At 43.2% G+C, this 132,287-nt stretch overlaps 1 protein-coding gene and 1 long non-coding RNA gene across 5 annotated transcripts; one reads left to right on the plus strand and one right to left on the minus strand.

Annotated features, from left to right (window-relative positions):
- Window positions 1–10,346: 10,346 nt before the first annotated feature.
- On the plus strand, window positions 10,347–116,603 carry SAMD7 (sterile alpha motif domain containing 7). Of its 4 annotated transcripts, XM_073626168.1 has the most exons (11): window positions 10,359–10,427; window positions 10,551–10,576; window positions 56,226–56,312; window positions 60,115–60,217; window positions 69,875–70,001; window positions 71,375–71,505; window positions 71,654–71,735; window positions 73,795–74,459; window positions 77,846–77,967; window positions 93,538–93,648; window positions 116,049–116,603. In XM_073626168.1, the coding sequence occupies exons 3-11, from the start codon at window positions 56,286–56,288 to the stop codon at window positions 116,316–116,318; spliced, it is 1,638 nt and encodes a 545-aa protein (XP_073482269.1). In that variant the 5' UTR covers window positions 10,359–10,427; window positions 10,551–10,576; window positions 56,226–56,285; the 3' UTR covers window positions 116,319–116,603. The 4 variants fall into 4 exon arrangements, with proteins under 4 accessions (XP_073482271.1, XP_073482269.1, XP_073482272.1 ...); XM_073626171.1 differs by lacking the exon at window positions 56,226–56,312 and having other exon boundaries at window positions 10,366–10,427; XM_073626169.1 differs by lacking the exon at window positions 10,551–10,576 and having other exon boundaries at window positions 10,368–10,427.
- LOC141139752 (uncharacterized) lies at window positions 12,860–74,266 on the minus strand. Its single transcript, XR_012243800.1, has 4 exons — window positions 73,878–74,266; window positions 70,490–70,647; window positions 60,190–60,276; window positions 12,860–13,491 (listed from the first exon to the last, which is right to left on the minus strand). It is a non-coding gene; the product is annotated as an uncharacterized lncRNA (long non-coding RNA).
- Window positions 116,604–132,287: the final 15,684 nt, after the last annotated feature.

A 132,287-nucleotide genomic window follows, 5' to 3' on the forward strand; every position in this document is an offset into this window, starting at 1 on the left:
GGAGGGTCAGAATGATTAAACAGACCATCAAAGTGCCACAAAAACTAAATTAAAGTGCCAAAAAAAAATTAATCCCAGAAAAATGAAGATTTGAAGTAAAACAAGACACTGCTTGTTACTTTACAAGACACTGCTTGTTACTTTACAAGACACTGCTTGTTTTACATGATCTCACAAAGGATAAACATGCAAGCAGAAAGATAGCATCAATAATGCATGCTTCAATAACGCTTGAAAAACGCTGTTAAAACACCTGCAGCGTTGCGTTAATTTGAATTTTCGCCCCTAAAACGCTGTAAAATCGCGGTAATAACACTAAGGCGTTTTAGGGCGTTTTTGAAGCGCCTTCGTGTGAAAGGGGTCTAAGGGAAAAATTCAGGCCTTTTTTTGAGGAATCTACTGAGCTGGACAGAACCAGCTCTTGGGGGAGTCTGTTCCACATTTTCACAGCTCTTACTGCGAAGAAGCCTTTTCGTATTTGGAGAATGAATTTCCAGACGTAAAGAGTGCCCCCTTGTCCTCTGTGATGACCTTAATGTGAATAACTCAACACCAAGTTCACTATATGGACTACTTATGTATTTATACATGTTGATCATATACCCCCCTTAATCTTCTTTCACAAGAGTGAATAAATTCAGTTCTTCTAATCTTTCCTCATAGCTGAGCTCCTCCATGCCTCTTATCAGTTTGGTTGCCCTTCTCTGCACTTTCTCCAGTTCTCCGATATATACTTTTTGAGAACTGGTGCCCAAAACTGAACTGCATATTCCAGATCAGATGAGGTCTTGCTAATGGTTTGTACAGGGGCAAAATGATATCGCTCTCTCTGGAGTCCATACCTCTCTTAATACAAGAAATGACTTTGCTCGCTTTGGAAACCGCAGCTTGGCATTGCCTGCTATTCTTAAGCTTATTATCTACCAGAACACCCAGATCCTTCTCCACCATTGATTCCAACAGTTGTACTCCCCCTAGTATGTATAATGCATGCATATTCTTAGCTCCCAAGTGCATAATTTTACATTTATCAGCATTAAACCTCATCTGCCACATAGTTGCCCAATTAGACAGTGCATTGAGGTCGGCTTGTAAATTGGAGACATCCTGTAAGGACGTTATTCCTCTGCATAGTTTGGTGTCACGTGACCGCCTGAAGAGATCTGAAAAATAAGGTGTTTACATGCTTAGTTTTCAGCAAACGCAGCACATCGCACTGTTGTACAGCAACATAAATGAAGTGTAATTTGTACACTCCAAATTTTAAAAAAGGGAGCTGTGTGTGATGTGCTAAATCACGCATCACGCTGCCCCCTCCTGCAATTGAGAACAGACAGCTGCCCGAGGGGTAAAGCGCTGCAGCAACTGTCCATTCTAGTGTGAATTTGGCCTAAAGGTCATCTAGCAGGAACCACGATAAAATACCACAATCCAAATGGGAATGTGGAATTCTTATGTAGTGGACTTGTCCAAAGGGCCATTTCAATCTGCATTTACACAGGGTATGTAGAAAGAATGCAAATCGAAATAAACCCCGGTACACAGTGTGGTGTATTTTTTTTATTAAATACTGCTTGCAGCATTATGAGTGAAAATATAAAATTTTTTGATCTGTAGAAATTAATCATATTACATAAAATATCAAGTATCATTAATTTTGTATATTTTTAAAGTATTTATATCTGGGAAACCTTTGTTCAAAGGGTACTCCATGAAATCGAAAAACCCATTCACATATGTGCATTGGGGCAACGTGCATTAACACACCACTACTTAAGCAGACCTTCAGTCATTTTTTTCAACTTTCCATCTATTAAACCTTCTGCCCTTGTTGTTTTTACTTTGGAGAGTAAAACATTTTTTTTTTCAGTAAATACCTTATACAGCCCACTTCCTGTTTCTTGTCTGGTAAAAAGCCTGGGCTTATGACATCATGTACAGCTCTCTCTCTCCCATTCTTTGTGAGAGTTTGCCAGGAAAGAGAGGGGGATGAGTCATAAGAGGGCCAACGAGAGCTGCAGAGCTGGAGGTGTGCCTCCTGTGTGTCTGTAAATCCAGGAAGTGAACAGGCAGCAGCTTCAGCTGCCCACAGTTAAAATGGCTGCAGTCAGACTTAGTGGAGGGAGATTTCTGCAGCATATTTGGCAGGTACAGAATCACAGGATATATAAAATAATATGCAAAGTGGTTGGAGGGAAGCTTCAGAATGGCAAAGATGGTTTCAATACCAATTTGGTGAGCAGACTGCAGTTCATCTTTAACCACTTCAGCCCTGGAAGGATTTGCCCCCTTCATGACCAGAGCACTATTTGCGATTCGGCACTGTGTCGCTTTAACTGACAATTGCGCAGTCGTGCGACGTGGCTCATAAACAAAATTGACGTCCTTTTTTTCCCCACAAATAGAGTTTTCTTTTGGTGGTATTTGATTACCTCTGCAGTTTTTATTTTTTGCGCTATAAACAAAAAAAGAGCGACAGTTTTGAAAAAAAGGCAATATTTTTTACTTTTTGCTATAATAAATATCCCCAAAAATATATAAAAAACATTTTTTTTCCTCAGTTTAGGCCGATATGTATTCTTCTACATATTTTTTGTAAAAAAAAATTGCAATAAGCGTTTATTGATTGGTTTGCATAGGGCATAGTTTTATGGCATTTTTAATAATAATTTTTTTTTTTTACTAGTAATGTCGGCGATCAGTGATTTTTATCGTGACTGCAACATTATGGCGGACAGATTGGACACTTTTGGCGCTATTTTGGGACCAGTCACATTTATACAGTGATCAGTGCGATTAAAAATGCACTGATTACTGTGTAAATGTGACTGGCAGTGAAGGGGCTAACCAGGAGGGGGCGCTGCAGGGGTTAAGTGTGTCCTAGGGAGTGATTCTAACTGTGTAACTGTGCGAGGGAGGGGCTATGTGTGACGTGACACTGATCACCGCTCCTGATTACAGAGATCTGTGATTAGTGACAGCGTCACTAGGCAGAACGGGGAAATGCTTGTTTACATCAGCATTTCCCCGTTATTCCTCTTCGTGACACAATCGCGGGTATCGCCACGGACATCGAATCTGTGGGACCCGCAGTCGGACTCATGGAGCTTGCGGCGGGCACGCGCGTGCGCTAACCGGACCTTTCGAGATCAGGTACAGCTATGTGATTTCACGCAGCGGAGCCAACCTGCCACAGTATAACTGCGGCGGTTGGTCTGCAAGCGGTTAAAGTATAAGTGAACCATTACCTTGTAAAACAACCCAGTTTAAATGGAAATACAAGTCAAAACATTTGTGTATAAATCAACAAAAAATGATAAATCTTTTTTTTTCTTTCTTTATAAGTGATTACATGACCTCTGTTCTCAGCTGTATAAGGGGCTCAGAGAGGTGGGGGTGAAGTGGCCACACTGGGATGGATGTGCTCTCATGGCTGGTATGGTTAGTTTGAAATAGGAAGGCAAGGGGGCTGGCAGTATCATCAGGTATTTCCCAAAAAGGAAACAATGCAAATAGAACAGGATACTTTTTAACACAAGTACATGGTGCAACAGACACATATTGGGAATATGAAATTTTGGGGTAATAAACACTTTAAATCTCAGGGATTACTTGCTTTTCAATATTATATGAGCAATATGAAATGTTGGGGTAACGTATTTTTGAATGGGTCCTGAATGTTTTAGGAGCAAAATAGGTTTGTTGATGTATACCAATGTACTCTGTATTCAGAGCCAAATTAGACCTTGGGGGCCCGAGGCATTTCAGGTTCCCCCCTATACACAGCGTTAGTTTACACTCTCAATGACAGTCACGCGTTTTTAGAATGCAAACATCATTCTGAGATTACACATGCCCACACACACACACATAGTCATAGTGCTGTATGGTTCGCTTGAGCCGCCAAAATGCATTTTTGACAAATGATACAATATGCCAGTTCAGAGTTTTACATATGATGCCCGGTAAAATATTACTTACCAAGATACATTTTAAGTTTTTTTTTTATTATTATACATTGTATATTATTTTATTATTGTTTTTTTTTATTATTTTATATATAATTTTTTATATTGTTTTATATAATTTTTTTGTATATTAATATTATACAGGATTTATATTGCACCAACAGTTTACGCAGCACTTTACATGTAGAGGGGAACAGTACAAATATACAATACAGTTAAATACAGAAGGAAAAAGAGGGCCCTGCTCATGGAGCTTACAATCTAAAGGGAGGTGGAGGTGGTACAAAAGGCAATAGCTGCAGGGGTGATCTGATGGAGGTGACTCGGGTACAGGTCTTAGGTAGAGGTGGGATAGGCTTCCCTGAATAAGTTATTTTTCAGGGAACGCCTAAAGGAGGACAGGGTAGGGGCTAACTTGACATACTGGGGCAGGGAGTTCCAGAGGATGGTAGAGGTTCTGGAGAAGTCCTGGAGGCGAGCAAGGAAGGAGGTAACAAGGGGGCTAGAGAACAGGAGGTCTTCGGCGGAGCGAGAGGACGATTTGGGCGATATCTGAAGATGAGGTTGGTTATGTGTGGGGGCGATGTTGTGGATGACCTTGTATGTTGTAGTTAGTATTTTGAATTATATACGGTGGAGTAGAGGAAGCCAGTGAAGGGATTGGTAGAGAGGAGCAGCAGTCACGGATCAGTTAATATGATATATTAGTCTAGCAACAGCATTCATAAAAGACTGAAGGGGGAAAAGTCTGTGTAAGGGTAGGCCAGTGAGGAGGGAGTTGCAGTAGTCAAGGCAGGAAATAACCAAGAAGTGAATAAGTTGTTTTGCGGTGTCATTAGTCAGGAAGGGGCAAATTCTGGAAATGTGGAGTTCCACCCACTTTTACAACTCTTCAGCATCCCTCACTAAACTGTGCACTGTAAATGAATTGGATATTTTTAAAAAAAAATTCTCAGCACCTACTGTATATCTGCGGTATTCATTTTTCACTTTCTCCTCTCTGGCAGTGGCCCATCGCATCATTTCCTGTTTGCAATGCCTTTTGGGAAGGGGCGGCAACTTCCTCTGACACTGCCGTTGCTATGGAAACCTGACCTGAAACCTATTACACTGCTTGTGCTGCACTGAGCATGTGCGAGATTTGCAAGGATGAGATCCAGGAAGAAATACAGTCTGGCTTCAGATGCCCACACTTAAGATGGCCAGGGCCTGCTGTAAGTTTATAAAATAACAAACTACTGCTATAAACTAACAAAACAGACCTTAGTTTACAGACTAACTTTACTAGAATACATTAAGCTTGTGTATTATAGGGGTATTTTTATTTAAAAAGTATAATTTCGGCCGGAACACCACTTTAAGGTGGCAAGATGTAGCCAGTGATTGGATGTCAGGGCTGCAGAAGAGAGTTATAGAGGGGGGCCCCTTCTTTTAGGGGGGCTCTGGGAAAATGCCCCTTTTGCCCCCTTATAAATCCAACTCTGTGTGTATGTAAGCATGTTAATAATGCACGTGAGTATTAATACACATTTACTGCATCTGTTCAGGTGTAGTTTGTTGTTTTGGGTTGTTATTTTCCATTTCATCCAATCTACCTGTACAATATAAATGTACCTGCTCAGCATATGTCCATAGACCTTAAACACAGCTACACAGCTCCAAGTTGGTAAAACAATCCTATTAAAAGCAAAGTTAAATAATTAGCTTGTCTTGTATTTACTGTTCAAAGATTAACTTGGATTTTGGTACTTTGCCTCACTGTGACTCTTTAATATGACATGCTTTGTGAGGTATTAAAACCATTAGAACGATTAGTTCAGCAAAATGGTTTAACGGGAAGGAATTGGCAGGAGAATCCTAAATACCAACCAAAATCTGCTATGCAGACAGAGATGCACCGGATCAAATCTCAGTAACACCTTATTCAAAATGTATACACCAGTAACAAAATATTGTGATATAATAATTTACTGTAATCCCTCACTTTTTATACAATGTAGAAGTTTTCATCAACATCAAGCTACGGATGCACATGGGATTTTTGTTTAATCAACTAAAAAAAAAAAATACACAATAGAAGTACTAAAAAAATATACATAATTGTGAGCCATTATGCACAATTTCTGATACTGTTGTCTATGTGACCAATTGCAGTTATGTGTAACAAAAATCACTACTACCTGGAGCATAGTGCTACTGATTAATTGTGTAATCACACACTCAAAAATTTCCTTTTACCACATTAAAAGTAATGTGTTCCAAAGCGTGTCATTGATCTCAAGTGATTTTAGTTACAGGCTGATGCAATATTTTTTTAACAACTGTTACTGGAACATGCGTCCCAGTTGGATTTTCCCATAACTTCAATCCCAGAGGCAATGTTCCCCAGAACAAATAGAAACAAATAAAGTGAATCTCCCTGTTACACAGACAAAAACTAACAGAGATCCTAACAGTAGAATAAAAAAAGGTTTTGACTTTAGATACATTTTGATCAATATTGACAACCAAAAATTTTTTTGTCTAATCATAGCAACAGCAACTGTGATTGCCATAAGCAATAACAGCATTGCTGCAGACGCATGTACCATGCTAGACCTCTGGTCTGTCACTGTCATTTAAAAGATGCTACACCAACCAGATAATGTGTGTATATATATATATATATATATATATATATATATATATATATATATATATATATACACACATACACAGTATCTCACAAAAGTGAGTACACCCCTCACATTTTTGAAACTATTTTATTATATCTTTCATGTGACAACACTAAAGAAATTAAACGTTGCTACAATGTAAAGTAGTGAGTGTACAGCTTGTATAACAGTATAAATTTCCTGTCCTCTCAAAATAACTCAACGCACAGCCATTAATGTCTAAACTGTTGGCAACAAAAGTGAGTACACCCCTAAGTGAAAATGTCCAAATTGGGCCCAAAGTGTCAATATTTTGTGTGACCACTATTATTTTCCAGCACTGCCTTAACCCTCTTGGGCATGGAGTTCGCCAGAGCTTCACAGGTTGCCACTGGAGTCCTCTTCCAAGCCTCCATGACGACATCACGGAGCTGGTGGATGTTAGAGACCTTGCGCTCCTCCACCTTCCGTTTGAGGATGCCCCACAGATGCTCAATAGGGTTTAGGTCTGGAGACATGCTTGGCCAGTCCATCACCTTTACCCTCAGCTTCTTTAACAAGGCGGTGGTCGTCTTGGAGGTGTGTTGGGGGTCGTTATCATGTTGGAATACTGCCTTCTGCGGCCCAGACTCCGAAGGGAGGGGATGTTCAGTATGTCACAGTATATGTTGGCATTCATGGTTCAGTATGTCACAGTACATGTTGGCATTCATGGTTCCCTTAACTAGTGGCCACCTGCCCACCGTCAAATGATGGTGGGGCGGTGCGGCTCTCATTCTGGTACACCGTCATATGACAGCGTCCCAGAATGGGCGCTGTTGTGGGCCCACGGGGGCATGCAACGTGGCGGTCGCGGCCATGCCGTGTTGCTAGGACATGGCGCGACACCAATCTCTGTAAAGAGCCACGTCCGCAGCTCTTTAACCATGTGATTGGCTATGTCCAATCACAGCCGGTCACATGTAAACATGGAGATGCCTGTAATAGGCCCTCCTCGCCTCACACTGACAGTGTGTGACGAGGAGAGCCAATCAGTGGCATCTCCTCACAGGAGTCATCTACACATGTAATCAGGGCACTTATCATCAGTGCCCTGATTACAATAGCAACACCAGTATCACAAATCAGTGCCAGTGATGAGTGCCCAGCAGCACAAGCAATCAGTGCCTACCACTGCCAGCAATCAGTGCCCACCACTGCCCACAAGTGCCACCAATCAGTGCCCATTAGTTATGCCAGTCCGTGCTGGCTATCAGTCCCACCTATCAGTGCTGCCAATCAATGCCCATCACTGCTGTCCATTAATGCCCATCAGTGTCGCCCATCAGTGGCACCCATCAATGCCCATCAGTACCGCCTACCTGTGTCACCTATCAGTGCCCACCAGTTCCGCCTATCAGTGCCCACCAGTGCCTCCTATCAGTGCCAATCAGTGCCTCATATTAATGGCCCTCAGTGCCACATATCAGTGCCCATAAGTGCGGCATATTAGTGCCTCCTCATCAGTGCCCCTAAGTGCCGCCTCAACAGTGCCCATAAGTGCCATCTCATCAATGCCCACCAGTTCAGCCTATCAGTGCCAATCAGTGCCGCCTCATCAGCGCACATCAGTGACGGAGAAAAATTACTTAATTACAAAATTTACTGACAGAAACTAAGTTAAAAAAAACATTTTTTCAAATTTTTTTTTTTTTTTTGTAAAAAATAAAAAACCCAGCAGTGATTAAATACCACCAAAAGAAAGCTCTATGTGTGTGAAGAAAATGCTAAAAATTTAATCTAGGTACAGTGTAACATGACTGCGCAATTGTCATTCAAAGTGTGACAGCGCTGAAAGCTGAAAAATGGCGGTGTAAGTGCCCTGTAGGCAAGTGTTTAATGAACTGCAGCTCCCCAGTGCCAGCAGCACTCATGCAGCCCCAGACCATGACACTCCCACCACCATGCTTGACTGTAGGCAAGACACACTTGTCTTTGTACTCCTCACCTGGTTGCCGCCACACACACTTGACACCATCTGAACCAAATAAGTTTATCGCGGTCTCATCAGACCACAGGACATGGTTCCAGTAATCCATGTCCTTAGTCTGCTTGTCTTCAAACTGTTTGCAGGCTTTTTTGTGCATCATCTTTAGAAAATGCTTCCTTCTGGGATGACAGTCATGCAGACCAATTTGATGCAGTGTGTTGCGTATTGTCTGAGCACTGACAGGCTGACCCCCCCACCCCTTTAACGTCTGCAGCAATGCTGGCAGCACTCATATGTCTATTTCCCAAAGACAACCTCTGGATATGATGCTGAGCACGTGCACTCAACTTCTTTGGTCGACCACGGCGAGGCCTGTTCTGAGTGCAACCTGTCCTGTTAAACAGCTGTATGGTCTTGGCCACCATGCTGCAGCTCAGTTTTAGGGTCTTGGCAATCTTATTATAGCCTAAGCCATCTTTATGTAGAGCAACAATTCTTTCTTTTTAGATCCTCTGAGAGTTCTTTGCCATGAGGTGCAATGTTGAACTTCCAGTGATCAGTATGAGAGAGTGAGAATGATAACACCAAATTTAACACACCTGCTCCCCATTCACACCTGAGACTTTGTAACACTAACGAGTCACATGACACCAGGGAGGGAAAATGGCTAATTGGGCCCAATTTGGACATTTTAACTTAGGGGTGTACTCATTTTTGTTGCCAGCGGTTTAGACATTAATGGCTGTTTGTTGAGTTATTTTGAGGGGACAGCAAATTTACTGTTAGAGCCGGTTCACACTGAGGCAGCACTTGCAGCACGACTGCCTCAGGTGACCTGCACACGACAGCAGCGGCGACTTGCAAAACGACTTCTATATAGAAGTCAATGCAAGTCGCCCCAAGTCGCCTCCAAAGTAGTACAGGAACCTTTTTCTAAGTCGGAGCGACTTGAGTCGCTCCTATTAGAACGGTTCCATTGTACAGAACGGAACGCAACTTGTCAGGCAGCTAAGTCGCCTGACAAGTCGTCCCAGTGTGAACCGGCTCTTATACAAGCTGTACACTCACTACTTTACATTGTAGCAAAGTGTCATTTCTTCAGTGTTGTCACATGAAAAGATATAATAAAATATTTACAAAAATGTGCGGTGTGTACTTAATTTTGTATATATATATATATATATATATATATATATATATATATATATATATACACACACACACACACACACACACACACACACACACACACAAGACATTTATATACATTTGCATTTTATATATATTTTCTCACTGGTTAATGTGGATGTAAGCAATCTTTTACTGGGCCACCTGGAACTGAGCAATATGATTTTCACCTGGCTACAATGGTTAATGGCTGCTCATTTTGCACAACATACTGACTTCCATTTACATTTATAAACATTATGATATTTGTTAATAATCTGCTGACATCAGTTGTCCTTGCATATTGGTAGAGAACCTCTGCCAAGCCAACTCTCTAAATTTACAGGAGTAAAATGACCATAGCTATAATCTAATGGGGGGTGTTTTAGGGAATGCAGCTTTATCAGCATCTAATTCATAATAGATCATATCATAGGTTCTCCTAAGAATAAAACAACAGCTATGTGCGTATAGTGGTACTCCAATATGTTACTCCAGTACCCTAACTTGGAATCTGGTTTCTGACTGTTAATCCCAATATGACAAACGTTTTAATCTGCTCATGTACATGTGATCCAAAGAGAGGACTCAACAGTCTCATGAAAGAGCAACCACAGAGGAGCAGCTATAACCTGTGTCTCACTCTCATTGAAGGAGTCCCATGATAATGTAAGTAATAAAAAATGCCTTTATTCATCATCACAGTCTATCAAGGAAAAATGTCAAAACATTTGCCTTCATGTAGAATTATTCTGACGTATTGGTATTATTTGCTTTTTTTTTGCTTGTCAGTGGAAATTAAGTATCCAGAACTACAGGTTAGCCATACTTTTTATTTAGTTTATTGAATTACTAATTATATTGTGTATGGGTTCACTGTATATCACTTCTAAAATTCAGGTGATTCCTAGAAACAAGTGTTGATAATAACATAATTGTTTTTTTTGTTGGGAAAACTATAGACTAATAAATAATTCCAATTTTCTGTAAATACAAATATTTGGCTTACTTTGTTTGCAGATAATTTGCTAAAAAGTTAATACATACTGTATTTAAAGTGTTATATCATATATTACTGCATATTATAATATATACTGTACATATTTCAATATGTTTTTCTATGTTGGTAATATATGTTTTTGCTACTTTGCTCTTCTGTTGGAGATCTTATTGTCACAGCAGCTCTCTCTGACACACTCTGCTTAAAGGATTTCTAAACCTAACCTTTTACTGTAGATGTAGTGGCTGCGTCCATTTTCTTTTTTTGTTAACCACTTAAGGACCAGCCTCGTTTTGGATTTTAGGTGTTTACATGTTTAAAACAGATTTTTCTGCTAGAAAATTACTTAGAACCCCCAAACATTATATATGGTTTTTCTTCTAACACCCTAGAGAATACAATGGCGGTCATTGCAATACTTTTTTTTGCACCGTATTTGCGCAGCGGTCTTATAAGCGCACTGTTTTTGGAAAAAATTCACTTTTTTGAATAAAAAAATAAAACAACAGTAAAGTTATCCCAATTTTTTTTTATATTGTGAAATATAATGTTACGCCAAGTAAATTGATACCCAACATGTCATGCTTGAAAACTGCGCCCGCTCGTGGAATGGCGTCAAACTTTTACCCTCAAAAATCTCCATAGGCGACATTTAAAAAATTCTACAGGTTGCATATTTTGTGCTACAGAGGAAGTCTAGGGCTAGAATTATTGCTCTCGCTCTACCGGTCGCGGCGATACCTCACATGTGTGGTTTGACCACCGTTTTCATATGCGGGCACTACTCGCGTATGCGTTCGCTTCTGCGCGCGAGCTCATCGGGACAGGGGGGTTTTAAAAATTTTTTTTTTTATTTTTATTATTTATTTTACAATATTTTATTTATTTTTACACTGTTTAAAAAAAAAAAATTGTGTCACTTTTATTCCTATTACAAGGAATGTAAACATCCCTTGTAATAGAAAAAAGCATGGCAGGACCTCTTAAATATGAGATCTGGGGTCAAAAAGACCTCAGATCTCATATTTACACTAAAATGCAATAAAAAAAAAAAGTCATTTAGAAAAATGACATTTGAAAAAATATGCCTTTAAGAGGCGTGGACGGAAGTGACGTTTTGACGACGCTTCCGCCCAGCAGTGTCATGGAAACGAGTGAGCGTCATCTTGGCCTCACTCGTCTCCAGACAAACCACTGAGCAGGACGCGATCGCCTCCGCCGCTACCGACGGCTCCGGTAAGCGGCGGAGGGCACCGGATCGCGGCGGGAGGGGGGGGGCCCCTCTCCCGCCACCGATAAAAGTGATCTCGCGGTGAATCCGCCGCAGGGACCACTTTTATCTGAAAGCCGGCCGCCGCACGAAAACGGGGATACCGGGGTTATGGCAGCTAACTGCTGCCATAACAACGATATCCCCGTTCAAAATTAGGACGTACATCGTCGTGCGGCGGTCGGGAAGTGGTTAAGCTAAACTACATTTTCTGCAAGTACAAAAAATACCTGTTGATTTGAATTTCAGTGACCCCACCTCCTGTGTAATTGAGGCTCTATTCACACCTGGACATTCTGTATCGCAGGGGGAAACGCAGCGATTTTGCCTGCAATTCCAGAATCGCAGCAAACCGCATTTGCAAAGCCATTTTTTGTTAACAGCACCCCAAACGCGGTGTGATTTTGCTGTGATTGTCATGCAACAAATTGTGGTACAATTGCAGCAAAAATTGCGCCGGCTAACGCTGCTGGCTCTGTGCCAAGATTTGGTACATGAGCTTCTTTTTGAGCGTTTTTGGAGCAGAGGGAGGCCCATTCAAATGAATGGTGCCCCTCCAAAAACGTAAAAAAGTAAAAAAACAAAAAAAAAAAAGCTTAAAAAAAAACAAGCAGCTGTAGCTCTCGCTTCAGATCGCTCAGTTGTGATTGGAGCCTAATGCTCTGTACACACGGTCGGACATTGATCGGACATTCTGACAACAAAATCCATGGATTTTTTCTGACGGATGTTGGCTCAAACTTGTCTTGCATACACACGGTCACACAAAGTTTTCGGAAAATTTGATCGTTCTGAACGTGGTGACGTAAAACACGTACGTCGGGACTATAAACGGGGCAGTAGCCAATAGCTTTCATCTCTTAATTTATTCTGAGCATGCGTGGCACTTTGTGCGTCGGATTTGTGTACACACGATCGGAATTTCCGACAACGGATTTTGTTGTCGAAAAATTTTATAGCAAGCTCTCAAACTTTGTGTGTCGGAAATTCCTATGGAAAATGTGTGATGGAGCCTACACACGGTCGGAATTTCCGACAACAAGGTCCTATCACACATTTTCCATCAGAAAATCCTATCGTGTGTACAGGGCATAAGAGTTAGGCTTAAAAGAAGCATTTGTAGTCAAATTTAAAAGAGAAACCTAGGGTGACAATACAGTCTAGGACAGGAAGTGTGTTACTGGCAGGATCATCAGGTAAATAAAAAGGTAGAAAACCCCCCCAAAAAAAGATAAAATGATCCTGCCATCGCATTTAAAGTGTTATTAAACTGTACATTTTTCATAACAATTATAGCAGCTTACCTAGGTACTTAGCTCGTCTGCTGCTTTTTTTTTTTTCTTTAAAAGATTCTCTTTTTCTCTTCATTGAGCTGGTCATAAGTTTGCTGCAGCACGTTTCCTCTTCTTGTGTGGCTTCTTTCCTTTACATGGTCCTCTGCAGCCACCCTTATGGGTGTGCTCCTGGGAAAGAGAGACAAGCTGTCCTTGGGTACTCAAATAAAATAGCATAGTGCAGCGCTAATGCAATGAAAAAACAGTGAAGATATCCCAATGAGAAATTGGGGTATATATAAGTGCAAATACAATAATATTATTAAACCACAATATTGTTGAAGTGTAGATCAACAGTGATAGTGTATATAAAGTGCATATAGTCCATATATGACATCAAAATGGTGACTATAAATGAATGTGAACTGGTTATCTGTAGATAATCCACCACCGTAAGGAAAGAGGCTTACCAGACAGGTTGAACCCAACAAGGCGTATGCCTGATGAGTCAACCAAGCTTTTGGTGTAACACACCCAAGGAAGTACAGCAACCACGACTTCCAATCTAGACTGAATCGGATGTGAATCCGTGATGATTGTGACATCAGTGAGTATCTACCATATGAATAGCAACCGGAATTCGTGAGCAGTTCCTCTCAGTGTAACATAATGCAAAAGGAGAAAAAATTGGGCCACATAGTGTGATTCTGTTTAGATGTAAAACATTTATTGAAAATGCTAAAATGGTCACTCACCTTTGAGAAGACATTAAAAGCGTTTGGATAAAATCAAAGCAACGCAGTGACATCAGCAGAGCCTGTCCCGACGTTTCGTCCTAATAAGGCATCCTCTGAGTGTCCTTGGGTACTGCCTGTGCATGTTGGTGGAGTGAGGAGTAACACAGGGTATAAATGGGCAGTAGTGCTTGGTGCTTCAAATCATGCAACATGAAGTTGCAAGGGAAGGGTCAGAGAATGAGCTGTTCTTATACCATGGTGCGCTCCTTGACCAGAAGTTCAGGGAAGCAACGCCAAACAAGCCAGAAGGTATGCTAGTAAATTCAGCTGATTGTTAGTCACTCTGCACTTTTTTAAGTTAACATGCATTTTGCTTTAGTATTACTTCAAAGACTTATAAGCTGCAATATATAACATCTTTTATTTGGGGTTTTAGATATGCTTTCATTTTATATTATAATAATGGGCAGTAGAGTACAATCTGCAATTGCTCAATTCCCTGCTCCTATGGCCCTATTTAAAGCTAGTATATACACATGAGCACACATACAGACTTCTGAAACAAAAGCACAGAGGTGAAAACATGATGCTTTGGGGCTGTTTCTCTGTTAAAGGTACAGACCGACTTTGCCGTATTGAGGGGCCAATGGATGGGGCCATATATTGTAAAATCTTGGATGAGAACCTTCTTCCCTCAGCCAGAACACTGAAGATGGGTCATGAATGGGTCTTTCAGTATGACAATGACCCAAAAGATGCCACCAAGGCAACAAAGGAGTGGCTCAAGAAGAAGCACATTAAGGTCATGGAGTGGCCTAGCCAGTCTCCAGACCTAATACTATAGAAAATGTATGGAGGGAGCTAAAAACTTTGAGTTGCCAAGCGACAGCCAAGAAACCTTAAGGATTTAGGGAAGATCTGTAAAAAGGAGTGGACCAAAATCCCTCCTGAGATGTGTGCAAACCTGGTCCCTAACTACAAGAAATGTCTTATCTCTGTGTTTGCCAACAAGGGTTTCTCCACCAAGTACTAAGTCATGTTTTGCTTGGGGATCCAATACTATTTTACTCACTGAACTGCAAGTTAATTTATAACATATGTATCATGTGTTTTTTTTCTGGATTTTTAGTTGATATTCTGTATCTATCAATTAAAATACACCTATGATAAAAAAAATATAGAACCTTCATTTCTTTGTAAGTAGGGAAACTTACAAAATCTGCAGGGGAGCAAATAATTATTTTCCCCACTATAGTACCACAAATATGCATTTTTGCAAGAATGTATAGACTTTTGTGTTAATATTTTAATTTCTTCACATTGCGTTAATAATAATAATATACAGGATTTATATAGTACCAACAGTTTGCACAGCGCTTTGCATTGAGTTGTTTGTTTATGAGATTTTTTAGGGTATTAGCATATTATATGGTTAACATATTATAAATTTTATATATTTGTGGGAACACAATCGGTGTGGACGGTAGTACTGACACTAGTCCATTATTTAGGAATATTTGAATTCAGTGTTTTCTGACACATTGATTCCAAGCGTATTTTATTTCCATTGATTATCATTTTTTTTATTATATTATAGCGCCACTGAAGTTTACGTGGTTTTGCCTTGTGTATATTTGGTGGTAGGTGTTTTGGTGGCTCTTGTCCTTAGTGACTGCACTGAAGATTTCTCCTGTTTCATTTAAAATGTACTCCCAAATGTATTAACTTTTATATATTTTTTCGTATCATTGCTACATAAACAGCAGAAACATAAATAGCTTGAAAAAAAACCCTGCTGCTCTGTATATCTCCCCTACTTAGTTTTAGCATTCTTAACAATGTTTCATGTATTGCTTACTGCTGTAACAAATCTAAATTCACACAGGAGTGACAGGTGATGTAAGAAGACATGTTGGCTGTGTTTGCTGCCTGTCACTTTCTGTTAAGGAATAATAACAGATTTTAGCTGTGAGTGAGATCTTTGGCTTCTGGCAACAAAGGTTTGCTGAGGCTAAGTCTGTGAAAGAAGAGATTAATGTTCTCATCCCTGCCAAATACTAAACAACACAGGGTTTACAAACCGGGATCTGAAAAGACTCAGGTGTTCCCAAACTAATGCTGAACAGATGGTCTGACATATCATAGAATGCACCGATCAACCAATATATCAGAGCAGGGAATGTATAACACTGTATTCATTTGTCTCAGCATAATAGTGAAACAACATAAAGCATAGAAACATAGCTAGAGTCATTTTAGCCTAAGCACCTTAAATCACACCTAAGGTAGGCCAAATGAGTTGTAGATATGACTATGGAGCTCTGGTTCAGACTCCTCCTCTGCCCCACCCCTCTCAGTGCAATGCACCCACCTTACTGACCCATGCAGGACCATGCATATTACACTGAGGAGACAAAGTAAGGGGTATGGCAGGCCTCCATCTTGGAGCAGAAGGTTCTTTTTGCCTACCACGCACACCTCTATTCAGGGGCTCTTAAAGTGTAAGTAACTATAAAGAAAATTGTAGTGCCCTCCAAGAGAGAAAAAACACAGAGGACTTTATAGGCAACTATAATGAAAAATATAGAAATATGTAGAAAAATACAAGATTTGTTTATTAAAGAAATCTTAAAAATATAGGTGCATACATCACCATATATAGTATAGATAAAAACAAAAGTACAGTTGATACAATTAGAGTTATCTCCTGTAATATTGCCTGATGCGTTTCAGGATTTCAATGTTAATCCCTTCATTGGGGGCCTTTGTTTAAGAAGATACCAAGACAAATAACAATCTATAATAAAACATAGCAAAGAGTTGAGCACATGAACATCAGAGGACAAAAAATGAGCATGGAGGGAGACAGAACGGGATTCACTCACCAATCAACTGGATACTGTATTACGAGACTGCCAGTACTGATTAATTACTGAAGTACTGAAGATTAATTAGTACACTCTCATAAAATAAAGATATAAAAAATAAGAAAACTGTGGCTAAACCAGAACTGCTACCAATAGCAAGCAATCATAGCCCCTGCTTTATGTTGTAATGGGCAACTGGATAAATACATCATGTCAAGCTATATACACCTAGTATAGTGTTTCTTTTTGATTGTGCATACATAGAATGGAAGTCAGTTAGGAACGGGCATATGTAAGCTGCACTCCAGTCTGGTTATAACATCACTCCTTATTTACTTTAATTCTATAACCATGGAGGCAGATATGCTGGATCAATATTTAACCACTTGACCTCCAGAAGATTTACCCCCCTTCATGACCAGGCCATTGTTTGCGATACAGCACTGCGTTACTTTAACTGACAATTGAGTGGTCATGCAATGCTGTACCGAAATAAAATTGATGTCATTTTTTCCCCACAAATAGAGCTTTCGTTTGGTGGTATTTAATCACCATCACATTTTTTTTTTTTGCGCTATAAAAAAAAAAGACTGACATTTTTGAAAAAAAAACAAAAACAATTTTTACTTTTTGTTATAAAGCATATCCAATAAAAAAAAACTGTAAAAGATCAAATTTCTTCCTACACTTAGGCCAATATGTATTCTGCTACATATTTTTGGAAATCCCAATTTCCATATACCGTATATTGATTGGTTTGTGCAAAAGTTATAGCATCTACAAACTATGAGATATATACTGCTTTGCAGGGAAAGAAAATGTATCACATCCCAGCTGTCAGAACGGAGCTCTGCCTTGTTTACATAGGCAGAGCTCCATCCAGCCTTTCTTACTGACGATCGGTGGATGCCAGCGGACATCCATTGGACGGCACCCGCTGATCGGCTTCTGCTGTGACTAATCACAGCAAAAGCGGCATGCGCGATCCCTAGACAGAGGTGCATATAAGTATCAGGGGCGGATCCAGAGTCTAGTCTCGGGAGGGGCACTGCCAGAAAATATATTTTTTGGGGTACATCTATCGGGGAAATGGCTGGTGTTGGCGCTTCAATCATCACGGCACCATGGTTGTTATGGTGTCAGGATGATTGAAGCGCGTTATTACTATAATTACATTGTTATAAAAAATTAAATAGTTTAACTTACCATAATGCAGACTCAGTGGGAGCCCCGAGTGTGTCACTTGTCACGTCACCTGTCACCAGATGCAGATTGTCACTTGCCACGTCGCCTGCCACATGTTGCGGATTGTCACTTGCCACGTCGCCTGTCACCAGATGCAGATTGTCACTTGCCACGTTGCCTGCCACGTTGCGGATTGTCACTTGCCATGTCACTTGCCACGTCGCCTGCCACGTTGCGGATTGTCACTTGCCATGTCACTTGCCACGTCGCCTGCCACGTTGCGGATTGTCACTTGCCATGTCACTTGCCACGTCGCCTGCCACATGTTGCGGATTGTCACTTGCCACGTCGCCTGTCACCAGATGCAGATTGTCACTTGCCACGTCGCCTGCCACGTTGCGTATTGTCACTTGCCATGTCACTTGCCACGTCGCCTGCCACATGTTGCGGATTGTCACTTGCCACGTCACCTGTCACCAGATGCAGATTGTCACTTGCCACGTCGCCTGTCACCAGATGAAGATTGTCACTTGCCACGTCGCCTGCCACATGTTGCGGATTGTCACTTGCCACGTCGCCTGTCACTTGCCACCTGCTAAGGTGGTCTCTTGTGTCCCAGAGACAGGCAGCAGAGAGATGATGTAATCTCTCTGCTGCCGCAGCTGCCTGCATGGAGGAGGGGAAGTTGAACTGCAGGGATGCAGGGTGAGAGATGATGTCATCTCTCTGCTCCCCCGCCCGCCGGCTCCCTGATTGGCCAGCAAGCAGCAGCCCGCCCACAAACACATTGAGCGGCACATGTCAGTCAGCGGCGGCTCTCTCTCATCTATGGAGCCGCCCAGCGGCTCCCTCACTCACGGAGCCGCCCAGCGGCTCTCTCAGTCACGGAGCCGCCCGGCTCCTCCTTCACTCACGGAGCCGCTCAGCGGCTCTCTCAGTCACGGAGCCGCCCGGCTCCTCCTTCACTCACGGAGCCGCTCAGCGGCTCTCTCAGTCACGGAGCCGCCCGCCGGCGGGCTCTCTCTCACACCCTGCTCTCACAGTCACCCGCATTTCTTGGAGGGGGCAATTGCCCCGTTGCCCCCCCCCTGGATCCGCCCCTGATAAGTACATGATTCTGCACAGAACGGCCACCCTGTAGCAGTAAATCTTCTATAGAGCGGTCGTTAAGTGGTTAATATTTCCTTCTTCACCTTTGGGCTAAAAACTGACACCTTTTACTGACTGATAATACAGGGTAAATGAGACATCTAACAAAGCCTTTCGTTTTCCTGCATATGATCCTGGCTGCACATTTGAATGTCTTTGTCTATGTGACTTATAAGCTGACACTGCTGATCTTAAAGCGGCGCCTCTCTTCTCTTTTATACTTAGTTGTCACATGACTCTACTTGTATACCAAGACAGCGCTTGTATATCATGTCAAAATGTATTTAAAATGTTGCTTGTCTTGCAAAACACTCTCAAACAAAGTTACTCTCAAACCAAGGTTTTGCTGTATCCTGTTCTTTTTGCATTTCTTCCTTTGTGTGAAAGACTTGGTGACCCAGCCAGCTTTCCTATTTCAAACTGACCATACTATGCATAGAAACTAGGGATGCACCGATACTTTTTTTTTTTTTCAATGAGTACGAGTACCGATACTTTTTTTTAGTACTCACCGATATCAATTACCAATACCTACTGCAACTGTTTTGTTCACACTTCAGCTGTCAGCAATGGTACAAAGCATTGAAAAGTTATTTACAAATGAAATAATTTTTTTTTACATTTTTCACTTTTTTCAATGTGAAACGTCTAAATATATATTAAAAGTGTAAATATATCAACGAACAAAGCAAGTAAAAAAAAGTTTTAAATATTAGTAGTTTATTGGTGCATTTGCATGAGTACCGATACTCGTGCAAATGTTTAGTATTGGTGCAACCCTAATAGAAACACATCCTTCCCAGCATTGTCAGTTCTCTAGTTTTCTGGCAGTGATGGGAGCATAAACTGCCTGTTCTCCAATGGTCAAGATTTGTGCTGACCCACCCGTACAGCTCTTCACTGGGAACATCCGTGCATTGCAAAATTTCTCTGCCTCCTGCTGACATATCCCCCTGCAGCGTCCAGCCCCACCTCCTATGCAGCTGAGAACAGAGGTCATGTGATCACTTATAAAAAAAATAAAAAATAGTATTTATAATGTTTTTATTTATACAGTGTATACACAAATGTTTTGTCTTGCATTTCTATTTTAAACTGAATGGGTTGTTTTAAAAGGTGAGGGTTCACATATACTTTTAGGCTGGGTTCACACTGGTGCAATGTTAGACATCACATGCAATGTCTGTGGGTGCGAACTTTGCCATTCAGATAGTATTGCTAAATTTGCACCGCATTCACACCAAAATGGTGCGGGACCCTTTTTTTGGTCCGCTCTGGAATGGGTTTTCACACTTATGCGATCCAATTCCGGCACCGTTTGGCAGTTCGCACTGTGACCTGCAAACTGATCTGGGGTGTCATTACCTTTACATTGACACCCGCAGCGGTTCGCAGATGTCAGTGTGAACCGCCGGCAGGTGACATGCGATGCAAGAAAACGCACTGGAATTGCGCTGGTTCCGGCATCGCATATATTTATGAACTGGGACTAAGGCTGAACTGTTACTGCATTTTAAGAGTGGAGGTGTAGATTATTATAATTAGATGTAGATTAGATGTAGATTATTATAATGGTCATTTGTGGCTAGCTCCTATTAAGGTAACTAATCAGATTGCTATAAGTTGGTGCAATAACCCAGTTAAAGAGGAACTGCAGTCTGCTCACATAATTTGTAATAAAAACATCTTTGCCATTCTGAAGCTTCCCTCCAACCACTTTGCATATCATTTTATATATACTGTTATTCCGTACCAAATATGCTGCAGAAATCTCCCTCCACTGAGTCTGGCTGAGTCTGGCTGCATCCATTTTAACTGTGGGCAGCTGAAGCTGCTGCCTGTTCACTTCCTGGATTTACACAGACACACAGAGGCACATCTCCAGCTCTGCAGCTCTGATTGGCCCTCTTATGACCCCCCCCTCCCTTCCTAGCAAACTTTCATGATAGTAAGAGAGAGAGCTGTGCATGATGTCATAAGCCTAGGCTTTTTTTTACCAGCCAAGAAACAGGAAGTGGACTGTGTAAGGTATTTGCTGGCAGAAAAAAAAATGTTTTACTATCCAAAGTTAAACCAACAAAGGCAGAAGATTTAATAAATAGAAAGATGAAAAAATGACTGAAGGTCTGTTTTAAGCCTGGTTTCACACATGTGCGGTGCGAACTGAAGCTCAGGTTTCACTGAGAAGATAAAAATCTGTTGTTCAAAGGCTTCTCTGCGTTCTAGCTGCGTATCAGTGAGCAGGGAGAGGGGGAGGGATGGGGGGGAGAGGGGGAGGTGTAGTGAGGAGAAGGAGAAAATCCTTGTTCAGAACGCAATGTATCTGCGAATCAGATGCATTCCCATAGGAGGTAATGGGCTTGTAATTCGCACCGCAATGCCCAAAAAACGCACACGTTTTTTGTGCAATGCGCAGTGCGAATGCAACGCACATATGTGAAGCAGATACATCCAAATGAATGTATTTTAAAAAGGGCCATCAATGAGTACCTGTGCGACTATGGCACCAGGACAGGGTCAGGGGAGCTTGTTTTTTTTCCCCCACGCCAGTGGGCCATGATCAAGGATGCATGCACTGTCCTGTCACCATTTGAGGAGGCCATGAGGATGGTGAGCAGTGACAGTGCATGCATCAGTGACACTGTCCCCCTTGTCCACCTGTTGGAGCACACGCTGCGTGGAATAATGGACAGGGCACTTGAAACAGAACAGAGGAAGAGGAAGGACTTCCTTAGCTCTCAAGGTCCCCTTTATCCAGACAGTGTTCCTGCGTGCCCACCGATCACACAGGAAGAGGAGTAGGAGGAGGAGGATTGTGTCAGTATGGAGGTGGAGCCTGGCACTCAGCATCAGCAGCAGTCTTTAAAGGATCAGTCCCAAGAAACACATGGACTTGTACGTGGCTGGGAGGAGGTGGCTGCGGACCATGTCGTCCTTAGTGACCCAGAGGACTACGGACAGAATGCCTCAGCAAACCTACGCTGCATGGCCTCCCTGATCCTGCAAAGCCTGCGTAAGGATCCTCGTATTCATGGTATCAAGGAGAAGGACCAATACTGGCTGGCAACTCTCCTTGATCCACGTTACAAGGGTAAGGTTACGGACCTTATCTTGCCATCGCAGAGGGAGCAGAGGAGGATGAAACATCTTCGGGAGGCCTTGCAGAAAGGTCTGTCAAACTCCTGTTTCTGGACAATGTGTTGCTGAGGCTTCGGTCAGTCAAAGAAGGAGCAGTGGAGATGGTGGCCGTCTGACCGATGCGTTCAGACAATTTTTTAGTCCGCAGCCCCAAGGTATGATCGGTTTCAGCAACCATCGTCTGTTTTACATGGTGCAGGAATACCTAGGGGCTAGATCTGACTTGGACACCTTTCCCACCGAAAATCCTCTGGGTTACTGGGTCTTGAGGATGGATCACTGGCCAGAGCTTGCACAGTATGCAGTTGAGCTACTGGCCTGTCCTGCGTCCAGCGTTCTTTCGGAACGCACATTCAGTGCTGCTGGAGGCTTTGTAACCGATCACAGGATGCGTCTGTCCACCGACTCGGTCGATCGACTGACCTTCATAAAAATGAATCAGTCTTGGATCACCACCAGCTACCAAGCACCTGATGCTGATGTAACTGAATCTTTTTTTTGAAATCTCAGATCCCTTCAAAGACTGCCTATGCTGATGCTGAGTGACTGTCCTGAGTAATTATCCTCTACCTCCTCAATGATCACGCTGATAGCTTGTAAGAACATTTTTGGTTCTGGGCGCCGCCACCAGTGCCTAAGGCCCAATTTTTCAGCCCCTGTTTAACAGGGGTGTTTAATTACAATTTTTGATGCAATACTTTGCAGCAGGGCTTGTTCCTGCGTTCCAACTAGAGTATCTGTGAGGGGTTGCAGTGTTGTGGCACCAGCACCAGTGCCTAAGGCCCAATTTTTCAGCCCCTGTTCAACAGGGGCATGTAATTACAATTCTTGATCTAATATTTCACAGCAGGGCCCGTTTCTGCGCCCACCAAGAGCGAGTGAGGACTTACAGTGTTGTGGCACCAGCACCACCACCAAAGGCCCAATTTCTCTGCCCCTGTTGGGCATGTAATTACAATTCTTGATCTAATATTTCACAGCAGGGCCCTGTGAGGGCTTACAGTGTTGTGACCACAACAACACCTAAGGCCCAAATTTCTGCTGAGTATATAGGGCAGGCCCCTACTTTCAAACATCCAACTTACAAACGACTCCTACTTACAAACAGAAGGAGACAACAGGAAGTGAGATGAAATCTACTCTAGGAAGGGAAATTCTCTCCTGTAAGAGTTAATATGGGAAAAACATTTCTCCTTTCCACTGACGCTTTATCACCAATCCTTGTTTCACAAAAAAACCCAAATTTTCAAAAAACATTTGTAATTGGGACAAAAAGTGAGGTGAAATCTTCTGAAGAGGAGCACAGGCAGCAAAACAAATGTCACAGGGGTGATAACCCTTCCCTATGTTTTCCAAAAAGCTTAAAATAGATTATTTGGCTGGAGCTAAACACGTTAAAAATGTACCCGTTCAAAATTACAAACAGATTCTATTTAACAACAAACCTGTCTTGTTTGCACCGCCTGTATACTGCTGTTCAGAGTACAGAGCCTGTATACTGCTGTTTCCTTTTTTAATTTGGGTGCGGGGCTCCCCTTAATATCCATACAAGACCCAAAGGGCCTAGTAATGGACTGGGGGGTACCCATGCCGTTTGTCTCACTGATTTTCATCCATATTGCCAGGACCCAACATTACATTAAAGCCGCAAGCAGTTTTAAATGACTTTTTTTCCTTTAAAAATGACATTTTGTGCAGGGACTGTTCTAAGCACGGGAAACACGTGCCACTTTACAGGCATACTATAGACACCCCCCAGGTATGATATTTAAAGGAATATTTCACTTTTTTTTTTTTTTTTACTTTAAGCATCATTAAAATCACTGCTCCCGAAAAACGGCCGTTTTTAAAAGTTTTTTTTGCATTGATACATGTCCCCTGGGGCAGGACCCGGGTCCCCAAACCCTTTTTAGGACAATACCATGCAAATTGGCCTTTAAAATGAGCACTTTTGATTTTGAACGTTCGAGTCCCATAGGCGTCAATGGGGTTCTAAAGTTCGTGCAAATTTTTGGTCCGTTCGCAGATTCTGGTGCGAACCGAACCGGGGGGGTGTTCGGCTCATCCCTATCAAGAACTGGAATCAGAAAATGCCCTCTTCTATCACATGTTTTTCATACAGTTAAGCCCTGTACACACTGGCCAATATTGGCCAATATCTGCTGGTTCAACAGAAACCGGCCGACATTAGGAACCCTGTGTACGGCGGCCTGTCTGGCTTCTGTCGAAGGGGCATGACTGAAAAACAATTGCAGAACGGCATCAGATCAGCGCTCTAAGCCAATGGCTGTGAGCGCTGGCCAGTGTGAACAGACAAAACAAAGCACCTGTGTAAAAAAACTGCCAATGTCTGATTCCTGGATTATATACTAGAGCAGAGGTAGTGATCATAATTATTGGAATTAAATATCTTTTACTGTACTGTCCTGGAAGGAACATGCTGCCTGGGAAATGGAAATGTCATGCAGATCCTTATTCCACCAGAAATCCAGCAGATGGCAGTATATCTCCATGTCTGAAGTTGATTTTTTAGGCCTACGTGAATAAAAAGTAGATAGTGTGTCGTCTTCGGGTCCCATTTATTTATATACAGACGTGTTAATGGAAATGAAACAAAACTTTGCTAATCCAACTAGTCATGCAGTGAAAGCCTTCATTCTATACCAAACAATGTTAAAAAAAACCCTCCTGTGCAACCAAACACCTAACCACTAGGGTTGCCACCTTTTCTTCAAGCCAAACCTGAACACTTGCCATGCCATGCGGCGCACGGCGTGGCACCCCAACCTAGGTGTGATTTTGCCGCAATTGTCACCCAACAAATCGTGGCAAAATCACGTAAACATAATTGTGGGATGCCTGTCACCCAAAAGAAGTTTTGCTTTGCGATTGGGGTGCCATTATCCCCATTCCCTCCTATTACAAATCTTCTTCTCCTACCAGCACAAATCCTCCTCCCTCCAATACCCCCATGGCAGCCAACAGGGTGTATAATGGGGCCCCAGCACACAGGGGGGCCCGGACAGCAGGGGGTTCGGAGCGGCAGGCGTGGGGGGCAATTACAGAGGAGGGGGGACAATTACAGAGATTGGGGGGCAATTAGAGGAGGGGGCGATTACAGAGGAGGGGGGGATGCAAATACAGAGGAGGGGGTGCAAATACAGAGAAGGGGAGAAAAAATACACAGGAGGGGGGACAATTACAGAGGAGGGGGGGACAATTACAGAGGAGGGGGGTGCAAATACAGAGGAGGGGGGTGCAAATACAGAGGAGGGGGTGCAAATACAGAGGAGGGGGGAAAAATTCAGAGGAGGGGGCAATTAGAGGAGGGGGCAAATACACAGAAGAGGGGGGCAATTACAGAGAGGGGGTAATTACAGAAGAGGGGGGCAAATACAGAGGAGGGGGTGCAAATACAGAGGAGGGGGGACAATTACAGAGGAGGGGGGTGCAAATACAGAGAAGGGGGCACCATTACAGAGGAGGGGGGTGCAAATACAGTGGAGGGGGGTGCAAATACAGAGCAGGGGGGCAAATACAGAGGAGGGGGCAAATACAGAGGAGGGGGGGCAAATACAGAGGAGTCAAAACATAAGGGAGAGATAGGCAATAGGCAGCTGCTGGTGCGGAAGTTTTTAATGAAATAAATGCTTAAAAACAATCCACTCACTCTTCATGTCAGAGCTGTATAAGTCAGTGTCCCATTCTCCCCTCCGATCCACGCTGCTGTTCACTGAATCGCTGGAGGAAACAGAGAGCCACGGGAAACTCATATGAACTGTCAGCCTCTAATGATGGAGGCATGGTTAACGCTCTAATTGGTCACAGCATCCCAGGCTGATAGCTCACTGCAGTTTCCGCGCAGCTCTGTATTATTGGCTTCCTCCAGCGATTCAGTGATAACAGCAGCGTGGACCAGAGGGGAGAATGGGACAGCTGACTTCACAGACTGACATATACAGCTCTGACATGGAGAGTGAGTGGATTGTTTTTAAGCATTTATTTTATTAAAAACTTCCACACCAGAAGCTGCCTGTCGCCTCTCTCTCCCTTATGTTTTGATTGCTCTGTAATTGCTCCCCCCGCCCGCAGCTCCGGTCCCCCTGCTGTTCGGGTCTCCCTGTGTGCTGGGGCTTGTAAAAGGAGGCCCCATGGTACCCCCTGTCAGCTGGAAATGGTGTCCGGGTGTGAGGCAGAGGGAAACCCGGACACAGCCTCCTAAACCCGTATTGTCCGGGTTAAAACTAGACAGGTGGCAACCCTACTAACCACCCTTTTATATATTACACTACTGCTGCTTACACCCTTACAGTATGTCCTCCCACATGTACATAAAATAAAATTGGATATATATCAGTGCCATGCAGTATCTATCCAAACAAAATGTGCAATATGTACTCCTGAGACATACGATGAAAAAACTTCAATTTTAAAAAAATTCTTCCATATAGATCATAACAATGTCAATTTGCCATAAAACGAAACCCTTTTTAACTCGTGTGTCAGTGTTCATAAATCACATGTGCTATTAATCCACTCAGGCCTGGTTCACATCTATGCAATTTTTAGTGCATTTTAAGTTTTGCAGAAACACATTACAGTCCATTTAACATGGTCTCCTATGGATGCAGTTCACATCTGTGCATTTTATGGAAAGGGCCAGGGACATTTCTTCTGGTTTTTAGTTCCATAGACTTCAATGGTTTAAAGATGTATATTGAAAAACGCAAAATGCACCTGCAATATGCAAACTGCAACCTGCACAAGTGTGAATCAGGCCTCAGTGTCTGACACTGACTGACAATATCATTGTCAGTTCTCCATGTTCTCCGTCAGTTCTTAGTGTCCCCTCCACCACTCCAATGCGCTCATCTATCTTTTAGACCTACAGGATATTAGGTCAAATGCACCTTTCCTTTAAGGGGTCTATAGCCACATGACTGGACTTTAAGGGGTCTATAGCCACATGACTGGACTCTTTTCGCAGAATATTCCTGCTGAATTCTCCATCCACATCCATCCAGGTACATCCCGCAGGTAAGTATACAGTATAAAGATCTATTCACACTCCACAAAAGCATATTTGTCTTTCAGGCCAACAGTACATCAGAAGACAAAAAGTTACATCTTACAAGTTAAATATTACCGCTGTTGGATCTCTGAATAGGGTTTTGTCCAATGCACTTTACACAGACTGGAAAAGATTCATTTTCTGTGTTGTACCATTTTCGCTGGGCTGGCAATTCCAAAGGAAGGTGAAGTGTGCTGCCGATCTTGTGTAACGTTGTACATTAGTACAAGCCCAGCTGAGCACACAGCCAGTCAGCCAGCTCCCAAAAGAGGCCCTACAGAATGAAATGGTGGATGTTGCAGGTTTTTATGTCACGCAGTATGTGCTCAGAGGCTTTTAAAACACAATTTTTCTTGGTAAACATACACTTTTATGAATTTTAAAGAACACAATCAATTACCCAATTCTCTCTCTCATGCGTTCTGCCCCGACCAGCGTGTCTTTCTGTCTATTGCAGTCCCAGCCGCTCACACTCCCGCTCTAGGAGGTCCAGAGGCCCTCTGGATCGTCAGGATTTTTCCAGGGCAGAAAGTGACTCATCTAGTCCTGGCAGTACAAAGGGCGCAAATGTACGCTTAAGAGAACGCACACAGCTTCTCCTCAAATGTTGGTCATGTGGAGATGACCCTATGCCTGGAAAGCTAGTCCCCCAACTCCCTGGCAGAATTTTCTGGTCGTCTCGGGCAACCAGGGACAGAAGCGGACGAACAGTGTGGGCCCTGCACCAGGTCTTACCCAAGCCATTCAACCCTCTAACTAAAGGGGTACCAGGCACTTCAGTGGTTACTCCAGCCCAGCAGATTAGGCAGGTTGATTCCCCAGACCCAGTATTACAGCCAACCTTCCAGGCAGAGGGAGAAGATATCGCCTCCTCCTCGGCAGAGGATCCTGAAGGTTCAGGCTTTGATTTTGCGCTAATACCACCATTCATTAAGGCAGTAAAAGCTGCACTGGAATGGGAGGCTCCGGAACCTCCTCCAAAGGAGAAAACCTATTATAACACACCATACAATCTGATTTTAAATTGTGTGGCAATCGCTGCACCTCACACATTAGGTGCCTTTATCCTTTCAGGGCACTCCAAATACGATGCGATTCAGCTGTGATTGTCACGTGGGAGAACGCACCTTTAAAAACATTGTGTGAAGGTGGTCACCCCTAAATGGGAGCAGGGGCTTCTTTTTGTATACTTAGGGCAGCCAAGTGAATGGGCCACCCCCATGCTAGTTGTAACATTGCGTACAAATCGCTCTTTGAAAATCGCATAGCAGGAACATTTGTCCCCTCTACGTGATAATATCAAATGCCTCTGAAAAGTGACCCAAGCACAGATTGCTTTTCTGTGCAATAGCAGATCCTGCTGCAAGTGTGAACAAGCCTTTAGGTTCCATAGGAGGAACCTAAAGAAACAGGTAGCTACCTTTCCTCTAATGACAGAAATAAGAGGCCTATTTCAGGAGGAATGGGAAAAGGGGGAGAGAAAATCCTCCTCAACCAATAGGTTGCAGAAGTTGTATCCACTAACGGAGGAAGATGCGACTCCTTTATCTAACCCACCAACAGTGGATGCGGCAGTCACCAGACTGGCCAAGAATGTGACACTTCCGATGAAAGACTCTTACTCCTTTCACGATATCCTTGATTGACGCATCGACATGGACTTAAGAAAGTTTTACCTCACGGCAGGTGCTTCTAAACCGCCGTTGCTTTAACATCCATAGCAAGTGCTATGCGAGTGTGGGCACAGAACATGGATTATGTGATCAAAAACCAGCTGCCAAAAGAAAAAAAATGATCAAGGCTCTTGATGAGATAAAACTCCTGGCGGACTTCACAGGTGAGGCAGCTATAGACATCATTTGATGGTCCTCCAGAGCCATGCTCAGCTCAGTCACAGCCAAAAGAGTTCTGTGGCTAAAACCCTGGGCGGCTGACCCATTCTCAAAGCAGAATTGCTGTAAACTGCCTTTTGATGGGAAGGCGCTGTTTGGCCAAAAAACTGGAGACTGCCATCTTCAGGGTTACAGGAGGAAAATCAGGTCTTCTGCCCCAAGATCGAAGGTCCAGACGCCTGAAGGGGCAACCACCCAGAGGAGCATCAAACAGGTACTGGGATTTCGGAGGCTTTTGCTCATCCAAGGACTTCAGAAGGCGTTGGAGGGGTACACAGTCAATCTTCGTAAGATCGCAGAGAGCTAAGACCCCTGCGGCTCCCCAAGATACCCAGAAGCCCTTTTAACGCCAGGCCCGCCCAGGAGGCAGTTGGAGCCAGGTGGCTCAAAGTCATCCTGTTCCGACAAGACCACTGCCAAAAAATGGCGGATTAAGTCCACAGTGGCGCAAGGCCATTATTGGCTGTTCAAACAGCAGCCTCCAGAACTACCTCAAGAGGCTGAATCAATGTATCCGGATAGACTCAAGATGGAGTCTCTCCATACCATAATCCGGGTTATTCAACCAGGAGACTGGAGGATTTCAGTGGACTTGCAATATGCTTATCGGGATGTCCCGGTCCTTCAGTCATACCAGCAGTTCCTCAGATTTGCGTTGAGGGACGGGCATTACCAGAGCCAGCTGGAGCCTACACAGAATATGGTCTACCTAGGGGCCCAATTCAATACTCAGGCGGCCACAGTTTCTTTGCCACCTCAGAAACTCCCCAAAATCAGGGAGAAATTCCAACAGCCATTGGCTGCATCAGTGATGTCAGCATCTCAGTGCATGAGTCCTCTCGGGACAATGGCTTCATGTATTCCGATGATCCCTTGGGCTCACTGGAAACTCAGAGTTTTCCAACAAGGCTTCCTGATGCAGTGGAAGACTTCGTCTAGCCCAGCCAATCAGGACCACCAGCCAGAGGTGCCAGAGTCTCTGGTATTAGACGAAACAAGCGCTAAACGGCATAGTCCATTAGGACAGCAGCCATAGATCATTGTTACCACAGATGCCAGCGCAGCAGGGTGGGGCGCCACCTGCAAAAAAACTCAAGGTCCAGGGCAGAGGGGAATTTCCCACTCAGGGCCTAGTTTCCAATATTCTGGAACTTCAAGCAGCATTCATGGTGTTGGCCACCTTGCTGCCTCACATACAGGGTCGCCTATTGAGGGCCATATATCTTCCAGGCTGTCAGAACTTGGAAGCAGATCGCCTATCCAGACAATTCATGGACCCAAACGAATGGTCCCTTCACCCCGAAGTGTTCAAACAGATCATCCACGAGTGGGGGTGTCCGCAAGATGGATATTTTTGCCTCATCAACCATCTGCAAGGTGAGCCAGTTCCTCTCACGCTACCCTCATCCATTAGTGAAGGGGACGGATGCCTTTACCCATCCTTGGGTTGGGCAACTGGCCTATGCCTTCCCTCCAATTTCTTTAATCCTGAAATTCCTGAGGAGATTGACAGAATTTGACAGTCATCACAGTACTTCCTTACTGGCCTCACAGACCATGGGTTTCTCTGGCAATGGATCTCAGCATGAGCACACCGATCACTCTGACGGTAATTACTCATCTCCTGTCTGAAGGAGATACCCTACATCCGCAACCATTACGGCTGGCCTTAGCGGCCTGGAGATTGTAAGGCAGAACTTTACAGAGTTCCAGAAAGCGGTCAGCCAATGCCATCTACTCCAGATTATGGACTAGGTTCACAAGCTTTGCAGCTGGACATCAGTTTGACCCTAGTGACCCAAATGTATCTCAAATCATGTCTTTCCTGCAATCCGGATTGGATTTGGGGCTCAGTTCGCTTAAGGTGCAAATTTCAACCATCTTGGCTTTCACCCAAAAGAAATGGGCAGCAAACCAGCTGGTGGAGCACTTCATGAGAGCGGTACTTAGACTAAGCCCTCCCAAGAGAAATAGGTTCCCTCAATGGGACCTGGCAGTAGTCTTCAATCCTCTAGCAAACCCTTCTCGTACTCTGACAGAAGACTGTTCATAATGGGATATCACTTTAAAAACAGCTTTCCTATTAGTCATAACTTCAGGGGGAAGGGTGTCGGAAACGCCAAGAATTGGGGGTAGCAGAACCTTATTCCATGTTCTTCCCAGACAGGGTTGTGCTGAGACCATTGGATCATTTTGTCCCAAAAGTGGCATTGATGTTTCATCTCTCCAGTGAATGGGTGCTTCCAGCCTTCCCAGCGGAATCAGATGCTGATCTGCACGAGTTGGACATTCCAAAAGTCCTCAAAGCCTATCTCCAGGCTACTTCTACATTCAGACGTTCTGACAGACTTTTTCATCATCAAGAAAGTTTAAAGGAAAGAGGCCTCGGCCAGAACCATCTTGGCCTGGATAGTAAAAAATATTCACCGGCATATAGAGTCGGGAAGGATCCTCCAGAGGTGGTTAGAGCTCACTCAACCAGGGCAATATCGTCTTCTTGGGCGGCACGGGCAGGATTGTCTCTGGAGACAGTCTTCAAAGAGGCTAGCTGGTCATCACATCATACGTTCTTAAAAACACTACAGAGTGGATCCAGCAGCTCTTACTACAGTAGAGTTTGGGAGGAAAACCATCCAAGCTTTTATGTCTATTGTCAAATAAAGACTAAGTTTGTAGCATTAAACCCTCCCTCTCAAAAGCTCATTATGTATCATATGTATGTTGCCATGTTTGGCGTCATGAAAATTGTATCAAATACTTAACGTCATTTTCCTTTCCTGACGCCAGTACATGGCAGCATACGAACCCTCCCTCTGATCTTTGTGTTTTATACAGAGAATGGGGGAGGTAGCTCTCAGTCAGACTTTTATAGAGCTAAACAGGTCCTGTGGGTGGATATAGGGGCGGAGCTATATAATATGTATGGTGCCATGTATTATATTAGTGAAGAAAAAAATTGCGCTACCAATGTGTATAAGCTGCCGACATCAGCAATAAGACTAATTGCATAAAAATATAAAACAACGGAGATTCAACGCTTAGAAATAAGTGTACCCTAGATTATGCATCAAAGGAGTAAAATATAAAATATAAAGTGCAGTGATTCAAATAAATACGTATATACTCAATGAGTAACCTTAGGAATGTTGCAAATAATAATAAAAAAAACATGAAGAGTTCATAGTGATAAAACAACATGAAAAAGGTATATAAACCAACAACAGGTAAAAGGTTTAACATATATTAAAAAATGGAAAACCTCATAAAAGCAAAGAAAGTAGGTACCGACATTCAAACAAGAGAGTTAGTATAGTGACATAGAGTTCATCATAATAGATATATCACGTTCAATTTCTTTGACATGTAGTTGAATGGCTGGACCATACAGAGTGGCATTATCACACGACACCCAGGATTGTGTTGCCAACACCAGGGAGAAAGGATGGGTACTCTTACCCTAAACTGTGGACACACACGCCAGCAGCGGTGGGTCAAACAAGCATGGACGACAGTCAGGAACCAAATCACGAACACAAACTCCTGTGGCTAGAACTGGTGTATGCATACACCTGGCTCAATCAGGCAACGGATGGTCCAAGAAACCGAACTTTCACCACGACACTCCTGATATATGTAGTACTCCTCTCATCAGGAAAAGATGTGGATCATATGAAGAAAAAAGAAGGTCTCCACATAGTGCAGATGAATCCAAAGTATAAAATTTAATACTATAAAAAAAGTACAGACATCACTCAAGATGCGTACAGTGGTGATCACAAAAAAGAATAAAAACAAGCGTGCTATGTAGAGCTAAGCAGACTATGTACCCGACATGTTTCGTACAAAGGTACTTCAACTGGGGCATAAGCCTGCTAACATATACCACGTTATATATATATATATATATACTTATTCCCTAGATTAGAAATAACATCACGTCTAATTATAACATAAACTGAAACAGCTGCTCGCTGTAACTCCTTCCAGTCAGGCTAACCAATCATGGGAGTCCAGCATCGTGCTTTCGCCGTGCAGCGTGATCACGCACGCCGCATGTCGCATCATCACGGCACGCAGCTTGCATTCCAAGCCCCATAAGCATCAGCCCACTGGCGTGCACACGTCCGGTCTAAGCAGTCACAATGGACCAGCTTGCGCTCCTCGACTTGCTTACACTCACCAATCAAGGGAGTTCGGCGACATCACGTGACCGGAATATGCTGTGTGTGTATGTGTCAAGCCTCAATTTAACTAGGCTAACACAGCTAGTACTGAGTCCAGCCTCACATGACAAGCGTCATTACTCATCAGAGCCTTCATATTATGATGACAACTGGAAATAAAGAAATATATAGAGTGACATGGAGGGGGCATAAAGTGCAATTAGCCACTGCTGTGCCCCTTAGCATAAATCAGCCAACACGATCAGATTGCATGGCATACAAAATTACCATAATCTCTAAAATAATGTTGACACAATCATTTATGCCAGTGATGGTGAACCTTGGAACCCCAGATGTTTTGGAACTACATTTCCCATAATACTCATCTACACTGCAGAGTGCATGAGCATCATGGGAAATGTAGTTCCAAAACATCTGGGGTGCCAAGGTTCGCCATGACTGATTTATGGTATACAACTGTTATGTCATGCTGAAATACCAATAAAAGATAAACAAACGTAAAAGTATAACAATATATAGCATATTGTCAGGGCTGGCACAGCCCTTCCTTCTCTGAGCTGGCCGCTCAGCTGTCGGCTAATTGCCAGCTCTCATCTCTCTCCACAGTTAACCAGCCGTTGTAGATCTGCTCGTCAGTCTCGCCTACTTAAAGATCTCCAGCTTTTTATTCCTGCCTTCGCCTTGGTCACATCACAAGAAACCATCTCCTGCGTTCCTGTTTAAAGACTGGCTTTGCTGACATCCCTTCTGGCTCCTAATCCTGCTTGCTGTTCCTCTACTTGGATCCCTGACTTCTGGCCTGGCTGATTACCCGTTCTGGTTACTGAACTCTGGCTTGCCTGACTACCCGATCCGGTTACTAGACTCTGGCTATGCTTTGACTACGCTTACTCTATTTACCTATTTACTCTATTTAAGTGTGATTTTACTGTACTTCTGTCTCGGTCTAGTTCATGGTTTCTGACAGTAGGTGAAGGCCATGAATTCAGAAGATACAGTCAATCCACTTTTTGGTAATATTTTTTCCAGATTGGATGAGAAAGATCACCGCATGGATCAGTTTGCCATGGCGTTACAAACGCTCCTGAGTCTCACGGCCCACCTGGAATCCCCCACTGTGGCTGCTCCGGTACAACCTGAGTTACAAGCCGTCCCTGCTGCTGCGCCAGTCTCTGTGCAGGCACCTACCTTGAGTATTACCTCTATAAGAGGTATGTCTGGTTCTGCCCCACTTCCCCTGCGATTTGGGGGCAATCCAGTTCAATGCTGAGGGTTTCTCAACCAAGTTGAGATATACTTTGAGATGCTGCCCCAGGCGTTTCCCACAGACAGAAGCAAAGTAGGGTTTGTGATATCTTTGCTTTCTGAGAGAGCCTTGGCCTGGGTTAACCCTCTATAGGAGACGCAAAAACCTGTTGTCTTGAGTTACACAGAGTTTGTGGCCTCCTTTAAAAGGGTATTTGACGTTCCCGCAGGCTCCACTTCTGCTGCCAAGTGCCTCATGTCCATCAAACAGAGTACGAGAACTGTTGCCGACTAATCCATTGAGTTCCGTACTCTGGCAGCAGAGGTTGCTTGGAACAATGAGGCTCTCCTGGCTGCTTTTTCTCATGGTCTCTCGGATTCCATCAAGGATGATATAGCAGCCCAAGATATACCCACTGAGCTGGAGAGCTTGATCTTGTTTGCCATCCTCATTGACTCCAGACTCAGAGAAAGACTTTCTTTTAAGGAGCGCTTGCAGAAGCCTCCTGTACGTTTGCCTCCGAGCTTTGCAGTCCCTCCTGTGCCTCCCTCACCTCTCATGCCTCCTGGTACCGAGTCGGCCAGTTAAGATGAACCCATGCACTGTGGCTTCATGCGTCTCTCTGTGGATGAGAGAGCCTTTAGGAGGAGGGAGAGAGTGTGCCTTTATTGTGGCCAGGCAGGTCACTTTTTGAAGTCTTGTCCTACCCGTTCTGGGAACACCCAAACCTTGAGGTCCTGTCATGGACAGACCTTAGGTGGTGTTGTGTCGTCCTCAGTTATCCAGAAGGATAAGCCCCTGGTTTAGGTCACCCTTTCTTGGGCTAAGTTGTCTATCGAGATACAGGCTCTAATCGACTCTGGGGCTGAAGGCCTGTTCATTGATGTTGCCTTTGTATCAAAGCACTCGATTCCACTGCAGCTGCGTGACACTCCACTTGCCATTGAGGCTCTTGACGGGAGACCTCTACAGCCTGCCCATGTGACTCATGAGACGGTTCCGTTGTCCATGGCCATAGGGGCTCTTCACCATGAGATAATCCAATTTGAAGTGATTTCCTCTCCTAAGTTTCCACTGGTTATTGGTTATCCTTGGTTACAGAGGCACAATCCCTCTTTTGATTGGCTCCGTGCTGAGGTTCTCTCCTGGTCACCACAATGCAGTGAAACATGCTTCCGGAAGGTAGCCAAGGTCCTGTGTACCTCTTCACTCTCCTCACTGCCAGAGGAGTACCGTGATTTTAGCGATGTCTTTGACAAAGGTCAAGCCGATAGTTTGCCTCCACACCGGCCGTATGATTGCGCAATTGACCTTCAACCTGGTGCCACTCCCCCTCGTGGCCGGGTTTACCCTTTGTCGGTCTTGGAGGATAAAGCCATGGAGGAGTATGTTGCAGACGCACTTTCTCTGGGTTTCACCCGCAAATCCTCGTCTCCTGCTGGTGCTGGTTTCTTCTTTGTGAAGAAGAGGAGCGGTGAACTGAGACCTTGTATTGATTATAGGGGTCTCAATCGATTCACAATTAAGAATGCCTACCCGATCCCGTTGATTACAGAGTTATTTGACCGCCTCAAGAGAGCAACAGTTTTCACTAAGCTTGATCTGAGAGGGGCTTACAATCTCGTGAGGATCAAGGAAGGCGACGAGTAGAAAACTGTGTTTAATACCAGAACAGGCCATTATGAGTATCTTGTAATGCCTTTTGGTCTTTGTAACGCCCCGGCAGTTTTCCAGGAATTTATTAACGATGTCCTCGATGATATCCTCATATTTTCCAAGTCCCTGGAGAGCCACCACACAGATGTCTGTTGTGTGCTTCAGAAATTAAGAGAGAACAATCTCTATTGTAAACTGAAGAAGTGTGAGTTCCATCGGGAACAGGTTAAATTCCTGGGCTGTCATTTCCACTGCTAGTTTTTCGATGGACCCAGAGAAACTTTCGGCGGTCCTACAGTGGCCTCGACCCGTGGGGTTACGTCCTCTGCAGCGTTTTCTGGGTTTTGACAACTATTATCGGACGTTTATTCGTAACTTCTCGTCTCTGGTCAAGCCCCTGACCTATATGACCAGAAAGAACGGTAACCCACAGAGTTGGTCTCCGGAGTCCATTAAGGCCTTTGAAAGTCTCAAGGCTGCCTTTGTTTCTGCTCCTGTGTTGGCACATCCTGATCCTACGTTACCTTTTATACTTGAGGTTGATGCTTCTCAGACTGGTGTTGGCGCCCTTCTGTCTCAACGTCCTACCTCTGCGAGTGCTATGCATCCTTGTGGCTACTTTTCCAAGAAATTGTCACCTGCCGAGTGCAATTACGAGATTCGTGACAGAGAGCTGTTGGCAATCATTTTAGCCCTGAAAGAAAGGGGACATCTCCTTGAAGGTACCACTGTGCCGGTTCTCATTCTTACTGACCATAAGAATCTCACATTCTTGTCTGAGGCTAAACGCCTCTCTCCCAGAAGGGCACTATGAGCTCTTTTCTTGCCAAGTTTCAATTACATTGTCTTATTCTTACCCGGTACCAAGAATGTAAGGGCTGATGCTTTGTTGCGACAATTTTCCTCCACTACCAAGTTGGAGTCGGTTCCCGTTCCTATGATTCCTCCTGATCGTATTCTTGCTACGGTTCGCACCAATCTTACTTCTCCTTTGGGTGACAAAATTCTTGCTGCTCAGGTCGATGCTCCTCCTGAGAAACCTTGTGACCGCTGCTTTGTCCCAGAGTGTCTCCGTACTGCTGTGCTCCATATTTACCATTCTCCCAAGGCAGCTGGCCACCCTGGTAAGAATCAAATTGTGTGGGCCATTTCCCAACAATTGGTGGCCTAGTCTATGTGCTGATGTAACTGCCTTTGTAGCTGCCTGTTCCGTGTGTGCTCAGAGTAAGACTCCACGACGCCTTCCAGTGGGCTTCCTACAACCCATACCTAATGGAGAGAGACCCTGGACCCACCCGTCTATGGATTTCATTGTGGAGTTACCAAACTCCCAGGGCAATACAGTTATCCTTATGGTGATTGACCGGTTCTCAAAGATGTGTCATTGTATTCCACTTAAGAAGTTGCCCACTTCTAAGGAACTGGCTTCCATTTTTGCTCAGGAGATCTTTCGCTTACATGGGTTACCCAAGGTGATTGTTTCAGACAGGGGTAGTCAGTTTGTGTCCCAGTTCTGGCAAGCCTTTTGTGCACAGCTGGGAATTCAGCTTGCTTTCTCCTCTGCGTATCAGTCTAATGGGGCCGCAGAACGAGCCAATCAGTCCTTGGAGCAATTCCTACGTTGCTATATTTCTGACCAACACAACTGGTCAGACCTATTACCATAGACAGAGTTTGCTCACAACAGTGCCTTGAATCCTGCTTCCCGATTGTCTCCGTTTATGGTGAATTATGGTTTCCAACCTTCCATGTTGCCTGACTCGTTTGTTCCGCATAGTATTCCTGCGTTAGAGGAGCATCTCAGTGGTCTTCGTTCCATTTGGGCACAGGAGTCCAGGAGGCTTTGCGTCATGCTGATAGGTACAGACTCCATGCTGACCGTAGACGCCTGCCTGCACCTTCCTACCAGGTTGGGGACAGGGTCTGGTTGTCATCTCGCAACCTCCGACTTCAAGTTCCCTCACTGAAGTTCGCACCTCGGTTTATTGGGCCTTTCCGTATCCTTTGCAGGATCAACCCAGTGGCTTACACGTTGGACCTTTCTCCTAATATGCGCATCTCAAATGTGTTTCATGTCTCCTTATTGAAACCGTTGGTCTGCAACCGCTTTACCACCTCGGTGCCACGTCCTCACCCTATACAGGTTGAGAACCATGAGGAGTATGAGGTACAATCCATTGTTCACTCCCGTAGGTTCTGTGGGCGCATACAGTACCTGGTGCATTAGAAGGGGTACGGTCTGGAGGAACGCTCCTGGGTCTCATCCTCAGACGTACATGCTCCTGCCCTCCTCCGTAATTTCCATAGATGTTTTCCCCTCAACCCCAGTGGTCCTCCGAGGAGGAGGGGTCAGTGAGGAGGGGGGTACTGTCAGGGCTGGCACAGCCCTTCCTTCTCTGAGCTGGCCGCTCAGCTGTAGGCTAATTGCCAGCTCTCATCTCTCTCCACAGTTAACCAGCTGTTGTGGATCTGCTCGTCAGTCCCGCCTACTTAAAGATCTCCAGCTTACTTCATTCCTGCCTTCGCCTTGGTCACATCACAAGAAACCATCTCCTGCGTTCCTGATTTAAAGACTGGCTTTGCTGACATTCCTTCTGGCTCCTTATCCTGCTTGCTGTTCCTCTACTTGGATCCCTGACTTCTGGCCTGGCTGATTACCCGATCTGGTTACTGAACTCTGGCTTGGCTGACTACCCGATCTGGTTACTGGACTCTGGCTATGCTTTGACTACGCTTACTCTATTTACTTTTTTATTTTTATTAATAAACAAGTGTAATTTTACTGTACTTCTGTCTCGGTCTGGTTCATGGTTTCTGACACATATATAACATGAACCAGGAAAAGGAAATGGCAAAAAGAAAAATAAAGACACGCACTATGCTTTATTAATAAAGGCATTAATATCCCAGTCAATATTCTTCCCTTGGAGAGAATAAGATCTGAGCTGGTGTGTCCAGAAGGTCTCTAATTGTGAAACACCTCTCAGACAAGATTCTCCTCTCCAATGAGGGACGAATTTATCAATGATCTGGAATTTAGTGCCTAGTAAATTTTTATTATGATGGTGAAAATGTCTGGATACGCTGTGTTTAATACAAACTTTTTTAATACTGGCAATGTGCTCATTTAACTCTAACTGAAAAATACCTGATGGTCCGTCCTACATATTGCTTTTTGCATGGGCAAGTAATAAGATAAACAATGTAGCGGGTGGCACAGGTGGTAAATTGCTTCATCTGATAAGTTATAGAGGTGGTTGTGGACTCAAAAGTCTCGGACTTCCTCCTCCCACATGTATTGTGTACACAAACATTGCACTTGTGGCAAGGGTAATATCCCTTAATATTGTGAATAAAGGAAGGTCTAGTTGGGGGGTCTATCACATTCGGGGCCATCTGACTTCTTAAAGATAGAGCTCCCCTATTTACAACACCAGCTCAATCCGGGAGAACAGGGCCCAGCAGGCGATCGTTTTTGAGTACCTTCCAGTGACGATTGAAAATATTTTTAATTTGTTTATGTTGTACAGAGAATTCGGTTATAAAGGACCATTTAAACTTAGTATCAGGTGCACATTTAGGCTGTTCGATGGTCAATGTGCACCTATCCAATGAAGATACCCTCATCTATAGTTGTCGGATGATAGCCCTTTTCGACAAATCTAGATTTGAGTGTTTGGGCCTGCTGATGGAAATCTGATAAATTAGTACAATTCCGTCTAATACACAGTAGTTGACTATGCGGGACGGATTTCAGCCATGAGTTGTGATGACAACTCGGTAGGTTTGAAAAAGTCTTAGTGACTAACTGATTGTCAATAATGGAGATTTCCAGGTCAAGAAAATGTATTGTAGTGGAACTGGTCTCATAGCTTAACGTGATAGCTCTCTCGTTATCATTGAAGGTGGCCATGAAGTTGTGCAAAGATTCCTCATCACCTTTCCATAGGAGGAGGATGTATACCTAGCCCAAAGAGCCAATGTAGGCTTATTCAGGGCATAGACAACATCCTCCTCCCATAGAGCCATAAAAAGATTAGCTAAGCTGGGGGGCAAACTTAGCCCCCAGCACTACGCCCTTCCGTTGTAAAAAATACCGATTGTTGATCCAGAAGTAATTATGCTTCTCTGCAAATTGGGAATTTGATTGTTTCGGGACAGATAACATTCCACAGCTGCCAAACCTAACTCGTGTGGTATACAGGTATAGAGTGCTGCAACATCTGCCGTGACCAACAAATAATCCTCATAGTAATCTAATCCCTCCAACAAGCGAATGGTAGCGAATCTCCAGTGTCTTTAAGATAGGAAGGAATTGACTTCACTAATGGTTGTAAATTTTCCCTGGAAGCCCAGGTTCTGAATCTGGGGAAGCAACTGTCAGCACTGAGAAGTCCCTCCATACTAAAGGTGAGCCAGGAACGTACACGGCAGGTGCCGGCAGGGGCCAGCACAGAGGCGGGTGGAGACAAAGAGGTGCAGGCACTAGCAAAGAGTAGATGGGTAACAGTCAGGAGGGGTAGAGGGGGAAGTGCCAGGGAGGCCGATCCAGGACTGGAGCATCCCAATAAGTACGCTCCATTGAGTGACATTGGTGTAACCAGTCAGGGACCAGCACTGCTGGAGATGAGGGACTCTCCTAGCTGCCAGGGGAAGAACTCCTCCAGTGAGAGTGGGGGGGCAGCAAAGGGAAAGGAAAGACAGATTCTGGTGGTAGGGGACTCAATTCTTAGAAGGACAGAGAGGGCAATCTGTAACCAAGACCTGAAGCGCCGAACAGTATGTTGTCTACCGGGCGCTCGGGTTCGGCACATCACGGATCTTGTGGACAGATTACTGGGAGGGGCTGGGGAAGACCCGGCTGTCATGGTGCACGTTGGCACCAATGACAAAGTCAGAGGCAGATGGAGTGTCCTAAAGAACGATTTTAGGGACTTAGGAGCTAAATTGAGGAAAAGGACCTCCAAGGTAGTGTTCTCATGAATACTACCGGTACATCGAGCCACACCAGAGAGGCAGAGGGAGATTAGGGAAGTAAACAAGTGGCTGAAGAGCTGGTGTAGTAAGGAGGGGTTTGGGTTCCTGGAGGACCGGGCCGACTTCTCAGTCGGTAACCGGTACTATAGAAGGGACGGACTGCACCTAAATGAGGAGGGTGCAGATCTGCTGGGAATGAAGATGGCCAAAAAGTTAGAGGGGTTTTTAAACTAGGCGATGGGGGGGAGGGTCCAGAGACAGTGATAGCCAGTGCGGAAGATATTCCAGAGGGTAGTATTGGGGGCATTAGTGGTAGGTTAACCAAAGCACAAAAACGCAAGGTGAGTATAGTAGCAAGTCCAAGTTGCAATCTTGAAACACCCAATACGAGGACAATATGCGACCGGTCTAAACTATGTGGCATGTTCACCAATGCCAGGAGCCTGGCGGACAAGATGGGTGAACTAGAGATACTGTTGTACAAGGAGGATTTGGATTTTGTGGGAATTTCAGAGACCTGGTTCAACAGCTCTCATGATTGGCTGGCAAACATTCAAGGGTATACCCTATACCGCAAGGATAGAGAGGGTAAAAAAGGGGGAGGGGTATGCCTATATATCAAGAATAATGTACAAGTGAATGTGAGAGATGACATCACTGAGGGGGCTAGGGAGGAGGTGGAATCTTTATGGGTAGAGCTCCAAAGGGATGAAGCTAAGGGGAAAATAATACTGGGAGTATGCTATAGGCCCCCTAACCTGAGGGAGGAAGTGGAGACGGATCTCCTATCACAAATTGGATTAGCAGCAAGGATGGGAAGTGTTATCATAATGGGGGATTTTAATTATCCAGACATAGACTGGGCGGAGGGAACCGCGCATTCATTTAAGGCTCGCCAGTTCCTTAATGTCTTGCAGGACAATTTTATGGGTCAGATGGTAGACGCACCAACTAGAAATAAAACATTACTAGATCTACTGATTACCAACAATACAGACCTGATAACAGATGTGGAAATACGGGGCAATTTAGGTAACAGCGATCACAGGTCAATTAGTTTCAGTATAAATCACACAAATAGGAGACATGAAGGGAACACAAAGACACTGAATTTCAAAAGAGCCAACTTCCCTAAAAGGCATAAATTGGGATAAAATATTAGGAACAAAGAATACAGAGGAGAGATGGGTTTGCTTTAAGAGCATATTAAATAAGGGCATTAGCCAATGTATCCCATTGGGTAATAAATTTAAAAGAGCGAACAAACATCCTGGATGGCTTAACTCCAATGTAAAAATGCATATAAAAGCAAAGGAGAAGGCCTTCAAAAAATACGAGGTTGAGGGATCATCCACAGCATTCAGAATTTATAAAGAATGCAATAAGAAATGTAAGGGTGCAATTAGGATGGCTAAGATAGAACATGAAAGACACATAGCGGAGGAGAGCAAAAAAAATCCCAAGAAATTCTTTAAATATGTAAACAGTAAAAAAGGGAGGACAGACCATATTGGCCCCATAAAGAATGAGGAAGGACATCTGGTTACAAAGGATGGGGAGATGGCAGAGGTATTGAATTTATTCTTCTCCTCAGTCTTCACGAGTGAATCGGGGGGCTTCAGTAACCAAAACTGCAGTGTTTATCCTCATGACCCAACACAGGAAGCACCTACATGGTTAACAGAGGACGGAATTAAAATTAGACTTGAGAAACTTAACATTAATAAATCACCGGGACCAGATGGCTTGCATCCGAGGGTACTTAGGGAACTCAGTCAGGTGATTGCCAGACCGTTGTTCCTAATTTTTACAGACAGTCTATTGACTGGAATGGTACCAGCTGATTGGAGAAAAGCCAATGTAGCACCAATATTTAAAAAGGGCCCAAAAAACATCCCTGGGAATTACAGACCAGTTAGCCTAACATCAATAGTATGTAAACTCTTGGAGGGGATGATAAGGGACTATATACAAGATTTTAGTAATAAGAATGATATCATCAGCAGTAATCAGCATGGATTCATGAAGAATCGTTCTTGCCAAACCAATCTATTAACCTTCTATGAGGAGGTGAGTTGCCATCTAGATAAAGGAAGGCCCGTAGACGTGGTGTATCTGGATTTTGCAAAAGCATTTGACACAGTTCCCCATAAACGTTTACTGTACAAAATAAGGTGCGTTGGCATGGACCATAGGGTGAGTACATGGATTGAAAACTTGCTACAAGGGCGTGTTCAGAGGGTGGTGATAAATGGGGAGTACTCAGAATGGTCAGGGGTGGGTAGTGGGGTCCTCCAGGGTTCTGTGCTGGGACCAATCCTATTTAATTTGTTCATAAACGACCTGGAGGATGGGATAAACAGTTCCATCTCTGTATTTGCAGACGATACTAAGCTAAGCAGGGCAATAACTTCTCTGCAGGATGTGGAAATCTTGCAAAAAGACCTGAACAAATTAATGGGGTGGGCAACTACATGGCAAATGAGGTTCAATGTAGAAAAATGTAAAATAATGCATTTGGGTGTCAAAAATATGAATGCAATCTATACACTGGGGGGAGAACCTCTGGGGGAATCTAGGATGGAAAAGGACTTGGGGGTCCTAGTGGATGATAGGCTCAGCAATGGCATGCAATGCCAAGCTGCTGCTAATAAAGCAAACAGAATATTGGCATGCATTAAAAGGGGGATCAACTGCAGAGATAAAACGATAATTCTCCCGCTCTACAAGACTCTGGTCCGCCCGCACCTGGAGTATGCTGTCCAGTTCTGGGCACCAGTCCTCAGGAGGGACGTACTGCAAATGGAGCGAGTACAAAGAAGGGCAACAAAGCTAATAAAGGGTCTGGAGGATCTTAGTTATGAGGAAAGGTTGCGAGCACTGAACTTATTCTCTCTGGAGAAGAGACGCTTGAGAGGGGATATGATTTCAATTTACAAATACTGTACTGGTGACCCCACAATAGGGATAAAACTTTTTCGCAGAAGAGAGTTTAATAAGACTCGTGGCCACTCATTACAATTAGAAGAAAAGAGGTTTAACCTTAAACTACGTAGAGGGTTCTTTACTGTAAGAGCGGCAAGGATGTGGAATTCCCTTCCACAGGCGGTGGTCTCAGCGGGGAGCATTGATAGCTTCAAGAAACTATTAGATAATCACCTGAATGACCGCAATATACACGGATATGTAATGTAATACTGACACATAATCACACACATAGGTTGGACTTGATGGACTTGTGTCTTTTTTCAACCTCACCTACTATGTAACTATGTAACTATAAATAAAAATCAATATAACGTCCTATGCGGGATGTCACAGAGTCAATACCTCTGACAATAGGTCGGCCAGTGGGTTGGGTAGCATTCTTATAGACTTTGGGGAGATAATACATTATGGGTATACAGGGGGACAAGGGTACTAGATAATCTCTCTCCTTCTTATCAATAATCCCCAGTTGGAACCCCCTGTTAACCAGTTCAACCAATACCCTTTTGAACTCTAAGGTGGGATCCTTAAAGAGTGGTCCGTATGTGTCTGAATTGTTAAGGATTCTAGACATTTCTACATAATAGTCACTTATCCAAAATAACTAGACCTCCACCTTTATCCGCCAGACGTATAATCAAGTCCTTGCATTCACACAAAGCCTTGAGGCCCACTTTAATATTGGAATTATCATGTACTCTTTTCTTAAGCAACGAGTCTAAAGCCCTCAAAACTAAGTCATGAAAGACTTTAATTGAAGGTGCTGTGGAACTTGGGGGGGGGGGGAATATCTTTGCACATTAAGTTTACATATGAATCTCTGTACGTCTATAAAAGTGGCAAATTTATTGAGTTTCTTAGAAGGAGCAAATTTGAGTCCTTTATCTAAAATGAGTAATTTGGCATTGGTAAACATCGCCTGACTCAAATTAAAAATGGCAGTAGCATTTATGTTCTTTTTCCTGGCACGCCGCCCCTCTCGGGAGCTATGTTTTGTTCTGCTCTTCGTTTGGAGCCCACAACTTCCCTGGGAAAACCCCCAGAATAGTATGGTCCAGGGTATGTTTGATTATAATTATAAGGTGATTTGTTATACTGGTCATGTTCCCTTTCCATATAGGAATAATGTGTATCATAAATCTCTCGCAGATGGTCTTCTCTAGTAGAGAACCAGTTATAACTCTGTATAGGTGTGCGTTGAGAATGATGTTGTTCTTGGTGATTCCCTCCATGATTGTTATACCAACCATGTGGGGATCTATCATATGTCTGGTAATCCAAATTAAAAATCTTCATAGGCGTCGTTTAAAAAATTCTACAGGTTGCATGTTTTGAGTTACAGAGGAGCTCTATGGCTAGAATTATTGCTCTCACTCTAATGATCGCAGCGATACCTCACATGTGTGGTTTGAACACTGTTTTCATATGCGGGTGCTACTCACGTATGCGTTCCCTTCTGCGCGCGAGCTTGGCGGGACGGGGCGCATTTTAACAAAAAATTATATTTTTTTCTTATTTATTTTACCTTTTATTTTTTATTTTTACACTGTTCTTTTTTTTTTTTTTTTTTTTAAATGTTTCACTTTTGTAAACATCCCTTGTAATAGAAAAAAGCATGACATGACCTCTTAAATCTGAGATCTGGGGTCAACAAGACCTCAGATCTCATATTTACACTAAAATGCAATAAAAAAAAATATTAATTAAATGCCATTTGGGGGAAAAAAAACTGTCTCTTTTAAGAGCTGTGGGCGGAAATGACTTTTTGACGTGCAATGATATGGAAAAGGGTGGGGGCCATCTTCCCCTCACTCGTCTCCATGCATAACAGGAAGAGGAACCCGATCGCCTCCGCCGCTACCGACGGCTCAGGTAAGCGGCTTGAAATGTAACTGCACCACCCTGGAAGCGTTTCAACAAGAGGCTGATGAGTTAAGTAAGAGACTACTATTGAGAGGGTATATGAAATCCTCTCTCAAAAAAAAGCCTTTAATAGAGTCAAGGAGAAGGATAGTCATGATCTTTAAGACCAAGGGGAAGAAAAAAGACGACACAACAAGGATCATATTACGTTACTCAAACGAACACGAAAGGGTGAGAAACCTTGGTCCATTCTCACTGAGGACTCCACTTTGATCAGTTTAGTTACCTCGAACCCACAGATTAGCTTCAGAAGGGCAGGATCCAGGGGTATAGGGGCAATCAGAGAAAACATCCATGTAAAGTGTGGGGCACCTACCCCTGTGGATCTTGCTCCTTCTGTGAGGTAATTGGTAGGAGTACATTCTTCTTACTACCTAACGGGGAACGTTTCCGTATTGAGGCATTATGCAAACTGTAAGACCAAGGGAATTGTCTATCTCCTACAATTCCAGTGTGGAGCTTTCTGTGTTGGGAAGACCTGACAGGAATTTGGACAACGAGTCAGTAAACATCTACACAGTATGCAAATTGGCAACGTTTATCTTCCTCTTGGCAGACATGTGGCCAAGAGACATGGTTATAGAATGCCAATTGTTAATTTCACGGTCTTGGACCGAGTGCATATTCCAACTAAGGGGGAGGATTGGAACAAAATCTTATTACAGCGTGAAATGCGCTGGATCAGATACTTGGATTCCACCACTTCACCGGGCCTCAATGAGGCGGAGAGTTTTAGGCCCTTCCTAGAAGGTTTCAGTTCGGGTAAAACAGACTAAACTTTAAACGCCAATAAGTCAGGTTTTCTACTTTGTGTTAATCTACAGTTGATTTTTGCTCATATTTTCACAACATGGGTCCTTTTATAAACCTACAATATGGGTTCTTTTATAAACCTATATTCATTGTTTATTTTCTATATCTTATAATATAGGTTTTTCCATAAACCTGTTTTCATGATCTCTCTAAAGTTCCTTGATATGTTTGTACATGTGCAGTTCCGATGTTCTCTCTTATGATTGTCTCCTTTTCTTTTTTTTTCTATGTTTGTTATTTGTTTTTTGATATTAGCATTGCTGTGTCCAGGAGTTGCCATAGGTATCTCAACCTGGAGTATTGCAGTATTTGTTCTATGTGTCATTTTTTTTTTGAATGAAGTGAGTTTTCCCTCTGCTCCGGTATTTCGTTCTTGTTTGTGACCATCATCACACACCCGGCACACCCAGGCCCTCACACAACACTTGTCTGAGAGCAAATTTTTCTTCTCTACTCCATGAGATATGGTGCTTTTAGCGCCATCTCAGGGATACTGGGAAGGTTTTTGTGCTGGGGGTTTTTCACCCTCCCCATTGGGGATTTTGTCCCCCTTATCTGGGATGTGCATCTCCCTGTTCTAGATTGGGGGTTTCCCCATTTTGTGCATAGCCTTTGGACACTCCTTGTCCCCCTATTTCGATGGTCTGGGGCACTGAGGGTATTCTCCCCCTTGTCGTCCCAACTGCTGAATATGGACTCCATTGAGATTGGGTTTGGCCTGTGTGCGGAGGCGTCCTATGTTCCTTCCGCGGATGATGACAACGCATTGTGTCAACAGCGTCTAAATTTTTATCTGCCTGCTGCGTTTTTCCTATGGTATGGGTGGTTTCGATCATATGCGATGTGCGAATGCAAATTGTCTCCGCTCTTTTTTTTGTGGAGCTCCACGTTGCACGTGGCCACTTCCAGGACTTTGTCATCACTAGGTGGGAGGTGGCCCGTCTGTCCTTTTGGATGATGCAGCCGCACCCTACGCTATGACGTGACTGCGTCCTACTTCATGACGCGGCCGCATCTATTCCTGGAAAGTTCGACTGCATCACTTGGCTGCGCCTATGTCACGTGATGACGCCGTGCACATGGCGACGCTTTCCCGCCTTGGCCCTCTGCTTGTGCTGCCATGGGGAAGTAACGTTGCGTCCGGTCGTCCGTCGGACGTCATCTCCTGGCACCTAACAGGGTGGATCCTTTCTGGGACTTATAAGGAGGACGCCAGGGGCCTTAAGGGCGCCATTCTTCTCTCCTCACCCATTTGTTAGGATCATTCCTTGGAAGCCTAATCCCTTTTTCTGGGGGGTTTAGCCCTGGTTTATCGTTCAGGGCAGAAGCCATGGCAATTCTATGTCCTGGTTTGGACCTAGTATTTGCCTAACTCCATCTGGTAAGTTTGATTTAATTTTTGTTTTTGAGGATGTGTTTCCCTTGGGGTGCAGGTTCCGGTCCCATCGGTGTTGGATGCTCCCAGGGATGCAGCCACCCATTGGGTGGTTTGGCTGCTTTCTACCTGGTGGTATTCTCACATGTGGGACCGGTCGGTCCCCCTGGGGACACATAATCAATATGTTTAGGTGCACCTCCAATATAATTTAAAATTCTTATTGTAGGTGTTCCCCATTTGTTGTTTGGGACTACCTTCTCAGGGGCCACAGCTATACAAATTCCACCTTTGGACCTGGGATTTGCTAAAACTTCATTATTGTGTAAGTGTGGCCTTTGTTATTTATTACTCTTTTAATTTTGATTTGGGGTGGTGTCTTTCTTTTTCTGGGGTGCAGATGCCGACCCATGGTTGGGGTGCTCCCAGGGATATAGCCTCCTTCTTGGTATGTGGGCTGTTGTTCATTGGTGATGTCCCTGCTTGGGGTTTCGGTTCTGTCCCCCCAAGACACCACTAGTACCTTTTCAGTGCACTTATCCTTTTAAATAAAAAAAACTTTATTGTAGGCTTACCCCATTTCTTGGCTAAGACCTTTCTTTTAGGACTTCCTTCTTGAACGCCCTTGTTGGGTTTTTTTACCTCATGGCCTCTTTGTGTGATGAAAGGCTAAAGCCCTGTACACACGATCGGATTCTGCTCAAGCGGTCTTGCATACACACGGTCACACCAAAGTCCGACCGTCCAGAACGAGGTGACATCAAACACGTACGACGGGACTAGAAAAAGGAAGTTCAATAGCCAGTAGCCAATAGCTTCCGTCTTGTACTTGCTTCAGAGCATGCGTCATTTTTGGTCCGTCGGAACAGCATACAGACGAGCAGTTTTCCCTATAGGAAATGGTTCAGTCGGATATATTTAGAACATGTTCCATTTCTAGGTCCGTCAGAATTTTCGAAAAAAAAAAGTCCGATGAGGCGTACACACGATTGGAATAGACGATGAAAAGCTTCCGTCTGACTTTTTCTGTCGGACATTCCGCTCATGTGTATGCGGCATTATACAAACTTTCAGGATGATCCTTGGTGCCGAGGGAGAACTTTGTAAGTTTATTAATGGTATTGATAGATGTTTTATATACGATGAAGTCAATTTTATATATTTCATCGTAATTGTTTATCTAGTATATTCATATTGTATTTTACATTTTCAGAGGTGGTTACAGTCCCTGATAAAGATGATATTGTATGCACTTTTTGAAACGCGTTGGACTTTTCCACTACTTACCATATTGTGTCATCTGTCTGGATGGTTTCATGTTTGTAGTAGGATTTCATGACAACTGGACAGGTTCCATGGCAAATGGAAGCCATTGAAAAAGCATAATATGCCAATTTCTACATTTGAAAATAAGGAATTCCAATACCATTTTCCTGCATTGCTGTACACAATAACATATTTGAATTAATTTCAGTGTTATGTGTCTTCAATTTTTGCATCAGTCTTTTTGACCATTCGATTTCACTGCAGGTCACACACCCGAACTGCAATTTTGCATGCGTAGGGGGATGCCATGCATTCTGCATGGCATCCACACGCATGTAAATGTGCAGGTCTGGACCCACAGTGAATTTGCATGGACTTTTTGACAGTGCGATTTCACTGCAGGTCACACACCTGAACTACGATTTTGCATGCGTGGGGGGGGGGATGCCATGCATTCTGAATGGCATGTGAAATCGTAGTGTCGGACACATTCACAGCTTAAATTTTGGAGTGCTGTAGTGCATTTCTCTACCCCCACATGTTAAACTACATGACTACAATGCTGAAACATGTCTGTATGTTCAACTTCACAACTGTACAATACAAGCAGCAGAACAACAGGAAAGACGTGACATGTGAGAAGAAAAGCAAAGGCAAAACATGGCTACAGAACACATAACTTTTATCATGCTTCTCTTGGTTTGTGAACTTGGACCATCCGACAATAATTTTTTGCTGAGGTTTCCTCCCATATTCTTGTTTTGTAGTTGATCTTTTTTTATTGTGGGTGCTTGGTGTCATAAAGACAGGGATGTGCCCGCACCAAGGCAATGAAGCCCTCAGCTTCATGCAGCAAACTGATGTCCTTCATCTCGCTGACCATGTGCTTGATTAGGGGTGTGTGTGATTACAAGGGGTAGAGACTACTGTTGGGCCTTAAAACGCAGCTGAAATGCAGCTGAAACGCCGGTAAAACGTCCATGAAGCTCTATTCAGGCATTTCCATTCATTTCTATGGAACCTAAAAACGCTTGTAATCAGCCCAAAAGAAGCTCATGTAATTGTTTGAGCGACAGGCATTTTGCTAAAGATGACAAAACACTCAGATGTGAACAGATGCCATTGAAATAAACAGGATTTTGCTTGTTGGGCGTTTTTGAACTTTTGAGATGAGCGTTTTGAGAGCTGAAAACGCTCAGGTGTGAATGCAGCCTCAGAACTAAATATAGAGGATGGTATGATATTAGTAACAGCTGATGTGTCTTCGCTGTACACTGTTATTCCCCATCAGATAGGGTATCAGGCAGCGAAACACTTCCTTGATAAAGACAACCGGCTGACAATTCCCCATAAAGATTTCATTCTCAAACTTTTACGTTTTGCGATGGAACATAATTACTTTTTTTTTACCAAGGGAATTATTATTTACAGCAGACTGGCGTTGCGATGGGGAAATTTGCCCCCAGTCTAGCCAATCTGTTTATGGCTTTATGGGAAAATGAGGCGATTTTCACAGATAGGCATCCCAATTTGAGGTTTTGGCATTGTTACATTGATGACGCGAACTCACTTCATATTTTTATGAAAGATCTACTAAAAATTGGGGTATTAGGTACACTCATGAATGGAGTGATACTTCCATCAACTTTTTGGATGTTACTATATTCAAGCAACACAATAAACTTTTGACAAAAACGTTCTTTAAAACCACTGATAGAAATGGTTTTATACCAGTTGGAAGTTGTCATCATCCCAACTGGTTACAATCAGTTCCTAAAAGTCAATTTCAACTAATTAGACAAAATTGCTCTAACTTAGACGATTTTAGTCTGCAGGCATTCACTCTGAGAGATTCGTGGAGAAGGGTTATGATAATCTTGTTCTAGAATCAGAAATCCAGAGAATATCGACTCAGGATAAGAACACACTCTTAGTCCCTAGAGACAAAAAAGTTAATGTTTCTAATAAATTCGGAGTGGTCCTTTTTGACCACTTTCTCTTCCCAGTATAAATGGGTTAATAAAATTTTGACAAAACACTGGAAAGTCCTGAAGGGAGATGATGTGTTGGGTCCAGCTCTCCCTGATTGACCGAATGTCATTTTTAGAAGAACCCAAAACTTGAAAGATTTGGTAGCTCCTAGTTCCACGGAGGTGTTCCCCAAAATCAGAATGTTTGGGAATCTAAAATATTCATTCATCATTCATATATTTATTCATGTAGAAGGTGTAAATTATGTAAGGATTAAAAAACTATGAGGACTGCTTCCTTTACATCTCATACTACTAAATGTACCTTTTCCAAGTAGGAATTTCCCCAAAAAATTTGATAAAATCCGGGCAGCATGAGTGCAGGCGAAACACCTTACCACTGAGTAGACCTTGAAAGCCCCCTCACCTCCTACTGTCACGTGTCCCCCATTAGCCATCTCTAAACCTTGCTCTATACTATAGGATGTGGGTTCTACCTTGCGGAAGGCAATTAATCAACACCCCCCCCATATATATTTCTTGGTGGCTGCGCTCGCAATGGATTATGAGGTATATGACACGAGGAATGAACCAACTGATTGTTACGTTTGCTGTTTTTAAATTCTACCTGTAATGCTATGTAAGGACAAAATTTGATTTCTGTCTGTATGTATCTGTACTCTGGTATTGTACACCTGCTTTGTGAAACTTAAATAAACTTTATGTTAAAAAAAAAAAATGTACCTTTTCCATTAAGGAGTTCATTACATGTGGAACTGTAGCTGTCATACCTCTGGAGGTGCCCATGTGGGTTCCAATATATTGGGAGGGCCACATGGGCACTTAAAGTGAGGATAGCAGAACATCTTGAAAGGCTTTAAAGGGCACAGTGTGTCCAAGCATTTTTGTGATTACCATAAGAGAGGTCGGTCTTTATTACAGGTCACAGGCATTGAGAAATTCACACCCCATTGGAGGGGGACCAATATGAAAAAATCTCTATCCCGCCGTGAAACCCATTGGATTTTTTACTTATAGACCCTTGGGAATGAACATAGAATGGGATATTAATTGTCTCATTGATAATAGCTGATCTTTCTTTTTCCATTAGTGCTAGTGTTAGTTTATTTTAGGTCTTTTTAGGTTTTTTTTTTAGTATCCCTTTTAGATTACTATCTATACTACTGTTTACTCAATGAAGGGTTCTCTTTTAATATGTGATAGATATTATGTCTACTTGTCATACTGGGTTATGTTATATTATGTTCAGTTCTACCTACCAATACATTGGGTTTATGACAACTCTTTATTATGTATATGTATCTGCAAATGGTGATCATCGTGGAGAGAATCAGTTGGTCTCTACATCCTGAACATATTTAAAATTTAAAAATAATTTATTTTTATTTTTTTGGAAATAGGTTTTTTTAATTTAATTATTTTTTGGTAATCTTTTTTAATTACTTTTTTTGACCTTTGGCCCTGGTTCACACTGGAGTGTTTTAACATGCGATTTGACATGTCAAGTCGCATGTCAAATTGGCAGCAATTGCCGTCAATGGCACCGCCCTAATCGTTGCGACGCCACATCTGCGGTGCTGCACCGATTTGAAAGGGTAGTTTCTGTACTGCTTTTTGTGATTTCGGGCTGCAATTTACATTGACATCTGTGCAGAAACCTGCACGGATGTCTCTGGGATCGCGGCCGAAATCGGGACTGACATGCAGGAGTGAAATCGTGCGAGTTCAGCTGAGCTTGCACGGCTTCATTCCCGCAGCTCGGTGTGAACCTGGGCTAATGCACACCTAATACCAAGTATTGATTACACTTTGGTGGCATAGCATATTTTTTTTCTTATTTAGAATTTCTTACATGTCCCATCTAGGTGACACCAAAAGGATGTATAGATCATTTTAACTTCCGGTGTCACCCACATCCACTTGTATTCATGCTATTAGCAGATGTCTTTGGTGAGTCTCCTATCCCAGATGAGGCCGGGTGGAGCCCATTGTGAGACATCTAACCGTTTGAGCTGGTTGGTGCAAACCACTGCTCGGCTATCCGCTTCTTCCTTTATGCTCTGGGACTTATCCTTGAGCTGCCAGATTGGATATCAGCTTTTCCAAAGTTACTGTGATTCCTGCGTCCATTGAAAAACCGGGTCCACTTTTACAGCTTAAGGTGTTGGAGCCTGATGGGATCATTGTCCAGTGTCTGATACCGCTGTTACCTGGAATTTGGTTCGTTTTTACAGCCCAGTCTGTTGGAGCATGGTGGGATTATTATCAAATTCTTGAAACTACTGCTATCTGGTATTTATGAATCTATGTGGTTGATTGGATATTAAAGTCTTTGTGTTGTGAAGTGCACTGAAGTTCCCTTATATTTGGTGCACCCAATTCCCTAGAAGAGCACAGAATTTTTCACATATTTGGTTCACTCAGTTCCCTTTTGTATAAGGGTTTGTCAATTGGACGTTTTTCATGCACATCTTTTTTTTTTTTTGCACCTTTTTATGAACTGAATCGTATATTTTTCACTTTGAGTCATTTCATCCAATTTTTTTATTTATTTCTATACACTTGTTTTTGTAGGAGTGAACTTTATGCCCTTAAATTTTTGTCATGTATATTTTTGCACTGTGAATATTCTTATAGATTAGTGCATCTGTTTCTTTTAATTAAAAGTGATAGAATGGCTGTATAGCGACTCAAATCTCTTCTACATGAAAAAGTTTTGCCGGCTAAACATTTTGGTACCTGGAATGATGCCTGTAGGTTCAGACATCATCGTACAACCCCAGGATGTCATATTACCTCCACCAAGGGCAAAGTGGTTAAAAAGATAAGAATAGACTGGAAAACATATGAAAAGGAGCCTTCAGCTCCACCTCCTGGCTGTAAACCATTTCAATACAATATTTCATGTTAATCTGCCAAAAAAAAGTTGTAAATGTTATTAATAAGGTAGGAAAATGTAAAAAAACAGTCCCGGAAATGCATAAAAAATGGAAACGTACATACATTTCTAGCAAGGATTTGCCAGAGTAAGCACAACATACTCAGGGTCCTGTTGCCCATGAGACTAACTAAGGCAGCCACTTAATGTAGCACTTGTGAAGGCATGGTAGGGGGTCACGCTAAGACTGGAGTGTCCATACACTCTGTCTTCAGTGCATGTTAAGCCCTGTGTATGGTCAGCTACAGCGTCATAAATTGCTATGGCGCTGACTGTCTGCAATCGGAATCATGCATCGGTCCTGTAGGCTCAGGGATGCTCGTAAAGATCTGTGCAGCCATCCACCTGTCATTGACTGGAACAAGATGGCTACATGCACTCTGCATTTGTGAGGAGTCTGTACTGGTGGGAGGGACAGGGTCTGTACTGCAAGGGGGGTCTGCACCGAGAATAGGCTGAGCGGAGGTGGTCTATACTGCAGGGTCTGTACTGAGGAAGGTATGGTCTGTACTGTAGGGTCTGTACTGAGGAAGGGGGATCTGTCGTGAATGGGATATATATATATATATATAATGTGTGTGTGTGTATATATACATTTAGGGAATTTAAAGGGTTAAATGTGTGCCTAACCAGTGTTTTTGTGTACACTGTGTGGTGCTTTTACTAAGGGATGTGATGGATTCCATCACATCTCCGCTGTCAGGACTGAGCTCCGCATTGTTTACATAGGCAGAGCTCCACCCAGCCCCTCTTCTCGACAATCAGTGGGTGCCGGAGGAGGTACCCCCCCCCCCCACTGTCACTTTTTTTTCATTCATTCCCAGAGTTTTGTGAGTAGGAAAACTACAAGTACTGATATCCTTTGAGGCTGTCAGCTTCTCAGTTCTCAATGATCTACCAAGATGCTGCTGAGCGCTCTACATAGTTCATTGTCTCTTCCTGTTAGTGTGTATCTGCCTGCACATATGAGGTATGAGCAGACAGATACACTGACAGTTTGCAGTCCTGCATGGCACTCTTGATCTGCTGATCGCAGGTGCGATGCTTTCCAGGCTCCTGGTAAAAAAATAAATAAATGCACATTTTTTTACCTTCAAAAAGTTGTGCATTTTGTTTTGTTTTTTAAAAAAAGGTGAACTTCTCCTTTAAGAATGAATGTGGTTTTGTAGCTATTATTACAGGACATTTCCCTTTTGTCTTTTTCTAAACTTCTGTCCATGTCGGTTCTGATTTCTAAACTGCAACAATAAGCTTAGCATCATTTCACGCTCCACGACACTATGAACTTTCCTACATAATGTGAACAGACAGGAAACAACAGTCTCTAATATCTGGGCATAATGCAAATGGAAATAAGCCAGTGTTACGCTAACTTGTTCTGTTCTGGCACCGCTCCATCATTGCCACATGTCTGTGAATGCCAGCACATTCAAACAAGCTGCATCTTGCTTTACTAATTCTGATTTGATCTTTTTTGCTAAAGCCTAATATTTATTACAATAACTGTATATGTTTTTTTTTTGTCAGCCCAGAGCCTGGTTATCAGCACCCAATGCTTATTCTCCCTCTCCCGGTCTTGTGCTGTTAATGTGTTTACAAGAGGCTAATGTCAAGGTAGATACGTGTACTTTTGCCAACTGTATGTAAAATTATTAAAAGCTGTTTAAATCATAACTGGATTGAATGGTGGCTTTATATATGAGCTTAAAGTTAAAGCCTAACTTCAGGATTTGTGTTAGTAAAAACTTGCATTGGCCAACTATTTTTAGTAAGAAATGTGGCTGCTGTCAGTGCTGTATAAACTATATGTAACTATATAAAGTAGGCTTTCTCAACCTTTTTTTGCTTGGAGGAACCCTTGGCAAAAAGCTTGAGATCTCGGAGAACCCCTGGATCTAATGCTCACAGAACATTGGTGTGATCAGCAAGCTGTTGATAGAACAACAAATATTCTTAGGAATAGCATTAAATAACAAGTGTGAATAATAAAACGTAGCTATTTAGCCACTTGCCGACCAGCCGCCATCATTATACTGCAGCAGGTCGGCACGATCCTGCGAACCGCCGTAGTTGTACGTTGGCTCCTTTAAGCAGGATAGCAGGTGCGCGCTCGCCCACTGCACTGCAGGGGTGCCGATGCTCGCGACCGGCTGGCACGAGAGGCAGAACAGGGACGTGTGTGTGTAAACACACAAATCCCTGTTCTGTGAGGAGAGGAGATGCAGATTGTGAGTTCCTAATAGCTAGGAACCACGATCTGTCATTACCTATAGTCACTATAAATAAATAAGGAACCGCGCTACGTGCATAAATGTGAAGATGTGAAAAATAAATGAATCGTAAGTGACAAAGATTGAGTAAAATCCTGCTGCTAAACACTATAACCTCGATATAAGGCAAAGATCAAATATACAGCAATCAGTGTAGCGCTGGACATAAGAGTGTAACTGGTGATTAGAAATTGGTGCACAATCTCTGATAATGCTAGGGTGTAATGCCGAATAAACAATGTAAATACACCAAAAATAATCATCTAAAGCTTATATCTATACAATACATAGTGATATTCCTTTTAAATATGGGACCATGCCAGAAATAGGTATGTGTGAAAAGAATAATAAAAGTGAAAAATAAAATAAAAAGTTCAAAAAAGTGTCCCAAATAACAATGTGTAAAATCCAAAAGAGATCCGGAGGAAGATATATTGCAGGATTCGGGAATATTCGATCCACCTCCCGTGCAGCCCACCACCAAATGGTAAAGATGAAGGCTTACCAGAAAGCCTGCGACCGCCCTTACTCAGGGGGGTCAGAACAAGCTTAGTTGTGGAAATGTCCAGGGATGATGGAGCCTCCGAGTCCTCTCTCACTACATCGGGCAGGCAGCCCACAGCAACGGGAACCCCGAAGAAGAAGTTCACAAGAATTCCCTCAATGTTTCTTCTCGGAAAAGGTCAGATATAAATGAGCCATAATGCAGAATCAGTGGGAGTCCCGAGTGTGTCACTAGCCACGTCGCCTACAACCAGATGCCATCAGGCGTCCCCAGCAGTCCGTCCTTACATCAGGTGCCCCCAGCAGAGTCCCTCCTTACATGCAGCATCCAGCATGGGTTGACTGCATGGACTCCACTCTTATGTCCAGCGCTACACTGATTGCTGTATATTACCTATAGTCAGTCCCCTCCCCCTACAGTTAGAACACACAGTCAGGAACACAGTTAACCCCTTGATCGCCCCCTAGTGTTAACCCCTTCCCTGACAGTGACATTTATACAGTAATCAGTGCATTTTTATAGCACTGATCGCTGTATAATTGTCAATCGTCCCAAAAATGTGTCAAAAGTGTCTGATGTGTCCGCCATAATGTCTCAGTCTCGATAAAAACTGCAGATCGCCGCCATTACTGGTAAAAAATAAATAAATATTGTATATACTCGAGTATAAGTCGAGTTTTTCAGCACATTTTTTTGTGCTGAAAGTGCCCCCCTCGACTTATACTCGAGTCAAGCACTTTTCTGCAGCAAAAAATTTCATTTTCCGAACCGACTTTGGGGCCCCGTATCTCAGGGCCACTTGGTGCTAGGAACCCCAAATTTGGCATGTAAACCCAGTGGAACTGGTACCACATATCCAAAGCTGAAGTTCCTAGCACTAAGTGGCCCTGAGATACGGGGCCCCAAAATCGGTTCAGAAAATGTCATTCTCTGCTGCAGAAAAGTGCTTGACATTTTCTGAAACGAACTTGGGGCCCCATATCTCAGGGCCACTTGGTGCTAGGAACCCCAGCTTTTGAAATTTTATGGTGCTAGTTCCACTGGGTTTGCACACCAAATTTGGGGTTCTTAGCACTAAGTGGCCCCGAGATACGGGGCCCCAAATTCGGTCAACTGTGTCCATCTGCAGCAATGTCATTTTGGGACCCTTTGGGTTCAGAGACCCCAAATTTTGGCTGCAGCTAGGGGGCATCTAGGAACCCTTAACTACCAAGTTTGAAGTTCAGGGGACCTATGGCTGCAAATGGGCACAGTGAGGCATGCAAATGGGCACAGTGATGCTGCAAATGGGCATTGTTGACCCTCTTTTCCACTTACAGTAGCTGTGTATTTCTCACCCTTGTCTTATACTTGGGTCAATAAGTTTTTCCCATTTTTTTGTGGTAAATTAGGGCCTCGACTTATACTCGGAACGACTTATACTCGAGTATATACGGTAATAATAAAAATGCCATAAATCTATACCCTATTTTGTAGACGCTATAACTTTTGCGCAAACCAATCACTATATGCTTATTGCAATTTTTATTACCAAAAATATGTAAAAAAATACATATCGGCTTAAACTGGGGAAAAAAATGTATATATTTTTGGGGGATATTTATTAAAGCAAAAAGTTAAAAATATTGCTTTTTTTTTCTAAATTGTCGCTCTTTATTGTTTATAGCGCAAAAAATAAAAAACGCAGAGGCGATCAAATGTCACCAAAAGAAAGCTCTATTTGTGGGGAAAAGAAGGACGTCAATTTTGTTTAGGTACAATGTCGCATGACTGCGCAGTTGTCAGTTAAAGCAATGCAGTGCCGAATCGCAGAAAGTGCTCTGGTCAGGAAGGGGGCAAATCCATCCAGGGCTGAAGTGGGTAATGTGAATCCTGTGCTTGCTTTTTTCTGCACAGATGCTCAATTCTGGGTCAAACTTGAGATAAGCAGTGTACAGAGGGGGAGCAGGATGGGATACAGGGGGTCAGCAGGGCAGAGCTCAGGGGGTTAGCAAGGCAGAGTACAGGGTACATTACATGTAAGGGCTGCAGGGCACGTAACATGGAGGGGGGGGGCAGCAGCAGAGAACATTACATGGGGGAAGCAGCAGCCGGGCACAGTAAGGTGAGACAGCAGTAACTGTACATTAGGTTTTGCACCTTAGCACCCAAGTCTACTTACCGCCTCTGAGGTTTCTCTCTACTGAATTTTAATTTACTGTACATTACTAAGAATATATCAAGAGGAGTGAGACTGTACTTAGTTCAGCCCACCAGTATTATTAAATGTGCAGTTTTGGTCTCATGTACAGCTGTACTGGGAAGCTGCTGCAAGTCCCGTTGTAGTACGCTGTTCCCCGATGGCCCCTCTTCCCTTCTCATCCTTCCCAGGTGATGTCACATATTGCAAACACCTGGGATGGACAGGAGGGGAGGAGGACTGGCGGGGAATAGCACACTACAACAGGACTTCCAGCAGCTTCCGCTTTAATGTAATAAGGCACAGAACAATATAAAAAGTGCAAGCAACCAGTCTTCTTTCCTTATTTCCTTCTGCTCTAAACTAATGAAACTCTTTTTAATGGATTTCTGCCTTGTTAATGCAGATTTTTATCACTGAAAAGATATAATTGCAAGTATTATTTTTTTTTTTGTTCTACAGGTAACTGTATGTAAACACTGTGAAAAGATGTCAGTGATTGGTGACCAAGGTAATTTGGAGGGGAAGCATCTTTACCAGTTCACCGGCTGTATGTCTGCTGCAGGTAACCCAAGAAGTCATATGATTGCTTGTGTTAAATCATTCCTTTTCAAATATTATACTCTGTTGCAAAAGAAAAAATTTACATAAGTGAAAGACAGAAGAGTAATATCAAAATATGTTTTATAATAATAATATAAACCAAATTAGTTTTTACTAAATTAACCTGAAAAGTTTTTAAAAATATATTCTCTAGATGAGTAGAATTTAAATGCAACTCCACCCACAAATCTTGTCACAAGAGTCCTTGAGATATAAGAAGCTGGTGGGATTCAACTTGCTGACATCTAACTAAAACTGAATTTCAGAATTGAGTTGCCATCACTTTTTACATACAGGTCACTAAATATATACAGTTTTATCTCAGTATATTAACATCTGACAACCAGATTCTATGTTATGGTTGGCCTATGACCACATTCACATATTAACAGTGTTAATGGTTTGGGTACATCTTGTTAATTACTTTAATCCACTGTAATGTGTCATCTAATCTAGATGACTTGTTAAAGATTTGTTTTCTATATTAATGAACGGTAAAAGAAGATGAGCAGATATTTATTCCACAAATTACAGCACTATAACCTCCATCTCATAAAAGCCACACTTGCTTACACGATCTTGCAGGAGAGTGATTGTAAAATGTGATTTAGACCCTTTCTCTGGGATAAAACATTGAAAATTGCAGTTATTCTATGAGAATAACTACCAAAACGCGTTTGTCTTTTTTCTGTAATTATGTATGAATTATGCAGATCTCTTGCAGATTTATTGTACACAATTCAGTGGATTGTTGTATTTCAGTTAGGCTGGCCACATAATTTACAATTATCCTATTCAATCTCCTTTAGATTTAAATTCAACTACAGGCAGTCCCTGGGTTATAAACAAGGTTCTGTAGGTTTGTTCTTAAAGGGATTGTAAAGGTTTGTGGTGTTTTTTAGTTTTTTTAAAATAACAAACATGGTATACTTGCCTCCTTTGTGCAAGGGTTTTTGCACAGAGTGGCCTCGATCCTCCTCTTATGGGGTCCCCCAGCGGCGCTCCTGGCTACTCCCCAGATTGAGTGCCCCCTCGGAGACCTGCACACTTGCGGGTACGCTCCTGAGTCCTGCTGCTGCGTTCATTGACACAGACAGCAGAACTCGGCCCCACCCCCTGTGTCACTGAGTTTGATTGACAGCAGCGGGAGCCAATGGCTCCCGCTGCTATCAATCTGTCCAATGAGGACCCGAGACAGCGGCTGGAGCTGCTGGGCACGTTCTCGTCGCTGGAAAGATCGGGTTCAGGTAAGTAAAAGGGGGGCTCTGGGGGGTGCTATACTACAGTAGGTTTTTCACCTTAATGCATAGAATGCATTAAGGTGACAAACCATGAGGGTTTACAACCCCTTTAAGTTGAATTTGTGTGCAAATTGGAACAGGTACATTGTTTAAGTGTAATTCCAGCATAGGGAAAGGTTAACCCCCCCCCCCCCTGTAATGTATCTTTTGCTGTCTGTGCCCCTGTTCAGAAGATTTCACCTGTGACAATTGGATTTTGAAAATTTTGGGTTGTCATGGAAGCAAGGATTGGTGATAAAGCTTCAGTGGAGACATCTTTTTCCCATAATAACTCTAATGCTCCGTACACACGGTCGGATTTTCCGATGGAAAATGTCCGATCGGAGCGTGTTGTCGGAAATTCCGACCGTGTGTGGGCTCCATCGGACATTTTCCATCGGATTTTCCGACACAAGTTGGAGAGCAGGAGATAAAATTTTCCGACAACAAAATCCGTTGTCGGAAATTCTGATCGTGTGTACACAAATCCGAAGGACAAAGTGCCACGCATGCTCAGAATAAATAAAGAGATGAAAGCTATTGGCCACTGCCCCGTTTATAGTCCCGACGTACGTGTTTTACGTCACCGCGTTCAGAACTATCAGATTTTCCGACAACTTTGTGTGACCGTGTGTATGCAAGACAAGTTTGAGCCAACATCCGTCGGAAAAAATCCTAGGATTTTGTTGTCGGAATGTCCGAACAAAGTCCGACCGTGTGTACAGGGCATTACAAGGGTGAAATTCCTTTCCTAGGAGGTAGACTTTCTCTCACTTCCTGTAGTCTCCCTCCCTTTCTAAGTAGGAGTCATATGTAAGTGAGATGTATGTAACTTGGGGACTCCCTGTATGTAATGCAAGGGCCTGGCTGCTTGCATAGAAATTGAAAGTGTTTAGGTTTGAGCTCATATTATATGGTTTTGGTAAATCTAAAGGAAAATTGTACAAGCAAATTGTATATTATATGGTCTACCTTAGATGTGTGTGGGCTGGGATAAAACTAAGTCCAAAGTATAGTAAACCAGAGTTACTATATTTCTTTTTGCTAAAGCTGGATCACTGAATGCTGAATTCTGCTTGGTTACACATAGATAGTCAGGTTGAAAAAAGACACAAGTCCATCTAGTTTAACCCAAAAGAAAAAACCTACAATCCTATATCCGTAGTTGATCCAAAGGAAGGAGAAAAACCCCAGCAAAGCATGATCCAATTTGCTAAAGCAGGGGAAAAATTCCTTTCTGATCCCCCGAGACACAATCTGATATTCCCTGAATCAACTTTACCTATAAGTGTTAGTACCCAGTTATATTATGTAGACCTAGGAATAAATCCAGGCCTTTTTTGAAGCAATCTACTGAGCTGGCCAGAACCACCTCTGGAGGGAGTCTATTCCACGTTTTTACAGCTCTTACTGTGAAGAAATCTTTCCGTATTTGGAGATGAAATCTCTTTTCCTCTAGATGTAAGGACTGCCCCCTTGTCCTCTGTGATGACTTTAAAGCGAATAACTCAACACCAAGTTCACTATATGGACCCCTTATGTATTTGTGCATGTTGATCATATCCCCCTTAATCTCCTCTCCTCCTACAATGGTTTACTGCAGTTTGCCACTTGCCCTATTGAATAACCTTGTATTAAAAATGTAAACTTTAACTTGAGTTAGGGAGTAGCTCTATTAGATCGTTAGACTTTTAGAATTTCCACTTTGCTGAGTGAATGAGGTGATGCTTTGATGAATTCCATCATCCAATAATGTACAAGTAAAAATACAATTATTATTTTTATTGTCCTTGCACGTTTGAGTATTCTTCACAAAGAGAATTTTCACCACACTGACTAATTTAAGAGAACATTCCCTTGCAATTTGAACAGTTTGCCTCTAGTAAATCAACCGTTATCTCTGTGGGCAAAAATGTTATATGTAATCAAGCACAGTGTTCTCCATCTTTGTCTGTGTATGGGTCTTGCCGTGTACTCCTTTATTGTAGAGACCTATGGAATATTCTGTGGAAAAAAATAAAGCTTTGTAGAAAAACTAGATATTTTTTTAAATTTTGCCTTAGCAATAATTTATATACATTATATTACCAAAAGTATTGGAACACCTGCTTTTACACGCACATGAATTTAATGGCATCCCAGTCCTAGTCCGTAGGGTTCAATATAGAGTTGGCCCACCCTTTGCAGCTATAACAGCATCAACTCTTCTGGGAAGACTGTCCACAAGGTTTAGGAGGGTAAATGTAATGGTGGCTAGATGGTACCATGGGATACAGCACCTCATCCCCAAAATAATCAAAATAACTATTGGGTGTAGGGGCAGGGGATTATAGCGGTGCTAAGGTCAGAGAATACAAAAGAGAAAAAAGAGGTTTTTTTTATAAAAGGTAAAAAATTACAAGGTTTATTGGTAATAGTACATACATAAAAAAAACACATAAGAATCGATTTACACTTAGAATAAATATGTATACTGCATGTGACCCAGGATAATGTAGAGTAGGCCAGATGGAGGTGGCCGTCGAAATGGGGGGCTCGATTTCCTACATGTTTCGCCAAGACATTGGCTTCCTCAGGGAACAAGAGCTCAAATATGTAAAAAGGGTCTGTATATGAGGGTACAGAAAACATCATGTGAGCAAAATCATTTAACAATACAGTGTTTAGTACATACTCAAAAAAAATTATATCAGAAATGTAGCTAGATAATCATGCAACAGGGCAGCCCCACTGGTACCGGTAACGCAAACATACCTGGAACGCCGACTCCCAGAGAGGGGGGCCGCGGAGGGCGTCACCACAAGGGAATAACGTGCAGGCCGCGCCGTATGTTGTGCCTGCAGGGGGCACACAGTAAACCTGGCAGAGGAATGTATTGAAAATCTGTGAGTAAGTGTTAAATTTGGCATATAAGAGACTGAAGATGATGCAGTTATGCATCACTTGCATAAGGCGAAGAAATGTATATATCAATATCAATTTAAAGAAGTGTAAAAACTCACAATTTTCTTTAAAAACAGTGAATTGCAGTGGACACTGGGTGCTTATAGATGGATGCACACACACAGCAAAGCAATAAACGGAATCAGCAATCAATTAGGAAAAAGGGCCTAGATGGAAAAATGAGTTGCTATTAAGATAGAATTTAATGATCATTATAAACTAGGCAGGAAAAAGAGTCAACAACGGGGAACTTACTTAATGAGGTACCCTGCCAGATAGAAGTCTCAAATTGATGCAGTCAAATTCCTAAGATGTATTAGAAAGGTAACAATTGCAATATATCCTAGGAAAAGATGGATATAAAGGGGAAAGTTAGGACGGCACAGACTATATTAAGAGGAATAAAGGGACTGCTAAGGAGACAGGAGACAGATTTACCTGGTAAGCCCTAAAGCGGAGGATGTGGCTTTAAGAAAATCGATGTTGAGGATTACCCAGGAAATGGATGGTAAGTACAAAATAGCTCCTATGGGGAATGGTTGAAAGCTCAGTGAGTAGTGAGATGGGGACAAAATTGTGCTAGATGTCAAAAGGAAAAAAGGGATTACCTTGTTGCTGTGTGTGGAGTGTGTATAGGCACGTCCGTGGTCCAGCACAAGAGCTGGGGGACTGGCCGGTTACTTATGTACCCCCCACACCTGATCAGATAATGGTCAGGTGTGCGGACGCAAGTGAAGGGCGCCCGCGCCTGCGCACAAGACGGAGCCACGGAACAACAAGTTCCGACATACACCGCGTGCGCATGCTCAGAACAGGCGGGCCGCTTGGCGAATAAGAGGATGGGACGCCAAGGAATGGGAGGTACCAGGGCGTCACCGCCTCCCATCAGCCGGTGGAGAAGAGGGGACCAGAGAGTCTGAGTGTGCCGCGGGCACCCAGGGCAGACAAAAATGGTCTGCCCCGGGCGTCCGTACAGGCACGAACGGCGCTGGCCATGCACCTCCCGAGGGGGGAAGCCAGCAACACGTCTCCCCACCAGGAAGTGGGGGGACCAGGAAAAGAATGCGATCCGGCAGTGGGGCATACCAAGTGCAAGACTGGAAGTGGGCAGAGACACAGGGTGGGGGGGCATAACCTCCACTAACTAGGCCGTCCACAGGGGTCCATGGGGACAGCAAGAGGTACCTGTGTGTCGGCACACAATATCACGCCACAGAGTGTGTAACAGACATAGAGAACCACAGAGTCCTAGTTGTACAAGGAAAAATATAAAAGAAGGACAATTCTTGTATGACACAGACTGAAATCAAAAAAACATATGGGTCAAAAAGGTATGTTGATACAGATATCAATAACAAAACTTCACATATTAATGAATACAAATAAAAGTTGAAAATTAAAACAAAAATACAAGTATGAAAATAGAAATGTTACTATGAATGGAAGTGCAATAATGGCATATGACGAAGGTCATGATGGTAACGAGTGCCATAGGGGAACTGAAAAGGGAAACCGCAAGTGGAGCCATGGCAAAGATCCGGAAAAGCTGAGAACCAGAAAAAAAGAGAGAAGAAAAAACATATAAAGAAAAAAGTGAAACGGTAAGAAGAGAATGCAGGGAAGTAGGGACAAGAGGAGGTAAAAGGGACGAAGCAGGTGAGCACTATAAACGACGCGGACTGAGGGGTGGGCATAAAAGATAGAGTTGCGCAGTATATTTGTGGATATGGCTCATAAGAGTATAAGTATTAGAGAAAAGGTTTGAAACTAATATGTTCGTTAAGTCCCGGAAACTTAGTGGCATTTAGTGTATGAATCCATTTGGTTTCAAGTCGTAGTAATTTGCTGTCTATGCTTCCGCCTCTGACATGTAAAGGAACATGTTCGAGTGCGGAAAACACAATGACATGGGGATCAAAATTGTGCTGGGCAGCAATGTGCCGGTTGATAGCAGTGGTAGTGGTGTTTTTGTATAATGCCCCGTACACACGGTCGGATTTTCCGATGGAAAATGTCCGATCGGAGCGTGTTGTCGGAAATTCCGACCGTGTGTGGGCTCCATCGGACATTTTCCATCGGATTTTCCGACACACAAAGTTGGAGAGCAGGAGATAAAATTTTCCGACAACAAAATCCGTTGTCGGAAATTCCGATCGTGTGTACACAAATCCGACGGACAAAGTGCCACGCATGCTCAGAATAAATAAAGAGATGAAAGCTATTGGCCACTGCCCCGTTTATAGTCCCGACATACGTGTTTTACGTCACCGCGTTTAGAACGATCAGATTTTCCGACAACTTTGTGTGACCGTGTGTATGCAAGACAAGTTTGAGCCAACATCCGTCGGAAAAAATCCTAGGATTTTGTTGTCGGAATGTCCGAACAAAGTCCGACCGTGTGTACGGGGCATAACGGTTTGATGTGATCGCGAATACGAATCTGAAACGGACGCTTAGTTTTGCCGACATAGTATGAACCACATTGGCATTGGGCCAGATAAACGACTCCTACGGTGGTACAGGTGACTCGATGTCTGATGGTATGAATGTTTCCATTAGGCAAGTTCACCACTTGAGAGTTAGTGACAAAAGCACAAATGTCACATCTGCCACATTGGTATGTACCTGTGGCAGTGGGCCTATGGGCAGTGTCAGTGACATGGTGGCTAGTAATGAGTCGATCGCGAAGTGAGGGGGATCGGCGATATGTGATGTCAGGGTGTGTATTCACATATTTGGCAATTATAGGATCTGATGTTAATAGGGGCCAAAATTGGTTAAGAATGTGCTTGATTTGAGTGTGTTGGTTTGAGAATTGGGTAATGAGTCTTATCGGTTGTCTAGTGTCTGATGGTTTGTCGGAAAAAACAAGGTCCTTTCTGTTTAGTTTCTTTGCCTTATTAAAGGCTTTTTTCAAAAGAGAATGACTGTAACCTCTGTCGAGGAGTCTATTGTACAATTCATATGCTGCCTTGAGGAAATCTTCCTCTAGGGTACAGTTGCGTTTTATCCTCAGATATTGGCTGTACGGGATGCTTCTAAGGAGAGGTCTGGGATGGGCACTGTGAGCATGCAATATCGTGTTGCCCGAAGAGGGTTTACGATAAAGGGCGGTGTAGATTTGACCATTAGACTGCAAGCCAATCAGAAGATCCAAGAAGTGGATCTGCGATTGGCTGCACTCCATGGTGAACCTAAGATTAAACGTGTCCAGGGTAAGGTGCTGAACAAACAGAGCAAGTTCCTCTTTGGTACCCGACCAGAACAACAGTATGTCGTCTATATATCTGTACCAGGAGATCACCCTGGACAGGTAGGGATTGGAATAGACCGGATCAAATAGTTCCCTCTCCCACCCCCCCAGGTAAAGGTTGGCATAGGCTGGGGCACACTTGGTCCCCATAGCCACACCTTGTACCTGGAGGTAGTGGGAGGAGCCGAACATAAAGTAGTTCCGTGTTAGTATGAACCTCAATAATTCAAGGACAAAGTCCCCGTAAGTGTCAAATTTGGGGCCTCTTTCCCGGATTAGTTTTCTGATCACTGAAATGCCTCTATTATGTGGAATGGTGTTATATAGACTTTCCACATCTAGGGCTACTAGCCATGTGTTTTCTGGTAGGGTTTGATTTTCAAGTATCCGAAGGAGATGAATAGTGTCCTTGATGTATGAAGGCAGGGCAACTACGTGGGGTGCCAGGTATTTATCGACCAATGCACTGGCAGATTCGGTGAGACAATGTCGTCCGGACACGATTGGACGGCCCGGAGGGTGATCAAGAGATTTATGGAGTTTGGGGAGCGAATAAAAGGTGGGAGTTGTGGGTTCTTTGACACTGAGAAACTTCCATGTGTTGGAATCTATAGTGCCCTTTTGATAAGCTTCGAATATCAGCTGTTGGTATTCGGATATGTAATGATCGATAAGTGATTTAGAGATGGGTCTGTACCAATCTCGGTTGTTAAGAATGTCAAGACACATTTGTTCATAAAAGGGCACATCCATCACCACCACGTTGCCACCCTTGTCGGCTGGCTTAATGATCAGTTCTGGATGATTTTGAAGGGATTTGATGGCTTTGGTGAGAGCCGGAGTTAAATTGGAAGAGTGAAGGGAATTAGGGTTTAGCCCTTCAATGGTAGTAGTAACCTGTTGTACAAAGGCCCAAATATTGGGGTTTGTGGATAGGTTGGGGAAATTAGTGGATTTGGGTTTAAAGGAAGTAGGAGGGGGGAAGGAGACACCAAGGGCGGCGGCCCCGGAATCGTGTAATTCCGGAAGGTCGTCGCCGTCGGTGTCGCCCTCCTCCCAAAGTGACATAAGCTCCTCAAGAGCTTGTATTTCAGCCAAAGTGGGGACTTGTTGAGAGGGCCTTGGATCTTGGAGGGGTACTGTGCTGGAGGAAGATTTGTCATAGATCACTTTGTAGAGCAGTCTGCGTGCAAAAAGATGAATATCTTTAATAAGGGCAAATTTATCGAAATCGTTAGATGGGCAAAATGTGAGGCCAAGTTGAAGTACATGGATCTGATCCATGTTTAGTGGAATGGATGATAAGTTAATTACATCAGGGGTGGATGATCTTCGTGGATCGCCAAAATTTGTGTTGGTGGGTTGGGGGTTGGACTCGAGGGGGAATCCTGGCCCTGTCCTAAAAAAATAGGTGCAAGTTTAGGGTCCACAGGTAATGAATTAGCTGGGAACATAGAAGTGATGGTGGGTTCACTTACCCTCCGAGTGACAGTGTGCGTTTGGGAGTGAAGGGGTGCCGATGTGACCGTAGGTGCCTTGGTAGTGGATGATTTTGGTATCGCTGACGACTTAGATTGTGCTTTGGTGAAAGGGGTGGACACGTGGGTGGTCTTGGGGTGAGCCGTGGATGGGTGAAGGAGAGGAGTGGTGAAGGTTTAGGAGGGTGTCTATGGGAATGTTTGATGATTCTTCCAGAAGCGCATTTGTGAGGTCAGGCACTGATGTTGGATGAGAAGGCCTGGCTCACAGTCTCCCCTCTAATTCATCCCAAAGATGTTCTATCAGGTTGAGGTCAGGACTCTGTGCAGGCCAATCAAGTTTCTCCACCCCAAACTTGCTGCAAAGGGTGGGCCAACTCTATATTGAACCCTACGGACTAAGACTGGGATGCAATCAAAGTTTGTATGCATGTAAAGCAGGCATCCCAATACTTTTCGTAATATAGTCTATGTGGTCTTATTTTTCTATTCTTTCTTTTTTGATGCTGGTTACAAACTAGGCATACACATCTTACTGATTGCTATGGCTAACACAATTTCCTTGTCATCAGCTTTTATATTTGAGGAAGGGTTTTGAATTTGCAGTGCAGAAATTTGGTAATGTTGTATTTGTCATTATGGGTTTTTTTTGTGTTTAAACCTAGAACTGCGGCAGAGGCAAGAGATGATGATGAGAAATCAAATAATGCCTGTCAACCCACAGGTAGTGATGCCAGCTCAGCAGAGGATGCCATTGTTGCCAACACAGTTTGAGCCACGGTTGTTGGAAAGGTGCCATTTGCTCCATTACTAAAGGGTTTAGAATAATAATGCATGAGATTTTCCAAATTTGTTAAATAAAGTGTATACAAAAAAAGAGTGTTGAAGCCTTACAGCAAATGCAAAAGAGCTCCTCGAGATGAAAGGGGTTATTTGTAAGATACATGTACATGTCATGCAAGAGACTTGCTTGCTTGGTCCTATAGTTTCTCTAGAAATCAAACCTGTTCTTTGCTCAATAAGGGCCATTCCATTCAAGAATTGGAAGTGAAGTTCCTGGTACTTTTTTCACAGGGCAGACCATTTTCTGTGTAATCTACAACTACATAATTTCATACCTTACGCTTAAGATCAGTATGTCTGATACATAAAATGTCAGTAATCCAAAGGTCATTTATCAATGAGGATATCTGGAAGCTGCTGTTGCCCACCTCTACAAAAATACTAGTTCTCTACTATTAGTGCTTAGTACTAGTGCTTTATTATTTTATGTCGCTGACCTGGAATGAGTATGCACATTTGGAGCTCTGACTTCACTGTTTCGAATCCACATGCTTGTTCTAGGTGTATAAACATTGACGCCATAGCCAACCAGGCAATTTATATACTTAGAAAGTCAGCCATGGCGTTTCTCTCAGCACAGTTTTCCTTTAACAATCTGTAAAAGAAAAAAAAATGAATGCATTGCTGAGTGATACTTCCCAACTGAAACTTAAACTGTAACAGAGTTTTCCAAAATATGCAAACTACTAAGGAATAGAGACATTTACTGGAAAATGGAGTCACTGCATAAACCAATCTAGCACTAAGTTACCAATTAAGATCCTATCTGTGTTTTTTTAACAAATACAGAGACATTTATTTTTCTAACCTAACCAACAGTTGACATATGTATTAACCAACTCCCAGGGCTTTACAAGTCTTAAGGAAGTTTTATCACTGTGTGTGAGCTTGTCCTCAAACTAGCACCAGTCTCAGGAGTTTAGTAATAGCAGCCTCGAGTGCACTTTAGAAGCTTTGAATGAGATATGAGAGATGTTCCTGGGCTTTGAATGGCTACAGTGTCTTTGTGATATTATTTTTCAAAGGCATGTTGGAGAACTAGAACACAGTTTGACACCAATGTATTACTTTTATATGTATAAAAGTGCATTCCTCTTGCAGCACTGGGATGCTAGCATGCGTGTATGAATTTGATATGGCTATTACACTGTAAACTTTTTTAGTGTTTAGGACTAATCTGAATGGGTCAATGTTTTCTATGAAGTACTGCAGTAGAAATGTCAATACCATGTAACTATGTAAAATAACACATAGTACAACATTGTATATGAATATAGAATTACATGTCAGATTAGCTGACTAATATGATTTCTTTATATTAGAGGTGAATTGTTACCATCATCTGATTTGATCATTCCCAATGACACAAGACAACTACACATGGGGACTCAGTTTGGTTCATCTGTCCCCAGCCATTCAAGCATCATGTCCAACAGAACGTTCTCAGGCCCAGGTAAAGAAAATAACGCACTTTGTATGACAACCTATTTTATCACATATAAATAAACATTTCCTTATAAATTAAACTGAATTATTATTTTAATTTCATAAATGCTTTTATATAACATTTGTGAAGAGAGCTTTTATTTCTGTCTATTTAGGATATAGTAGCTTTCTGCACCCAGAGCCACTGGATTTTGTGGCCAGGAGACAGGAACTGCTTCAGAAACAAAATATGACAAGGTATGTTCACGAAAGAATAAAGCAATTTGAGCATTGATATTTATTTGATTACTTATAGATTTTTTTTTTTTATTCAGATATTTTTAGTGTATGCTTTTTAACCTTTCATACAGATAAGTGAACTAAGACTGAACGTAAGGTACAAAACAAAAGGGAATTACATAGTACAGATAAAATGGAAATATGGAGTACAATATGGGACAATGTGGGTATAATAGGGAGGGAAAATGAATGATTATACTATACAGGTCAGTGTGCCCACAATTATTTATGGCTAAGTTACCATATTATGATCCACTTACCATTATAGGGTACATAAAAAAAAAGTGGACCTAGCTTCCCTCTTCATGCACCCCACAGCTTCTCTCAAACAAGCCAGACAGAGTAGCCTAAAAAAGAAAACTAAAGAGCGGGTACTTCTATGTCACTGATCCATACGTATTAGAAGATTTTATGAACTCACTATGTTTAAAAAAATGTCTCCACAACATTCAAGATGAAGCTTAAATCTGTACAGTTGTTGCATAACCTAAAAATGTTATACTAAAATCATTGTTTTCAGTCTGAGCTGGCTAGCATAATAGTGAGTTGAAAGGGTTTTGCATTGAGAACTATGGGAAATTTCTGGGACTAAAAGTACAGCTTTAACTACAGCTTGGATTTCTCAGTCTAGAACTTCCAGTCCTGCAGTTCACTGCTGTGAAGACAATGTCTAGGTAACTCCTTCTTCTGTTAACATTCACTAGGTTGCCACACAGGTTAGATTCAAAACAAATTCTCTATGTGGGGGCAGCATGGAATGGATTCCATACCCCCCCCCCCCCTCCCCCAATCCCATCAACAGGACCTAAGTGGGGTCATATCTACTTTAGCAGCAATTAGAGAACAAACATCCAAAGTCTGGTGTTTTAAAAGCTATCAGAAAACATTCTAGTTTCCAGGCTTAAGCAATTAAAGCCCTTAGGCAGATGTCCATTCAGGCTAACAGCATTAGGCTGAGCATTATTGCCCTATCGTAAAATTGTTTAAGTAACCTACAAAAAACAGAATACACATTCCTGGCTTAATATCTCTCCCTACAGGGTCAAAATATTGATGTGTTTCATAGCTCTTGAGCTGATAACATTATACCAAGCATAAGAGCCTATACACATGTATCAATTAATTACCAGCAAACATCAAGCACACCTATATTAGGAGGGCCAGAGACAGGTTAGGCACATTCCACTTCCTAGGTGATATACCCATCGTATTTGTATTCATTCAAAAGGTAATGCCATTCTGGCAACTGTATCTGAGGGAGTGGCAGCTGCATGGTCATAAACATTATAAAAGCCTCTTGGCCACTCCTCAGACCTCTTGATTGGTCAGGCCATTTCTGTCAACACCATCCTTGGTGACCAGAAAAGTGTGGCTGCATCAGGATTGTATTTTAGCATACATATAGGGACTGAGACATTCATGTCTTACACATTTGGCCACTATATATGATTAATGGTTGCATCAGTAGTCTGGAGCTAACCTTTAACATCAAATGAACACCAGCCCAGAGATTTTTTATTTCATTTTATGAGAGTCAACACCAATCCATTTTATGCCCATTGAATTCTTAGACCCTATTTGCTTCCTATTATTGTCTCTTTTCTTTTGTAACAGCATTTTCTGTAAATATTTACAGTGTTTTACCTTTTTTCTTAATAATTTTTAGGATTCTAAAATATTGTTTATCTCTAATGCACTAAGGCAGAACTTACAAAAATCCCTGTTGAAGAACACATTATTGTAAATTTTTGAAATATTCCTGTCTGTCAAGACAGTATGTATTACAGTCCTTTATTAAAAGTCATAATTGTTATCAAATCAAAAACCTCCATATACACAATCCTTTACCCACAGTTGATCCAGAGAAAGGCAAAAAACAAAAAAAAACAAAGCATGATACCTGTGGAAAATAGCACAAAATTATTTATTATGAGAAACATTTTAATAAAGTAAATCACAGATATTCTGCAAACTCTCACGCAGTCACCCTTTCTTTCACTTTCTTCTATACCACCAGGATGGATGTGGAAATGAATGCTATGTATCACCAGAGAGAGGTGGACAAGGCACATAGAAAAGGCTTTGTAGATATGGACTCACCATTTCTATACCATGGAATGCCACCAAATCCAGTGGCTTTTAGAGGTAGGCAGATATGTCCAGAAGGCCAGATGCCATCTGATCTGTTTGTTCATCGTAATGCCCTAGAGATACTTCATGGCAGTGCGCTTTTGAAGGCTGGCAGTCCTTATGCTCCCATAAGTAGTCTGCAAAGAGAAAGAGCTCGAAGACCAGGCCGAAGAGCTAGCAATCAAAAAGTTGCAGAAAGTTCCATAGGTGTATCCAAACTCCAGCTAGATAATAAACTCCATTCCTCACCAAATACTGCTGAAGAGGAGAAGGAGAAAAAAGAAGAGGACTCAGAGACATTCAACAAATGTGACCAAGGAAAAGCACACACAGGCCCTACAATGGATAAAAGTGCTTTAGAAATCTCAGATAGCCAGGAGAAGACAAGCAATCCCACTTCTATAGAAACAAGCAGAGGAAGAAATTGTGCTGACAAGGAGCTCGCCAATCCTGGGACAGCGTTTGAGGACAGATTTATTTACCAGTCTCCTGTTCCCATATCAGCAAGTCCATATGGTTTTCAAGTCACCATGAACCCTTCACTCCTTCCAGGTCTGTATCTCCTATTTCCTTATTGAACTATATAGTACTCAGTTGGTATCTAGTTGTTTGTCTTAAAGATGAACTCCAGGCAAACAACTAAATACGTGGATGAAATTTCCATACGAATTCTGCTTTACTGTTTGACAGGGCAGAAGACTTGTGACTGTACAGTAAACGTCATAGCAGCAGACTGATGGACTACCCTCTCTGTCACTCTGCTTGCGCCTTTCAGCATGCCCCACTGCAGCACAACTGACTGGCTTGTTGTGCTGCTTTCCTCTCTTCCGTTTTTAGTTCTGCTGTACAGTTGATTGCAAGAGACTGACACCAAGTAACATTCAGGTATTTTCATTTTTTGAAGTAAAAAATAAATTTAATAATGAATACAGAGCAGCATTAATTTAAATATTTTATATCTGCCTGGGGTTTGATAGTACAGTTTTTAACAATGTAAGATCTTGAACCAAATAATTTGCTGGCAGTCTGAAAAGTGAAGTTTGGTTAACAGGACTGTCCATTTTAATCTAACAACCACATTGTAAAAGATGGCTTGCTCTTTTTAATTAAAGTAGATTTTCTTGTTGGGAAGGATTTCATTCACTTCTTTCCCCAGTGAGAGAAGCATTATGACAGAAAGAGTGAAAATCTCTCCAGTGAGGTCAGACATAAAAAAAAAACAAACATATTATAGGAAAGTGGGAAGGGGTTAGAAAATAGGCCCGTTTTAGCTGTCTCTCCACTCGAGAGATCTCTCCTCTCTTCCTGTCTCAGTGATGGTGGTCTCTGGAACAGAGATAAGGTTAGGGTTCGCTGCTGCCATAGATTTGAGCCAAATGCTAAGGGTTTGAGATTTGTGGTTCCCAGGGAATTTATGTGCCGAGTGACCTGGGAGAACTCTTTTAAACCATATTGCACTGCATGGGTCTTTGACATATGGCCAGCAAGCTTAGAAATGCCAACAAGGAGACATTTAGATAAGCCCCCCCCCGTCACTATAAAAGGAAGAGCACAGGGAGCCATAATGAACTGGATGCTGTAGCGAAAGAAAAGGGAAAACTGACAAACTGCATAGAGAAAGTTTAGGGTCATTTAGAGAACTGTACTTTATTTGTGATTGATAGTTCTTTGGCCAATAATTTATATTGGGTGTTATTTAATATTCTATGTTGATAAGGACTTTAATTTAGGCTACATTGCTTTTTTTTTTTTTTTTTTGCAGCAAGGCTTCATTTTAAAAAGTGAGCTTTTGTTTCAGTGGTTATTAGTTTAGGGTTTTCAGTTACTTAGAGGCTATATTGTTTTTTGTTATATGTTTTTAAGCTGTTTTTTCATGTAAGGCCTTAAAAAATTGCGGGTTTCTGTTACAGGCTTGGCATTTTTAGGTTTTCATGTTATTATTATTATTTTTTTTTTTTTATACGTTCATAGGGACCATTTTTAAGTTTGGTTGTTCAAAGGACAGCATTCACAAAAAATAAGAGGGAATAGATCTTCTCATTTAGGAATGAGTAAAAAAAAAAAATCAGATAATCCGTCCAGCTGATAAGGGAGGTTCCATTGTAGTAATGGACAAAAGTAAATATGTAAATGAGATGTATAATATTTTTAATGATAGAGATACTTACCTTCCCATTAATAGAGACCCTTCGATAAAATATAAAAGAGAATTATAATTCCTGATCGACAGAGGAGGTAGACAGGGTCACTTACAGCTAGAGTGGGTGAATATATAGATTCTTTTCTCCAGGATTTAGTCATCAACACACCTTATTTAAAAGATACAAAGCAAGTATTAAATGAATTAAATGGTATTTCAGTAACTAACTAATAAGTAACTAACTAAAAGGATGCTTCTTGTAAGTAAGCCTTCAACCCTTATGATGGTCGGACATCTTCTTATGCACTTACTGGGGAACATTGGACTTTTTTTGTTATACACAGAAGGACTTTGCTATGTTTATGTAACTCACGTTTATATTTACCACAGTGCTGCATATTTTTTGTTTATTGCTTTGGAGGATTGGATATATTGCCTTTTTTTGCTAGCAGCTGTTATTCTATTTCATTTTTCTGTGTAGCGCTCACTTTTATTTTTTTTTTCAGCATTCACAAGTAATTTACCATCTGTTCTTGGAGTTGTGTTTGCACCACTGCATTGTTTGAAAGAAAAGACTAAGTGCAAGCACTGCGTGCCTCTAAACCACCTTACATTATATCAGTCTCATTTGCGGCACCCCCATCCCCATAGATAAGAGCAAAGTTAGGCATACACTACTTATGCCTATTATCCCTGATGAAATCAGTCCTGTTGATGTCCAAATTTACTTTTGCTTTATTCTCTGCAGTTTTTAATTCTTGTAGTAAGGCCCCAGCCTGTGCTCTTTGTCTCTAGTAAATCTGGGCCTAACCTTTTTATTTAAAATAGTCCTGCTACTGCCAATTTTATACTGTGGTTTCATAGTTCCTGTAGTAAAACCTGCCTGTGCTCTTTCTCTAGCACAGTTTGACCAATTCTCCCTCTTTAAAATGTCCTTCTGCTGACTTATTTTACACTGTTATATTAACTGCGGTCTTCTAATTTCTAATGACAGTTTTAAATTGGCTAGTGGCTAGAGGTGGGATAGTTTTGCATCAGTGAGAACAGGGACATCATGAGTGAACTACTGGCCAATTTCTATCTGCTGGTCAAAGCTGGCCTATTAGAATCCTTTTTTTCAAACTGGAAAAAATCGCATTGGGATGCTGCTGTGTGTAAGCCATGCTAATTGTGAAACAAAAATATCAATTCCACATCCAAATATGTGCTGCCATTGTACGCTATCGCTGAGACTGCCTGTGAAAATCATACTATCCCATAAAACTACATATAATTTAAAGGCATCCCCTTAATCATCTTACTTAAAGGATTTGTGTATTTTCATTGTTTCCCTCAAAGCCACATGAAAAGACCCTTTCACTTCTGAATGGTATTTTTAAAAACATTTTTGCATTGGTATATGTCTCTTATGACAGTGCCTAGCTTTCCATGCTTTTTTTTAAATTACCGTAGTTTGCCTATAAGTGCTAAAAATTGTCTAAATTTGATTATGAAATTTTCCCCTTAGAGTTCAATGAGATTTGGCACTAGGTCCAGGTTCAGCAAATTTCAAATGAGTTTTGCCGAACCCAGATAGATTCGCCCATCCCTACTCTGGAACAGGCAGTCAAACTAAATCTCCTTATTAGAATCACAGATGGCAATGCAAACAGTTCTTTACCATTTCCCCACTTTTCAAAACAAAAAAAAAAAAAAAGGTTTTTGCCATAATCAAGCTTTAATATATTTTGTATATCAATAGCAGTCTTTAAAATGACATTTAACCTCATTAATGCCCATCATTGTTACATTTTAACAGGCACACACAGCCTCTTCCTGAACAGAGAAGATATTCCAACTATTCAAGATATTTGTAAATGGACTTCTCAGGATGTCTATAATTTTATATGTAGCTTACCTGGCTGTTCTGCCTATGCCCAGGTAAATGTTTTATTATATGTGTTTGTCCAGTTTGACTACAATCTCTGCCTCTGCCTCCACGTATAACCTAAATAGTTTTTGAATGTACTAACCCTTTAAAATAAGTATACAGTGCCTTGGAAAAGTATTTCTACCCCTTGATATTTTCCACATTTTTCTCATGTTACAACAAACGTAAATGTATTTTATTGGGTTTTTATGTGATAGACTATCGCAAAGTGGCACAATATGGTGAAGCAGAAGGAAAATATAAATGGTTTTCATAATTTTTTACAAATGAACATCTGAAAAGTGTGGCATGCATTTGTATTCAGCCCCCTTTACTCTGATACCCCTAACTAAAAGCTAGTGGAATCAATTGCTTTCAAAGTCACCTAATTAGTAAATAGAATCCACCTGTGTGTAATTTAATCTCAGAATAAATACAGCTGTTTTGTGAAGCCCTCAGAGGTTTGTTAGAGAATCTTAGTAAACAAACAGCATCATGAAGGCCAAGGAACACACCAGATAGGTCAGGAATAAAGTTGTGGAGAAGTTTAAAGCAGGGTTAGGTTATAAAAAAAATCCCAAGCTTTGAACATCTCATGGAGCACTGTTCAATCCATCATCTGAAAATGGAAAGAGTATGGCACAACTGTAAACGTACCAATACATGGCCGTCCACCTAAACTGACAGGCCTGGCAAGGAGAGCATTAATCAGAGAAGCAGCCAAGAGGCCCATGGTAACTCTGGAGGAGCTGCAGAGATCCACAGCTCAGGTGGGAGAATCTGTCCACAGGACAATTATTAGTTGTGCACTCCACAAATCTGGCCTTTATGGAAGAGTGGCAAGAACAAAGCCATTGTTGAAAGCAAGCCATAAGACATCCCGTTTGCAGTTTGCGAGAAGCCATGTGGGGGAGACAGCAAATGTGGAAGAAGGTGCTCTGGTCAGATGAGACCAAAATTTAACCTTTTGGCCTAAAATACCTTCAGATTAGGCATGCTATACAAGCCCAATTCAGGTCCCAAACTATTGAATGTATTCAGATTCCACTACTCTTAAAACTAATCAAACCAGTTTCAACTAAAGGCTTAATTTCAAAATTATATGCTGGCTTGGGGGATAGAATTTTGAATGGAGTGGGCCCTCTTAAGAGCAGGGCGGGGTAGGAGAGAGACGTAGGGACAATAACTATGAAACAATGGGATAAGATTTTAGAACAAGGAGCCCTCTCGATTTCCCCCTCACAGAAAGTCTCTCACCTGTTTCTAATCCATAGAGTCTATTATACCCCTAAAAAAATGTTTAAACTTGGATGGAAACCAAATGATGAGTGCCCCAGGTGTAAGGTGACAGGAGATCTTATCCACATGGTGTGGAAGTGCCCAAAGCTATTTAGATACTGGGTGGAGATAGTTGATTGGATAAATAAAACCTTCAGGACTACACTGGAACCCGAGGCCAAGACATGCCTATTAGGGATCTTGGAGGAAAATAGAGTCCCGCCCGGTACTGTTGTAGCGGATGCAAACTATCAAGAATAAATAGGAATGGTGTGCTAATACTAATGCGTGGTAGTTATACTCTGGAAGACCAGTCATTTTTGTCATGCCTATATACCTTCTTGCAATCATTTTTAAACCTTTCTTTGCTTGCCATTTTATATTATATTCTGGATCTTAGAGGGTCCACATAGCACTGTAGTGCACATCTTTATTCAATGTATTATGCAAGGTTTGTTCTTAATGTGGAAGCTTTTTTCTACCAATTTTCTGCACCACACCCAGTGGGTATGATTAGGGATGAGCCGAACACCCCCCGGTTCGGTTCGCACCAGAACCTGCGAACGGACCGAAAGTTCGCACGAACGTTAGAACCCCATTGACGTCTATGGGACTCGAACGTTCGAAATCAAAAGTGCTCATTTTAAAGGCTAATTTGCATGGTATTGTCCTAAAAAGGTTTTGGGGACCCGGGTCCTACCCCAGGGGACATGTATCAATGCAAAAAAAACTTTTAAAAACGGCCGTTTTTTCGGGAGCAGTGATTTTAATGATGCTTAAAGTAAAAAAAAAAAAAAGTGAAATATTCCTTTAAATATCGTACCTGGGGTGTGTCTATAGTAGGCCTGTAAAGTGGCTCGTGTTTCCCATGTTTAGAACAGTCCCTGCACCAAATGTCATTTTTAAAGGAAAAAATCTCATTTAAAACTGCTTGCGGGTTTAATGTCATGTCGGGTCATGGCAATATGGATGAAAATCAGTGAGACAAACGGCATGGGTACCCCCCAGTCCATTACCAGGCCCTTTGGGTCTTGTATGGATATTAAGGGGAACCCCGCACCCAAATTAAAATAAGGAAAGGCCCTATATACTCTGAACAGCAGTATACAGGCGGTGCAAACAAGACAGGGACTGTAGGTTTGTTGTTAAGTAGAATCTCTTTGTAATTTTGAACGGGTAAATTTTTAAAGCGTTTAGCTCCAGCCAAAAAATATTTTTTAAGCTTTTTGGAAAACATAGGGAAGGGTTATCACCCCTGTGACATTTGTTTTGCTGTCTTTCCTCCTCTTCAGAAGATTTCACCTCACTTTTTGTCCCAATGAAAAATGTTTTTTGAAAATTTGGGTTTTTTGTGGAACAAGGATTGGAAAGCATCAGTGGAAAGGAGAAATTGTTTTCCCATATTAACTCTTACAGGAGAGAATTTCCCTTCCTAGGGGTAGATTTCATCTCACTTCCTGTTGTCTCCTTCCGTTTGCAAGTAGGAGTCGTTTGTAAGTTAGATGTTTGAAAGTAGGGTCCTGCCCTATATACTCAGGAGAAATTTGGGCCTTAGGTGTTGCTGTGGCCACAACACTGTAAGCCCTCACAGGGCCCTGCTGTGAAATATTAGATCAAGAATTGTAATTACATGCCCCTGTTGAACAGGAGCTGAAAAATTGGGCCTTAGGCACTGGTGCTGGTGCCACAACACTGCAACCCCTCACAGACACTCTAGTTGGAACGCAGGAACGAGCCCTGCTGCAAAGTATTGCATCAAAAATTGTAATTACACGCCCCTGTTAGACAGGGGCAGAAAAATTGGGCCTTAGGCACTGGTGTTGGTGCCACAACACTGCAACCCCTCACAGACACTCTAGTTGGAACGCAGGAACGAGCCCTGCTGCAAAGTATTGCATCAAAAATTGTAATTACACGCCCCTGTTAGACAGGGGCAGAAAAATTGGGCCTTAGGCACTTTTGCTGGTGCCACAACACTGCAACCCCTCACAGACACTCTAGTTGGAATGCAGGAACGAGCCCTGCTGCAAAGTATTACATCAAAAATTGTAATTAACACGCCCCTGTTAAACAGGGGCTGAAAAATTGTGCCTTAGGCACTGGTGGTGGCGCCCAGAACCAAAAATGTTCTTACAAGCTATCAGCGTGATGATTGAGGAGGAAGAGGATAATTACTCAGGGATAGTCACTCAGCATCAGCATAGGCAGTCTTTGAAGGGATCTGAGATTTCAAAAAAAATTATTCGGTTACATCAGCATCAGGTGCTTGGTAGCTGGTGGTGATCCAAGACTCATTCATTTTTATGAAGGTCAGCCGATCGACCGAGTCGGTGGACAGACGCACCCTGTGATCGGTTACCACGCCTCCAGCAGCACTGAATGTGCGTTCCGAAAGAACGCTGGATGCAGGACAGGCCAGTAGCTCAATTGCATACTGTGCAAGCTCTGGCCAGTGATCCATCCTCAAGACCCAGTAACCCAGAGGATTTTCGGTGGGAAAGGTGTCCAAGTCTGATCTTGCCCCTAGGTATTCCTGCACCATGTAAAACAGACGCTGGCGATGGTTGCTGGAACCGATCATACCTTGGGGCTGCGGACCAAAAAATTGTCTGAACGCATCGGTCAGACGGCCACCTTCTCCACCGCTCCTTCTTTGACTGACCGAAGCCTCAGCAACACGTTGTCCAGAAACAGGAGTTTGTAACCTCCCAGTCTCTGGGAACGCATTGCACAGACCTTTCTGCAAGGCCTCCCGAAGATGTTTCATCCTCTGCTCCCTCTGCGATGGCAAGATAAGGTCCGCAACCTTACCCTTGTAACGTGGATCAAGGAGGGTTGCCAGCCAGTATTGGTCCTTCTCCTTGATACCACGAATACGAGGATCCTTACGCAGGCTTTGCAGGATCAGGGAGGCCATGCAGCGTAGGTTTGCTGAGGCATTCGGTCCGGAGTCCTCTGGGTCACTAAGGACGACAACATCCGCAGCCACCTCCTCCCAGCCACGTACAAGTCCATGTGTTTCTTGGGACTGATCCCTTAAAGACTGCTGCTGATGCTGAGTGCCAGGCTCCACCTCCATACTGACACAATCTTCCTCCTCCTCCTCCTCCTCCTCGTCCTCTTCCTGTGTGATCGGCGGGCACGCAGGAACACTGTCTGGATAAAGGGGGCCTTGAGAGCTAAGGAAGTCCTCCTCTTCCTGCCTCTGTTCTGCCTCAAGTGCCCTGTCCATTATTCCACGCAGCGTGTGCTCCAACAGGTGGACAAGGGGGACAGTGTCACTGATGCATGCACTGTCACTGCTCACCATCCTCGTGGCCTCCTCGAATGGTGACAGGACAGTGCATGCATCCCTGATCATGGCCCACTGGCGTGGGGAAAAAAAACCAAGCTCCCCTGACCCTGTCCTGGTGCCATAGTCACACAGGTACTCATTGATGGCCCTCTGCTGCGTGTGCAGCCGCTGCAGCATGGCCAACGTTGAGTTCCACCTGGTGGGCATGTCACAGATTAGGCGGTTCTTGGGCAGGTTAAACTCCTTTTGGAGGTCCGTCAGCCGAGCACTGGCATTATATGACCGGCGGAAATGCACACAGACTTTCCTGGCCTGCCTCAGGACATCCTGTAAGCCCGGGTACCTGCCCAAGAACCGCTGCACCACCAAGTTAAGGACGTGAGCCAAACAGGGCACATGGGTCATTTGTCCCTGTCGGAGGGCAGAGAGGAGGTTGGTGCCATTGTTGCAAACCACCATTCCTGCCTTAAGTTGGCGTGGCGTCAACCACCTCTGAACCTGCCCCTGCAGAGCTGACAGAACCTCTGCCCCAGTGTGGCTCCTGTCCCCCAAGCACACCAGCTCAAGCACCGCATGGCATCTTTTGGCCTGCATACTTGCGTAGCCCCTTGAACGACTACGGAGCACCGCTGGTTCCGAGGAAGAGGCCATGGAGGAAGAAGAAGAGGAGGGGGTGGAGGAGAGAGGTGTGTCACAATCAGCATTTTGGAGGCGTGGTGGCGGAACAACCTCCAACACTACTGCACCTTGTCCTGCATCCTTCCCAGCTGCCAGCAGAGTCACCCAATGTGCCGTGAAACTTAGGTAACGTCCCTGTCCATGCCTGCTGGACCATGAGTCAGCGGTAATATGCACCTTACCGCTGACCGCCCTGTCCAGCGAGGCATGGACATTGCCTTCCACATGCCGGTAGAGAGCCGGAATCGCCTTCCGTGAGAAAAAGTGGCGTTTGGGTACCTGCCACTGAGGAACCGCACATTCCACAAACTCACGGAAGGGGGCAGAGTCTACCAACTGAAAAGGCAGCAGTTGAAGTGCTAGCAATTTTGCCAAGCTAGCATTCAACCGCTGGGCATGTGGATGGCTGGGAGCAAACTTCTTTCGGCGGTGCAGCAGCTGGGGCAGGGAAATTTGCCTGGTACAATCTGACGTCGGTGTACCAAAAGCAGATTGCCCACAAGTACTTGGCTGTGACACACCTAATTCTACACCTTCATTCCTCTCACTGCAGGTCTCAGAGAGGACTGGAGGTCTAGTGGGGTTGGAAATCTCAGCTGATGAGGAGCAAGGAGAGATCCTCTTTGTTCTTTGGTGTGGGTCTTTTAGATACGCTTGCCAACGAACTGCATGGCAGGTCAACATATGTCTGGTCAAGCATGTGGTACCCAAGCGGGAGATGTTTTGGCCACGTGAGATAGCTTGAGACATATGTTGCAAATAGCAGCGGTGCGATCTGATGCACTCGTCTCAAAAAAGGCCCACACCAAAGAACTTTTTGAATAACGCGCAGAGACTGCAGCGCCCTGCACATGTGGAGCTTTGGGGTGTGATGCAGTCAATGTGCTGCCCTTAGGCTGGCCCCTGGAGGGCATCCTGCCTCGTTGGTGATGTGCCGCCTCCTCCTCCTCCTCCTCTCTCCTATCAGGCACCCACGTTGAGTCAGTGACCTCATCATCCCCTCCCTCCTCATCACTGGAGCAAACCTGGCAGTATGCTGCAGCAGGGGGAGCATGACTGCCAGATTGCTGTCCTTCTTGGGCACCCCCTCTGTCCGTGCTCATGTTACTGCCTTCATCGAGCTCAGTATCATCATCAGAGCCTTCCAAACGCTGGGCATCCTCCTGGAGCATGTACCCAACACTGTGGTCAAACAGTTCGAGGGAATCCTCATGAGGACATGGTGGAGCTAGGGAAGGAGTCACTGATGACATTGAGCTGAGGGAAGAGGCCGCTGCTTTGCCAGACAAAGCACCCTGGGCATGGGTGAGAGAGGATGAGGAGGATGAGGACGGCTTGGTCATCCACTCGACCAAGTCTTCCGCATGTTGCGGCTCAACACGGCCAGCTGCCGAAAAAAAGGCCCAGCGTGTCCCATGGCCACGTGCTGATGAGGATGCACCGTCTCCACGACCAGCACTAGACACAGAGCCTGCTTGCCCTCTCTTATTAGCTTGTGACTGTCTGCCTCTCCTTCTTGGCCTTCCAGACATACTAATGGCCTGTAGCTGCACTAAGCTGGGATAGAACACCAGTAATTTTCTTCAGGTAGCTTTATATACTGTAACCAGACAAGCCTGCCTGTCAGTAGGAAGATAACAGGAACGGATCTAGCTGAACACTGTGAGCAGGACGCACTGTACTAAATGTAAATAGTCTAGCTGCCTGACCGTGGTACTAATAGGATCAAATAGAACACCAGTAATTTTCTTCAGGTAGCTTTATATACTGTAACCAGACAAGCCTGCCTGTCAGTAGGAAGATAACAGGAACGGATCTAGCTGAACACTGTGAGCAGGACGCACTGTACTAAATGTAAATAGTCTAGCTGCCTGACCGTGGGACTAATAGGATCAAATAGAACACCAGTAATTTTCTTCAGGTAGCTTTATATACTGTAACCAGACAAGCCTGCCTGTCAGTAGGAAGATAACAGGAACGGATCTAGCTGAACACTGTGAGCAGGACGCACTGTACTAAATGTAAATAGTCTAGCTGCCTGACCGTGGTACTAATAGGATCAAATAGAACACCAGTAATTTTCTTCAGGTAGCTTTATATACTGTAACCAGACAAGCCTGCCTGTCAGTAGGAAGATAACAGGAACGGATCTAGCTGAACACTGTGAGCAGGACGCACTGTACTAAATGTAAATAGTCTAGCTGCCTGACCGTGGTACTAATAGGATCAAATAGAACACCAGTAATTTTCTTCAGGTAGCTTTATATACTGTAACCAGACAAGCCTGCCTGTCAGTAGGAAGATAACAGGAACGGATCTAGCTGAACACTGTGAGCAGGACGCACTGTACTAAATGTAAATAGTCTAGCTGCCTGACCGTGGTACTAATAGGATCAAATAGAACACCAGTAATTTTCTTCAGGTAGCTTTATATACTGTAACCAGACAAGCCTGCCTGTCAGTAGGAAGATAACAGGAACGGATCTAGCTGAACACTGTGAGCAGGACGCACTGTACTAAATGTAAATAGTCTAGCTGCCTGACCGTGGTACTAATAGGATCAAATAGAACACCAGTAATTTTCTTCAGGTAGCTTTATATACTGTAACCAGACAAGCCTGCCTGTCAGTAGGAAGATAACAGGAACGGATCTAGCTGAACACTGTGAGCAATGTAAATAGTCTAGAAGATAACAGGAACGGATCTAGCTAAACTGAATACAGTGTATATATATATATATGCAACACCTGGGATGCATATATATACACAATACACTGTAAGTGCAGCTAACTGACTGACTGTTCTGCCTAATCTATCTAACTCAAATCAAATGACACTGTCTGTCTCTCTCTCTCTCTCAATGAACGCCGGAACACACACTACACAGGGCCGCCGTGCAGGCGGCCTTATATAGTGTGGGGCGTGTACTAAATCCCCTGAGCCATAATTGGCCAAAGCCTCCTTGGCTTTGGCCAATTATGGCTCTTTGTTCAGGCGGCGCTGTGATTGGCCAAGCATGCGGGTCATAGTGCATGCTTGGGCAATCATCAGCAAGCAATGCACTGCCATGCCGCAGTGAATTATGGGCCGTGACGCGCCACACGAATTTGGCGCGAACGGCCCATATCGTTCGCAATTCGGCGAACGGGCGAACAGCCGATGTTCGAGTCGAACATGGGTTCGACTCGAACACGAAGCTCATCCCTAGGTATGATACATAATAGGTACCATAGCATCACACGGTACAGCTTGTGAATAGTACCGTATATTCAACATATATATATATATATATATATATATATATATATATATATATATATATTCTGTTGGTTTATTTTTATAGCACTGTGGTATTAGCGCACCATTCCTATTTATTCTTGATAGATTCCACTAGTGATAGATCACTATTTTTGGTTTTATCACATTTTTTGAGATTTTTTTCTCACCACACCAGCGCTTGAGTCATATTATCACTGTAGCGGTGCAAAGATGTCTGTTCCAAGCGAGGAGACTAATAGCACAGAAATGGCAGGCACACTCCCCCCCAACTGTGAAGAACTGGTCCAAGACTATCAATTCAGTGGTTTGGAGTGAAAGAGTCGTGTATATTAGACAAAATAACCTCAGGAAATTTGTGCGCTTGTGGAGACCTTGGTTGGAGGAGATGGGATGTCCCGTATGAGAGGATGCGGGGGAGCTAGGGAGAATACCTCCCCCGCTCTCCACCATATTCCTGTCTTCGTCACTTCTGTATTTCCTGCAGTCTCTCTCCTATGTCGTTTCTTTGCCCACAGAACTGGTCTCTTCTCTATCTTTGTCCATTTTTGATAGCTAATAGATAAGCGATATGTATAATTAATGATTGGTTGGTGTGTGGTAGTGGGTTGGGAGTAGGTGGGGTGGGAGAGGAAATATAAAATAACAATAGTTTTTTTTTTTTTTTGCTTTTTTATATTTTGTGTTATTGTATGTCAACTTACGATGTTGTGTATTTTTAAATTTTGCAATATGAAAATCAATAAAAAGGAGATAATTGAAACTTTTTGGCCTAAAAGCAAAATGCTATGTGTGGCAGAAAACTAACACTGCACATCACCCTGAACACACCATCCCCACTGTGAAACAAGGTGGTGGCAGCATCATGTTTGGGGGATGCTTTTCTTCAGCAGGGACAGGGAAGCTGGTCAGAGTTGATGGGAAGATTGAGGGAGCCAAATTGTCAGAAACCATGAATAAGACTGAGACAGAAGTACAGTTAAATCTCACTTGTTTAGTAATAATAAAAAAGGTAAACTGAGTAAACATACTCAAAACATAGCCAGAGTTCAGGAACCGGTACGGATAGTCAGACAAGCCAAAACGCCAGGGAGCCAGAGATGAGCGTAATGGAACAGCAAGCAGGATCTTGAGCCAGAAGGAAAGTCAGCCAAGCAAGAACACAAGAGAGCGTCTCTAGAGATGTGACCAAGGCGAAGACAGAGATCATCTGGGCTGGACAGCTTAAGTAGGCAGGACTGACAAGCAGGATATCATCAACAGGTGAGTCACTGTGGAGAGACAGGAGCTGGCAATTAGCCAACAGCTGAGCGGCAAGCTCAGAGAAGGAAGGGCTGAGCCCAGCCCTGACACAAATACAGGGCAGCCTTAGAAGAAAACCCGTTAGAGTCTGCAAAAGACTTGAGACTGGGGCGGAGGTTTACCTTCCAACAAGACAACGACCCTAAACATACAGCTAGAGATGCAGTGGAATAGTTTAGATCAACGGATATTCATGTGTTAGAATGGCCCAGTCAAAGTCCAGACCTAAATCCAATTGAGAATCTGTGGCAAGACTTGAAAATTGCTGTTTACAGATGCTCTCCATCCAATCTGACAGAGCTTGAGCTATTTTGCAAAGAATGGGCAAAAATGTCCCTCTCTAGATGTGAAAAGCTGGTAGAGGCAGCGAAAGGTGGTTCTACAAAGCATTGACTCAGGGGGGCTGAATACAAATGCACGCCACACTTTTCAGATATTTATTTGTAAAACAATTTTGAAAACCATTTATCATTTTCCTTCCACTTCACAATTATGTGCTACTTTGTGTTGGTCTATCACATAAAATTCCAATAAAATACATTTACGTTTTTAGTTGTAACATGACATAATGTGGGAAATTTCAAGGCACTGTTTATCAAATACTTTTTCAAGGCACTGTATATCAAAGTGAGTTATTACATAAGAAGGTCCATCTTGTTGTTAGTAAAAGCTGCTGGTTTAAACATGCCACAAACTAAGACCTGGGTATGAATGCAAGATGAATATCAGTAGTCCTTGGGACATTGCTTTATATTCAGAACCATTTCACTACTTTACATTCATGCTGAGTGCAGACAAACACAAGCTGAATTCAGTAGCTTGCAGTTCTGTCTGTGATCACAGGAAAGCAGATTGCTGATTCACAGTCCTATGGCATGCCAGATGTACTTGCAGCATTGATTAATATGTCTTTGACACTTCATTGACCAGAGATGACTGCATGTTCTGCCTAAGCAATGCATATTTGCATGTTCTGCCTAAGCAACACATATTTTTAAAGTGTTTTATTTAAAAAAGGTGCACATATTGTTGTACTGTTAGCCAGAAAAGAGGGTAGCAGTGTCATATTACTATTGCAGAATTTAGTAAATTCAGGTATGGTGACTTTAAAGTTCCAGGGTTTTCTTGGGACGCAATTGTCTTGTGTCAGCACAAAACCAAATTCCAACTGCTTCTCAACTCAACAATAACAGAACAGACACATAGTAAAATACTTTCATTGGAAACTGCACACTTCTGATCCCACAGTCACTGTGACAAGGAAAAGGGGATCAATTCGTAAAACTGGTCACTTTCCAGTCTTTAGGCTGCTCCCCGCCTGTCCCTCGTAGTCATCACCCTGCTAGGCAATACAGAAATACAAGGCTATTCAGGGCCACCTTTTCAATACTGAAGTGCCCAAAGACAAGGCAGATCCATCTTGTCTGCTTACTGCGTGTACAGATGGTGGGTTTGTATCCCTGCTACATGAGACCAAAAAGAATAGCTGCATCTAGAGGGAGGAAGATCCCAACTAGAGCAACCAAGTGCTTAATCAGACAGTAACGAAACTTGTATGAGTAAAAAGCTTATGTTTATTTAGAAAAAGTGTACCAATAAAAGAGTACGTAACACACAATGTATCCGTGAAGCCTGCACCATACCCATAAAATAAACACAAAACACAAAAAAAAAAAATCTTTTTGGAGGAATAATATTCTGTCTCTAAAACTATCGTCCCTGCAGGATTTTATGCTGCAATTTTATGGGGTTTTTTTGCCCTATGGTGAGAAAATGCATACATTTAATTGCATGAGCTCTAGGGTGTCTTGGGTGGGATGTTAGCTAGTTTGCCTTGCAATGTGCACGATAAACCTACTAGTCAATACATTCCTATAAGATGGAAGTCACCACCTTGTTTTTAATACTGTGTCACCTTAAGAAAAATAAGTAGGCGGTCCCCTATATGAGATGGTTCCTTATTTAAGGACATGAGGAGGGTGGGCACGCTATCCTGACAAAGCTACGCTTGGACGTAGCGAAATGCGTTGACGTCACAGACTACAGGGACATACGCCTCGCATGGATGAACACTGAGTCGGTGTGGTCTCATGTATGCTGGGTTGGAGGACAGTGCACCTTTAGGCGATTGAGACATTGAGTAGGTATTAATGTATTTAACACCCCTATTTTTCTATTTTCTCATTGTATCCCTGCTACACCATTTCCCTGATCCACTACAGAACTTCATAAGGCCTTGTATTTCTCTAATGGTTGTAGCATGGTTCAGATGATCTCATCATGCGCCCGAATACCATGGGGGGGGGGGGGTCAGGTCACCTGACATGTGTTCCATTTGAGGAGCCCTGTACTCGCTGCCAGAATGGTATACCTCTCCCCCCTAGCCACCACCAACTCCTGATACATACAGGTCTACCACACCTGATACTTGTGTTCAGGACCCAGTGTATTTACACCATGACAGCATAGTGTGTTTCAAATGCTGCTTTTTTCATTGATATACATCCTCAGATCCAGCCAGATGGTGTAAAACTTGGCACCAAACACAGGCAGCTTAATTCTTCACAGAAGTTGAATCCAATGCAATTTTACTTCAGCTAACTGCAATACAGAGGATGTTTTCCAGTCTTTATAAGTGTAGGTAGACAATGACTTTCCTGAGCCCTGTTTGTGTCAATAACTAACTGGAAGAGATAGGAAGGGTCTAGATAGGACTAAACAAATAGCACTAAACAGAAGGGGACGACAGAGGAAGATGCCAAAATCGAATTCGATAAACAAGTTGCAGCAGCCCAAAACTGCCACTAGATGTCAGCATATTACAGAAAAATGATAACCTGATGCAATTCTAAAAGGCGTAAAAATTACATTAAAGTGGGGCAGAACACTGTGTATGGACTTACTTTAGACACTGTCAGTTCGGAACATAGGCATCCCCTTCAGTGGCGGCTGGTGCTCAAAATTTTTAGGGAGCCCAAACAAACTGAAAGATACTGAAAAAAAACATCAATTGCAGCCTCACTGTGCCCATCAAATGCTGCCACTGTGCCCATCAAAAGTTGCCACTGTGACCCCCCTGCCTGTTCGCCTGTTCTGACCGGCACTTACCCTATTTCAATGGTGGGTCAGGAGCGGGAGACGGCGGTGAGCTGTGGGACCTTGCAGCGGGTCGGACAGCAGCTCCTGTGTCCTCCATGCGTCTTTCATTTTAAGACCCCTTTCACACTGGGGAGCGGGCCGCGTCATCGGAAAAAGCGGCGCTAGTTTTAGCGCCACTTTACCGCCATTATAGCGGCACTTTTCGGCCGCTAGCGAGGCGCTTTTAACCCCGCTAGCGGCCGAGGAAAGGGTTAAAACGGCCCGCAAAGCACCGCTGCCGAAGCGCTTTTCAGGCGATTTCGGCAGCACTGCCTATTGATTTCAATGGCAGGGGTGGTTTAGAAGTGATGTATACACCACCCCAAAAATGCTGCTTGCAGGACTTTTTTTCCTGTCCTGCAAGCGCAGCGCCCCAGTGTGAAAGCCCGAGTGCTTGAGAGGCGCTTTTCAGGTGCTTTACAGGTGCTATTTTTAGCGCTAAAATGCCTGAAAAGTGCCTCAGTGTGAAAGTAGCCTAAATTACAATATGACTTGTGTAGCAATCTATGTTATTTATTTTTTTACATTTGCTATATTTTTCCCCACAAAAGTGGAGTTACCCATTAGAAGTTTCTACATTTCCTCATGTATTTATGCAGCTTAATGGAGTTGTAAAGGCAATGCATTAAGATAAAAAACCTTCTGTGTGTAGCAGCCTCCCCAGCATCCCCTAATTATCTACCTGGGCCCCATCTCTCTCCAGCGATGTCCATGAATGTCTTAGCTGTCCGGGACTCTCCTCCTAATTGGCTAAAACAGTCAGTTAGCCAATCAGAAGAGAGAGGGGGCGGGGCTGGGGCTCCTTATCTGTATGGACAGGGCTGTGACTCGGCATGGGTGCCCCCATAGCAAGCTACTTGCTGTGGGGGCACTCGACAGGAGGGAGAGGCCAGGACAGGAGCAGCGAAGGGGGACCCGAGAAGAGGAGGATCCAGGCTGCTCTGTGCAAAACCAACTGCCCAGAGCAACATGTTTTTTTATTTTTATTTTTTTAACTAGACTTTACAATCACTTTTATAACAGTTTCTGAGATGTGAAGTTAGGAAATTTGCAATTCATATTATAACGTTAAGTACCAAAGTGCTGTCTTGTTTCTTCTGTAATAAAGTAGGTGCAATCCTCAGTATGTATAACGTAGCTCCTTGAAGAATAAAGCTACACAATTCAGCCCACTGTTTAATATTAGTTTTACATGCCTCATATAGAGTGTGTTTAAAGTGATACTAAACACACTCTGCTTAATTTACATTATCCCTTCTCTTTCTGTCTTTGGATGATGGCACTGTAATCATTTTAATAATTAAAAAAAAAAATCGAAATACCTTCTTTCCTAATCGATATAGAGCTGTCAAATCACCCAGCTTTCATAGCCAGTCTGCAGGGAAAGATGAGCAGGAAGAGCTTCTAGTCTTCTGCTACTGGTCACATGTTCAAAATAAAAAAAACTGCCTTTGGAATACAGAGAAAAAAATCTATAATTAATATTAAACTGTTTTAAATTGTCATACAAATATATATTTGAAATCAAATTGTTATTTTTTGGCAATAACATGGTGTGGGCAGATTTCTGCCATAGACATGCTGTGTCACACCCCTCCAGCCTGTATTTTAAAATAACAGGGAGGTGAAGCCTCCATCAATCAAGATGTAATATCCCACCCCCATAGAGCTGTTTAAAGGACATGGAGGAGACGGGAGGGAGTGGGCTGTCATTTGCCACTGTGTATACGCTCACATATGTGACTTTATAGCCAAATGGTCTGCTCAGATGTAATAAGGTGGAAATACTCAGGGTAGAAATACATTTAAAACTGAGCATGTGCACTAGCTGCCAACACTGCTCTGCAAAATTCCCAACTGCAGTGGGGATATGGACAGAAGGAGACAGAGAATAGCAGAATCAGCCATGTTTTTGCAGAATACAGAAAACTAATCCCATAGTGACTAGGTATGAACTGCATGTACTACAGCATTTACTGTTTGTATTTAATGATACAGGTTTAATGAAATATTAAAAGCCCTGGAAGCACGCTTAAATAATGTATGGGGTTTAAAGGGGCTGTGGTTAAAATATATTTGTTTCTCCACATACATACAGTAGAAGCCATACTGTGTCCCCACACTGCCTGTCCCTTTCTGTATTTTTTTTTACATTGTTGTCCAGTTCACTGCTCTATAGAGGCCTTCCTGTACATTTCATCCCCCATAAGGCGCAATCATCATGGAGTAGCTCCCTAAACAATCCATTCCCCATAAGATACTTCACCCAAACAGCCTCCTACAGTCCTTGCCACCATTAATATTACATAACATGTGAGCTGGGCTATACAGAAAGGATCAGTAGAGTTGTAAGATCTACAGGGATCTTTTAGTTCTCTTTCAGCTGTTACCAATTTATTTTCTGTTCCAGTGGTTCTCCCTTTTTTTCCAACTGTATAAAATACATTCACTCCTCTGTAACATTCTGGAAATGAGAAACATTTCAGTGAAGAAATTGGGTTTGATTATAGTGTCTCAGCTGTCCTGGATTTTAGTATGGAATAATTATGAGTCATAGTCCAGACTTGCATAAGAGGCACATTTCATAGCCTTGTCTCAACTGTCTCTCTTACAGGTTTTCAAAGATCACGACATTGATGGAGTAACCTTGCCACTTCTCAATGAGGACCATCTCTTGGATACAATGGGGCTGAAACTTGGACCTGCACTAAAAATTCGCTCTCAGGTAAATGTTATACACCACTGTGGGGATAGATTATGAAACACAGAGGTAAAGTGGAATAATACAGACTCCAATTTGGCTTGGCTGCAAGGTATCTGGATGACATTACAACATGTATATATTGTCCACTACCTTAAACTTTTTGGTTGATTATAACCTGAAGTGTTATGCCTGGACTGCTCCAACTATAATAAAGGTATTATGTATACAATTTATTACTATTATTATTTTTACTAAGGATTTCTTAAAAGGTGATCAGTAAATAAAAAGAGAGAGAATTTACCAGCCCCTTAAAGGGGGTGAGGGGCAGACAAAAAAAGCAGCATTTGCTGCATTTTTCATCTTCAATCAGGAGCTGTTCTTCACAGTACTTCCATCCACCCCTAAATGTCCTCAGTCTTTTAACCAGTTAGCATTATTTAATGCTTTTCCTCTGTGCCTCCTCCATTTGTGAATGGGCACTGAATGAGAAGCAGCACAGTGATAAGCTCATCTCTGCCACTACAACGCATGAACTTATTGGCTCCATGTGCTGCTTTCCTCCTTTCATACTCTAAGTTCTGCTGTGCAGGGGATTGTAAGAGGCTGTTACCATGCCACATTCAGGTATCTAAGGGCTCATTCCCACACCTGGCCGTACAGCACCAAGATCACCATATTTCTGCAGTGGCTACTGGCACGTAATTACAATCAGTTGTGCACAAAAAAAAACTGAACAAATCAATGTCTGGTTTACACTGTTCATGGAGGTTTGCATATATTTGCACAAAGAGCGATGCAGTTAGAAACACATGTGGCTCTGTATGCAGATAGTTTACATTCAGGGATGCTTATCTGTCCCTAAACTGTCCCTAAACTCAGGTAGTTGCTCCATGTGCTATTACATGCAAACAGCTGCGAAACCTGTCAGCCTGTCATTGATTGATTTGTACAGGCTGAGTGGCTACAGCCGATCGCAAAAACCTGGCTGTACCTGCCACCAGTGGCGTCGCTAGAGGGTGGCTATTGGGGCTATAGCCCTGAGTCTCTAGGGCTGAATGTGTGTGCTTGCTGTACATCTGTGTAAGGTAGGAGAGTTCTACCTAAGCAGTGTGTGTTTTATGGGGTGCAGGGGACAGAGGACACTACAATGGGGGGTGCAGGGTACAGAGTACACTACAGTGGGGGTGCAGGGGACAGAGGGCACTACAGTGTGGGGGGATGCAGTGCTGGGCACTGGTGAGGCTGCATTCCTGGGCACAGGTGAGGATGCATTGCTGGGCACTGGTGAGGCTGCATAGATGGGCACAAATGAGCCCTGCATTTCTTATGTAGCTCACTCCTGATCCCTGCATTCTTTATGTAGCACACTCCTGAGCCCTGGGGCTCTCTGGGAACCCTGATGTAAGGAAGGGTCTCTCTGGGGACCCTGATGTAAGTAGGGAGGCTCTCTGAAGACCCTGATGTAAGTAGGAAGGCTTTTTGGAGACCCTGATGTAAGGCGGGGGGGCTCTTTAAGGACCCTGATGTGAGTGGGGGGGCTCTCTGAGGACCCTGATGTAAGGGGGGATCCACACTAAGTTATGTAACAACATTTTATACATACACACATACACACACACACACACACATATATACATACACGCATGTACAGTGGGGACGGAAAGTATTCAGAACCCCTTAAATTTCTCACTCTTTGTTATATTGCAGCCATTTGCTAAAATCATTTAAGTTCATTTTTTTTCCTCATTAATGTACACACAGCACCCCATATTGACAGAAAAACACAGCATTGTTGACATTTTTGCAGGTTTATTAAAAAAGAAAAACTGAAATATCACATGGTCCTAAGTATTCAGACCCTTTGCTCAGTATTTAGTAGAAGCACCCTTTTGATCTAATACAGCCATGAGTCTTTTTGGGAAAGATGCAACAAGTTTTTCACACCTGGATTTGGGGATTCTCTGCCATTCCTCCTTGCAGATCCTCTCCAGTTTTGTCAGGTTGGATGGTAAACGTTGGTGGACTGCCATTTTTAGGTCTCTCCAGAGATGCTCAATTGGGTTTAAGTCAATGCTCTGACTGGGCCATTCAAGAACAGTCACGGAGTTGTTGTGAAGCCACTCCTTCGTTATTTTAGCTGTGTGCTTAGGGTCATTGTCTTGTAGAAAGGTAAACCTTCAGCCCAGTCTGAGGTCCTGAGCACTCTGGAGAAGGTTTTCATCCAGGAAATCCCTGTACTTGGCCGCATTCATCTTTCCCTTGATTGCAACCAGTCGTCCTGTCCCTGCAGCTGAAAAACACCCCCACAGCCACCACCATGCTTCACTGTTGGGACTGTATTGGACAGGTGATGAGCAGTGCCTGGTTTTCTCCACACATACCGCTTAGAATTAAGGCCAAAAAGTTCTATCTTGGTCTCATCAGATCAGAGAACCTTATTTCTAACCATCTTGGAGTCCTTCAGGTGTTTTTTAGCAAACGCCATGCGGGCTTTCATATGTCTTGCACTGAGGAGAGGCTTCCGTCGGGCCACTCTGCCATAAAGCCCTGGCTGGTGAAGGGCTGCAGTGATGGTTGACTTTCTACAACTTTCTCCCATCTCCGGACTGCATCTCTGGAGCTCAGCCACAGTTCTTCTTTACCTCTCTCACCAAGGCTCTTCTCCCCCGATAGCTCAGTTTGGCCGGACGGCCAGCTCTAGGAAGGGTTCTGGTCGTCCAAAACGTCTTCCATTTAAGGATTATGGAGGCCACTGTGCTCTTAAGAACCTTAAGTGCAGCAGAAATGTTTTTGTAACCTTGGTCAGATCTGTGCCTTGCCACAATGCTGTCACTGAGCTCTTCAGGCAGTTCCTTTGACCTCATGATTCTCATTTGCTCTGACATGCACTGTGAGCTGTAAGGTCTTATATAGACAGGTGTGTGGCTTTCCTAATCAAGTCCAATCAGTAAAATCAAACACAGCTGGACTCAAATGAAGGTGTAGAACCATCTCAAGGATGATCAGAAGAAATGGACAGCACCTGAGTTAAATATATGAGTGTCACAGCAAAGGGTCTGAATACTTAGGACCATGTGATATTTCAGTTTTTCTTTTTTAATAAATCTGCAAAAATGTCAACAATTCTGTATTTTTCTGTCAATATGGAGTGCTCTGTGTACATTAATGAGGAAATAAATGGACTTAAATGATTTTAGCAAATGGCTGCAATATAACAAAAAGTGAAAAATTTAAGGGGGTCTGAATACTTTCCGTCCCCACTGTATATATGCCCGCCCAAGCGTATGACTTTCTTTACTTCACTACTATGGGCTCTAGCCCCAGATCTTTTGTAGACCTAGCAACGCTCCTGCCTGTAACAGTAACACGCTGATTTGGGCAGTGTTTGGCCCTCGACAGTCATGTCAATTAGCCCTAAAGAAAATACATTTACTGATGTATTAAAGTGATATAAAGGAAACTGCATTGTAAAGGGGAACTGTAATGATTACAGTCTCTTTTTTATCATAGTATTCCTTTACATTACAGCGCCCCTAGCAATCACTGTGCAGATCTCCAGCTCCTCCTACCCCTGCTCCTTTACATCAGAGTCCACAGAGACTCCCTTACGTCAGAGTCCGCGAGGACCCCCATACATCAGAGTATGCAGAGACCCCAATACAATAAAGTCCACACAGCCCCCTTTAGAGTCTGCAGAATTTCCACTTACGCTGTAAGAGGGGGAGCTCTGTGGACTCTAATATAAATGGGAACCCTGATTTAAGGGGGGCTCTGATGTAAAGGTGAATACTGTGGACTCTGGTGTAAGGGGGCGTGTCTCTGCTCACCAAAGCCCCCCTCATCAGAGTCCACAGAGCACCCCTCATGCATAGGCTGTCAGCGCCTTTCCTCTACTGGCTGGCTGATGCTGGCTTCAAATATCCCCCCACACACACACACATCCCTGGGGAGTGTGGGCAGGACAGACACTGGAGGAGAGGTGGCTGGAGGAGGAGGATCAGATGAGATAGCTCCCCTCTCCCGTCCATGCGGAGGGAGGCAGACTGTCGGCGCTGGCTCTGAGATTGTCTGTGAGAGACACACAGCTCAAAGCCCTGCAGCCAGCAACCTCACTAGGTAGTTCCTCAGACAGAGGAGACACAGGCATGACCACCTAGAGGTAGGTGAGTTTACCTCCCGAAGTGCGGCCCGGTTATTTACAGGCCACAGACCGGGCAGCCGCAGCTCACTGGGCAAATGCATGTTAGTTTGTGTCTTATTTCTGCCTAGAGTTCACCTTTAATTGAGAGAAATATGTGTGCTGCCATTACTGATCTCTTTTTGAGATTGTAACTGGAGGTTGAGTCTTGAGCTGAAGCTAAACCCCCCCTATTTCGCAATAAACCAGACTGCATGTAATCTTGAAGCTTTATTAACACAACAGGGTGAGGTGAAACTATTAGGAAAAAACAGATAAGTATTTATAATATACAGAAAATACAATGAACAATTAGGCTGTGAATGGCAGTAAGTCATTTTCACCAGCGATGTTGCCATTAGCGGATGTAAAGAGTTCCAATCCAACATGCTCTGATAACTGGTTCTTTTTCTTTAGCCTCCAAGATGGAGTCTGAGCTCCCAGGATTTTTCCTGTTTTCTTTTCTTAGACTGAAGGATAATGGGAACTTTTTTTAAAGCTGAAAAGTTTCTAGTGTCTACAAAAACAGTAAGTTTGTCCTAGTGGCCAGATTTTATATTGCAGGCAGAACAACTAAATAAATATCCCTGTTGGAGACAGAACAGGGAGAATAAATAGTAAATATTGAAGTCTTTGGAGAAATATTGCAGGCAGTTAGCATTTTCAGATAGACAGGTCAGAATTATTAGCATATATAGTTTCACATGTGTGTCTTTTCACAAGTCATACATGGCACACATGAGCTGTGCTTTCCCAGCTACCAATATAATGGCAACATTTCCAGGAAGATATGCCAGAATTGTTATTACATTTTTAAGTTTTTTGTTCAATGAGTACAGACTTATGTTTTTATCTTCATCAAACATGAGTTAAAAAAAAAAATATATATATATATATTAAGGGGGGAGGAGGAACTGACCAGGATGGACGTGCAGTGAGTTCGCTCCACTAGCCCAGGCAATCAGCTGTTGCATGTCTTTAATGATTCCATAGACCTCCCCAGTCCTCCCATACAGCACACTGCTGAACAAACAATTCTCCAAGCCAGCTGCCTGTCTTTGTGCCCTTTCCTGCTCTCAAGCCCTGGTGTTAGGCTATTGGATCCACGGACGATCGAGGACGAGGTGTTGCGGAAGGAGGAAGCGGTGAGAATGAGCGGCTAGATCCGAGTCTCACCGTGAAAGCACGAGCTAAACCGAGTCCCGCCGAGTCCCGCCGAGTCCTTCCGATTCGAGCTCCACCGCGTTCATTCAACCGCTCGGAGAGAGGGATCCCACAGACCGGGTGGAGGGAGAGTCCGCGTGTTCAGAAAGTTCTCTTCTATTTTTTTTTTTGAGAGAGGAAGGAAGGAGTGGAGACAGAAGAAAAGAAAAAGGAGGAAAAGAAAAGGGAAAAACTAATCCCCACGGAGTGCAGAGGTAACAGTGTTACTGATATAACCCTGGATGATTTTTTCTCAAGAGTCTCCATAACAGCAGTGGGGAATAGTGTTATTCCAGATATATACAAGGTACTCTACTAGAGACTATAAGAAGTCGGATAAGGCAAGGTAAAAAGTGCCTTTTATTTATTAATATCTGATCTGATCTGATGAACATTACCTGATTTGGTTCTGTTAAATGAGGTAAAGGAATATTATATTTGTTGAAACGAACTCTAAAAGAGACAGTGTACATAGTGAAATAAGGGCGGTAAAATTTGGGTACAAGTGAGAGCTTTACTCCCTTATAGCTGCATACCTTAAATATAGCATGCCTCCTAAAAGCACGCATTCCCAGAAAACAAAAAGGGGATCATTGGGGGGGTCAGCTAAATATCCCCCTAAACCCGCATCAGCACAAAAGTCAGATATTAAAGGTTTTTTTCAACAACCACAGGATCAACAAAATAGCTCTATCCTAACTGAGCTAAATTTCTCATCTCCAGCTGGAGAAGTAGAGCATGGAACAAGTATTAGCCCTAGTGAGCACACACAGCATCTTATGATGGATATGGAGGGAGCAGAAGGAGGCCCCATGTGGAATTTACAGACATATATAAAAGCTCTACCAACCAGGGAAGATATGGATAAATACATACACAGATTAGAATCCTCTTATAAATCTGAAATACAAACGTTGAAAACATCTCTGACTGATACGCAAAATAAGATCATGGACATGGACACTAAAATTGTAAATCTGGATCAAAAAATGATTTTATTAGAAGAGAAAAAGATAGAACACGATCGATACTTGAGCTACATAATAAATATCACGGACAACCTCGAAAATAGAAGTAGACGAAACAATATAAGAGTCAGAGGACTTCCTGAGACTGTGAATGTAGAGAACCTTAGGAAAACTCTCCAAAATATATTTAATTCATTGCTGGAGCGTCCAGGGGAGACAGAAATAGAGATCGACAGAGTCCACAGAATCCAAGGCCCTAAAGTCAATGATTCAGGAAAACCTAGAGATGTGATTTGTAGAATACATTTTTTTCAGGTTAAGGAAAAAATTATGATAGCGGCACGGCGGCACCGGGATTTTGAATATGAGGGTGCGCAGATTATATTTTTGCAGGACCTGTCAAAATACACGCTAATAAGAAGAAAAGCAGTGAAACCATTGTTGGATGTGTTGAGGGAAAGGGAAATCCTATTTAGATGGGGTTTTCCTTTCCAGGTCATTGTTCATCAAGGCGGCCGAATGGTTATTTTTCGGGACATTAATGATCTCCCTGAATTTTCTAGACTTCTGCAATTACCCCTGATTCATTTGCCGGACTGGCCACATTCATATCAGGGATTGGATTGGAGACAATATAGAGGAAGATAGAAAGCTTTAGTGGTGGATGGGAGGGGGGGGTCCTTGTTGTTGTTTTTTTTTTTTTTTTGTTTTGTTTTTTTTTTCCCACTTAAGGTATTGGAATACGTTTTGGTGTATACTGGGGCAGGGTTTAAGTGAAGAAAAATGAAAATGTTGTTTTTTTTTTTTTTTGCTTTTTATTTGTTAGTTAGTATTATGATTGAGATGGACTATATGTTATAAGTCAAAATATGTTTCTGATAATTTCTTAGAGTAAAATTGTACATTATTTTATTAGGTTGGGTTGGTGAGGATCTTTTTTTTTTTTTTTTTTTTTGAATATTGTGGATTTAGAAGATAAGACGGTTTTATTCATGTCCAATATTGAGAGAATTAAGGCACATTAACTTACTAGGGTAGGGTGGTGGGTGGGGTATCTATTTTTTTTTTTTTTTTTTGCAAATGATTGAGATGGATTATTGGTTATAAGTCAAAATATGTTCCTGATAGTTTTTCAGAGTTTTTTAAATGCACATTATTTTTATCATGTTTGATCGGTGGGGTTTTTTTTTTTTTTTTGGTATTGTGGATTTAGAAGATAAGACGGGTTTATTCATGTCCAATATTGAGAGAATTAAGGCACATTAACTTACTAGGGTAGGGTGGTGGGTGGGGTATCTAAATTTTTTTTTTTTTTCTGCAAATGATTGAGATGGATTATTGGTTATAAGTCAAAATATGTTCCTGATAGTTTTTCAGAGTTTTTTAAATGCACATTATCTTTATCATGTTTGGTCGGTGGGGTTTTATTTATTTTTTTTTTTTTGGGCGTGGGGGTCGGGGGAGATTCCCCCCCCCCCTTTTTTTTTTTTCCTCTCTTCTCACTAAAGGTATTTGTACATGGTTTGTTGTATATGGCGGAAGGGGTTAAGGCAAGAAAAATGAAAATGGTGTTCCTATATGTGCACTATTTTGTGTATCACTTTAGATACGGTTGAGGGTTTTTTAACTCACTGGGTGGGATAGGGGGACCATTTTGGGGGTTCATGTTTTTTCTACACTGGACAGTAGATATGGCTGACTGTCCTCAAGTTTACACTTTACTGGGTGGGACAGGGTTTTTTTTTAGGGTTTTCATGTTTTTCTTTTATGTTTGGCAATATTCCACTATAACTCACTAGGAGGCACCAGTGATGCACAAGGTTAGACTGGTATTTGGCGTGGGGAGGGCGTGGGGGTTGGGGGATTTTTTTCCCTTTTTTTTTTTTTTCACTTAAGGTATTCATACAAGGCTTGATATATATTGGGGTAGGGGTTATGGCAAGAAAAATGAAAATGTTGTTCCTATATGTGCACTATTTTGTATATCACACTAGATAGTTGATCCGGTTGAGGTTCTTTAGCTTACTGGGTGGGATAGGGGGACTATTTTGGGGGTTCATGTTTTTTTTTTTTTTTTCTTTCCCTCTCCCACTAAATTTTGTAATGGATACAGAATTTATTTATTAATCTATTTTTTTTATATAATTTTTTTTTTTTTTTTTTTATCTTTTTTCTTTAAGGATATATGGGCTATAACTGTTTATATAATATGCCCGATTAGAGGAGTTTTTTTTTAACTGATACGGTGGGGTATTTTTTTTTTTTTGGAATAATAAAAATATAGCCTGGGCTAGGCACGTTCAATCCTGGGGAGGATATCCTTTTATTCCCCAATCTAGGGAACTTACTTGGTAAGTGTCACGGGCATGGCCAGAGCGGAGGCTGTTGGAGAGGACTGTGTGCAAGCCTGTTGCCCACCGATTATGGGCCCTAGCATTTGAGGTGAATGAGAAATCCAGTCTGAACTGTATTAATCGGACTCAGTCATGTATATATTGTATGGGGACTCCTTACTGTATATTTGTGTCCCTGAAGAGGGAGGGGGGATTCCTCCAGCAGCCCCCTGCTGATAAGACTGATTCATTCTGCTGGGACACATCCTGTGAGGAGATGCTGGTGTTATCAACATGTGTTTATGTTAATTGAGAGAGCTGATCACATTAGCCACCAGCCCTGGCTAATAGACGAATGGTCTAGGCTGAGGAGGGGGGAGATTGTTGTTTGTATTGTTAATTGTATTAATGTGTGAAGCCCGGTGCCCACAAGACTGTCATCTGGTCTGGGTACATTTTGTAGTAAATTAGGTCATGTTAATTAGGTTAGCTTTGAGTCATCCCTGATATAAAAAGGTCTGTGAGATCTCAAAATAAAGGCAGTTCTGATGTACTCCAAGACTGGTGTTGTCTAGTTCTTGGGGTTCCTATAGCCAGATCCATTGGACTCGTGTTCCAGAACTTAGGAAGCGGTATATGACGGAAGCACTCAAGCGGAGTGTGGGGCGTTCCGTGACATTGGTGGCAAGCAGCGGGAAAGCTTCCTGAAGTCTGAAGTCTGGGACATCCAAACCTCCAACTGGATCCAAGATCAGCATAGCAGACTTCAGTCACCCCAGCGGAGATATGGACCTGGCATCAGAATTCCCGGGGCTGCTGCGGATCATCCTTTCAACGTACACCAGGACTGTGTCTGAGGATGAATACCTGGAGCTCAGGCAGCTGATTCGGGTGGAGCTCTGGATTGCAGCCCTCCGTCTCGCTGGTATAAAACAGGGCAAGTGCTTTCCAACCCAAGAGCAACGGGCCAGTGACCAACGGGCATTGCGGATGGCATTCCTGGGAGAGCAGCCCCAGGAGCAATGGGTGACTGAGTTGGACAGGTTGGTCCAGCAGGAGATAGAGCTGGACAATCGATATCGGGCTCTGCAATGGCACGCAGAGGAGGGATATTTAGGGGAGACAACAGAATGCTCTCCGGAGGGATATGACTTTGGCGGCCCTGGATTGCTGTGGGAGAACCTTACAGATCTTTTTATGTTTGGCGATGAAGGGGAACCTGACCTTGAGGACATGAGAGACTATAGAGAGTCTATGCTCGGTCTTGCAGGGGTCTCAGAGCTCAAACCTGATCTGGACCATTTGCTAAGGAAGGAGCAGCATCTGGAAAGGGCATACAGGAAACTGCTAGAACAAGTTCAGCAGCATGCCAGAGAATCGGCAGTGGAAAATCCGGAGATTGCCGTCCCCAAACCTGAAGTGCTGACAACAGGGCAGAGCTCTGCTAACCTCTGTCCAGAAATGATAACATCTTCTGGGTTCCATGGACAGGAGATGGTGAACCCCTATTCCCCGACATCAGTTGCAGAGACATGGGATTTGATAGACTTTTCTGCTGAGGAAGAACAACCTGATGGGCCTCCAGCAGAAGAGCTGCTATCAGGGCCAAAGTTCACTGTGTTCTGCCCAGCACCAACAGTGGCTTCGGCCTTCCTGAGAGAAGAGGTAGTCGGCCTTTCTCCCACAACACTGACAGGGACATGTGATTTTCTGCCAGCAGCATCTATGGAGTTAAAACAAACTTCTCCAGCTGAAGATCTGGTAACTGAACAGAGGGTCCAAGACCTCTGTCCCACACTTTTACCACTTCCAGAGACTGGGGATTTAATAGACATTTCTGTAGAGGAGGAACCACCTAGCAAACCCCCAGCAGAAGTGCTGGCAACCGGACAGAGGGTCCAAGACCTCTGCCCCACACCTGCAGCAATTGTGGAGGCTCAGGGTGAGAAGATGGCAATCACTTCCCAGCAGCAGATACAGGGGGAGAAGGGAGAGGAGGTGTGTGTTGTCCCTCCCCAACAGTTGGCCAGGGTGGAGGAAGTGGGCTTTCCTCCCCAGCAAAGATCCGTGTACCTGGGAGACAGTACCATCGACATGTCGTCCCAGCAGCCAGATGAGGGAATGGAAAAGGAAGCAGCCGTCTCACCTCCCCAATGGCAGCTACACAGTTTGGGAGTGGAGGAAGCCAGCTGCCTGCCCCAACAGTTAGCCGGAGCAGAGTATGCGGAGTCCCCAGCAGAAGTGCTGGCAACAGGGCAGAGTGCTACCAACCTCTGCCCAGCACCGGCAACAACTACAGAGTTCCAGGGAGGCGGGGCAGTCGGCCTCCCTCTCCAACAGTTAGCCGGAACAGATGGTGTGGGGTTTCCAGCAGAAGGGCTGGCAACAGGGCCGAGGACTGCTGGACTCTGCCCTCAACTAACAGAGGATGGATTTCCTGTGAAGGTGGATGGAACTTCAGTCTCCACCTGTATACCCCAGGGATGCTGGGCAGTGGGCCCAGATCCCCAACAGCATGACAGAGTGAGCCCAGTCACCCTGTCTTCTCTCCAGCGGCAGATATGTTCTCTGAGAGAGGCAGAGGATGGCTGGGTGAGTAATGCACTGTTTGGGATAATTTGTTTGGGGTACTGTGTGGGTACAGGCAGTAGAGGACTGGAGCTGTTTACTAACTTCGGAGTCAACCCGTCTGGGGTCTCCTCCTGTGTTAGTCTCCTGCCGAAAGGGGAGAAATGTCACGGGCATGGCCAGAGCGGAGGCTGTTGGAGAGGACTGTGTGCAAGCCTGTTGCCCACCGATTATGGGCCCTAGCATTTGAGGTGAATGAGAAATCCAGTCTGAACTGTATTAATCGGACTCAGTCATGTATATATTGTATGGGGACTCCTTACTGTATATTTGTGTCCCTGAAGAGGGAGGGGGGATTCCTCCAGCAGCCCCCTGCTGATAAGACTGATTCATTCTGCTGGGACACATCCTGTGAGGAGATGCTGGTGTTATCAACATGTGTTTATGTTAATTGAGAGAGCTGATCACATTAGCCACCAGCCCTGGCTAATAGACGAATGGTCTAGGCTGAGGAGGGGGGAGATTGTTGTTTGTATTGTTAATTGTATTAATGTGTGAAGCCCGGTGCCCACAAGACTGTCATCTGGTCTGGGTACATTTTGTAGTAAATTAGGTCATGTTAATTAGGTTAGCTTTGAGTCATCCCTGATATAAAAAGGTCTGTGAGATCTCAAAATAAAGGCAGTTCTGATGTACTCCAAGACTGGTGTTGTCTAGTTCTTGGGGTTCCTATAGCCAGATCCATTGGACTCGTGTTCCAGAACTTAGGAAGCGGTATATGACGGAAGCACTCAAGCGGAGTGTGGGGCGTTCCGTGACAGTAAGGTTAGACTCGAAGGAGTCGAATAGATAGTGAGTAGATAGGTTGTGTGGCTGGGTTGATTGGGGTGAGTGGTAACAGATTTGTGGCTTTTTTTTTTTTGTTCTCTCTCCTTTTCCGTATGGACTCAATTAAAATATGCTCTTATAATGTTAGAGGTTTCAATTCAGCGGCAAAGAGGGCGCAGGTTCTGTACTCTTTCCACAGACAAAAAGTAAATGTGATTTTTTTTCAAGAGACCCATTTTCGGGCGGACCATATACCCAAGTTGCAAAAGGGATATTATAACTCTTGGTATCATGACTCCTTCGCATATTCAAAATCGAGAGGAGCCTCTATAGCGATACATAAGTCATTACCACATCAGGTTTTGGAAGAATGGAGAAATAGAGATGGTAGGGCAATATTTCTTAAGCTCCTAATATTTGGTAAGAAATATACATTTATTAATGTATATTTACCTAACCAGGGACAATCTAAAGTAGGAGCACAATTGATCACAGATCTTATGGAAAAAGAGGAGGGATTACGATAATTGGGGGAGACTTTAATTTTATATTGGATAATGATAGGGATACTTCAGCAACATTAATAATGCAGAAGGCTAAGGATAAAGTCAAATTTAGGGAAGTAATGGCTAAGCATCATCTGGTCGATATATGGAGGGCGCTCCATCCCCTGGAAAGGGACTATACGTTCCACTCCAAGGTTCATGGTACTTATCACAGAATCGATGGAGCTAGACTAAAAAAGGCAAAAAGGAATAGAACGACCCACCTCCTGAAGGAGATATCTAAACTGGAAACTCAGCATAAGCAAAATCCTCTTGGAGAAATATTATTAGAATTAACAGAAAAGAAAACGGAACTGCAAAATTTACTTAATGAGCAGACATTACAAATTAGGGATAAAAATCGTACGTTATTTTACCAACATGGCAATAAACCGGGTAAATTACTTGCAAGAGCTTTACGTCAGCGAATTAACGCCTCATCCATTGTTAAAATCAAAGCAGATAATGATGAAATGATATATGATCCAAAAGGTATCTTGAAAGCATTCCATACTTTTTATAATAATCTATATAATTTACCAAACCAATTAGCAAATACAGATCCGGTAAGATATCAAGAAAATATACAACAATATATCAAAGACACAGCATTACCATCACTAGCAACAACAGATATAGAACAGTTAGAACAAGAATTTTCAGAGATAGAAATACAAAAAGTAATAGATTCATTAGTGATAGGGAAAAGCCCAGGCCCGGATGGTTTTACCCCACGGTTTTATAAAACATTTAAAGACGTCTTAATCCCTATTATTAAAAGAACGTTTAACTCTGTATCTACCTCTCAACCGTTTGTCCCGCATAGCCTACAGGCATATATCTCACTCATACCTAAACCGGAAAAGGATCCCTCTTTCTGTGGTAATTATAGGCCAATATCCTTGACTAATATTGATATTAGATTGTATTCAAAGATTATCGCTAACAGACTTACCCCAATAATACCGGCACATATACATCTAAACCAGGTGGGATTTATAAAGGAGCGAGAGGCGAGAGATAATACGCTTAAAACATTGACACTGGTGGAATATGCCCGGAGACGCTCCATCCCATCCTGCCTGTTGGCAGTGGACGCCGAAAAAGCATTTGACAGGGTGGGATGGAGCTTTCTCAGGGAGACATTAAAGCAGTGGGGGATTGGTCCCCTACTGCAGGATAAAATAATGGCCCTTTATCATAATCCAATGGCCAGAATACGGGCAAATGGGGAGTTATCGGATACAGTAAATATCACCAATGGAACTCGTCAAGGATGTCCATTGTCCCCAATTTTATTTGTATTAGTTATGGAACACCTTTTAATAGCGATTCGGAAGAATAATGATATTAAAGGCATCAAGGTAGGGAAGATTGACTATAAAATGTCAGTATATGCAGATGACTTGTTATTGTACATCACAAATCCGGTGGTGACAATACCAAATCTAATAGCAGAATTTAAAAGATTTGGAGATTTGAGTAATTTTAAGGTGAATTATAATAAATCTGAGGCCTTAAATATTTCTCTGTCTAACTCTTTGGTTGAGCTCCTAAAAAAAAACTTTTCATTTAAATGGCAGGAGGAGGCAATTAAATACCTCGGAATTTTTATCCCTAGAGAGATGAATAAGATACAGGAACTTAACTATCTTCCACTAATACGTAAAATAACAAAGACACTACAACTTTATGATAGAGGGACCTTTTCCTGGATGGGAAGGATAAACATTGTAAAAATGGATATACTGCCTAAAATCATTTATATACTCCAAACGATACCTATATATCCCTTAAGAACCGTAATGAATCAAATCCGTAAGGCTATAGGAAGTTTCATTTGGGCAAAAAAGAGCGCCAGAATAAATAGGAAAACATTATATAGACTAAAAAAGGATGGTGGACTGGCTCTCCCAGACATTTCGTTGTACCTCAGATCAATATTTATAACCAGGATTGTGGATTGGTTCCATAATATGGACAACAAACAATGGGTGAAACTGGAGGAAGAAGTCACAGACATAAAACTGAAATCATTACCTTGGATTAAGAGGGAATATAGACCCCGGGAAGGGGATATGCCCTCCTTGGTCGTATCAACCTTGAAAATGTGGGACGATTTGATAAAAAGGGGGATAGGATCTACATTGAGAGGTCCAATGACCCCCCTCTTTAGCAACCCAGAATTCCCACTTGCTTTTAAAGCCAAGACCTTCCTAAAGTGGCAAAGGAGGGATGATACGAGGATAGTGGAAATAATGGAAGAAAATAAACTCCCCCCATTGGAGGCCCTTGGTACCGAATATAGAAAGAAATGGTTTCAGCATGGACAACTCCAGCAATACATTTCATCTTTGACGAAGGAGTCCATAATGAATAGACCATTGTTAGGGTTAGAAAAAATACTGTTACAGAAACATAGACCTACACATATCTTATCTGTTGTGTATAAATATTTAATTTCAGAAAACAAGGAGGAAGGATTACAATACATAAAAAAATGGGAGGAGGAACTAGGGATGGTTATCCCTAGAGCTAAATGGGAAAAAGCAATTACAGTAACTCATAAATTATCAATCTCTACTAGGCATCAAGAAAGAAATTACAAAATACTAGCCAGGTGGTATAAATGCCCAGTTGATATGAACAAAATAAATTCAGATAATACAGACAGATGTTGGAGATGTGAAGTAGCAAAAGGCTCAATGTCGCATATCTAGTATTTTTGTCCAGAAATTCAATCATTTTGGGAAAAGGTATTTAAAATATACAGGGCTACAACCGGGGTAAAGATACAACCAGATATATATGTGGCGATATTGTCAATGATCCCTGGATCAATAAAAAATATAAAAAAGGGAACTTTGAAGTACTAAATAACTGCGGCACGTACCGTCATAGCTAGAAATTGGAAAAATAAAAAAGCCCCCTCCATAAAAGAATGGGAATGTGAAATAGGAGTGATGCGATCCTTAGAGGAGAGGATGATATTAGAGGGAAGGAGATGAGTATGTACAGGAAGAGCGCGGGAAGAGTCTAGAACCTCGCCGCGATAGGGGAACGAGAAAAAGGGGATAACGATAGAGCAAATACTGTGATGAAGAGTTGGAGAAGGGGGGAGAGTTCTTCTGAATTGGAGAAATTTTTTTTTTTTTTTGCTTTTCGGTTAGCTGAGTGGTGTTGTGTAAGAGGATTGGTTGAGGGTGTATGATGGGTATGGATGGGGGGTACTGGGATAGTATTGTGTTGCAGATATAGGGGCCGTGCAAAGATACAGTAACGAATTATATCCAGAAATGTATACAGATGATGCTAGTATAGACCATGGGGATATATAAAATGATCTGAATATTAATTGTGAATGCCCCTATACACCATGATTTATTTATTTTTTCTGTGTAGATGTATGTATGTGTATATGTTTTATATAAAAATTTTGTAAAAATGTTTGATAAATAAAGATTGTAAAAAAAAATATATATATATATATATATTACAAAAAAATGTGATACAGTGTAATTATCTGTACTCCCAATACATTGTTTTGTAAGTAACAGTTTCCTGTGTGAGAATAATTATTGCTGTTGCTTAGAGCAAAACATTTTTTCTTTGAAATGGTTCCCACTAGTATTCATTCTAGTGATGTGAACATGCATGAGCTAATGTGACATATTTATGAACAACTGGTAAAAGCAGTGCTCAGACAAAATTGTGACCCAGGCATACATTTTTTATGCATATTTAATTTGTTATAATGCTTTCCATCAGTGAACCGTACAATTGTACATGAGAATGAGGGTTTTATAGCTTGGCACAAAGTAATGTGCAAAGATCAGTTACCCACAGCAGCCGATCAGTATTGATCACTTGCATTGTTACAGTACACTAGAATCTGACTGTTTGCTGTCAGTTGTTCACTGTAGCATTTCAAAAAATGTCCAGTGTTTAAATTGTGTTTTTTTTTTTTCATGCTTTTTTGCCTTTGGTTATCCTGTCAGTAGCACACCTCCTTTCCTTTGGTGATAATGGTCAATAACTATACCGTATGGAAGAGCAGCATTATCACCCTAGGATGGGAAGTGTGTAGGACTACAAATATTTTCCCCTCTCCTCTCCTCTCCTCTTCTCTATAACATGGAGGGTATGTGTTCTGTAGTTCCTGGCCAGGAAGGTAGGCATGCTTTAGAATACTGCAGAATGCACAGGACAGGACTGGATGTCTGGCAGGATCAACAGATATTCTATTGCACCAATTGCATTGATTAATATACAACAGTTTAAACAACACACTCACTGTTATTTTTAAAAGACCAAGAGGGGACAAAAAGGAGAAGTTAGGATTTACATATAGTCTAAACTCATCTGTGCAACTATGATGTAACTTCTGTATTGTTTGCTTCTACCTAAAGAAGAGATGATGGAATGAGTAGATGAACAGGAAAGCCACCGTTTTCTTGCAGTTATGTTTTATGATCATATTTTAGTTTCCCTTTTGGCTGTCTGTTATTCACTTTATATAAGCATGTATTTGTGAGTCTTTAACTGAGCATTTTTTTTTCTCTGGATACATCTTCCATATCCCTAAAACTGTGTGCCATGAAAAATGAATCACAGCATTCCACAGAAATTACTGGAATTATCTACCCACCCAGTGTTTAGCCGCACTGTATGCACTACAGAACACCCACTTTTCTTACCGTTTCTGCATTTTTCCTATTAACTCAACTAATCAGAGAGTGAATTACTTGAGGCTGTTAATATTATACCAGACCAGTAAATATGCTCAGTTTGAGGAACTGGTAAACCTGCGAGACCAGTAAAAGTGAAGCATTTTTCCCCAGAAGCCAGTCAGTCTTATATTTTTAACTAATAATCTGATTGGCTGCCTATGGTCAAATGCTCCAATTTTCTTTGAAAATTGGCCCCATTGGCCCTGGGTAAGTAACAGTATCTGGCAGGTAACAGTGTCTTTTTAACCTAGCTTCTAAAATAATGTTTTTACCCTCCTCACAACCATTAAATAGGACCTTCCATTATAATGAAAGATGATTTATTGACCCCCTCTCTCCCAAAATCAAATCGCATACAAAAGCCTTTGTGTGCTTTACCACTGTCTCCCAAGAAAAATGGGCACTCAAAATTCCATAAGAATAGAGTTGAGCATTCTGCATGCAGGAGATCGGCTGCTCAGTATGGGTGCCATCCAGAGAATGCTTTGCATTTTCTAAATGCATGGAAAGCATTCTCTAATTGGAAAAAGAAAGAAGTGGAGAGGCAGGAGGTGTCATGCCCTCCATCTCGTCTAATCAGAGTATGCTTTTGCTTTCATTCAGAGAATGCACCAATGCCAAGCAGTCAAACACCTTTGTTCACAATGCATCAGGCTGGCCACTCAGCATAGGACCCAGAAGCAAGTGGAGATCACTGGAGTGGTGATGTCTACTGCAGTTATTTCTACCTTCCAGGGGCATCAACAAGGTAGCGTATATACATAGTTACATTGGTCCAAGCTGGACCAATGTTATTATGTAAAACTATCATGCCTCAAATTATTCCTTAAGGGTTGATGGGCCAAGCTGGCCATCAACCCTTAAGTCCCTTAAGACCCTGTGCCTAAAACGCTCCCCACCAGTGGCTTTTACAGTGTAAGAAAAGCCGTGCATATTCTTAAAAAGGTTCCCTCTCCTTCCTATCCTGCATACCTTGTGTAAAGAAGATCCATGTATTTATCTATTTTTAATTTGCCCCGGACCGGTTATGTAATCCTGAAGCTCTGGCTCCTCTTTGTCAGTAAATGGCTGCTACGGGGAGAGGAGGGAACACCAACACTGGTTGGGCCAGGGGAACCCATTGGTGACATCACGGCTCCAAGAATTCACAGCCATTGTCGCGTGCTCTCCTAAACTGGGAGCCAAAGTGGCAGGATCATGTTACTGAACCAGATTTAGAAAAGGTAAGCACACAACTCCGTTTTTTTTTTTTTTTTCAACACTGGGTATGCTGGATAAGTGGGGGGGGGGGCTTTTTAAGAATAGTGTTTAGGCTTTTCTTTTACTTTAAGCCACTCGTTCCAGGGCCTAGCAATAGTAGTGTGTCTTCACCACACGTGGCAAAGAGCAACTTCTCCGAGTTTTTTTTATTCAGGGTGGGTCATAAACATATCACCATTGAGGTCCTTCTCCTAGCAGCACCTTAACTGATGGGCTGTCATTGTCCACTCCTGAGCTGATGGAGGCCAACATGCTTCAGCACTTTTTCCCCACTTTTTGCATCCTGTGGGTGGAAAAAGACGAAAACTTGGCTCAAGGGATGACTTAAAGTGAGGTAGTTGCTCTGCTATGCACGAAATCCAGAAAATAACTGTCTACGAATGATTTAGCACCAGGTTTCCAACTAACATGGGAGAAAGGCAGTCCACTTTTGTCTGTGCTCCAGTTTTGAGGTGAAGCCAGCTATCATAGACCAACCTGGGCTCTGTGGTACATCACTATCATCAGTATTGTTACCTTTTAGGTGGGTTCTGACCTACAGACTTTCAGTCAAAATCCCACAGATGGTAGGTTCACCCCACTGGCTTCGCAGCTAAGCACATACACTAATTAACTATCACTGAAACTTTTACCTTTAGGCTGGGTTCACACCTATGCAACACAAATTGGATGCGGATTTCTCCAAATCCAGTTCGCTTAGCAGGAGAATATGACCGGCTCTCTATGGAGCCAGTTGACATGTCTCTGGGGGGCTATGGAGCGCACTGCACAGAAACGTGTGCGTCTTTGCCTCCCTTTCAGGGCCAAATTCAGGCAAAGATTATGCCCTGATTCGTCCCTGAAACAGAGAACAGGGATGGACAGCGTTGCTGTGGGATCCGTGGCCGGTTTATGTGTGAACCGAGCCTTACTCCTAAAGTGCAAGTAATCCTACAACTCTTGATACTAACTCTAACCTTTGTATGCCTAAGGTAAATCACAATACAAAAACTACCCCATCTGCAGAATATTGGCCACACTCTGCACACAGAACAGTCATGCCAACTGCTTAAAGGCCCTACAAGGAAACCAACCTGTGCCGATGATAGTGTCAAGAACTAATGATCCATTTAGCCTTCGGCCATATAACAGACAAGTGGGCTCGTATGTCAGCAGATACATCATGCCTAACAGTCAAAAAAACTGAGATTACATAGTGGCACGGTGAAAATATGTTGTAAAGCACAGTAAACAGGAATTAGCTCTAAGCTTTGGGAATATGATTTGATCAAAGCATAGCCAACAGGCTGTTTGTATTTTGATATCCCTCACTCACATCCACAACCACATTTTGCGTCAGTTCTGACAAACAGAAATACAGATGAGGATTGTTCTCATTAGCATTACATAACCACTGTTATATATAAAATATCTCTAGAAAGTCCTATATTGCTTTTAACAGCCTCTGCTGTTTTCACATTTCTTTTGCAAGAGATATACACGCACTAGGCATGATATTAGGTATTATTAGTGATGTGTAAATATATAAATTTTTCTATAATTCTCACAGCAAGTATATTGAGTGTTCATGGAGCTTGTAGTAAACATTAATATTAAAGTATATGTAAACCCTCACCTTGTAAAACAGCCCATTCAATTTAAAATAGAAATTAAAGGCAAAACATTTGTGTACAGATATAAAAACACATTATAAAGACTTTTTCCCCCCTTTTTTAAAAGTGATCACATTCCCTCTGTTCTTGGCTGCATAAGAGCTGGGGGAGGAGAACTAGCAGCACACCCAGTTTCCCAGTCAATGGCTGTGCAGGGGGAAGGGGGCGGGGAACACGTCAGGACAAGTCTGATTATTGAAGGAGATCACACTGCAATCCCAGCATATCCCAGCATAGCTAGAGATCTGACCATGGTTTGTTCACATGACTAGTGTGGTCCGTTTTTAATAAGAAAGCAGAGGGACTGTCAGGAATACCAGGAATTTCACACAAAGGAAGCAATACAAAGAGAACAGGATACTTTTTCATACAAGTACATAGTACAGCAGGCACATATCAGGAATATGAAATGTTAGGTAACATATTCTTTATGTTTAGAAACTGTTCATGTCAGTATGAAATGAGCACTGAAAAACTACTGCATCTAGTACTGAAAAAGTTTTATATAAACTGAGGTCAGGCAACTGTTTGTAAGGGAAGCAAATAGCTTGCCTTAGGCTGCTTTTACACTGGGGCGGTAGTGCGTTAGCGGTAAAGCGCCACTAGTTTTAGTGGCGATTTACTGTAGTTTTAGCGGCGCTTTTAACCCCCGCTAGCGGCGGAAGAAAGGGTTAAAAGCGCCCGTGTTGCGGCACTGCCGAATCACTTTGCAGGCGCTTCGGCAGCGCTGCCCATTCATTTCAATGGGCAGGGTGTTTTAGGAGCCATATATACACGGCTCTCAAACCGCCCCAAAGATGCTGCTTGCAGGTCTTTTTTTTTCCCCATCCCGCAAACGCACCTCCCCAGTGTGAAAGCACTCGGGACGCATGAGAGATGCTTTTCAGGCGCTATTTTTATCGCTAAAATACCTGAAAAGCGCCTCAGTGTGAAAGGGGTCTAAGTGCAGTGTGCTATTTCTATTAAATCAGGAACAACTAAGGGCCCATTGCCACCACTACTGTGCAATAACCCATATTTTACTACAGTCCACAGTCAGTGCATTGGTGCACTGTGGTGCCATTCATTGTCACCTTCCCAAAGCACCTGCCTTGCAGCACACCATAACGCTAGTAAAAATGCTGCAGGAATGGGCTGCCGTAATGCAACGTGCATTAACGTGGAGCAGAGGAGTTGATTTACTAAAACTAGAGAGCACATAGCTGGTGCAGCTGTGCATGGTAGTAGATTAGCTTCTGACTTCAGCTGGTTCAATTAAGCTTTGACAAAAAAAAAAAAACTGGAAGCTGATTGGTATCTGTGTACATTTGAATCAGATTTTGCACTCTTCAGCTTTAGTAAATCAACCCCATAGTGTTTAACACACTGCAACAGTGAATTAGCTTTTACTGCTCATTAATAAGTAAATTGAGATAATATATACTGTATGAGGTATTTCTATATGTATAAAACTCATCAAAATTTAAATCCAGCTAATAGCCCCTTTTTCCTGGCTCCACCCATGTTAGAGCACCCCCCAAATCTGTATGTTTTCAGTTGTCTGGTCATGTGACATCATGGGTTCTTTTCCTTCCTCTTCTTCTTTCTCCTATGGGTGGGTCCCAAATGCTGAAAAAAGAGGTGAAACATATTGCAGCATGCTCCTGTCTGTCCCAGTTGGCTTGGTGACACACTTTCAGGGGGCTCACAAGATGTTGGTTAAATGACACTGGGGGCTTTATTTACTAAAGCTAGAGAGTGCAAATGAGTCACACTTCTGCAGAGAAACCAATCAGCTTCCTGATTTTATTGCCATAGCTTAATTGAACAAGCTGGGGTTAGAAGCTGATTGGTTTCTGTGATTACTGAAAGGGGTGATGGCACTATTTAAAATGCTGGAGTTTTGCTTTAAGCTAGCACTTTTGCATTTTGATGCGATTGAATGCATGTAGAACTGCACATACTATATATGATGAGATCTCTGCCATTATAGGTAATGGGACTGGAACAACATGAGTAAAAATGCAGAGATGGGAGAAATGCCTTACAATGTATAATGAGGCTTTCTGCATCCAATTTCACATGCAGATTGCTAAACCATTTATGCAGAAAGGTGAAGTGGGTCCAGAATATTACTATCTTCCTGGAATTACTATTAATCTGTTTTGCTCTCCATAGATCTGCTGTCGCTTGGGAAACATATTCCACATGACAAGCTTATCATTACCTGGCCCGGTGTCATCATCTGCTCCAGTGCCATCAGATCAGCCATCTGAAGTGATATCGCCTATTGCACACAATAACAGCAATAACACTGTGCCAAGTCCATGTGCTCCTGATCCTGATTCTTTGAAATCTACAGATGTATCAGCACCTGAAAACAAAGACAGTCCATGTGATGTTCCTTTAGCACAAATTGAATTTCAAATGAATGTACTGAAAAACTGATGAAGAGTATGAATCATGTGTAATATTGCTATGGAAGCATTGGTACAAAATAAAATGACTTACAAGTCACCTATGTAATGATAACTTTAACCAAAAACAGCACAGGAACCTCCTCAGAAATGAAAATGATGCTATACTCTTATTTATATACTGTAAGCATAATCTATTATTCAATGTCCTATAGTAGAAGCATACACAGAGTTCTGGAAGAACTAGATGAAATTCTAAATGTTTTTTTTTTGCATTTGTTTCTTTCAAATGTGTGCCTGTTCATTAAAGTGGTAAAATTGAAACCATATTATTGTATACGGTATATATGTTCATCCTGACAGAATTCCAGTGAGCTTGTAACTTTCTGTGCTGTATTGAAATCCCACACAATGTTACCAGTGTGATGGAACCGCTTGGGCACCCCCGACTAGGTGCTTCCGTCCTCCAACCAGCGCCTCCTGCCCTCCAAACTGTTCCAAGCAGAGCGAAAGCTAATAAAAGCCCTTTTTACCTCAAATATCGAACACAGACAAGATTTGAGGTAAAAAACAAAGTAAATACTTTTTATTGAAACTCACACAGATACTTTATACCCCACAGGAGGACCCCCCCCCGATCATATTACCCTAACAATACAAACTGCACACAGGAATATAATTACAACAACCAACATCTACTATAAACAGCCCTCAAAAATTCCAATCGCCTGCTCGCATTTTGCGAGTGGATTTTAAAGGCTGGAGAGCTATGGCTGCCTGGGAGCGGGGGTGGGGGCAAGCACTACCGGCAGGCGGGTTGTATGGGAGCCGGCCGGATCATCAGAGCGCGTGGAACATCACTAGCTGCGTTCATTTCAATAGTAGAGTGTTCCCCGCACTCGCTGTCACACACAGCCCAGCCCCCTGGTCCCAGGACTTTGATAGACAGATCACCTGGGACGAGTGATGTGTATCAAAGTTCCCCGGCCAGGGGGCGGGGCTGTATGTGACGCTGAGCGGCGGGAACACACTGCTATTGAAATGAAAGCTGTTCCAGTGATGTTCCTCGGCGCTCTGATCATCCGGCCGGCAATCCTCTTCCTCTCCTCTGCATAGTGGACACAGGGAGGCTGCATGGTGGACACGGGTAGGCTGCATGGTGGACACGGGTAGGCTGCATGGTGGACACTGGCAGGCTGCATTGGTGGACACGGGCAGGCTGCATTGGTGGACAAAGGTGAGACTGCATTGATGAGCACAGGTGAGGCTGCACTGATGGGCATGGATAAAGTTGTTGTTTATATTTATTTTTATAACTTAATTCTGCATAAAACATTTAAGTGTAATCTCATAAGATAATTTATAAGGGCGTGTTTAGGGGCGGGGCAGGGTAGGGGTTGGGTGGGGCAACTGGTGGTGAGTAACCTTTGAGGCCTGGCTAGTAGCTCAGGACTTGAAATTTTGAGCCCTGCTATAAACATTAAGTTAATTAAACAACTAGCCACCTGGGTGACTCAGTACCCACACAGACTATTCAGCAACAAGCCCCTCCACTCAGGGTACAAAGTACAATACACATTATTACAAATATAAACACATCCCTCAATAGTTTTCTAGCAGACAATAGGTGAGTTAATTAGCACAATTAACAATGACAAAAGGCCCTTAGGCCCCTTTCACACTGAGGCGCTATATCGCTAAAAATAGTGCCTGTAAAGCGCCTCTCCTGTCACTCCAATGTGAAAGCCCGAGGGCTTTCACACTGGAGCAGTGAGCTGGCAGGATTTCAAAAAAAGTGGGCCGAACCGCCGGCTAAGTGCAGAGGGTGGGTACCTGTTTTTGACAGGTCCCTCGGAAGTTTGGCCCCCTCCTCCTTCTTCCACCGTTGGGCCAAGTAGGGAACCGGCTGTAAAAAAGAAAGGCTTCACTGCTAGTTTCCCTTACCAGGAATGGCGGCGGCAGCACCTGACAGCTGACCAGAAAATTGGCTGGGGTGGCGACATTGCGGGAACCCTGGACAGGTAAGTGTCCATATATTAAAAGTCAGCAGCTACAGTATTTGTAGCTGCTGACTTTTCATTTTTCATGGGGGGGGCTGGAACACCTCTTTAAGGTTATAAGCAATATTTACCTGATTGGGCTAAAACTACCTGTACCACCTTCTACAATTCATATTGGCACTGATCTGCCAGGTGATCTTCTTTATCCAGCTTCTGTCTCTACATATATCTAGTCATTAACCACTTGCCGCCCGCCCTATTACCAAATGATGGTGGCAAAGTGGTTTAATATTCCTGACTGGACGTCATATGACGTGATCAGGAATATCGAGCCGCTGCGCGCCTCCGGGGGCACGCATCGCGGCGATCGTTGTTGCGGGGTGTCAGTTTGACACCCTGCAACATCGATCTAGGTAAAGAGTCTCCGACGGAGACTCTTTACCACGTGATCAGCCGTGTCCAATCACGGCTGATCACGATGTAAATAGAAAGAGCCAGTGATCGGCTTTTCCTCACTCACGTCTGACAGATTTGACAGGTGCAATTTTTTTTTTTTTGCCTTCATCAAGAGCACCTCTATAGGGTTACAGTGGGAAGGCGCCCCCGACACCCAAAGAGTAATTTTTCTGCATCTGTTTGACAGGTGCATATCATTGCAATTTTTTACAGCAAGGCCAATTCTTGGTTTCATCAAGAGTACCTCTATAGGGTTACGGTGGGAAGGCATCACCAACACCCAAAGACCAATTTTTACGCACCCGTTACTTCTATCCAAAGTCAAAGTGACACCAGAATGTACCCAAAAAATCTCTAATCTTGTCGCCTCCCGTTCTGTACAATGGAACCGTTCTAATAGGAGCAACGCAAGTCGTTCCGACTTAGAAAAAGGTTCCTGTACTACTTTGGGGGCGACTTGCATAGACTTCTATACAGAAGTCGTTTTGCAAGTCGCCGTGGCAGTCGTGTGCAGGTCGCCTCGGTGAGGCGACCTGCAAGTCGTGCCGCCCCTGTGTGAACCAGGGCTAAAGGCATCTTGCAGGGAAAATGTCCTTTATTTGGCTTTATAAATGCAATTATTGCTGCAGCATATTTAGAAATGGTACAGATCTGCCACTTTACAGGTAGACTAAGGAGACCCCCCCAGGCACTATATTGGAATGAATTTTTCGTTTTTATGCTTTCACTTCAAAAATAAAAAAAAAACACTGCTCATTTAAAAATTATGTTTTTCACAAACTTTTTCTTATTGATACATGTCCCCAAGGGCAGGACCCAGACCTCTATAACCACTGTATGCCCAATAACTTGCATATAGGCCTTCAAAATGGGCACTTTTGATTTTTGACCTTCGGATCCCATTGACTTTAATGGGGTTGTTTATTTGGGTCCGAACTTTCGCAGTGTTCGAAAGTTCTGGTGCGAACGAAACAGGGGCCCGTTCGGCCCATCTCTAGTGGTTACATAGTTACATAGTAGGTGAGGTGGAAAAAAGACACAAGTCCATCAAGTCCAACCTATGTGTGTGATTATATGTCAGTATTACATTGTATAGCCCTGTATGTTGCGTTCATTTAGGTGCTTATCTAATAGTTTCTTGAAACTATCGATGCTCCCCGCTGAGACCACCGCCTGTGGAAGGGAATTCCACATCCTTACAGTAAAGAACCCTCTACGTAGTTTAAGGTTAAACCTCTTTTCTTCTAATTTTAATGAGTGGCCACGAGTCTTGTTAAACTCTCTTCTGCGAAAAAGTTTTATTTCTATTGTAGGGTCACCAGTATGGTATTTGTAAATTGAAATCATATCCCCTCTCAAGCGTCTCTTCTCCAGAGGGAATAAGTTCAGTGCTTGCAACCTTTCCTCATAACTAAGATCCTCCAGACCCTTTATTAGCTTTGTTGCCCTTCTTTGTACTCGCTCCATTTCCAGTACATCCTTCCTGAGGACTGGTGTCCAGAACTGGACAGCATACTCTAGGTGCGGCCGGACCAGAGTCTTGTAGAGTGGGAGTTTTATCTCTGGAGTTGATGTCCTTTTTAATACATGCCAATATTCTGTTTGCTTTGTTAGCAGCAGATTGGCATTGCATGCCATTGCTGAGCCTATCATCTACTAGGACCCCCAGGTCCTTTTCCATCCTAGATTCCCCCAGAGGTTCTCCGTCCAGTGTATAGATTGCATTCATATTTTTGCCACCCAAATGCATTATTTTACATTTTTCTACATTGAACCTCATCTGCCATGTAGTTGCCCACCCCATTAATTTGTTCAGATCTTTTTGCAAGGTTTCCACATCCTGCAGAGAAGTTATTGGTGATCAGCAACTTATAATGGGACTGCGATAGTGCAGCGACTAACTGCCACTGATATTACCAGTGACCAGGGTTGTCAACTCAGTAAATTCACAGACAGTCTGTGAAATCTGATTTTTACATCCGTCCATGAATATTCATTGCGGACATGCAGAATGTATGTCCGTAATGGACATTCACAGACAAATGTATAAATCAAAGATTTTACAAACTGTCCATGAATTACTGACAGTTGGCAACCCTTTTAGTGACACTAGCAAAGTGATCAGTGCTAATACTATACACTGTCACTATACTAATGACACTGGCTGGGAAGGGGTTAAGGAAAAAAAAGGATCCTGGATGGCCGCGCACCATAGAAGGCATCTTTATTGATATGAAGAAGTAAAATTCAAATGCAGTCACTTCATGTACAGGGGAAAACAGGAAAAATAGCTAAGGCGTTTCACGCCCTAATATGGCGAAAGCGCCAAAATAGGGCGTGAAACACGTTAGCTATTTTTCCTGTTTTTCCCTGTACATGAAGTGACTGCATTTGGATTTTACTTCTTCATATCAATAAAGATGCCTTCTATGGTGTGCGGCCATCCAGGATCCTTTTCTTTCCTCAAGCTTGTGCAGAGCCAGCACCTGTGAGTTCTACTAGGGTGGGTGTCTTGTTACAGATGCGAAAGATTGAAGCGGCAATCTTTTGCTTTGGGAAGGGGTTAACATCTGGGGTAATCAAGGGGTTAAATGTGTGCCTTACAATGTGTAATATATTGCTTAGTACGTTGCACGCGAGTGGTCCGCAAGTGGTTAAAGCAAACCACCTCTCTCATTTTGCAAATTCCTTAATTGTATTTTTTTGCAAATTCCTTAATTGTATTTTTTATACGCTCCTTTGACATATTGTATACTGTATATCTTTTTCTTTTTCCTTTGTAATGCTTCTCTTCCTTCATGTCCAAATTTCTAGGCAGGAATTACATTTTTGCTCCTGCCCAATGCCAGCAGACTTCTGGAATATGAATGTAATAGATCCCTGAAATCACAGAAATCTTCAGGAAATTCCAAGAGTACTCTGTGCACATGTGTGGGATTGGTTGTGCCTGCCCATCTGGGTAGGAAATCAGCACTCTAGCCATAAAGGCAGAGAATTATGTCCTTTTACTTCCTGGTATTCTTTCCTGCCCCCTACCATGATTCACTGGAAGATCTTGGGAGTTAGAGGGTCCTAGAAAGTAAGGCTAGAGACAGGTGGCATGGGCAGAAGGTTAGGGTTGGAGTTGGGTACTTGTTGCTTTCTTGTTGAAGTTAACAACTACTTTGACAAAGTTCCAACAATGTGCAGCCGAAATCAGATCGGAGATAGTGATCAATCCAAAATGTATTTAAGCCTTACTATTTTTTTAGCAGCCCTGTTGGGGGCTTTGGTGAATTATTAGGGGTCTAAGCAGACCCCTGATGTCTCACTTTTGAGACAGATTAAGGAGATTGAGGACACAGTCCTCATTCTTCATCTCTGCAACCTCAGCTGCACAGAATGAATGAACACAGCTTACTATGCTTCAATTATGAATGAACACAGTGAGTGATCGGTACTGATTCATTCAGGAAAGGTAAATTACATATTTACCAGTTCCTTCCCCGCTCTACATCCTAAACGATCCCCCGCAGCAGCCGGCAGTATAGGAGGGGAATTCCACTGCTGCTCCAATCCAGGTTGCGGGGGTCGGAAAGAAAGGAATGCTAACTACCCACCACCTACCCGCAGATTGATAAATAGATCGAGATCGACGAATTGCCGACCCCCGATGCAAAAACAGAAATGTAGGGATGTATTCACCCTCTTATGGTTTACATTTTTCAGTAGAATAATTAAAGCCCCACTCGGGACAAAAACTATTTTTTTTTTTTTTACAGCACCTACCTCTCACCCCCTCTAACCTATCCTGATACTCTTTTTACCTCCTTTTCCTGGTGAAGGCAGAAATACTCACCTAAGTACTCACCAGGTTCCTCCCAGCTGCTGGTTCGTGTGCGGAGGACCTCTGAATCAGTGCTGTAATGGCCCCCCTGAGAATACCAGTCCCCTGCCATCCCCCTGTGATGACATTTCTGTCTCTCTCCTGGGAGGACCCTGCTAGCGACCATTCAATCTGAAATACCCACATCTCACAGGCAGTGATGTGGACATCAAAGAAAGACCTTTCCATGAAGTAAATAGAAGAGGAGATAACTCAGGCCAGTGATGGCAGCTTCAGGTAAGCTAAAAAGGGGATTTAGCTATTTTGGCATCAGTTAGAGGGTGGTGGAAGAGAGGGGTGTGCGGAGGGGAAAGGTATCTTAGAGTGGGGCTCCAAAGTTCTCTTATCTTGTACAATTATGAGACTCCTTTACTATCAATAAAAAATTATTAGCATTATTGCATTCTATGTACTACTTAATCTCTAACTGCAAAAAAACAGCCTTTGTCCTGGCAAGCACTAGAGATTGTGTATACTGTGTAGTGTAGTTTGCCAATAAACATGTGAGACATTGAGAGTTATTTACGAAAGGCAAATCCACTTTGCACTACAAGTGCAAAGTGCACTTGAAATTGCACTGAAAGTGCACTTGGAAGTGCAGTCGCTGTAGATCCAATGGGGACGTGCAAGGAAAATAAAAAACAGCATTTTAGCTTGCACATGTTTGGATAATAAAATCAGCAGAGCTTCCCCTCATTTCAGATCTACCCCTCAGATTTACAGCGACTGCACTTTCAGTGCAATTTCAAGTGCAGTTTGCACTTGTAGTTTGCACTTGTAGTGCAAAGTGGATTTGCCTTTCATAAATAACCCCCACTGATCAGAAACTGGGGCAGACAGAATCTGGAGCAGCTGTGCATGGCAACCAATCAGCTTCTATCTTTAACTTGTTCAGTTAAAGTGGAACTAAACCCATCATCCAAACTGTTTCCCAAAACATGTACATTCAAAGCATACTGAGAATGTCTGTCACAGTTGCTTGGGCACTCAAAAACTGCCAAGCCATCAAATGGCTGGTGTCATAACTGATCACATGTGCAGCACAATAGCAAATGCAGATCAAACAGAGGCTAGAATGCAAGCTTCCTTGCCCGGAAAGGATAAGAGGGTTGTGTTCTGCTTTAACCACTTGAAGACCAGGCTTATTCAGACACTGGGGGTTATTTACAAAAGGCAAATTCACTTTGCACGACAAGTGCAAACTGCACTTGAAACTGCACTGAAAGTGCACTTGGAAGTGTAGTCGCTGTAAATCTGAGGGGTAGATCTGAAATGAGGGGAAGCTCTGCTGATTTTATTATCCAATCATGTGCAAGCTAAAATGCTGGTTTTTATTTTCCCTTGCATGTCCCCCTCAGATCTACAGCGACTGCACTTCCAGCGCAATTTCAAGTGCACTTTGTACTTGTAGTTTGCACTTGTAGTGCAAAGTGGATTTGCCTTTAGTAAATAACCCCCACTGTTTGCTAGAAATGTATAATGTAAGAGGGCACCTTACACAGACTACAAATATAAGGAGGGACCCAACACTGACCACCAATGTAAAAGGAAATCCTGCACTGACCAGCAATATAAAAGTTAATTCTTTACTGACCACAAATGTAAGGAGGAACCTACACTGGCTACAAATGTATGGAGGGACCCAACACTGACTACTAATATAAGAAGGTATCCTACACTGTCCACCAATGTAGGAGGGGATCCTACTCTGACCACCAATGTAGGGGGGATCCTACACTGACCAACAATGTAAGAGGGACCCTACACTGACTACAAATGTAAGGAGGGACCCAACACTGACTACTAATATAAAAGGGAATAATACACTGACCACCAATGTAAGGAGGGACCCTCCACTGATCACAAATATAAGGGGGGGCCTACACTGACCACCAAGCTAAGAGGAGATCCTACACTGAGCACCAATGCACACCTCCCAACTTTCTGAGATGGGAATGAGGCTCACCTATTAGCAAAAGTATGTAGGTATAGGACACACCCCCTGTCACGCCCCACCTTAAAGGAGAATGATACAAAAAATGATTGGCTAAACCCACAAGTGTTTTTTTTTTACCACCACTATTCCTTTAGATTGGCTTTTGAAATTTACAGATGCAGAAATTCAGAAGTTGAATGAAAGGTTTAGCACTGTAAAACACGTTTGGATAGATAAATAGTGCATTTTATATACAACTATATAAATCAGACGAAAAATGAGGGACAAATGAGGAGGAAAGAGGGACAGGGGGACTTTGTTCACAATGAGGGACAGTCCCTCGAAATCAGGGACAGTTGGGAGCTATGCAATGTAGGAGAAGATCCTACACTGACCACCAATGTAGGAGTGGATCCTACACTAACCATCAATGAAGGAGGGGATCCTACACTAACCACCAATGAAGGAGGGGATCCTACACTGACCACAAATGTAAGGGGGGCCCTATACTGACTACAAATATAAGGAGGAACCCAACACTGATCACAAATGTAAGGAGGAACCCAACACTGATCACAAATGTAAGGGGGACCCTACACTAACCACCAAGGTAAGAGGAGATCCTACACTGAACACCGATGTAGGAGGGGATCCTACACTGACCACCAATGTAGAAGGGGATCCTACACTGGCCACCAATGTAGAAGGGGATCCTACACTGGCCACCGATGTAGAAGGGGATCCTACACTGACCACCAATGTAGAAGGGGATCCTACACTGACCACCAATGTAGGAGGGAATCCTACACTGACCACCAATGTAGGAGGGGATCCTACACTAACCACCAATGAAGGAGGGGATCCTACACTAATCACCAATGAAGGAAGGGATCCTACACTGACCACAAATGTAAGAGGGGCCCTATACTGACTACAAATGTAAGGAGGAACCCAACACTGATCACAAATGTAAGGAGGAACCCAACACTGACCACCAATGTAAGCAGGGACCCTACACTGACCACCGGTATAAGAGGGAATTCTACGCTGACCACCAATGTTACAAGGGGGTCCTACATTGTCCACTAATGTAAGAGGGGATCCTACACTGACCACCAATGTAAGGGGAGCCCTACATTGACTACTGATGTAAGGAGGGACCCTACAATGACCACTAATGTAAGCGGGAATTTACACTGACCATCAATGTAAGGGGGGATTCACATTGACCACCAATTAAGGATGAGCTCAGGCGTGTTCGCAAACAGCAGGAAGTCAGCACTGGACAGCGCTAATCACAGGCAGTGAGACATTTCCCAATCTCTGCAGCTGTGCATTGGGTTAATGTCTCACAGGTTGTGATTAGCGCTGTACAGTGCCGACTTCCTGGCGGACTCTGCATGTGCTGTTTGCGAACACATTTACAGAGCAAAAAGTCGTGCTAGATAGTGGAAATAATAAACAAAATGTCATACGCTCCCAATGATAGGTGTCAAAAAGTTACACTAAGTGACACAAATTGAAGTCAAAAAGACCCAAAACAAAAAGTGCAAAAATTAAGTGCATCAAACTATATGTAAGACACAATATATAATGCATCAAAAATATGACTGCAAATACGTGTATACCAAAAAATACAAATAAAGTATAATAAATATTAATTAAAAAAAAATTAACTTTACATTGTGCAATGACTTAATAAACAAAAAATCAATCCATGTTGCAGAAAAGTAGAAAAGATGAAAAAAAATTCCAATTATGATGATAATCCAAAAGTGATGTGCCGTGGGGTTCCACACTAATGTGACAAGTGAAAAGATAACCTCCACCACAAAAAAGACTGCCACTTACCACAAATCGGTGGTCCCTTATTAAGGGGACCACACTGGGCGGGTGGCTGTAACCCCAGCCCGGGATCTCACTGGCATGTACTGGACTCCTCAGCGTCAGCGGGAATGATCAGCAGACAGATCGGTACAATGGGCAGTAAGTTCACCAAAAAAACAAAAAGCCTCACATAGCGTAAATCCTTAACATTTATTGGAGATTATAAAAAAGATAAATTGACACTTACAAATCGGAAGATGATATTAGGCAAGATAAGCATAAAAAGATGAGCCGGCTGGCTTCCAAACAGCCCGTAACTTCCGGGACTGGACGTGCAGCGGTGACGTCAGAATGTAGCGCCTCCTCCCTACGTCGTTTCGTCACTAGCGGACGTGGTCACGCCTGAGCTCATCCTTACCACCAATGTATGGGTAATTCCACACTTACCACCAAATGTAAGGGGAAATTTACACTAACCACCAATATAACTGAAATGTTTACACTGATCAGCGATGTAAGGCCTAATTTACACCTGCAGAAGGAGGGGAGGGTGGGGGTAGGGGTGGTTGAACTGTAGGTTTGCTGCCCCCTGACCACCCCCCTTAAACTGCAAAGGTAGCTGGACAGGATTTTACACATGCCACAGTCACAATGCTGTGGCAAAAAATACACCCCTGTCATGTTTGGAGAGTAATACCACCACCAAAAACGAACCATTCAAAGGAATAGGGCCATACCCCAACCAACCACCCTGCAACCATGTGCAATGCAAGCAATTGTGATGCAGTGATATGGGTTTTTTTTTTTAATCTGATGGTGAGGAAGTAATGTATCGCCTCCCAACCACCAGTCAACTGCCCTCTGAAAACAGATCCACTGTGGATCGCTTCTCAGTGGGGTCGCAATGGCTGCTGCATGTGTAAATGTTCCCTAAAAGAGGTATTTACACTGACCCCTCCCCCTATTAATCTATGCATCCTTACTCACCCCCGCTCAGTTCACCTTTGCATCCTAAATTTCCTCTGCAAATCCCTGCACTTCAACCCCCCTTCCATGCTTACTTCCACATGCCCCCCTCTACTCACCTCTGCACCCCAACTCACCGGCTTACCTCTACACAGCCACTCTTTGCACCCCAACCCCTCTGTTGACCTTTGCACATTTAGCTATGGTGTCAGCACTACTAACAAATGATCCGCCAAATCACCCCACTGCCAGACTTCATACATCTTTTCCAGAGACAATGAACAGTCTTTTGCGAGCTTTGTTTTTGTTGTTTTATTGGGAGGTACAACTTGGATAGGGATTAGGGTATGGGATGCCCATAGGATAAATCATTGCCATCATATTTACAGGTTTCAATATACTTTGATCCATTTAGAGTCTGAAGATAGAATGTGCACACTTGACTAAACAGAAATCTTTTTCTGCAGACTGTTACTCCCTCTGCAGCTCCCTGCAGACTACTGTTAACTAAGAGTTCTCCATCCATCACCATGTGAGGGATAGAAACATCACTTTTCACTGTGTAAAAGTAATGGTTTTAGTTCTCTTCACCACCAGCCCAAACTTGCTCCTCCTTGCACACTTGGTTTCCTCCTGCACAGCTTGTAGTTACATTAGGGTATAACACATCCTCTTCTAATGAATATGAAGAACTCACACTGAATAAGTCCCTCTACTGGCTCTGGTGACTTGCTGCTACTAGGCCTGCATAACCTCTGCCCGGATGCCTAGTAGGTTAAAGTCTATGTTCTAGGAAATGGACTACTGCTCCAAGCCAGGTCAACTTGCAAATCACGTGTTTCCCCGGCCACACTGATTTGACACACACATCCCCACAGTCTCTTCTCTGATCCAGGATTCTCCATCATCCACCGTGTGTATTGATGCAGACTCCATTAGTGACCGTGTACTAACGGAGTTCCCTTCACAGACTCCCTGGCACCTCCAGCCATCCACTGTGGTAACACTAACCGATCTTCCAACCTTCCAGGCTTGAGTCCTTGATGAGGAGTTTGCCTGGACCATGCGTTCCAACAGCTACTCCTGCCCTCTCTGCTCCAGGAGCTCCCTGCCACCGACAGAGACATTGCCAATGACCGTGTGAAGGTAATGTTCCCTCACAGTTCTCCCCGGGCGTTCTCCTGCGATCCCACCCCCCCCGGATGGGGGTGCGGTCCTGCAGCTGTCTAGCACTCCACTCCTCACTTCACCCTTGTCGACTCTCTTCCCCAGCAGCATGTCACCTCAGCATATATATGGGAGGCTCGCCCCCTGTCAATGCAAGTTTGGGATTGGTCAGAGCTCCCACATGTGTTGCCTGCCACTCCAGCTCTAGGCCCAGCCTCCTCTTCCAGAACATTCTGCCTGGAAGCAGGGGCTCAGACTGGAGCACAGGTGGTCACACCCACTGCTACTCTAAACACTTCCAGCCCCAGAATCAAAACAGACAGGCCTAGCGCGCAGCATAAGCCTGCCTAAATTTGCCTGCGCTGAATAAACCTAGTAAAACAACCCTTACTAGCACCTACCTTCTGGTAGAGGGTGCTACACACACTAAGTGTTTACCTCCCTTTCCTCCGCTCACCTCTCCCACATTGTTACAGAACACTTTAAAAGCTGTACCTGATAGTACATTCATTTAGTAGTGCCAGTGGTTGCCAAACTTGCTTCTGTTAGTTTGCATCCACTTCTTGGGCAACATTCAGCAGAGGTGATGATGGGTGGGAACTCAGGCGTTGGGGAGGGGAGGAGGCGATTTGCAGATGACTGATTGGTTGATTTGCATATTTATGTTCCATTATTTACATATAAATGGTGCACTATTTACATATAATGCATAGTTGCCAACAGTCCCGATTTTCCCGGGACAATCTCGATTTTGGGACCCTCGTCCCGATTGGAGGCTGTCCCAAATCGGGATTTTCCATAAGGAAAATCGGGAATGTTGTTTTTTTTTTATTTTTGGAGCAGCTGGCTCCAGCAAAATGGCGGCCGGCGCCGCCGCTCGATCTTCCCCTAGTGTTCAGTCAGTGGAGAGAGGAAGGGGGCTCGATCCGTGCAGCCAATGAATCGGCTTTTTTAGCTGCACGGCCCCTCCCCTCTCCACTGAAGACACGGCGCCGCCGTGTCTTGCCGAAAAGTTCCCCAGCTCGGCTATTTCCGCCGGCTCGTACTGCGCAAGCGCTGCGCCTGCGCAGTACAGGGGGTCCTTACTTGCCGAGGGGAACTTTCTTGGCAGAACACCGGCCGCTCCTGGACGAGAGGAGGGTCTGCACTGAGAGGGGGGGTCTGCACTGAGGGGGGGCTGCATTGAGGGGGGGCTGCACTAATTGAGGGGGGGTCTGCACTAATAGAGGAGGGGGGCTGCACTGAGGGGGGCTGCACTAATAGAGGGGGGGCTGCACTGAGGGGGGCTGCACTAATAGAGGGGGGCTGCACTAATAGAGGGGGGCTGCACTGAGGGGGGTCTGCACAAATAGAGGGGGGCTGCACTGAGGGGAGGGCTGCACTAATTGAGGGGGGTCTGCACTAATAGAGGGGGGCTGCACTGAGCGGGGTCTGCACTAATAGAGGGGGGGCTGCACTGAGGGGGGTCTGCACTAATAGAGGGGGGGCTACACTGAGGGGGGTCTGCACTAATAGAGGTGGGGCTGCACTGAGGGGGGTCTGCACTAATAGAGGGGGGGTGCACTAATAGGGGGGTTGCACTGAGGGGGGTCTGCACTAATAGAGGGGGGGCTGCACAGAGGGGGGGCTGCACTGAGGGGGGTCTGCACTAATAGAGGGGGGGTCTTCACTGATGGAGGGGGTCTGCACTGATGTAGGGGGTCTGCACTGATGGAGGGGATCTGCACTGATGGAGGGGGTCTGCACTGATGGAGGAGGTCTGCACTGAGGGGGTCTACACTGATGGAGGGGGGTCTGCACTGAGGGGGTCTATACTGACTCTGCTGGGGGCACCTGATGCGAGGACAGACTCTGCCGGGGGCACCTGATGCAAGGACAGACTCTGCCGGGGGCACCTGATGCAAGGACAGACTCTGCTGGTGGCAGGCGACGTGGCTAGTGACACGCTCAGGGATCCCACTGATTCGGCATTATGGTCAGTTGAATGATTTAATTTTATATTACAATGTAATAATAGAAATAATGCGCTTCAATCATCCTGACACCATAACAACCATGGTGCCGGGATGATTGAAGCGTTAACACCAGGTGTTTGGAGTATCTTTATCTGCTGATTGTTAAACTTTCTAGAATACACATATTTTTATTGTGTAGGATCTGGGGCTGCTGTCCCGTCATTCCCCTCTCCCCCTTTCCCTCTCCATCCCTCATTCATCTCAGACTCTAACCACACCCTCTTGAGCCACGCCCATTTAAGCCACGCCCACTATGTCAGGTAAGCCACGCCCATTTTCGATGCGGCGTGCTTCGCGCCCCGCACTTGTATTTTTTGCTAAGCCACGCCTACAAAGAATGCCCCACCCCCTAATTTTTTTATGGCTCCGCCTACAGCCAAAAAAGTGTCCCACATATTTTTTTTTGCAGTGTTGGCAACTATGATAATGCAGCACTCAACAGTGTCAGTGACAGGCTCAGGTCGATCCTGTCGGTCTATGACTGTTGTGTTGGTTGGCCGACGCAAGATGAGACCACTGCCACACATGTGTAGGAGCGCAGTCATCCCGGTAACAAGCTGTGTGCTGGAATGTAAACTGCGCAAGCACAGCTTTGTGTATAATCTAGTGGGCTGGGGAGTGTGAACAAAAAAAAACCTGCCTGCTTGCATTTTTTATTTTTTACTTTTTGCCTTCAGTTCCACTTTAGAGCCTAATTCCAGGTTTACTTTTTCCTTTAGGGCCCACTTGCAGTAGAGCAGTTACTGGTGAAGAACTTCAGTCACTGCTAGGTCACATAGAAAACAATTTTGTGTACCTTGGTATCACTACAAAGCAACCTGGAGGTGTTATGCAGAGGTGTGTTAAAATGCAGACATGCTGCATAATATCGCACCTCACTAGATCGCACTGCATGTCACTGAAGAGCAAGTGCAGTGTGTCGCGCTGTGGTGCGATGACATGAATTAAGTGTCACTGTACATTTCAAATAAATAGGGATGCACTGATATATCGGGGGCCAAAAATAGGGTTATCTGCGTTTTGCCGATAGACAAAAACAAAAGGTGCCGATAATGGCATGCTGCTTCCCATTGACTTCAATGCAAAATCGCGTTCAATTGACTTCAGTGCAAAATGCCCCTATTAAAGTCAATGCAAAATCGCATCCCATTGACTTCAGTGCAAAATCATACCCCATTGACATCAATACAAAATCACATCCTGTTGACTTCAATGCAAAAAAGCCCCCCATTGACTTCAATGCAAAATCGTGTCCCATTGACTTCAATGCAAAAACGCCCCCTATTGACTTCAATGCAAAAATTATGTCCCACTGACTTCAATGCAAAAACTCCCCCCATTGACTTCAATGAAAAAACTTCCCCTATTGACTTAAATGCAAAAATGTCCCCTATGGACTTCAATGCAAAATCGCATACCACTGACTTCAATGTAAAATCACGTCCCAAAAAATGCAAAAACGCCCCCTGTTAACTTCAATGCAAAATCGTGTCCCATTGACTTCAATGCAAAATGCCCCCTGTTGACTTCAATGCAAAACCGCGCCCCGTTGACTTCAATGTAAAATCACATCCCATTGACTTCAATGCAAAAACACCCCCTAATGACTTCAATGCAAAATCTCATCCCATTGACTTCAATGCAAAAATGGCAGCCACATTAACCATTTCAGCCCTTGAAGGATTTACCCACTTCCTGAGCAGGCCATTTTTTGCGATACAGCACTGTGTTACTTTTACTGTCAATTGTGCAGTAGTGCGACTCTGTA

Source organism: Aquarana catesbeiana, linkage group LG04, assembly GCF_042186555.1.
Source record: "Aquarana catesbeiana isolate 2022-GZ linkage group LG04, ASM4218655v1, whole genome shotgun sequence".
In the NCBI taxonomy this organism is placed as follows: domain Eukaryota; kingdom Metazoa; phylum Chordata; class Amphibia; order Anura; family Ranidae; genus Aquarana; species Aquarana catesbeiana.

What these genes read in the sequence shown, in the direction of transcription:
- SAMD7 (XM_073626168.1), top strand. Translation starts at nt 56,286, where the DNA reads ATGTGTTTACAAGAGGCTAATGTCAAG. An exon ending in CGGCTGTATGTCTGCTGCAG is followed by an intron (nt 60,218 to 69,874) that starts GTAACCCAAGAA and finishes GTTTAAACCTAG; the next exon opens with AACTGCGGCAGAGGCAAGAG. An exon ending in CAGAAACAAAATATGACAAG is followed by an intron (nt 71,736 to 73,794) that starts GTATGTTCACGA and finishes CTATACCACCAG; the next exon opens with GATGGATGTGGAAATGAATG.